This window comes from Amblyomma mixtum, chromosome 2 (genome assembly GCF_055824585.1).
Source record: "Amblyomma mixtum isolate Tamu chromosome 2, ASM5582458v1, whole genome shotgun sequence".
In the NCBI taxonomy this organism is placed as follows: Eukaryota; Metazoa; Arthropoda; class Arachnida; order Ixodida; family Ixodidae; genus Amblyomma; species Amblyomma mixtum.
In genome coordinates this window covers 237,177,264-237,321,442 of record NC_143013.1, presented here as the reverse complement: position 1 = coordinate 237,321,442, position 144,179 = coordinate 237,177,264, and the positions used below count along the sequence as shown (strand labels likewise).

Sequence of the window (144,179 nt, the reverse complement as noted above, 5' to 3'; positions counted from 1 at the left end):
TGGGTGCATTACAGGCTGGTTTTATATATACACTAGGGTATAACTCAGGAATGCCCTTAAAAGAGGACCTGCAGTTAATGGCATCGACCGGTTCTCATGACGTGCGAATAATCCCTTAGCGTGAAATCGCATTTTACTGGCGAGTACTTCGGTGAAATCCGATTATCCGCAATGTTACGATAATGAGTCGATGCTCTTGGCTTCAGGGCCTCCTCTCAGCGGCATTTCTCGCCACTTTCTTAGGTTTTATTACAGGATTATGATGATGATAAAGGGTAAATCAAGATTATGGTGATGTTTTAGCTGGAAGATAATCCTGGTGGTAGGATCTGTGTGTTACTGTCACGGGTGATGTGCATTCGCGATATACTGTGTCCGTAATTGTTTGTTCAAAGTGCGCCAAAATGGGGGCGTTCTAAGCATTCTGATCGTATCAGCGAGAAAGCCCTGGTGCACACGGGAACAGCATGCTGCGCATACTGCTGACGTCGCGGTCGCCTATCGCGCTGTGTTAACACCGAAGACTGGGTAAGGGTTTGGTTAAATAAGGGCTAACAGAACTAGTACGGATACGGCGCTGCCTGTACGCCTGTACGCTGGGCGAGAGCAGATTCATAGAAGGTCTGACATTGCGACATTAAAATCATTACAGAGCTGGTTCCCGTCCCGCCTTCATCAGCGAAGCGAGCGGGCTAGCCGAAAGCCGACTCTTGGGTGGCACCCTCGATTGTGATGTGTTGGCCGTTGGTAGAAGTGTCTGCGCATTAGCATTGCGCATTAATTCCCATTCCGTTGAGAATCCGCGGAAAGCTTCGTTGAAGCGGAACCGCTCTGCTAAGATTGTTAACTGCTGGAGGAAGTGATTACATTGCTACATATGGTTTGCTAGAGCAATCGCAAATACTTCACAGAGGCGAAAATTTGGTTGTAGAGCCGTCAGTTGTAGCGGGTTATGACGATATTACCCTTCGGCTCCTTATTTATCAAGATGCGCGTAACTGAGCGTAAGTAATCTGCATATCAGTTTTCAGTATTTTGGAAATGCCATTCTCGTCACCGCGGCGGTGCCGGGAATTGTCTTTCGCTTTCCCGGTCCTTTGATTCCCGCTAGCCGCAGCTTAGGTGTTTCAGGTTCCGATAGCAGATGCCAGCTGTTAGCAACATAGTTTCCTTCCATTTTTATTTTTATTAACAACAATAATAACAAATTGCCACGAACAACAACATCTACTCCTACGTGCGCGTGCCACATATCGGTGCCCTCTCCCGGTCGGGTTCTCCGAGTGTGAAGATAACAAATTTAAATCGGATATTTCCCACAATAGAGGGCTGGCTGTCCTTAGGGTAGACTATGGGTATTCTCTGTCACACCACTATATAAAAAGAACGTAAGCCTTCGTGCCGGTAGTTAGAAAGTCAATTTACACCACCTCTTTAAGCAGAAGTGCTCGTGCATCTATTTTAACTATTTTGCTGTTTTGCAAGGTAGGGTGTTATTGAAGCCCAGTGTGAAGAGTGTGCGTGAGTGGCAAGCACATCACTTGTCTTTTGCAGCTGGGATCAGAAGATGGAGTACTACAGCGGGTTATCCCTAAAGGAACTGCGGATATTTGTAAGACGTATGGCCAAGCTCACCTTAGAAAGGTGCCTGTCTAAAGCTGTCGGAAGCTTATGATGAGGCGGTGGATGCAGCCCCTTATGTGCTCCAGATGAAGAAGAAGAAGACGATGATTAGTGGGCCGGCTGTCTGACACCGGTCCGTAATTTTCGGCTTTATTTTCTCGCTTCAAAGGTTTTCCAGTTTTTTTGGAGTGTGTCCTCGACGTGCGACGACCTGGGGGTCCCTGGCCGCCGGCAAAAGCACGTCAAGCGACCTCCTCGGCGCTGTGCGCCGTATCAACGCCGACACGGAACATCACCACCAGCTGAACTCCATGCTGCACTGATGGCAGCAACGGCAGCGGCGGGTCCAGCGGCCCCTGTAGTTGCGGCTACAGACCAGGGCCCGGCAAACAAGAGACTGCGCGACGACCAAGCCAGCAACGAGCCTCTGACCGACCATCCAGAGGACATGGATCAAGCATCATTCACAGTTGTATCGTACAAGAAAAAGAGAGCTACCGGTGTTCCTGTAGTCTTCAGGCCCACCGAGGAAGGAGGAAGCCTATGGAAAGCCAACCCCAACATTGTGGCTTCGGCGGTTGTAGCATCGGCTCAAGAAAAAGTCCTCAGCCATCGCATTCACAAGGATGGGAGCCTGATGGTTACAGTATCGACGCTGCCCGCCGCCAACCGTCTGCTCACGGTAACTAAGCTGGCTGGAGTGGCTGTAGAGGCCCGAGTCCCATACTCTTACATGACAAGTTATGGCAAAATACAAGATGTACCTGTCACCTACACAGACGAAGACCTGCACGAATATCTACGCGACCAAGGTGTCCTGTCAGCAAGGAGGCTAACAGCCTACACTCCTGAGGATGGTGGAAAGATCAAAGGGGTACGCCGTCGCGCAGTTATATTGGAATTCGCAAAAGATGCGCCGCTACCAAAACGAGTAACGCTTGGGTTCTGTAGTTACCCTGTAACTGAATACGTCGGAGCAGCAACTCAATGCTATAAATGTCAGAGGCATGGCCACATATCAAGACACTGTAACGGCCCCGTGCGCTGCAAAGTCTGTGCTGGCCCCCACTCGCACAAAGAATGCACTTCGAGAGCGCAACCTAAATGCTCTAACTGCGGTGGCCCACACCCTGCTTCCTCGCACGGCAGAGCAAACACAAGGGAAACCCCCTAAGCGCCATGAACCACCACCTAACCCCGACGTGGTTTTCACGCCTACGGCAGCTCTTTCCGAGAAGCAGTCAACACAGCATGGCAGAGCAGCTGACAAGACCTACGCAGATGTGGTAAAAAAGAAGCGTGGGAAGTCTGTTGGTTCTTCTCCTTCATCAAAGCTGCTGCAACGCACTGCACAAGACTCGACAAACAGCGGCGCTCGCTCTGAGCCTAAGGCGCCACAACATGACAGGAAGATCAGCGACAGACAGCAAACCGGAAGCTCTGAACAAGATGTCACATGCCTACTGATTCCGATGCTGTTTGCAGCCATCAAAGCTCTTATCCGTGCAAACCCATCGTCAGGAGGACTCCCAGAAGTAGAAGCTGTCCTTGCAATGGAGCCGTTGGTGTCGGTCTCCTACGCTCCGCAGGGGCGTAATACCACACTTCAGTAATCATGGCTTCCACAGCGAGAACTTCACCGCAGGTGACAATCAACAACATCTTTCGTACATGCACCATTTTCCAGTGGAACGCTCGCGGGCTACGCTCTAAACTCTCAGATTTCCGACAGCTCGTGCGAGCGTACCGCTTCCCCTTCATAGTCATCTGTGAATCACGCGTCGAGGAAACTTTCCGACTCCAAGGATACTATTTCCATCATTCACAACGACCAGATAACGTCAGCAGATTGCTGATAGGCTTTCGCAAGGATATCCCGGCCTCGCCGGTTGATGTCCCGCCTCACAGCGACAATGAATACGTGTGCGCTGTCACAGTTATTGCCGGACAACAGTACACTCTGATTGGAGTATATCTTGAGCCAGGCACGCCATTTGATGTTTTGAGACTTGAAAATTTGATATCAAAGACGCCCTCTCCGCATATTATTTGCGGAGACTTCAATGCTCATAATGAAATTTGGGGCAGCTCACATACATGTGCCCGAGGTACCAAGCTTGCAAAACTTCTCTCCAAGCATTCAGTTCAGCCATTAAATGACGGCAGCATCACCTACCTCCGAGGCGCGACGACTACCAGCAGCATCGACGTGACATTTGTCACAAGTTCATTCGCCCGCAACTTTGGCTGGTGCACTGATTTGGAGACACGCGGAAGCGACCATTACCCAATCCTCATATCGGCTTTCCATGCGCTGAGGAACCCAAAGAAATTCCTTATAAAATCTACAGACTGGGACGCATACAAGGACGCTGTAAGCAAAGGAGTTACTGCGGCAACTCGAAATGAGGAATTAGCATCGACAATGGCGTATTGCCTGAGAGCGAGTACACAAAAACAGCTAAAAATGATAACCTACCTTCAAATGATGACACATTCCAAAGGCTTTGCGCTATACGCAGGCGAGCTGAAAGGAAAGCTCTGCGCACAAAAAGCCTCGATGACCTACGTGCATGCCGACGGGCACAACGTCACATTCGACGCTACATGGATAAACTGAGTCGGCAAAAGTGGCGTGACTTTTGTTCTACGCTGGATGTGCGCCAACCAGTAACCAACATTTGGCGGATAGTTAGAGGTATGCGCACGCCACTTCAACAACTCCACCCCTTCGCTGCACTCTCCCTTCACGAACAAAAATCTATAAAAGAAGTCTCAGAAGAATACTGCAGGCTACTGTCGACAGGGTCAGGGCATTCGACACTCTCCGCAGATGGTCAAACAGGCATCCCAAAGGCGGCAGTGCCAGCGTTAGACCTGCCTTTCACAATGGAAGAACTATCCACAGCTATCGCGGAGACAAACAGACACACGTCTCCGGGTCATGATGAGGTGACCTATGACGCCATTGCTAAGCTACCCCACACCTCCCGTCTTCGACTCCTGGAGTATTACAATTCTTCCTGGATGGCTGGTGAGGTCCCCACGGAATGGAAGCTGGCAAAAATTGTGCCCGTTTTGAAGCCCTGTAAGCAGCCAACAAGCTACGCATCATTCCGGCCCATTGCCCTACTGAGCTGCGTAGGTAAGCTCATGGAGCGCATGATCTCCAAGCGCATAATTTGGTTCCTAGAAAGCCGAAATGAGTTCCCCCAAGAAATGAACGGGTTCCGTCAAAACAGGTCGGCGACTGACAATATCATCGCCCTCGTCTCATCACTTGAGGAGTACCTTCATGCTGGGTACATCCCGACAGCCGTTTTCCTAGACATCAAGGCCGCCTTTGACTCTGTCTTTCACCATGCAATTCTCGCAGCCTTTGCCAGTCTTGGCCTTGGAGGAAGGCTATACAAGTGGATTGGGCATTATTTAAAAGAACGGCAAATTTTCATGACCACTCCAGACGGTCCAACTCGCTTTCACGCAGTGGAGAGGGGCGTACCACAGGGAGCGGTGCTCAGCCCTCTCTTGTTCAATATTGTCCTTATTCACATAACAAGAAACCTTCCGCGAGGGGTCCGCATAACAATTTATGCTGATGATATCTGCATCTGGACCGCATCACGTTCGCGCTATATTACCCAGCAACGTCTTCAGAGAGCACTATTGCACGTTTCGATGTACCTGGCTTCCAGAGGTCTTCGTCTATCGCCAGAAAAGAGTGTTGCAATGGCGTTTACAAGAAAAACGATGACCCGATATCCGCTGCTCCTAGGCGGACGATCGCTGCCATATGTACGATATCAGCGATTCCTGGGTGTTGTAATCGACTACTATCTGTCATGGTCACCTCAGATCAAAAAACTCCGCCAGAGGATTACTGCAGCATCGCAAGTGTTCAGGTTCATGGCGGGAACAAGGTGGGGTAGCAACTGCCGATCAATGCTTCTGCTTGAAAAAGCCTACGTTGAAGGAACCTTGCGCTACTGTCTACCAGTGCTTCAAAGATTATCTACATCAAGCAATAAGACTCTCAATGCCGCACGGAACAACTGCCTGCGAATATGTCTTGGCCTCCCAAAAGGTTCCTCTGCGTCAGGAACAGTAGCGGAGGCAGGATGTCTCCCACTAGAGGTGATTGCCGCCCAGGAAACTATGCGTACCCATCTCCGCCATGTCCTGCAAGGGAAGAAGCACTTCCTACACCGCGTCCATCTAACTCACAGCAACTCTAGCTTTGGCCAGGCAGTACAGCTCCTGCCCCTTCCTACTATTAATCAGCCACAGAAGCTACTACCTCTGGCCTTTCCTCCATGGACACTCTCTCCTCTAAAGGTGAAGAAGTCTGTTCCAGGTGTGAATGCAAAGAGCCGCATGCCACAGGCAGCGCTTCTGCAAACTACTCTCGCCTACTTATCGGAGGAATATATGCAGCACATCCATATCTTCACCGATGGTTCAACTACTAAAGAAACCTCTTCTTGTGGCCTTTATGTGCCCTCAACAGACCATGCCCTTTCTTACCGGCTGCAGCGGAGGACATCCTCTACGACAGCTGAGCTTCACGGCATTAAGGAAGCTGTTTCTTACATCCTGCGCCGAACCGCCGGCCGTTGGGTTATCTTCACCGATTCAAAAGCATCGCTGCAGATCCTGGCCAACCTGCTGAAGAAAACGAATCACCAGCCAGTTTCCCTCGACATCGGGTATATACATCATCTAGCTATTGCCGCAGGCCACTGCATAACATTTCAGTGGGTACCTGCTCACTGTGGCATTCTGGCTAATGAAAAAGCAGATGAAGCGGCTCGTAAGGGCCATCAACATCGGAGATACATTCGAACTTTTTTCACGAAATCGGATGCGTCCCAAATGGCTAAAAGTTTTGCTTACGAAGAAACGTATCGGCTTTGGAGTTTGCCGACACATCAGTACCAATTTCTTCACTCAATCGACCCACATCTTAGATCAAGACTCTCACCCAGAATTCCTCGACAACTGGAAAAACTTTATCACCGACTTCGTCTGAATTCTGCATATACAAACCGCTTGCGATACCGTTTTGGACAAACGAACAGTCCGCATTGTGACAATTGTGCCGCGATAGAAACTGTGGAACATATCCTACTTGTGTGCCCTGCGTATGCTAACGAGCGTGCGTACTATGAACATTGCATGCAGAAGCTCTGCCCAGTGCCCCTAACAATGGACAAAGTTTTAGGTCCCTTAGCCTGCTTCAGGCAACAGAGACTTGCAATGAACTTTCTTTTTTCATATTTACAAGACATTGGACTTCTAGATAAGCTCTAAATTCACTTGCACGTTACCTTCATGCATTCTTCACGCAGTGAACTTCGTCAGCCCATTTGTCGGACTATGCGCTCCATCATTCCATAGGTTATATCAAAACTCGCCATTGCATCCTTAGTACCCATTTCATGGCCGCATTTTATCTTCGTTTTTTTTTTCTTTCACCTCTTCCACGCTGCTCTCCTACTGTCTTTTTCTCCCCAAATTCCCCTTCCTACGCAGAGTAGCATGCCAGCGATTTTTAAACGCCGGCTAAATTCTCTGCATTTCGTTAAAGAGTCTCTCTCTCTCTCTCTCCAGTATTACGCCGTACCGTTGGGACGCAGTCTCCGGGAGCCGTGCTTCAGTCCCCAATAACACTGCTTGGTTCCCAGAGAGCCCCGCGTCCACCCATAACGTCAGATTTTTTATTCCGCCCCCCCCCCCCCCCCCCCTTCCCCCTGCATTGACGAATGAGCCGCATGGCCGACTTGTCTTGTTCCGTTGAGGCAATTCCTGTAGCCGTGCTGCGCATGTGATTATAGTCAGAGACTCCCGGAAGGCGATGGCTACCGCTGGAGTCACAGCAACCTCTTCAGGCCCGGTAGGTCTGAAGTCTCTGATGGCGACAGTGGCTGTTTCTCGGAACGCGAAGTCCACTATTGTAGCAAAAGCTGGTGACCTTCGAGCGTAGCAAGCAGCGTCCACGTAGACCACGTCTGCTCTGCCCGCCATTTGTTTCCCGAGACTCTTGGCTCTCGCTTTCCTCTTTCCTTAATGCACCTCGGGGTGCATGTGTGCGCCGTGGAATTTGGGGGAACGTGTAAGACGCCCTAATTTCGTTCGGGGCGCTTCCGATCTGTTTGTTGTTCTCGAGGCAATCTCGGTAACATATTCTCGTCAGTAGATATCTGCCGGTCGTCGTTATAGCACGAGCCGTTCTACTTGAGAGCTTAAAAGCAAAATTACACGCAGTAAAGTTCAAATTAGGAAATTTGAAGAAGGTCAGATGAAATGGTGTTTATTTACTCATGGGCTATAAGTGAAGAATATTAGTGCTGGGATGGCGACATTTGGTGTAGTCAACTTTTCCTGTTCAATTTCGGAAGCGAAATGGACAACCGTTGTCGTACTCGAAGCAAAGAGAAAGCCACAATTGACAACGCAGTGCTCAATAATTTATTTTTATTTTAGTTATTTGCAGCACACTGCGGATCCCAAAATCAGGGCAAGCAGGATGGGTAGAAATAAGTAAAACGAAGCAGGGCTAATTTTGTCGCATAAAACAAACTTGAGTGCAAGCAACAAGAAACAATAATTTAGCAAATGGGAATAAGTAGAACAGGCATTAATGTTGTTCAGTACCACAATCCAGAGTTCACTCCATTCAGTTCTTGTGTGCGGAAGAAATAAGTATGCAAAAAATTGATTATATCGCTGTAGAATGTTTGTGGTTGGACGTGATGGCAATTAGTCGCATTGTGAAAGGCTCAATGAATGGATGAGGGCTCATGGACAGGTAGATATTTGTTAATAAAAAAAGAAACTTGAATACTGTGTCTTTTTCTTTGCGTTTGCAGTGCCTGCATGTTGTATTGAGCGATACGTTTGGTTGGAGAATCGGTAGAACGATATATCGGTTGAGCAGTAACACACAGCAAATAGCAACTACAAAAAAGTCACGTACAGACACAGCAACCAAAAACCGACATTGTCATGAAAATTAAAAAAAAAGTCGCCATGGAATAGTAATCGGACAAAATGCGAAATAGCGCTTGTAACAAAATTTTTCACATTTATCGAAACATTTCCTGGTGCCGGGCTATCCGGTTGAAAGATTCCACTGATGGTATAAGAACTAAACTTCACGGCTGCAGCGCCGCTGCAGTGTACGACAATATTCGGAGAAATCTTGGTTGAGCACCGTGGAACTCCGGCGAATCCGAGGGTTATTTCGAGTCTGGAATGTCATTCAGTAAAAATAATTTTCGACTAAGCCAAAGTCGTAATACATCAAACAATTATCTCTTCATAATATACTAAGATATGCAGGGCACAGGGACGAAGAAGTTGTCATATCGCAGATCGACAGGGTCGTGCTCCACATGCTTCGGTGCCGGATGTGTTTTTATGCACTAAACCACGTCGAGGCTTCATTCAGTTGTTTAAGCAAACTTTGAAGCTTTAAACAATACCAGAAGGGATTATCTTAGTGCAGTTTCTACGCTGCTACATACGTATAAAAGTTTCCGAAAGGAATACACACGACTGAAAAGTGCGGAGGTTCTCACAGTACTCTCAGGTGTTTATTCAATTTTTTCAAGGGAGCGTTTTAAAAGGCCCCTCTGGTTACACTCGCTGCAGGGGCCCATTTGCTGCAGATGTCATATCCGAGGGTATACCGTCGAAAGCTGAGAGGAATAAGGATATGAAAGAAGCCGGCTAGCGAGGCAATAAGTTCACTTCTATAAAAAAGTCTCGGTATCCAAATCCCCCAGAGTGCCAGAAAAAGTTGGGCGAAGCGCTGCCATAAAGTGTATACGCCACTGGGGCTGCTCTCTTGCTAATAACAAATTGTGACCATGGCTGGGTTCCTTCAGGCATAAAAAGCTATAGCATTCGTGGTGATTTTTAAGGCGCTTGCTAAGCGGGCGACTCCTGAAATTGAAATGTGTCAGAGTGATGAGGAAAAAAAATAATAGAAAAAAGACTCCGTAGTTACGGGAATGCAAGGCAAAATTCACGGCCGGGTGGTGGAGAACTGCAGAGTATTGAGTTCGGCAGTCAGAAACGCGTCTTGCAACGGGTAGCGACCAAGTGATGGCAGTGCCGTGAGGTGTTTACGGAACCACAGACAGTCACGCACCGACCTACTTTAACCAAACGGGTGGTCCCAGAATTGCTTGTGAGAGGCCTTTGCGGCTCCTTCGGCTTTTGCTGAATCGCCTCCGAGGCCTCGTGGCTTGGGCTTGCTCGCCACACGGCGCTACATTGACAATAAGACACTTTGCCTGAACTTCGGCGGTAGGCTTCGCCGGGGATTCGCGCCGCATCGTCGTTGCTGCATTTCTACGGTAAGGGTATCTGACACGTCCGACACCTATTGGCCTCGAATACTGAGCTACACGAAGTGCGGGGTCTTGACAGGCTCGCAAACTTCTCTCCCGATCTAGAGCACACCGTAACGCTTGTTCACCACCAGGGATGCCTTCGTGGGCAGCGGAGAAGTTAGACAGAGAAAGTCGCGATCGCACACGCCGACCAAAGGCTAGCGCCAACTGCCGTCCGCTTCTTGCCAGTTGCTCCCTCTCGCCATGCACTCCTTTCCCGCGGTCTCATCTCCGCGGAGGCGTACGCTGACGACGATGAGAACACAATTTCTGGAGTTGGGGTGTTGTGCTGTCGACGTAAAACAAGCTCGGAAGTTTGCGAATAATCGCTTGCTCAGCAACTGCCGCTGACAGAACGTTGGCGGGAAGAGAGTGATGAACTTTATTGTGGCTACGACGGGACAAATATTCTGCACTGCCTCGGAAAGTGATGATCACACGCGCATAGGGTACTACGCGTTTTCAGAACTGAAAGGTTTATGCAGAGCTTTGTAGCGAAAAAATGTTTGGGATACAGTTACAGGCGAAGCAAACAACTTGAAAGCCTCATCCGGTTAAATATGAGCAAGCATTACCAACCGCCCTAACACCGGGTTGTGCCTCCCCCCGCCCATGTAACTCACCTTCGTGCGAAGTTATTAAGGTGAGGGCCGCGCCAGTAGTTAAGAAGTCGAATTGTGTAAGCAAATGCACAAAGAACTCTTATGTAGTGGCTGTTTACGATGCAGTGCAGGAGATTGTTGAAAGTCGCACTTTTCATCCCTACACTTGGAAGTTAGCGGCCATGGCTTACTTCAGAAATCATAAACAGCAGCTGCAAAGGCGAAAATGAACATTCACTTCAGCAGTATTGCTATCGCTGCGCGTGTCTGCGCACGACCTGGCTGAGCTAGATCGGACTTTTTACCGCTGCTCCCGTTATTCCATCTCCTATCAATAAACCCCAGGCTTACATAGCAGATGTTATATTTCCATAGCCAGGCAGGAATACAAGATTCTCGTTTGAGTAAAGAATACTTTTTCTATTCAGAGGAGCTTTAGATAGAATCCTGGTTCATTTAAAAATTCAGTTGAGAAATTTTCACAACGCGAAGCTGAGTTTTCTTGCGCAGATACGAACCAAGTACTAGTATCTTGTTTTTGCCTCGGCTGAGGGGGAAAGCAAAGGGCACTGTTAATGGTTGTGTTAGTTCGGGCCGTGGTAACCCCGCATGCGAGGAACCTCTCAACACAGTTGCTGGGTGGAGACTGGAAGTTTATTGCTTTAGAGGGAGAGAGAGAGAGGGCGAGTGTACACGAAAGCACTTTCGCTGCTGTGGAATGCAGACGGTCACGGTAAGAGAATGTGGAATGCGTCAGTCGACGGGGCTGTGGGGATCAGACGTCGTCGGGGAAGACGCCTGCTTGCTTTTGTGGGTGCTAGCTTTTGTGGGAGCGGCCGGCCCGCGCTTGTTTCTTGGAAGCGGCCGGCGAGTATGCGCGGAGGAGGCAAGGGCTGTTGGAGCGGCCTGGCGTCGCTTAGTGGACGAACACGACAGGCACAGTATTAGAAAACAGCATGCCTGCACTTTGCTTTTCTTATAATTTTGCAGCACACGGAAATGCCATGGCTAAACCTCGAATTACTTTTTGAGTGAAACAATACGCTTTGAAAAGAACTTATTAGCGTTTTGTTGACGCAGGTGTGCATCTTCTTTTCAATTTTGCGCAGAATACTTGTCCATAATTTTTTTAAACGGATGCTGCAACAATATTAAAAGTGGAAAATTTTCGAGAAATTGCTTAAGAAGCTGAAAGGGTTTTGAGTATTCGGGGTTATTCAAGAATTCGAATGTATGAAATTTCTAGGTAAAGCATGCAACGTGTTTTAGCCCTGGCATTTAAAACGGTGACGTAATCATCGATTAAAACCGCGACGATGTTCAGGCTTTTCTTCACTGCGTTGAAGAATGCGGGGAAACTCGTACTGACGTCATTGTCGCCGAAATTTCAATGCCCGCTGTCTTCGCCTGCATGCTGCTGTGCGTCGTCCGATGCCGCCAACCAAAGCTTCGGGAGATTAACGTCCAAGGGCGTTGGTTTTCTTTCATAAACAACTGTTTCTTCGCTAGAAACGTAGCGCCGTCGAGCTTTCGAGCTCTACTGCTTCGGGTAACGCCCATAGAAAAGGAGGAGGGAGGTACGCAAAGCTGGACCAGTGGTACACCCCATACCACATGAAAGCTCACCAAGGAGGATTATACTCTGCAGACTACAAACTGACATATTAGTGGCACCCAATTGTTTACAGCCCAGAACGTCCACACTTGGGGGGCATAGCCACATTATTTCATATTGTGTGGGTATGCCCCACCCTCGACACTTTTCCGAACTCTTGACCCACGCTATTCACTGCTATGTCTCATTCACAAAGTTATTTCAAACATAATGAGGTCGCCCCTGAGGTTGGCAAAGAAGCTCTCGTCCCCACCAGCGTAGTCTGAAATGTCACTGCTGTGTTCGACGCTTCTCTGACATCTGTCAATTCTCAAATGCGCAGTTACGTTTCAGAATGCCACTGGACGCATGAAATAAGTACACTTCTTCGAATGCCCATCTTTTATTAATTACAGAGCGCCACAAGGGTGAATTTTCCAGCAGTAGAGGTAACTGTCGGCGAAAGCCGAAGTCTCCGCATAGCAATGAAGCCTGGAACTGTTAGTACGTGTTAGGACGGAACTTCGTTTTCTTGACTTGCAGAAATATAGAATAACCATGCGTGATGATGCTTTATTACCTGCATGATGTTGTCAGCAGAAATCGTATCTGTATGTTACGCGTTATGGTGGCCTCTTTGGCGCTGAATGGCAACTCACGGTACATTAGTAGGACATGAACAATCGAAAGCTTTAATCAATGACTAAACACAGCTATTTCCCTCAATTTCTGCAAAAGAAGAGGAGGCTACAACTGGAAGGGAGCACTATAGGAAAACCGAAAAGAGATTGTTGTGTCGCGAATCAACTTGTGAGCTTTCAAACAAAGACCGTACAATTCCGGTGCACCGCACGCATGGGACCCTACGATGCCCGTCATTGCACGTCTCTTGAAACGCTTCACCAACAGCATAGGTCGGGAACACTTCTGCTGTAAAAAAATGGACCAATTTTTAGAGCGCTAACTATTAAGAGGAAGAAGGTACTCGGACTATGTTAGTAGTCGAGGCTGTCAACATCAAGCTTTCGGTGGACACCTCAACCACGCCCTGAGAGAGAGAAGGAGGGCGCGAAAGAAAAGTGAGAAAGAGGCGTCCTGCCGGAGGACCGCGTGAGTGAACAGCGTCTCTAGAATGCGCTACGCCGGTTACTGCGCATGCGTAGACCACGCAGCTCATCGTAGCGTCGGATTGAAAAGATAGGGGCGTCGGAGCAACCACGTAAGCCCAAGCGACTGCTACAGCAACACCGCGTCATTTGCCGTCGAGGATGTGGGTTTATTCTTCTTCTGTGAAAAGAACTCTCCAGCTTGGGGCTTGTTTCGTAATTTCTGTTGTTAACGAGGGCTGCTTTTCACAAAATGGTGGTTCCTTTTTTTGCACGCCAGGATTTGTTGGAAAGCCGGAGGGCACGTTAGACTAGTTGCGTGCTTTGAAGGCGAACGCTTTTTGTTTTTTTTTGCACTTTTTCATTCCTTTCTAATGACAAACCAACTCATCAGCATACAGTCGTAAGGCAACGCATACGCTATTCTCACCTTTATTCGCCAAGAAGCAGCACGCTTTTCTGGCTTTTGCGGTTTTGTGCGTGCTCGTCTTGCAAGCTGAAGGCTCTTGGTTCAATTCCCCGCACCTTAGGACGCACCTCATACGCACATTCAGAAGCATGTGATAGTCGGTGAATTTAAAGTGTGCAATTCGAAGAGATTTATATTGCCAGCTGTGTATCCCAAAGATATTTTAATGCAGGGTTGTCGAGGAGAAATTAAAGTTATTCAGCATCCATAGAATCTTACGTTCAGTGAAAAACTGGTCACTTTTGCTGAAAACGAAGCTTACATGAGGTGAGATAAAAGTGATGCTGCCTATTTTTGCAGCCAAACTTTGAGCTACATCGCCGTTCCCTGCCAAACAGTAATCAAATAGTACTTGCCGGTCTTGATCTCAAAAGTCTAAATCGATTGACAGGAAAAATTTAAATTTGAAGTCATATTTTCGTGCAGCATTAATGCGAGCTTTGATGCCTCACAAACAGCGACATAGCCGCAAGAAGCCGAGGGATAGATTTTTGCTGATAAAAAAATAGAAAAATGTTGTCCATGGTGTTCCTTTAAGCCAGCGAGCTAGACCATGCGACGAGGATTTGTCGCTTGTGCCTTACAAAGTTTGCATGGCAAAGCGTTCACAAAGCAATGTATGAAGCTCATCTCGTAGAAGAGCAAAGGAGCTGTATGCCGACCCCAGTGCATTGAATAAACGAACCATATTGGGGATGAAGGAACTGGACACGCTACAAGTTTCAATGCAAATATTCTATTAAAATATTCAGGATGCCCAAATGTGCCATTGACTCTATTTTAAACGCCAGTGCAGCCTCTAGTATGTCTGAAATTTGTCATGTCTCCAAACTTTAATTTCTACCGAAAAATGAATTGAGTTCGCGTGCTGCTGAAAAGTGCAAGCCAGAGAGCAAGCCAAATTATAACAGAAATTGTTTCAGGAGAATATACGTTTTACTGAGAAAAAGTTAATGCCAGAAGAGGTGAACAAAGTAAACAAAGATTGTGGATTCAATTAATGATAACTTCCTTTTTATGTATGACATTCCGGCTTTTTATTTTGTACACAGTTTTTCTGCGGCCTATAATATCCAAAAGTCAATTTTAACTGCTTTCGAATAATTAAAAAAAATTGCGCTTCTTTGCGCAAATTAGCTGTTCCCTTTCATACTGGAAGCACCTCTACACAGCGCACATTCTCCTTTTGTAATCAAAAAGGATTGTTTGCGAAGTAAAAAATTAGATTGTGGTATTAAGTTTCTTCTTAAGTACATAAGGCCCTGCTTCAAGCTTTCGTTTGCCCAGCAGTGGTTATCGCAAGGCATCATCGCGTCTTTTTGTACTGTTTACAGCCAACTCGTGGGCCATATTAGCATTGAGGCGCTCGGATAAGAGAATAAAAGACCTTCCGGCCCTCCCCGTTCTAACCAGTCGATGCCACCTACCCTGTAGTCATAGTGGCCGTTGAAGTTAAGGCCATTTAGGCGCTGTAACGGTTCTTGAACTACCAGCCACTTCGTCATTCGGCACCACACTAGTCTTGGATTCATCGTTGTCTTGGTCGGGGGCCCTAAACATCATGCCATCGGAGTCGCCTAATCCGTTCCAACGTGAAAAAGAATGGATAGATGCATAGACAAAGGGTTATGTTGAAAGCTGTTTTGTGTTAAATGTATACCCTGCCGAGAAGAATCATGAAGCTCATCTAATAGACGTCGCCTCACCAGTCTTTCTTGAAAACAAAAAAAATAACCTTATCACGTGGTGGCGACAGCAGTGCGGCTAGACGGGAGATCGTAAGCGGTGAGGGAACTTTTTTTGAAGACAATGTGTGTCCAAAAACAACCAACGGTGCGGGCGGCGTATCCACAAGACTGTTGTCGAGATGGTGGCCACGGCTCTCGGGTGCGGTCACTGAAACATTGCTATGAACGGGTATGAAAGAAAGCGCGGAGGAAAAAAGAAATGCCATAGAACTTTACAGATAAGAGGCGCACATCCTCTGTAGCAGTTCTGAGCAATGTATGATCGAACTTGCGTGGTGGCGGTAATTTACGAACAAGCTAGCGCCAGCGCAATAAAATGTCGCCAAGTCCCGGCTTAGCGCTTCCCTTGCTACTGCTAGAATGTAAGAGGATGGCAAAGCGTTGCTGGTCCGGGGCTTCCTTTCACTATCTTTTATATTTTTATGCGAAAGCATTATGTCGCCAAGTCCCGTTGCATAACTGTTGCATAACGATTATAACATCAATGTGTCAAAATATATTTGCCCGTCCCAGACTCGACCGACACGACACAAACATGCACTCACTCTAACTGATTATTCCTATCGCACAGATGCACTTAAACATTCATTTTTTCCTGTAGCCATCCGAGAATGGAACAAACTGGATGCCTCGATTACTCATGCGCCGACCTTAACAACGTTCGCTACAAGGCTCGAGGCCAGTATTGCCGCAGAGTAACGCTCTCAGTGATGCACATGGGCCTCTGGGTATTGATAATCCGTTTCACTTCCGTTCCTTTTTGTCGTCTTAATCAGTGCATCACCCCTTGCGTAGTCATAGTTTATCTTCCTGGGTTCGATTGTCCGCTATCATTCAGCATTATTATTGTTTCCATCATATACGTATCTTGTCTTGAGCGCCAAGGTTTTTTCTTTCATTTTTTGTTTTCGCTTCTACGTGCATGTTGTTCACTGTTAGCCGTGTTTTATCACTTCATATGGTAACCTTGTCTGGAGCTGATTGTACATAGTTTGTCCGCAGGTAGACAAATGAACCACTGTTCTACCAGATTTATTTTTGCATGTGTTCTTGCCGCATTTTGAAATTTCATTGTGTTGTGTGATGTAGTTCTTGCCTCAGTGTAATTGTTGTGTATGCCCACCTGCTAGGGCCCCGTAAAGGGGCCTGCAGCATTGAAAATAAATAAATAAAAAATAAAAATTATAGGCTATGCCAGCGGGGTCGTGCAGCCAGAACGTGTCCGCAAAACGTGTCCGCAGAAGTTGCGACATTCCCAGAAGAGGCAGTATCAAACGAATGGTCGTGACCGAGAGAGACCGGTGAGAGTATGATGCGCAAAAATTGTGACTGAGGTGATTAGGTAATTAATTACAGCCAGTAATTAGAGTCATAATGTCGAAATTGAATGTCGAAATTGAATGCCAAAATAGCGTGGACGGCAAGCAATAGAAGCGAATTGTACAAAATGAGTGAAAAAATAAAAGCGCGAAATGGATTGAAACGTGTTTTGGTGAAGGAAATTTAAAGTAATCGATTTGGAGTAATTAGTTCAGTAATTAGAAGCAAAAGCAATGGAGGGTTGAATGGTTTGGACGGGTATATTGTAAGTGGACGGAAAAGCATCGAATTTGAACAACGAAATGCGTAAACAATCATCCACCAATAAGGTAAAGAATCTATGATAATCAATTGATTGATAATTATTCAATGAACCGAATATTAATCAATTGACCAGTAATTAATCAATCAATAGAAAATAATAATTTCACCGTTAATTAATTAAAGGGAATGTGTCAATTTACCGGTAATTAACCAAATTACCTATTTAATAAATTGTTCTATAAATCATTACGTGACCGGTAATTCATCAATTAATGGATGATTAATAAATTCATCTATAATCAATCAATAAACAAAGGCTAAGTGAGGCGACGAGTGCCGAGGAGGCGTCAATGCTTTCGCATTCTTCCGATGCGGGTCACCGCAGTGATCACTAACTTTTAAAATAATTTTTCTTAGAGCTGAAATAAAAGGCGGATTTAAAGTACGAAAGGCACATGAGCTACGAGTGCCGCTGCAGTGAAGACCGCCGGATTAATCGCATACCAATAAGGGAGCAATTGCGCATTGAATTCCACCCAAGTGCTGCCATTACGGCTACATAGAAAAGCTGTACAGTTTTCCCAGAAACTTCGCAGTTAAAGAAAAATTCTTCCAGGTTTGGTGTTCAAACCCAGGACCGGAGCAGTCGCTCTACCAACTTAGCGAACCGGGACGGCAAGGTTATGGTAGGGCGAGAGCGAACTGTTAAATAACATAGTGGGAACAGTCTTGGCGAAATGTTTAGGGGAATACACCAAGGTGGAGTAGATTTGTAAGAAAAGAAGGGAGTAATTACTCATTGACGTCCACCCAAGCGCAGCCATACGGCTACAAAAGAAAGCTGTGAAGCTTTCTCAGAAACTTCGCAGTTAAAGAAAATTTCGTCCTGGTCCGGGGCTCGAACCCGAGACCATCGCGGTTTGGTAGATGTCAATAAGTAATTGCTCCCTTATTACAAATTTACTCCACCTTGGGGGATTCCCCTAAACATTTGACCTACACTGTTCCCACTTCGAGTTATTGATCCATTCGCTTTCACAATACCCTAAGCTTGCCGTGCCGACATTCGTCGGCACTGTCGTACGCCGCGGTGTGATGACAGCCTGTGCTTCGGCCACGCAACGGAGGAGTGCGCAGTGATATATGCCGATAAGCTGCGGCATCGCGTGCGTCCCCCTGAAGACCCTCTACAGGAGCACATCATGGACGGTACGGAAGTTCTTGACGCCAGTCGCCGCTGTGGCTGAGCTTTCGAGTGTCAGTGCGCCGGTTGTTCCCCGAAGTGCTGCCACGGAGTGTAAAGAACCGGTGGATGACCGTGCGGCCCCGCCTCGCTGTCAGGCTCCGAGTTCTGCTGCTGGTGGGGAACCAGTCGCCGTCCTTGAAGCTCCTACGGATACCCCGGCGGACACTTCGCCTCCTCCTGTCATTGCTGGCCAGCAGCTTCCGGATCAGGGCCTTCTTCCAGAGGATGATGAACCTGGTTCCGCAGACGAGCCACTTGAGAAGCGCTGTGCGTCCTGCGCTTCCGAAACGAGTGACGATGAGGACCCGGTGTGCGGCACGCGGAAGGGGCAGTGCCGAAGTTCGCGGTCCAGAAGTGATACGAATGATACGATGCAAAAAAGGTATTTCGATCTTTATAACTCATGGTTATTTATAACTCAGTTTATAACTCATGGTTATAACTCATGGCAAGTCATTTGAAATGTCCACGGAAAAACGAAAACCTGTATAAAAAGACGAACAAGCAGCCATTAATTATTCACTTACGGATGCGATATAAAACTTACATTAATATACTTGAAAGAGTCCTCAAAACCTCTAAAAAGGAATATTATGAATCTGAAATAATTCAAGCTAGTAGCGACTCTAAAAACAATGCAAAGTTATCAGTTCATTCCTAAATAGGACTGCTACTACAGCTTGAATAACGGAAATCCAGACAGTTATGCATATTTGTCATGACACTATCGACATTTCTAATGCTTTCATAGAATCATTTGTTATCGATCAGACTCTTGTTGCTTAAACAATTTATATGTACCCTCGCCTACCTAACAGTTTCCTTTTCCGGTTTCCCCGGATGAGGTGCGCACTGTCATTATGAATCTTAAGGATACACGCACTGGTCTTGGCAGCTTCTATTCTTTTCATATCAGGCTAATATCTTCTCTGATTTGCCATGTGCTCTCTCATCGTAAACCTAATCTCCAAGACAGGCATCTTTCCCAGCGCACTAAAAAAAGCTATACTAATCCCTGCCTTCCAAAAAGGCGACAAACGCCTAACAAGTAATTATCGGCCTATTGCTGTTCTTTACTTCTTTAGGAAAGCAATTGAAAAATTACTCGTCGTCCATCTGACAACTTTTCTTACAAATATTTTACATAATATATTCTAATCAGTTCGGCTTCTGGTCTGATTTTACAACTAAATTAGCGTTACTTTTACGAACAAATAAAATTAAGGAAGCGATTTATTGTGGTGATTTTAGTGGCGCATTATTCGTCTATTTCTCAAATGCGTTAGATTCACTTAATCACAACATACTTTTTGATGAATCAAGCGCCCTTGGAGTGCCTGGTCCTGCACTATCATTTATTCGCAGCTACTTACCTAACCGAATCCAAGCTGTTTGCATCTCTGGTACTTACTCTGCACCGAAGACTACTAACGTTGGCGCTCCTCAGGGTTCCATCCTTGGACCCCTTCTTTTTCTAATATACACTAATGATCTGCCATTTTGCCTTACCTCTTCTGAATGTTTATTACATAGCGATGATACCATACTAGTATCTGACAAGTCAACAGATTCTTTAACACATACACTGAATGCTGATGCTGCAAACTTAGCAACCTGGTGTCGAAACAACATGCTGACTATGCAACTAAATCTAGCTTTGCCATCTTTTCATCCCCGCATAAGACTGTTCATGAATCTTTACATATTTCCTTGCCTCTCACATACTCACTGCTGCAGATCATGCGATGTTTCTTGGAGTAGAACTTGACTGCCACTTAAAATTCTATAGGCACATAAGCCGCATAACAAATAAAACAGCATATGGCATAAGGGCACTCATAAAGATGCAAAATTACTTTAATTTAGAAACGCTCATTTCACGGTACTATGCGTTCATCCATAGGCGTATCAACTATTGTATTTATCCTTGGGGAAACATCTACAGAACTCACACATCATTGCTGCAACACATAGAGAATCAAGCGATACGCATTATTACCTTCAATAAATATTTATGCAGTACTAATGGCCTGATTCTGTATGTGCTGCAGCAGTGATATGTGAGCTCTGTAGTTTGCCAGACAGAATACAATAGATAATGCTATGGATGAAAGCATAGTGCTGTAAAATGAGCATTTCTAAATTAAAGCAACTTCCCACCTTTATGAGTACCCTTATCTGACAGGTACTCACTCAATGACGGTGCGCACCTCAATGACGGGGAAACCGGAAAAAGAAAGAAACTATTACGTAGGCGAGGGTACACATCAAGGGTATAAGGAACTAGAGGCTGATCGATAACAAATGATTGAATGAAAGCATTCGCAACGTCGAGAGTGTCATGACAAATATGCGTAACTGTCTGGATTTCCGATATTGCAGCCGTAGTAGCAGTCCAATTTAAGAATGAACTGATAATTTTCCACTGTTTTTTAAAGTCTTTAGCAGCTTGCATTATTTCAGGTTCATAATATTTCTTTTTAGCGGTTTTGAGGAGCCTTCCGAGTTTATTACTTTAAATTTTATATCGCGTCCGTAAGTGAATATTAAATGGCTGCTTCTTAGTCTTTTTATACAGGTTTTCCTTTTTCCTTAGACATTTCAAAAGACTTGAAGTTGACCATGGGTTATAAGGATTGGAATACCTTTTTTTGCAACGTATCACTGTGGTAGACGATGCACTTTGCGGGGGTCGTCGCGTTGCCAGTGTTTAACCTCTGGAACAACATGTGGTGAAGTCACGATGGAGTGACGCGTTGATGACCTGGTCGGTAGCTGCAATGTCCTCTTGCCCATGATGGACGTTAGAGCTTCCATGGACTGTGTATGCAGCTACGCTCGCCTATCCGATGAGCACGAACACCTGCGTTGAGTAGCGCGGTCGGCACAAACCAACAAATGCATGCACTGCTTACATCTGGAGCTGTAAAACCACACGTTTTGTATTGGAACCTACCGAAGTTCCAGGGAAGCAGCTAGAAAAGGTACTGCAATGCCAGCAACGTTTTTTTTTTCTGCTGCTCTAAGCTAACGACGCCCAGCTATGGGCCTTGTTTCACACGACGACCTGAAATATAGCGTTTTTCTAAGGGCGAGTTAGATCTCAACTTCTCAGTCCAATTCTTGCAGAGTATATGCCCTGCTCAAACTGAAAGCCTTAATCCTCGACAGAAGGCAACGACCACTTCGTTTTTCTTGACTAGGAGTGAGTGGAGACATAGGGTGAAAAATTTAACACGACTAGGTGCGCATGAAGACAACCGATGGCCAACTTCGGAGGCTGCATGACATTCAGCGTACCGCTTTCACAGGAGCAGTATTGTAACTGTTGAAAGATTCAAATGTTACTCTTGAAGACGATTGCTCCACTGCACACCCTATTGATCGTTTGATGTCTCCTCGGTAGCAGTGATAATTTGTGAGCACAGAGTATTTAAATATCCCCTTGAAACATCCACTCAAGGCTCAGGATAATCATTTTCTGTTTGCTCAGGGCTGACTGTGGTTCAACAAAAAACCACTGCGTAGATGACCTGGCTACTGAAAATCGTCGGACCACCCGTGTATGCTCAAACTGTGCGCCGTAGTATAGTGCTCTGGACATTTCATATCTCGTTACGTGTCCTCTGTTTTTAGGTCATAAAACACTGCTACTTAAGGTGTGTACTTGGGCCCATCAGTGCAGGTGCATTTTAATTGGGGAAAATAAAGTTATCAAAAGGCCCCATTCGGTGTGTAAAAGAAAGCGATAGAGAATAAGCATTTATTGTATAAAGGGAGACCGGAACGGATTACAGATGGCGGTGCATCACAGATTTCTTGTGTATTGCAATTGCTACTTTTTGTAGCTTTTATTTGTATTCTTTTATATTTCAATGTTTGCTCACTTATTGGTGATGTTTATTTTAATTTCACTGTTTTCGGCGACCTTATACCCAACTATTCTGGACAAAGGGATTTTTGAGTGGGCAACCTTTCATAAACGCATTTTTTTTTCATATAATGTAAGATTTCATTGCAGCAGTCACTATATTCGCAGACAACCCCCCGGCAGTCTTGATTTCTTTTTCTATTAATGGTTTCGCAATCGTCAAAACCTGTCTCAATTAGTTTTTTATGAGAGTCTTAACTGTTCGATGCAATCGATGGAAACAATTTAAAAGAAAGATTTTGCTACATGTCAGAAGAATGGAACATTGCCTTCACTACTTCTGTAAAAGTATCCTACAATTCTTTGATTTGTGCCCGAAATTGCTGGATGTGAATATTTCTCATGCCTTCTGGCCTCTATGTTCATTGTATCTCTTCCGAAAGAAGTTTCTCTCTCGCGCACCGTCCTCTTTCGACAATCTTGCCATTTTATTGCACTGCCTTTATATGAACCGATGACATGTGTTAGCAGTACTGAGCACAGAGAAAGCCTGGCCCTTGACGAAAGATGCCGCGCTTTTCATCCAAGAAGCACGGGTAACTGGGTATAAAAGTATATGCTACAATCGAAGTAGAAACTTCAACGAGACCGTAGCGTGGCACAGGGAAGCTTGGTAAAACTACTAAGTAAAAGCTCGTTAATTCGAACTTCACGGGACCAGGAAAAACGTTCGAATTATCCGATGTTCGAATTATCGAATGGTCGCAAAAAAACCGGCAAGAACCATTTGCATTACGGTATATGTAGGGTATTTACTCGCGTAACGAACCAACTCACATAATGAACCCACTCACCCCCGATTTTTGCCTAAGAATAAAAAAAAAGCGTCAGTCGTTAACGCTTCCCTCGCTTCCCTCCGTTTGGCACCGTCACGGCCCACAACGCATTTCTTGGCGGCGCGCCAAGATGCTGCACAGTGATAACATCACTTTTGACGTTGCTCCAGCAATGGTGAAGCGAACTTTGGCAGAGTGCCAGCGCTTGTTCGGTTGTGCAAGCCTCGTTTTCAGTACGTTCGCCTTATCTTCGCCTTATCGGGCCACGGGCGATTGGGGCGGACGCCGTCTAATGCCACTCAAAAGCCGGCGTCTTGTTCGCGGCTGAGCGCGCGTCTCCGTTGGCGACCGACCGGTGGGTGGAAGCACGGACGACACTCGCAAAGAAAAAAAAAGTTTTTCGCTCGTAATTTGTAGAGCCCGTCCGAAGTCATAGCCTTCATGGGCGTTGGCTGGGACCGCGCTGACAGTGCTTATCCGTATTTTCGAATTAACAGGGCTCGAATTAACGAGTATTTAGTTGCGAGTTCCGGAGGTTGCGCGGAAAAGAGGGTAGGCAGCCGCCAGCGCGGTCGCCAACCCCTACCCTCCGGTGCCGCCGGCCACCGCGCCGGTGATGGCGCCATTTAAGCTTTACTCACTCTTCCAAGGTTTTATCTAGTTCCATCTTCTGCCCCCGTTTAGGACGTACGCAGCCTCTAACTATGCGCAGGAGGTGCTTTTTTTTTTTGGCCACATGCTGTGTGCCAAGCCGCCCAGACGCGGTGGCGCGTAGTTCGAATTATCCGTAACGGCACCGACTCGCTTTCGAATTAACGGGCTTTTTTATACACAGATCTCTATGGAGCTTGGCCGGACCAAGTAGTGTAGTTCGAATTATCCGAAAATTCGAATTATCGAGTTTTGAATTAACGAGCTTTCACTACAACATTTATCTTCAATGAAGTTCACGCGCTGGAAGAAAAAAGTTGCCGACGATTACGTTAATTCCTAATGCGAAATTTGAGCACAGCTCATCAGCTGTTTCAGCTTTTCGATAGACTAAGGCAAAGAATTCGACCACGACATGTATGTACAATTACAGACCACTTCAAAGCGCGAAGAGTGCAGCGCGACCTGCACGGATGCAACGAGAACCACTACCTGCGCTTGCTTTCTCGGGAGCCGCCAGTCATTTCGGCAGCGCGGATCATGAATAATGACTTAATCACTGCTGTCGACGAAGACGTCATCGGGTTTGGTCCGCAAATAACCGGCTCATCGTGGGAACTGATTATGCAACTGTACATTAACTGAAATTAATTCATCATCATCAGCCTGAATGAATGAATGAATGAATGAATGAATGAATGAATGAATGAATGAAAAACTTTATTGTATAAGGGTTCTTTCTCGCAGCGTAGGTGGAGCCCTCAGTCCAGGGCCTCAGCGCCCTTTGCAGTCTTGCGAGCCCTGTCGATCAGCTTGAGCTGCTCTTGAGGCTTCGAGCTGGACAGCGCAGCCTCCCACTGCTCCGGTGTTGGTGTGTTGTTTATCGGCGCTGCCTGCATTTTCTGACAGGCCCATGTAACGTGGTAAAGCGTTGGGTGTTCACCGCATAGAGGGCATTTGTTGTCATATGTGGAAGGATAGATTTTGCTGAGTAAACTCAGATTGGGGTATGTATTAGTCTGCAGTTGTCTCCAGGCAACCGACTGCTCTCTACTAAGGTCTTTGTGGGGAGGAGGGTAGGTCCTCCGGAGGGCTCGTTGGTGTTCTAAGATGGCTCCATACCGTCTAGTGACTGCGTCCAGTTCCCCTTCGGTGCGCGCCTCCCGGTTGGCGTATGCTCGGGCATTGGCGTCCGCACATTGGTTCCCTTTGACAGCCTCATGGCCAGATGTCCACGTGATGAAGCATCTCGTAAAAGTGATTGTCCTCGCCTTGAGTATGTGAATGGCTGCAGTGGATATGCGTCCACTGCTGTATCTTCTGCACGCCTCTTGCGAGTCAGTAATGATGTGTGCATGGGGCTCGTCACTCTGCTGGGTGATGGCGAGTGCATTTGCTGCTTCCTCAGCCTCGAGGATGTTGTTGGTTTTTATCGAAGCGCAGTTGATTTTCCTGAGCTGGTGATCCACCACGCTGGCTACCGAGCCGTATCGGTGTCTGTATGTTGTTGCGTAAAAGTATAATACGTCTTTTGCCCCGGCGAAGCTTCTTTTGTGGAATTCAGATCTTGCCTTTCTTCTCGCCCTATGTATATCTGGATGCATGTTTTTTGGAATCGGACTGATCTCAATGATCCTCCTGATTTCATTTGGAACGCTCGCTGTGCTATTGATTTCTTTCAAAGCGTCCCCCATGCCCAGCAACCGCAGCGTGTTTCTGCCTGTTGCGGACAGCATCAGTCTTGTTTTCTGCGCGAGAAGGTGGCCTCGATATTTTCCTGTACTGTGTTGTTTATGCCCAGTTTAAGGAATTTCTCCGTCGAAGTGTTGACCGTCAGTCCGAGAGCGCATTTGTATGCTTTTCTAAGAATTGCCTCTAACTGCTCCTTTTATTGCTCGAGCGGTGTTTGGTAGGGGACGCCGTATAAGATCATACTAACCACGAGGGCCTGTACTAGCCTACATGTGTCTTCCTCCTTCATACCTCTTCTCCTGTTGGAGCCGCCGCGGTGGCTCAGTGGCTATGGTGCTCGGCTGCTGGCCCGAAAGACGTGGGTTCGATCCCGGCCGCGGCGGCTGAATTTCTTTGGAGGAGAAATTCGAGGCCCGTGTACTGTGCGATGTCAGTGCACGTTAAAGAACCCCAGGTGGTCGAAATTTCCGGAGCCCTCCACTACGGCGTCTCTCATAGCCTCAGTCGCTTTGGGACGTTAAACCCCATCAACCAACCAACCAATCTTCTCCTGTTGGAAATTCTTGCAATCATCCTGGTGATCTGTGCTGTGGTATTTGCTGGCTGTCTGATCGTGTGATCAATACGACGGTTGCTTTGGATCTACATGCCGAGGATCCTAACTTTCGATGCTTCCGGAACCTTCGTTTCCCTTATGTAGATATCTATGGAGTTTTGCAGGTCATAACCTTGTCTGTAGACTCTGAGCGCCTCGGATTTTTCAGGGGAGCATGCAAGTCCACAGTGCCGGGCGTATGCGTTGACCGTGTCTGCTGCTCGCTGAAGAAGCTCTTGTTTTTCTCCTAAGGATCACCTTGTCACCCAGATTGTGATATCATCTGCGTAGATGGCATGCCTGATTCCTTCAATTTCTTCGAGCGCTCTTGCTAAGCCAATCATTGCAATATTAAAAATCATAGGTGATAGCACAGAGCCTTGCGGTGTTCCTTTTTCGGGGTGTTGAAGGTGTCAGTCCTGATGCCTCCTATTCCAATGGTAGTGGTTCGGTTAGTCAGAAAGGCTTTCACATAGTTGAATATTCTCTGCCCACAACCCAGTTTGTTGAGCCCCTCCAGCACAGCCCTGTGACTGACGTTGTCGAAGGCCGCTTTAAGATCGAGAGCGAGCAAGATATTTTATTCATATTTTGGAACGGTAGTAAGCACCTCCTCCTTGATCTGCAGGAGAACGTCTTGTGTCGATAGGTATTTTCGAAATCCAAACGTAGTGTGCGGCATGAGTTCGTTGTCCTCAAAGTGGGTCTGCAACCTGTGATGCACAACTCTCTCGTACACTTTTCCCAAGCATGATGTTAAGGCTGACTATGGCCACTGCAGGGCAAAGGCCTCTCCCATCTCTCTCCAATTAACCCTGTCCTTTGAAAGTTGCGACCACCGTATCACCACAAACTTCTTAACCTCTCCTCCGTCCACCTAACTTTCTGCCGCGCCCTGCTACGTTTCTCTTCTCTTGCAATCTACTCCGTTACCCTTAAGGACCAGCCGTTATCTTGCCTTCAAAGTACAGGTGCGGCCACAATAATACGGAGCACAGGAACGGTCGCGGAGCAGCGGAAACGTGCTTGTGCGCGCTGCCTAGCAGCGGCGAGATGGACGCGGCGAGATGGCGCCGGTAGCACGGACCCACTGTTTCCGCAGGCCTATCAACATCACAGCATATAGCATGCAATCCCTTTCTCTATGATCGACTGATACTGTGCTGACAGCGTATGCGCTTCGTTTCCCCGTTTCTCGCATCGAGGAGCGGCGCGCGCTGTAAACGGGCGCAAGACGGCCGTTTTGGCATTACGTGTTATCTCGGCCATTCAGTGCGCGCGGCCACCGAGGTTGAAGTGAGAACGCCTGGATGAAGGCAGCACCTGGCGGTGTTGCCCGAACCAGCTCAGAATCTTTCGAACAGTGATAACGGCAGGGTTGCAGCAAAGAGGGGGGCTCGGCGGCAGGCACTCTCGCTGCGCGCGGATAGCCAGGGGTGTCTTTGTTGTGCTGATAGGTGGCGCTTAGATGCAGTTTCTGCCAGCTTGGCCACCTTCCGCGTGCTCCGTATTATTCTGGCCGCACCCGTACATGCCCTGCCCAAGCCCATTTCTTCCTCTTGATTTCAACTAGGATATTGTCACGTTGTAGTGACGGCAGTCCAGTGGTCAGGAAGACACCAGCCAGTCTTGGAAACGAAGCTCTTCATTTGGGCTGACTTGCGCCTACAAAATAACTGAATCACTCGGCGGCGGCGTAAGCAACAAACGTGCTCGTCGGTCGTCGAACTACGAATGCCCGCTGCTCGCGGCATCGTTCAATTTAAAGCCGGCAAGGAAACTTCGAGATAACAAGTCGAGATTATCTAGAGTAATCTGTGAACAGTCTAGTCAAGCTGTGAACAGTCTAGATTAGACCGGTCGCTTCTCGCGTCACGAACAAAAATGATAACACCCCTTTTCTGCGGCCTTGCGCGAACGAACGAACGCTACAATGATACGTGGCAATATCACTAACCCGTGTTTGTTCCCTCACTCACTCTGCCCGCTTCCGATCTCTTAACGCTACACCTATCATTTTTCTTTCCGTAGCTCGCTGCGTCGTCCTTATCTTAAGCTGAGGCCCCTTTGTTAGCCTCCACGTTTCTGCCCCATAGGTGAGTACAGCTAACATGCAGCTGTTGTAGACTTTTCTCTTGAGGGATATTGACAAACTGCCATTGATAATGTGAGAGAACCTGCCATATGCGCTCCACCCCATTCTTATCCTTCTAGTTTTTTCCCTCTCATGATCCGGATCAGCGGTCACTACCTGTTCTATAAGTAGACATATTCTCTTACTACTTCCAGCACATCGAAACGAATTGCGAACTGCTGTTCCCTTGCTAGGCTGTTCAACATTATTTTCTGCATGGTAATACCCCCCGTTCTCCTCTGCCTATCTCATTGATCACGCTTTGCAGTTCATTTCCTGAGTGACTTAACAACGCAATGTCATCAGCGAATCGCAAAATACTTAGGTATTCTCCATTAACTCTTATTCCCAACTGTTCCCATTTAAGGCCCCGGAATACCTCCTGTAAGCCGGCGGTGCATGCCATTGGCGAGATCATGTCTCCCTGCATATTGAATTTTATTGCTGACTTTATGGAGGACTATAGTAGCTTTGCAATCGTTATAAATATTTCAAATATTTTCACATAACACTCTTCCACACCTGATTCCGCAATACCTGCATGACAGCTGAGGTTTCCACTGGGTCAAATGCTTTCTCGTAATCAATGGAGGCTATATATAGAAATTTGCTATATTCTTCACATTTCTCTGTCACCTGATTAATAGCGTGAATATGATCTACTGTGGAGTAACCGTTAAGAAAGCCTGCTTGATGATTTGGTTGATTGAAGTCTAAGGTTGTCCTGACTCTATTAGCGATTACCTTAGTAAATACCTTGCAGGCCACGGACAGTAAGCTGATCGTATGTAATTCTTCAAGTGCTTGATGTCTGCTTTCTTATGAATTAAGATAATGTTAGCGTTCTTCCAAGCTTCTGGTACTCTCGAGGTCACAAGGCATTGCATATACAGGAAGGCTAGTTTTTCTACCACAATATCTCCTCCATCCTTCAACAAATCTGCTGTTACCTGATACTCACCAGTCGCTTTTCCCCTTTCCTTTGCTTCTCAGGCTTTCTATACATCCTCTCTCGTTACTGGCGGGATGTTCCATTGTTGTGCTCGGCTGCCTCTCTCAGTAAATTGATGATTAAATTCGGTACTGTATAGATTTGTGTAGAACTGTTCGCTACTTTAACTATAATATCTATGTTGGTAATGATATTGCCCTCTTTGTTTCCTAGCGCATACATCTGGTTTTGACCTGATTTTCTCTTCCCTGCTTGTAGGCTAGCTCCATTCTTTCGAGCATGCTCGATTTTCTCCTTGTTGAAATTCCCTAGGAGTGGCAGCGATGGCGTAGAGGTCGAGCATTCGCGTTCGTGCAACAGGACCGGGGTTCGCAACCCGGTGCCACGCAATTCTCCACCGGGTTAAAAAAAAAAACTCCACGTGTCGACGGAATTGCATAACCAGGCCTGGAGTGCGGTCAAACCTCGGTGACCAGAACCTACAACACACTTCCTCACCAGAACAGGATTCGGCCACCCTGGTGTAGTACTTGGCCACAACCTTCTATGAACACACCAATTAACCCTCGGCCCTCAGTCGCCAGCGGCTGCGGAGCAACTGACCAAGGCGGTGGTCAGACCTGTGACGCAGCGGCGGGTGCTAAAAATGTCTGGCTCCGCACAGGCCACCATTGGAAACTGAACCTGGCAACATTTAACGCAGGAGCCTTATCCAGTTCGGCTAGCTTTGCAGTGCTGTGTCAGGAATAAGCGGGTATTAAGTGGGATGTGATAGGGCTTAGTGAGCTTAGGAGGACACATGAGACGGATGCAGTAGTAAAGGGCGGGCACGTACTGTGTTATCGTGGATTAGCAGATAGACGAGATGATGATGAATAAAACTTTATTTGTAACAAGGGAGTTTTGGACACTTCGGTCCGTGGGCCCCCGCACGGCCCCACTGCACTCAAACGTTCATGTCCCGGAGGCTCATGACGCTGGCAGCCCGGCCGGTGGCGATGGCTTGCTTGGCCGGGTCCTCGGAGCGCAGTAGGGTCTCCCAAGCCTCCCAAGTGGTAAGGTGCTCCAGGCCCCGCGAGGGAGGATCCGCCGGGCAGAGGAAAAGAATATGGTCTAGAGTGGCTTTGGGGTGGTCGCAGAGGGTACAGGAAGGGTTCGTGTGGACTGGGTGATATCGCGAGCGTATATAAGGGGAGGGCAAAGTACGTGTTTGGAGCCGCCTCCAAAGTGTCTGATGGTAATTGTCGAGGGAAGGATGAGATGGGTGGTAGAGCCGACGCTCGGCTTTGCAGGCCTGCGTCATTTCACTGAATGAGTGCATGCGCTCCCGCGAGAACCCCAGGTCGGAGGCCGCCGGTGCCCGGTTGAGAGAAGCTCGGGCTAAAGCATTGGCAGCCTCGTTTCCGGGATTCCCGGCACCGCCATGTGGAGCTGATATGGATAGACGAGAATAAGGTGTGGGATTCCTCATAAATCAGGGTATAGCTGGCAACATCGAGGAGTTTAATAGTATTAACGAGAGGGTGGCAGCTATCGTAATTAGGCTTAATAAGAGGTACAGGCTGAAGGTGGTGCAGGCCTGCGCGCCTTCATCAAGGCACGATGACCAGATAGTTGAAAGCTTCAATGAAGATGTGGAATCGGCAATGACCAAAGTAAATCACAGTACACTGTACTGATGGGCGACTGTAATGCGAAGGTAGGTAAAAAACAGGCTGTGGCTTAGCTTGGTTAAGCCTGGTAATGGCGAAGCAATACGATAGGTTGCGCTATATTATTGGTTTCCCATGTACTGACACGGCTAATGACGCATAGACGTTGACCGTTTTCGTCGGGCAGCATATTGAGCACGCCGCTTGGAAAGTCGTTCTTCTCGTTCTTCTGCCGTCTCCGTAGCTCGCTGATGCTTCCTCTTTGCGTTCTGCCGAAGTGTCTTGCTTGCTTGAGGCGGCATCTGACAGGCTTGACGAGAGGAGCGAACCGGCGTTGGTGCCTACCAGCCTCGCGCTGCGACGGCGCGAGATGGGGCCCCGTTTTTACACAGATGGTATGACGTCACTCCGCGCGCGGCGCCCCTGGTGAGAGGTTAGGCCGTGCCTACCAGCCTCCGCTGCGACGGCGCGAGATGGGGCCCCGTTTTTACACAGATGGTATGACGTCATGCCAAAGGTCATGCCAAAGGTCAAGTGGTACCTACCACCGCCTTGCGCTGGAACGGCCGGAGGTGGTAGCTAAAGTAGTATTGCTTCGCAATAAAAACAGGCTGGAAACAAGGCGGTAGGCGACTATGGCGTAGGTTCTAGGAATACTAGGGGAGCGTTAGTTAGTAGAGTTCGCAGATAGAAATAATTTACGGATCATGAATACCTTCTCCCGCAAACGAGCAAACAGGAAGTGGACGTGGAAGAGCCCCAGTCGTGAGACTAAAAACGAAATAGACCACGCTGTGCGCTCATCCTTCCATTGTAGAGGATGTGGAGGTGCTCGGAAATGTCCGTTGTAGTGACCTCAGAATGGTAAGGTCTCGTATTAGCTTAGATTTGAAGAGGGAATGGAGGAAACTAGTGAAGCGGAAAGCTATTAATGAGCTTGCGTTAAGAGGGAAGGTAGAGGAATTCAGCATATCGCTGCAGAACACATTTTCCGCTTTAAGTGAAGAAGACGACCGTATTGTTGAAATAATGAACGATAGTCTCAAACCTATCGGTACGGAGTGTGCCGCAGAAGTAGGTGCTAAGATGGTTATACAGGATACCGGCAAGCTGTCACAGGAGACTAAATATCTGATCACGAAACGCCAAAGCATGAGGACGTCCAACTCCACAGACAGGATAGAACTAACAGAGCTATCGAAGTTAATAAATAAGAGCAAGGTAGCCGACATAAAAAAGTTTAACAGGGAGAAAATCGAGCATGCTCTAAAGAACGGAGGTAGCCTAAAAGCAGTGAAGAGAAAACTGCGCTGCGGTAAAAACCAGATGTATGTGCTAAGAGACTAAGAGGGTAATGTCATCAGCAGTATGGAGCAGAGCAATGGGACATCCCGCGAGTAACGAGGCAGGAAGTAAAGAAAGCCTTAGGAGCAGTACAAAGGGGGAAAGCGGCTGGTGAGGAACAGGTAAACGCAGATTTGGTGAAGGACGGAGGAGAGATTGTGCTAGAAAAACTAGCCACCCTTTATACGCAATGCCTTGTGACCTCGAGAACCCCGGAAGTTTGAAAGAACGCTAACATTATCTTAATTCATGAGAAAGGAGACATAGAGGACTTGTAGAGTTACAGCCCGAGCAGCTTACTGTCCGTTGCCAACAAGGTATTTACTAAGGTAATCGCTAATAGAGTAAGGACAACCTTAGACTTCAATCAAACAAACGATCTGGCAGGCTTTCGTAAAGAATAATCGACAGTAGACCATATTCACGCTATCAATCAGGTGATAGAGAAATGCGCAGAATATAACAAACCCCTATATATACCGTTCATTGATTACGAGAAAGCATTTGACTCCGTGGAAATCTCAGCGTTCATGCAGACATTGCGGAATCAGGGTGTGGAAGAATGTTATGTGAAAATATTGGAAGATAATTATAACGATTCCACGGCTACTATAGTCCTCCACAGAGTCAGAAACAAAATTCAATATGCAGGGATACACGATCTCGCCAATGGTATTTACCGCCGGCTTACAGGAGTTATTCCGGTGCCTGAAATGGGAAGAGTTAGAGATCAGACTTAATGGAGAATACATCAATAATTTGCGCTTCGCTGATGACATTGCCTTGATAAGCCACTCAGAACATGAACTGCTAAGCATGATCAATGAGTTAGAAGGTTGTCCACACACTAGCGTCGGTGACGGGAGCGGTCGCATACCGCGTCGGCTCCGTAACAGATCGCAATAAATTGCGATACACCAACATTTCCCCCTGCAAGCCTGGTATCATCGTCTCCAGGAAGCTCAGCGGCACCCGTCTACACCATGTTTGTTAAGGTGGGGCGAATTTTTGACCACTTTTCGGTCGTTTGAAGCTTTCGTTACGCCGCGGTGGTGCTAAGCCTAACGGCGCCGGGGGCTGCGATAGCCCCGGTCGGGGATCCCTCGGCTCTGGCGGCTCCAAATCAAGTCACCGGGCACGACCCGCAGATCTTGCAGATCGTAACAATGGATACCCATCAATCCGAGGATCGGACTCAAGGCGAGGATCCTCTACCAACCGAAACGATCACCTTCAAGATATGGTCCTCGTCTGGCGCGGAAAGAAGCACGCGGCGGCGGCATCGAGGGACGCTGGTGCTGGCGCCACCCAGCAAGAGGCGCCGGCTAGCTCTGCGCATACGCAGGGCGGGAGTGCGCTTAACGCAGCCTCGAAGGGCTCCGAGCAACTCCGGTGGCAGCCGCAGAACACGCCGCGCATTGAAAAAGACGACATCGTCGTGGTGCTGAAATCAAGAATCACGGTCGACCTCAAGGACACTTTTGGTCCTGGACAAGCCGGCGCGGCAGTCCGCAGCATCCTCGGGGACGACGCCAATGCGTGACTTGCGGTGTGGCCCGTTTGGGACCAAAACGTCCTTGTATGTGCACTGAAATCAGTCGACGCCGCGGGGAAGAGAGAGAGAGAGAAAACTTTATTTACAGAGGAATTCGGGGCACGCCCCAGGGTCCCCGCACGACCCCATTGCACTCAAGTGTTTATGTTCCGAAGGTCCATAACACTGGCAGCACGGCCGGTGGCGATGGTCTGCACGGCCGGGTCCTCCGAGCGCAGCAGGGTCTCCCAGTCCTCCCAGGTCTTGAGGTTCTCTAGGTCCCGTGGGGGAGGGTCCACCGGGCAGAGGGAAAGGATGTGGAGGGAAGAGGCGAAGGGTTCTGGGCGTAGAGTGCATGCCGGAGTGGAGAAGGAGGGATGATAGTGGGCTAGGTTAAGGAGTGAAGGGAGAGTGTGTGTCTGTAGTCTGCGCCAGAGTGTTGCGTGTTTGTTATCTAGGGAGAGGTGGGGCGGGGGGTAGAGCTGGCGTAAGGCTCTGTACGCCTGGGTCAGCTCACTGAATGAGTGCATGCGCTCCTTCGTGAATCCCCGATCAGAGGCCACCTGAGCCCGGTTTGAAGAACCTCGGCTAAAAGGTTGGCGGCCTCGTTTCCGGGATTCCAGGAGTGCGCGGGCACCCATATCAGCTCCACTTGGCGGGGCGGGGGTGCATCGGGCGAGTCCAGTATGCCAAAAGCAGGGACATGGACTCGACTTCGAGCAAAATTTATAATCGCAGTTTTAGAATCACTTAAAATGTACCGGGCTTCCGTGGGGGTGATAGCAAGTGCAATGGGGGCTTCCTCTGTAGCTTATGAGGAGGTGTCTGGAGGGAGAGGTAGTGTGAGGAGGGCGGAAAAAGAGGAGTCCACCACAGCTGCTGTCGCTTCATCACCCGTGCAGGCCACGTCCACCCATACGGCGTACGGCTAGGGGCTGTACGCTCGACGGAGTGCCTTCGCACGGGCTCTGCGGCGCTGCTCATGGAGGGACGGGTGCATATTCCTCGGGAGCGGCCTGATGAGGAGCTCTCGGTGAAGGGATCGTGGGATGGCGAGGAGGGTTGTGTCGTTGGCCGGTATTTTGATTCCGAGGTTGTCCAGGGTATACCGACCTGTGGAGGTTTGTGTGAGCCTGATGTATTGGGCCTGTCGGTGGGCCTCCACCAGTTCCCCGATCGTGTTGTGGAGGCCCAGGCCTAGTAATCTGTCTGTGGGTGTGTTGAGGGGAAGGTTGTGGGTTCCTACGTGGACACAGGCCACCACCCACCGCGGGTTCGAGCTTCGCGCGAGCCAAGGGCCCCGATGAGCCGTCACCACACACACACTGGGACACCGTTGCAGCGCACTCAACCTCCGCTGGGAGGAGAGCGATTCGCCGCAAAGAAATAGGCCTCCAAGTTCACAAAGGAGACGTTTATTCACGTCGTCCTTCAGCAGTACACACGCACTCAATCGTCACCCCGTCCCGGGGGCGCGCGAGGAGCAAGGCTCCGCTGCGCGCACGAAGCGACTCGAGCAATGTGCGCCGCTAGCACGCCGCTGCAGGAGAATGTCCCCGCGGCAGTGCTGTGATCTCTCTCTCGTGTCGACCGTTGGGCCGGTTGCGAGAGAGAGTGGGCAATCAACGCAAGGTACGCCTGTCAGAGGTCGCTGGACCCCGCTGGACAGGCTCGAGCCGCTGCAGGTCAGAGGACACGTGCGGGCGAGCTCGAGTAAGCACTGGTCCGAGCGGCAAAGCCGGCACGGACAAACCGTATAGCGTACGCACCTTACGCTGTCTCGGAGGGATCTCTCTCTCGGGCCCCGCTCGGACGGTCGCGCGGTGCGCGGCCGCCCAGAGAGGGTCCCGGATTCCCGCCAAAAGGCGCCAATGGCAAAGGCCCTTGGGGAGCCGGGGCGGAGCTGTGGCTAAATGACAGTGATTAGTCACCCAGCCGCCTCTCCACCGCCTGAGTAGGGAGCAAGGGAAAGAGGAGAAACAACGCGGGAGGCCGGCACAGTCGCGCAAAGGCGACGGCGGGAAGCCAGGATTCCCACATTGCCGTTCTTGCCATGTCTGTCAAGCGGTGAAGTCACGGGGCGGCAAGCCGCCTGGAAAGATGAAACCGATTGACAGTGTGCGTCCGTGGCAGATGGCCACCTGCGATTTGATGGGGCCTTTCCCCAGGAGCAAGCAGGGGTTCAAAGACCTGAAGGCCTACGTGTCACGGTCTGACGAGCTTGCGCCGGTACCCATTGGTATCAAAGGCAAGCGCAAAGGCACAACTGGTGCTGCGGAACGCAAGCGTACGGAGCACCGGTACAATCTGAGGCGACGGTCACCGGTGTGATTGATGCCGGACGGCGGACTTTTCCGCAACCGAAGGCACGCAGCCTCAGCTAGCTGGCGAGCTTTCTCGTCAGGCCCTACCCAGGCGAAGCACAGTGTGTTATTTTTTGCTGTTGTTTTTGCAGCATGCTCAGTTCCAGCCTTGTGTGTGTGTCAGTTTATTTATTTATTTGTTTGCTTGAGTCAGTTCCTAGCCACTTTCGTTTCCCGCTTGCTCGTCTGTTTTTGTTCTAACTTACCGAGACGTACATAGGCAACAAGCGTTCAGTTTTTTTTTTGTCCGACTTCTACATAGGCAAACTTCAGCCCGCTCGTGCTTGCTCTTATCTTCAAGAAGGAATAGATTGGATTAGGTGTCGTTTGTACAGCGCGCCTTTTCTCATTTCCGGCCCGACAGTGGGTGGTTGGCTCGTTAAGGAGCCGTGTGTCGCGGTGCGAGTTTTGTGCGGCCCTTATGGAGGGGAAGTTGGCGGGGCGTTTGGGGCGATGGGGGGCGGAAAGTGCACCCTTTGACCCTCGCCGCGGCGCCTCTGGACGCTTCTGATGGGGGGGGGGGGGGGGTCGTTGTCGCCGACCAGCGTCCGCGCACTTGCGGGTGTATGCGTGGTTGTGGCTGTGACTGTGTGCGCGCGTAACCATGAGCCAAGGCGACGCCTGTGAGTTGTGCCGTTGTGTCCTTCTGAGTGAGCGCGAGGATGAGAAGGACCCCTCGCTGTGGACAAGGTTACACATCTGGACGCCGCCGAACGTCCTCGCCCGTTTCAGCCGGCGTGAAAGGGGTGCACTAACTTTCTTGTGCCCGAACGTGATGTCGTGTCCAAGGGCGCGAGGTCAGTGCTCTGCCGCGGCCCCGTCGTCATCGACGCACCCTACATCAACGGAAAGAAGACCGCCATCAGTCGTCGGCCCTCCCAACCCGTTCAACTTGAAGTCGGCGAGCGGTGAGTCGCCGACCGGCCCATTGGGCCGCGCCATCGAACTTTGAGGCTGACATCCACCTGTCACATAGCTGTACAGTTTTATTCACATCTTCTTGTGTACCGTGTATATAATCTGCAAGCTGTTTTGATTTACTGAAGCGTATGCAAGTGTTGTTTGCCTTGTTTTTCCTTTGTTTTCTTACGTTGTTCTGGCTGGAACTGAAGTGTAGCTAGTTTTTTTTTGTGTATTCATTTCTTTATTTTGGAACTGAAGTGTAGCTTATTTTTTGGGGGTATTGATTTCCTTATTTTGGCCGCGTGCTTTGCCGATGGGTAGGAGGGCATTTAAGGAGAGGGGGATGTGGGAATCCTGGCTTCCCGCCGTCGCCTTTGCGCGACTTTGCCGGCCTCCCGCGTTGTTTCTCCTCTTTCCCTTGCTCCCGCCTCAGGCGGTGGAGAGGCGGCTGGGTGACTAATCACTGTCATTTAGCCACAGCTCCGCCGCGGCTCCCCAAGGGCCTTTGCCATTGGCGCCTTTTGGCGGGAATTTGGGACCCGCTTTGGGCGGCCGCGCGCCGCGCGACCGTCCGAGCGGGGCCCAGAGAGAGAGATCCCTCCGAGACAGCGTAAGGTGCGTACGTTACTGTTTTGTCCGTGCCGGCCGTTGCCGTTCGGACCAGTGCTTACTCGAGCTCGCCCGCACGTGTCCTCTGACCTGCAGCGGCTCGAGCCTGTCCAGCGGGGTCCAGCGACCTCTGACAGGCGTACCTTGCGTTGAATGCCCACTCTCTCTCGCAACCGGCCCAACGGTCGACACGAGAGAGAGATCACAGCACTGCCGCGGGGACATTCTCCTGCAGCGGCGTGCTAGCGGCGTGCATTACTCGAGTCGCTTCGTGCGCGCAGCGGAGCCTTGCTCCTCGCGCGCCCCCGGGACGGGGTGACTATTGAGTGCGTGTGTACCTGCGGAAGGACGACGTGAATAAACGTCTCCTTTGTGAACTTGGAGGCCTATTTCTTTGCGGCGAATCGCTCTCCTCCCAGCGGAGGTTGAGTGCGCTGCAACGGTGTCCCAGTGTGTGTGTGGTGACGGCTGATCGGGGCCCTTGGCTCGCGCGAAGCTCGAACCCGCGGTGGGTGGTGGCCTGTGTCCACTTAGAAACCCACAAGGTGGAGTGCTACCTTGAATGCCGTGCGAATCAAAGCATCCAATGCGTTTATGTCATGTTTAGATAGTTGTAAGTATGGGGTAGTGTACAGCACACGGCTGAGGACAAAGGCATGAATGAGGCGACATAGGTCGCGCTCCTTCATGCCTCTATGACGTCCCGAAACCTTGCGGATGAGGTGCGTTATCGCGCCTACAACCTGCTTGAGTTTCTTGAGGGTGGTGGTGTTTTTGCCATCGTTCTGGGTGTGCAGGCCCAATACATGGAGGGTGCCAACCTCAGGTACCGGGTCACCATTCAGTTCAATGGCAATGGGGGAGCGGCGGCAGCGGTGGTTCTTAGGCCGGATGAGGAAGAGTTCGGACTTCTCTAGGGAGCAAGACAGTCCGATGATCCGTGCGTAATTTTGGGTGAGGGTGGCTGCTTCCTGTAAAGTGTTCTCTATGTCTCCGTCACTGCCGTGGGTGGTCCACAGGGTGATATCGTCGTCATAAAGAGTGTGCTTCAGGTGGGGAATAGTGGCCAATTTTCGGGCGAGGGGGATGAGGGTAATGTTAAAGAGAAAGGGGGAAAGGACGGACCCGTGAGGGGTGCCGATACGCTGAAGAGTATAGGAGGGGGAAGACAGAGGGCCAAAGTGTATCTCAGCTGTACGGTCCGTGAGGAATGGTTGAATGTAGGCATACGTGCGCGCACCCACATTGAAGGGGGTAAGAGCAGTCATGATCGCCTGATGTTCAATGCGATTAAAAGCGTTGGAGAGATCCAAAGCTAAGACTGCCTTGGTGTGACCCGGAAGAAGCGGGTCGAAAATGTCGTGTGTCAGTGGCAGCATGGCGTCCTGTGCGGATAGATGCGGGCGAAATCCTACCATGATAGATTGTTGTCCGCCATGTGACATGTGAGTCTCGCTAACACAACATGCTCTCGGAGCTTCCCGAGGCATGAGGTTAACGAAATCGGGCGAAGGTTTTGAAGTGTAAGTGGTTTGTTGGGTTTAGGTATGAATATTACCTTCGCGTGGCGCCAGGACTGCGGGAGGTTACCCTCCCTCCAGCACTGGTTGAAGTATTTCGTAATGTGGGTGATCGATTGATCATCCAGATTACGGAGCATGGAGTTTGTGATTTGGTCTGCACCAGGTGCGGAGTTGGCGCGGAGAGTCAGGAGGGCCGCTCTGACTTCCGTCTCCGTGATGTCGGTGTCGAGTGTTGGATTTGCTTGTCCTGTGTAGTGCGGTAGAGGTATGGGGCCGCCTGGAGATGTGTACATGGTTTGAAGTACATGTGTCTAGAAGGGTGTCGGGATCGTCAATGTGTTCATGTGTGAGGCGTGTCACGTGGTGCTGTGTTGCTGATTTGGTGCGCGTGGGGTCAATGAGGTGTGGGAGGACTTGCCATACGCGTTTGCGGGGAAGCTACTCCGCGATATTGTGTTGCCAGTAGGGGAACGCGAGCTACCGTTCCGTGGACACCCTAAACTCCGGTGCGTTCTGTCGCGGCGTCGTGACTGTTTCGCCAGGCGAAACGTCTTAAAGCGTTAAAAGAAAACTCAGTGCGGAACCAAATGTGGTGTCTGTGCGCAAGCTAGGGGGAACCCCGGTTGCGGTGATCACCTTCGCGGGGACCAAGGTGCCACGGACGGTGTTGTACAGCTACGAACGGCTCCCTGTTCGCCTGAACAAGAAAACAGTGCCTGCATGCCACCGCTGTGGCACAGTGGGCCATCATACCGATGCGTGCCCGCGACCGCAGCCGGGGCGCTGCAAACGCTGCGGAGTCCAGGTTCCTGATTCCACTCCTGACGGCCCGGCGGAACATGACTGTGTTCCGAGCTGCCTCATATCTGCGGAGGCGGCCACCCTACCGGAGCTCCTGGCTGTGCCGGGCGGTTCCGGAAAGCCATCAAACCGAGCTCCCCATCCGGATCCAAGCCGAAGACAAAGATGGGGCCTAATCAGGCTCCTCCGCCCAAGGCCAAGAGAGCGCCAGCCGCTCAGGAAACCAAGGCCCAAACCGGGCCATCGAAACCTGTAAAGTCCGGGACCCAGGCGGTGCCCCCGGTCCTCAACGCCAGAGCTTCCCGCCCTTGGCACCCGTCCAACCACAGCTGAGCAGTTAGAGTGGGGCAGTCTCCGGGCCCTCTACCCGTGCCTCCCCTACCGAAACCGCCCTACAGCAGCAGGTAGAGGAACTCAGGCGCCAGAACGAAATTCTAGCGCGCAAAATTCAAGAATTAGAGGCCAAACAGGCCGGGTCATCCGAAACAATGCAAGAAGCTGAGCCAGATGACGAGGATGACGGATCATCCGTAACGTCTAGCCTCACTAGCGTCTCGCGGCAGAGCGGGGACACGTCAGTTGGATCAGTTTCCACTGCTGGTCGCGTCGCCGACCTAGAGGCACTGCAGCGCGAAACCGAGCACCTGGAGGAGCAAGTGGCGGCCCTCCCGAATCAAATCATGTCAGCAGTCCGCGAGTCCTTCCAGGACATGTTCAAGGCAGCTTTAACGCAAGCATTTCCCGACCTTATGGCCCAGGTGGCTGACTCCGTCCTTAAAGCCGTGCAGCCCTGGGTCAGCACCCAAAATTAGAAAGCCACTAGCTGCGAATCCCCTCACCTCAAACGTAAAACAGCCTCCCGCCAGGCAGCGGAGGAGCAGCGCCAGGCAGCTGCCGAGCCTGAACATGGTTCAGGCTCGGCAGCTGGTGGGTCGGTGCGGCCCCTCACTGGGGTTGCGCAGGCTCCCGGCCAGAGCTAGTCCGCTCGCCCGTAAATAAATACAAGATGGCTAGCAGATCTAATAGGAATGATAAAAACCTTGAAAAATTGCAGATCATCCAATGGAACTGCAAGGATTTGAGAGGTTGGAAAAAGCGGTCACACCTCCAGCTCTACCTGCAGTCCCTAGGTGACATGCCGGCGATAATTGCCCTGCAGGAGCCCGGCATAGACGCTAAATTATCAGGCTACAGCACCTTTCAGGGGGGCCCCTATATGTACGTGCATCCTGGTGAATAAGGCTTACACCGTGGTTCAGGTCGACTTAGACTTGAGTACCGAGGAAGAATATACAATAGTCCGGGTACTGACTCTCAGACGCCGCGACCCGTCAATACATATCCTCAACATATACTGCCCTCCGCATAAGCCGCACGTAACTTTGAATGAAATCTTCCTTCGCGCGATAAATATGGCAGCCAAAGTGCCTCTAGTGATCGTTGGAGATTTCAATGGTCCCAGCCATCATTGGGGCTACTATTTCGAACAGGCAAGAGGACGTAAGCTTGCGGAGCTCATCTCCACCCTCAGCCTTACGTTGCTCACGGATCCGGCGTATCCCACCCGAGTGGGGAATTCGGTAACCCGCGACACGAGTCCAGACCTTTCTCTCGTTAAAAATGCTAGAGCGGCTGCCTGGGAGAACTTGGGAGATTCTATAGGCAGCGATCACCTCCTTCTGCGGATTACACTCGTGGCAAAGGCAGCGCGCAAAAATGGGGTCAGGCCAAGCTGACCGATTGGCAGAAATTCCGAAATCACACTATCCCTCCCGTACTATTTTCCGGCGGCTACGCCGAGTGGGCTAACCACATATACAACATTCAGAAACAACACGTCACAACACTACAAACCACCGAAGAAATCCCCGCAGTGGACACCCACCTCCTGCATCTGTGGGAGGCGCGCCGGAGCTTAACTAAACGGTGGAAAAAGCAGAAAACTAATCGCAAATTACGCTACCGCATAGCCAAACTCACAGAGTAGGCTGCAGCGTATGCTGCCGAACTCTCAGAGTCAAATTGGATAGCACGCTGCGACGCCGCAGCTCATCAGATGAGCTCGAAGGGGACGTGGAGTCTCTTTCGCAGTCTAATCGACCCCTCCCAAACGAGAAGGGAGACGCAAAAGCAGCTCCGGCGGGCACTGCAAGGGTATCAAGGTACGATGGCGCAACTTGCGGACACTTTGTGTGACTGATATCTCTGTCGTACGGAGCACCCGCCCGCGCCTGAGTACATGTACTCTGGCAGGCCTAATGAAACACTTGATGCCCCTTTTGAGTTGCACGACCTTAAGGCGGCTCTAGCAAAAATTTGCCGGGGTACGGCTCCTGGACGGGATCACATAACAGGGAACCTGTTGGCGAACCTACCGGACTGAGCCTACCTCCATTTATTAGAATACATCAACCAGATCTGGGGCGGGCGTCCACTCTCTCCAGAGCGGAAAGCGTCACTTGTGACGTTTATCGCTAAATCAGGTAAGGCCGTGAATACGGACAACTTGAGGCCCATATCACTGACCTCATGTGCGGGCAAGCTTATGGAGACGATGGTACGGGATCGCCTCTCTCGATACCTGGAGAGTAAGGGCTTCTTTGCAGTAGCCATGTTCGGGTTTCGCCCCCACATGTCTGCACAGGATGTCCTTCTCCAGCTGCACATGGATGTAATAGGACCCACAACTATGCAACACAATGAAAAAGCCATCATCACCCTAGATCTGAAAGGGGCTTTCGACAATGTTAAACACGGAAGCATCCTGGCCAACTTCAGTTCGACCGATTGTGAGGCTAGGACCTACGCGTATATTAGAGATTTCTTTACTAATATCCAGGCCTTTCTGCGGATTGAGGGCGAGGAATACGGCCCTTACATGATGGGAACACGGGGTGCCCCTCAGGGAGCGGTGTTATCACCGCTCCTGTTCAACATAGCTATGATGCGCCGCCCAAGCCAACTGAATTCAACACGCGTTATATGCAGATGACATTACAATTTGGACCACTGAGGGTAGCCTTGGGGACATGGAGGACCGCCTTCAGCAGGCCGCTTCTATAGTCGATGCTTATGCTATTGACTGTGGGCTCCAATGTGCTCCAGCGAAATCAGAGCTTTTGCATGTCAGAGCGAACCCAAAGGATAGGACAGCAATTCACATCTCTCTGTCAGGAGGTCCTATAAGAGAGGTGAAGGAGCTCCGTATTCTGGGCCTTTTCGTTCACCACAGACTCAGACCGGACTCCACCATTGTGAAACTCAACAGAGTAGGCGAACAGGTAGGGCGCATGGTCCGCCGCGTTTCCAACAAGCGGGGCGGTCTGCGGGGCAGGGACGCGCTTCGGCTCGTCTATGCCTTCGTGGCCAGCCGGATCCTCTACGCCGTACCATATCTCTGCACTGCTAAGCAAGACGAGGCGCGAATAGACGCCATCATCCGCAAGGCAACTAAGCGAGCCCTGGGTCTACCGGTGGCTACCTCTAATGCCGAACTCAAGGCATTGGGGGTGCTAAACTCCTACCAGGAGCTGCGGGAGGCCCACCTCGTGAACCAATACACGCGGCTCATGCAGACTGCCTCTGGGCGCCGCCTGCTAAACCGCTTACACATCCAACACGACTGCACTCCAGAGGAGGCGGAGCGTATCCCAGTACTGTGGCGCCATATGCTCTGGGTCTCCCCGCTCCCCCGTAACATGGACACCGACATGCACGAAAACAGACGACAAGAGCGGGCTCGGGCCCTTGAGAGACAACGCGGCTCCCGACCCGGTGTACATTATGTAGACCTAGCAGGGCCATCGCCCACAGGATTTTACACGGCCGCTGTCGTTCACCAGGAAATGCACGTTGATGGACTCTCCTTTCGAGCCCCGAATTCAATGCGAGCCGAGAAAGTAGCGATAGCGCTTGCTGCCGCCCACGCCAATCCGAGAATCATCATCACAGACTCCCGAAAAGCATGTGATCATTACTAGGCAGGGGAGATCTCCCCCTTAGCTGCTTGCATTCTAAGACGGACTGCCACTGATCCAACACCGAAAAGAATCATTTGGGCTCCTGGCCACCAGGCCTTACGATGTAATGAGGTCGCTGACGCGGCTGCCCGAGCGCTTATTCACCGGGATCCTCATCTCAGCTCTTCTGGCTCGGAGACTAACCAGCCGATGTTCTGATTCAGGGAAATAATAACGCATTATAGCGACAACCACCGCCTTTTCCCGGCCCCTGAAAAGGGGCTGAGTAAGACGGAGGAGCGAACTTTAAGGCGCCTGCAGACAGGTACTCTACTCTGACCTGCAATAATAAAACATTACGATCCTAACACGGATGGGCGATGCCCGCACTGTGGGGAGACCTGTGATATCTTCCACATGGTGTGGGCATGTACTCAAAATCCCCACCTCCCCCCTTCCCCTACCCTATCCAGAGAGGCATGGGAGACTGCCCTCCTCAACTGCTCCTCGCTTGAGTCCCAATGGGCTCTGGTGAAACGGGTGAGAGACGGGGCCTCGACATGCGGTGTACCGGACTAGGGACGCCGACCATGTAGCAGGGCCACTCTGTGGCTCCCAAACTCTATTTCATCAATTAAAAGTTTTCACCACCAGCACCCAGACAGGTAGAGCAGAACGATGGGGCTAAAAATTAACATGCAAACACCGAAGTAATGTTCAACAGCCTGGCAGGGGAACAGCAGTTCGCAATTGGTAGCCAGGTGCTGGAAGTAGCAAGAGAATATGTCTACTTGAGGCAGGTAGGGACCGCTGATCCGGATCATGAGAGGGAAATAACGAGAGGAATAATAATAGGGTGGACCGCATATGGCAGGTTCTGTCAGATCATGAATGGCAGTTTACTAATATCCCTCAAGAGAAAAGTATACAACAGCTGTATCTTACCGGTACTCACATATGAAGCAGAAACGTGGAGACTAACAAAGAGGATTCAGCTTAAGTCAAGGACAACGCAGCGAGCTATGGAACGATAAATGATAGGTGAAACGTGAAGAGATCGGAAGCGGGCGAAGTGGGTGAGGGAAAAAACGAGGGTTAGTGATATCCTAGTCGAAATCAAGAGGAAGAAATGGGCTTGGGAAGGGGATGTACTGCGAAGGCAAGATAACGGCTGGCCCGTAAGGGTAACGGAGTGGATTGCAAGAGAAGGGAAACGTAGCAGGGGACGGCAGAATGTTAGGTGGGCGGAGGAGGTTAAGAAGTTTGCGGTGATACGGTGGCCGCAACATTCAAAGGGCATGGTTAACTGGAGAGACATGGGTGAGGCCTTTGCCCTGTAGTGGGCGTAGTCAGGCTGATGATGATGGTGAAAATTTCCTATGTCTTCTACCTTGTCTTTATTTATTAACTTCGACAGCTCTGCTAATTCTATTCTGACTGTGGAGTTAGACGACATCATGCTTTGGAGTTTCTTAATCAGAACTTTAGTCTCCTCAGATATCTTGCCGGTATCCTGTCGAGCCATCCTAACACCTACTTCTGCGGTACAGCCCTTAACGATAGCTCTGAGATTATTGTTCATTGTTTCGACATTACGATGGTCTTCTTCAGTTAAAGCGGAAAGTCTGTTCTGCAGCGAAATACTGAATTCCTCTATTTTCCCTCTTAACGCTAACTCGTTAAGCTAACTCGCTAACTCGCCTTTCGCTTCACTAGTTTCCCTCGTTCCCTTTTCAAATCTAAGGTAACACGAGACCTTACCATTCTGTGGTCGCTACAACGGACCTTTCCGAGGACCTCCACATCCTCTACGATGGCAGAGTAATCCTACAGTATGAAGTCTATTTCGTTTTTAGTCTCACCACTGGGGCTTTTCCACGTGCACTTCCTGTTTGCTCATTTGCGGAAGAATTTATTCATAATTCCTAAATTATTTCTATATGCGAACTCTGCTAAAAACTCTCCCCTGCTATTCCTAGAACCTATACCATTGTCGCCTACCGCCTGGTCTCCAGCCTGGTTCCTGCCTATCTTCGCATTAAAGTTGCCCATCAGTGCAGTGTACTGTGATTTTAATTTTTTCATTGTCGTGTCGTGTCCGGTCGCTGTGTTGAATGCAGCGAAAGACGCACACGGTACTTTTAGACTTCGTTTATTTAAAGCTGATGAGGGTGCGACCAGCGTCGACCGAGGCAGGAGCCGAACTGGCCGCCGGAAGAAAGGAGGGAGTGGAGGAGCGTCCACGGGAGGGAGTGGCTTCCCAGAACAGGAGGAGGGTGCGGGGGCGCACCGTGGGGGGGCCTCTGGCGACAGCGTGCGACGAAGGGCAAGCGGTCGTTAGGAGGGGATGCGAGTGGTCGTTAGGAGGAGGATTGAGTGGTCGTTAGGAGGAGGATGCGAACTGTCGTTAGGAGGGGAATGCGAGTGGTCGTTAGGAGGGGGCGCACACACACAAAAGCAATAAGTGGACACAACACTTCCTTCCCCCTTAGAAAGTTGCCTGGTATCGTGCAGGGGGTCGGCGCTCACGCGTGGAGGCGCGCTGGCTTTGTGCGCTCGGGGGAGAAACACTTGTAGGCTGGCTGTTGTTCGCTGTGTCTCCTGGGTCTGTCCTGGGCGAAGTCTCTTCTTCCGGGAAGAGGTGCCAGGCTATGTGGGAAAATGGTGCACGTGTTCTCTCCGCTGGCGGACAGCTCTCAGACGGCGTCGTAAATCTACGCAGCTGGATGAGATGTCGGCGTGCTACTGTGCCATGTATGTTGACGAGCCAAGAGCGCAGGCCTATGCGTCTGACAATTGTAGCTTCCTCCCAGCGTGGCTTTTTCAGAAACTGTCGGGCGAGGACGCGCTGCCCCTCATTAAACGTGCCGCAGCGCGGAATTGCTTTTTCTTCCCGGAACGTCTCTGCCTTTGGCTCGGGGAGGATGGCTGTGAGCTGGGTTCGCATTTCACGCTCGAACATCATTTTCGAGGGGGTCTCGCCTGTTGTGCTCTGAACCGTCGTGTGCTGCTTGAAGAGAAAGCGCGCAAGGCGGCGCTGCAGGGAGCCTGTCTGATCTCTTTCAAGGGCGTGTTTTAGCTCGGCTACGTAGCGCTCGGCTTGTCCGTTTGTCGCTGGGTGGTAGGGGGCCGATGTAACTGATGAGATCCCGTTGTCGCGATAAAACTTGAGGATCTCCGCAGACACAAACGGTGTTCCGTTGTCCGACACTACCTTGCGCGGCAGGCCGAACGTTGCAAATAGTGATCGGAGGTTGTCAATGACTGCTGCCGAAGTCGTCTGTCCCATTTGCCTTATCTCAAGCCACTTTGTGTAGGCATCTACGACCACAAGGAAAGTGCAGCCCTCAATTGGTCCTGCAAAATCAATGTGCAGTGTGTGCCATGGTGTGTCTGGCTTTTCCCATTCTGGGACAGGAGCTTTCGGCGGGGCGCTCCGGCTGCTCTGGCAAGGCTTGCATTCTCGCACCACTGTTTCGATGTCGTTGTCAATGCCAGGCCACCACATGTAGCTTCTGGCACACTTTTTCATTGCAACGATGCCCCGATGTCCGGCGTGGATGAGAGACATAGCTTGTGCGCGTAGTTCTCTCGGCATCACAACTCGGGACCCAAATATGATGCAGCCGCGATGGGTGCTCAACTCTGTAGCTCGCCTGCGGTAAGCGTCGAAGTTGTCCCCTTTGAGTTTATGCACGTTGCCTTGTTGAACAGCTGTGTAAACTAGCCGGAGAGCTGCGCACTTCTGCGTAGATGCTGCAACTGTGCCTGCTGTAAGCGGAGGTTCTGGCAGTGCTTCGAACATCAGAACGTCTCCTGGTGGAAATGGTTCGTCAACAGTTGCGTCTAGTGGCAGACGGCTTAGCGCATCGGCGTTTTGATGTTTACTCCCATTATGGTAGACCAGAGCGTAGTCGTACGCTGAGAGTTTGATGCAATGCTGCGTCGGCTCGATGACACCTTGCTGCTCCAGTTTGTCCAACTCTTTTTCAACTGAATCTCGGAGAGCAAACGGCACCGGCCTGGCCTTCAGAAATTTGGGTTGCGCGTTGTCCAACAACTCCAGTGTGACCGGGGGCCCTTCGTTTCCTGGAATCTCTTCCGAGAATACTCTTTCGTATTTCTCTTGCAGTTGCTCAACCATGTTCTGGCTCGGCGTCTGGTGTATGCCGCATATCATCACGCCTAGTGGAGGAAACCAGTTTCTCCCTAGAAGGCTTGATCCTGTGCCCTTCACAACAAGCAGAGGTAGCGTATGGGTCTGGCCGTTGTAGTTAACCTGCACGTTGGCAGAGCCCAATAGTGGCAGATTCTGTCCTGACCACGTTCGCAGGTGCGTGTCGTCTTGTTGCAGGGCTGGTGCGTCAGATGGCCATGAAGTTCGGAACGTGTCCTCACTGATCAGAGTACAGGCTGCGCCGGAGTCCACCTCGAACTTAATCAGCTGGTGATGTACGCTTACTTCTGTAAAAATCTTCGGTCGCGTGCCGAGATTCATGGTGTTCAGGTCGTACAACACAGATGGTGTTGCTGATGTTGTTCCATGGAGATCAGATAGCGGCGTATTCTCTGAGGCGTTGACGCTGTGATTAGGCTGGGAAGGTGACTTTATCTTGGCAAGTCTCCGTTTCGTAATGCATGCTCTTTCGATATGCCCTCGCTTGTGGCAAAAATTACACGTGGCTGACTGGAATCGACATCCCTGGGGGTTGTGTTGGTCGTCACACCGCCAGCAGCGTTGTGCCTTTTTGACCGATTTTACAACAACAGAAGGCTTGCGCACCTGGTTGCTTGTCTGGTGTACCGGCTCGGTGTTCCGGCGAATCCCTCTCTGCTGGTGACCGGCGCTCTCCGCTCGAACGGCGATGTCGTAAGCTTTGCTGAATGTGAGGTCCTTCTCAGCGAACAGGCGCTGCTGCAGTGACTCGTCACTCAGTCCGCACACAAATCTGTCGCGTAACATCACGTCCAAGGGAAGCATGGTGGTGTTAGCAGAAGAAGCTGCGTCTCCCTCCTGCCCGGTAGCTGTTGTCGACAGCGTTCCAAAATTGCAGTCGGCAGCGAGCTTCTTGAGCGCTGCTACGTAGGCGCTCACTGTTTCTCCTTCCAGTTGATCTCGTCGTTGGAAGCGAGCCCGGCTGTAGACCTCGGATGGCCTTGGGTCGTAGTGCTTTTGCAGCGCTTTTACGATGTCGTCGTAAGACACTGCCGCTGGTGTGCTTGGCTGAATAAGGGCGCAGACAGTATCGTAGGTCTGCTCCCCGCACAGCGTCAGCAGGTTGGCCCTCTTCAAGGCTGGGTCTGTGATGTTGTTAGCTTCAAAGTAGAACTGAAGGCGTCCAACCCACGATGACCACGATGAGCCGTTGAATTCCGGTATCTGATTGGGAAACCCTCGCGTAGCCATGGGTTGTCAATAGCGTTGCGTAGCGCGGGTCGAATCCACTTTCTCGTCGCCACTGTCGTGTCCGGTCGCTGTGTTGAATGCAGCGAAAGACGCACACGGTACTTTTAGACTTCGTTTATTTAAAGCTGATGAGGGTGCGACCAGCGTCGACCGAGGCAGGAGCCGAACTGGCCGCCCGAAGAAAGGAGGGAGTGGAGGAGCGTCCACGGGAGGGAGTGGCTTCCCAGAACAGGAGGAGGGTGCGGGGGCGCACCGTGGGGGGGCCTCTGGCGACAGCGTGCGACGAAGGGCAAGCGGTCGTTAGGAGGGGATGCGAGTGGTCGTTAGGAGGAGGATTGAGTGGTCGTTAGGAGGAGGATGCGAACTGTCGTTAGGAGGGGAATGCGAGTGGTCGTTAGGAGGGGGCGCACACACACAAAAGCAATAAGTGGACACAACATGTCGATTCCACATATTTATGGAAGCATTCAACAGCCTCGTCATGGCTTGATGTAGGCGCGTAGGCCTGCACCACCTTCAGCTTGTACCTCTTATTAAGCCTAATTATCACAGCTGCCACCCTCTCTTTAATACTATGAAACTTCTTATGTTGCTATCTATATGCTGACTGATCAGAAATCCCACACCTATTTCTTATCGGTCTGGTAACCCAAGATAACACAGTACGTGCCCGCCCTTTAGGACTGTATACACCTCACCTGCTCTCCTAACCTCACTAAGCCTATGACATCCTATTTAATACCCGATAATTCCTCCAATAGCATTACTAAGCTAGCCTCACTGAAGAAGGTTCTAGCGTTAAACGTTGCCAGGTTCAGTTTCCAATGGCGAGCTGTCCGGAGCCAGAGATTGCTAGCACCCTCCGCAGCGTCACAGGTCTGACCGCCGCCTTGGTCAGTAGCTCCGCAGCCGCTGGGGACTAAGGGCCGAGGGTTAATTGGTTTGTTCATTAGACGGTTGCGGCGAAGTGCTACTCCAGGGTGGCCAGATCCTGTTCCGGTGAGGAAGTGTGTTGTCGGTTTTCGTCACCGAGATCAGGCCGCACTCCAAGCCTGGTTATGCAATTCCATCGACACGCGGTTTTCTTTTTAAAACTCGGTAGAGATTTGCGTGGCACCGGGATTCGAACCCGATACGCTTGCACGTGAGGCGGATGCTCTACCTCTGGGCCATCGCTGCATTTCATTCCTGTCGCATATATCAGTCTGGAGAGTGAAGGCTATTGCAGAATGGTGGTTTTCTTTTTCGCGCATACAAAAATACCAAACAATTTTTTTGCAATTATCTACGATTGAAAGGTACATCGTGCATGCAAACTATGTGTACTGACTGTGCACAGACGGATCCTTCTGCACTGCATAAACGTTATACAGGAAAGATCGCACATGTATTGCGGGAATGATGCACCAAATGATGTTCTGAAAACGTCAGCTGTGCCATTGGTGATCAACTTAACACCTTTGGTGAGTCGGCACACATTACCTGTATTACGCAGAATGCCCTAACGTAGACATATAGCGAATTTCAAGAAATATCTCTGTTAAATTGAAAGTAACGGGAAGAACATATGTCAAGAAACTATGAAAAATATGTTTTCACTTCACCATAAACTGCCCAGCGCTGCGATTACTATTGCTGACCATTAGCGCAACGAATTTTAACATACAAGAGCAGCAAGGAAAAGGTGCACGAAAACCCAAGCAAAGATTGGCGCGGCCATGCGCAGCAAGCGGACAACGATGCATCTCCCCACCTCTCGTAGCGGGCCCTATTTTGGACCAGTCCACTCATCAAGCAGATGCCATGTGAACACCCACCGCGCTTGCATATTTCGGTCGTTCGTTGTCATGGAGATAACTCGTACCCCATTCGCTATGAACGTAGCTAGCCGTTTGTACTTCGCGGCCTCTGGGAGGTACACCTAGTTTCATCCCCTTGTCTCTGATCCAACTTCACGCGCAACACGCTTGTCCCACGAACACAACAGAGGGAAAAGACTGACGAGATGGCGCGGGTGTCCCTCCTGTGGGGCATCGGCTGCCGCTTGCACGGGGACAGATAAGGGGAATGTACTGTTGGTTGGCGAGCAGGAGTGAGTGCAAGAGGGAGTTCTCGAGCAGAAGGCGGATTTCGCCCCGAAAGCAAAAGGCTTAGTAAAAGACATGCTTATTCAAGAAAAAATGTTTTTTATTAAGCAAATGCTCATTGGAATAGCTTGAGCATAAATGAGACTCTAAATGAACATACTCCATAGAGTTGACACAGCTTTGTTTTAGTCGATGTTGTTTTAGTCAGATAAAAGATTGGCAACTGAACTTTCTCGGAGTTGTATGCGACCTACAGACACAGTCTTGAGCACAAGGAAGCGGAAGTAGGTACAAGTATAATTTCTTTTGGCCCCAGTCTGTCCCGGCACTAAAGTGTCTACAAAGTGATCTTTTGAAACTGAGATTTATGTGGTGATCGCGCCATTTAGTACCTGTTTCCTAAACATCCAAAAAGCTGCCACGGAATCTATTTCAGATATTACAGCAAACTGGCGCTTTGCGTTTCCGTTAGAGCCCACGGAAGCTTGCTGGTCGTATTAGCATTACGGCATTAGGATAAGAGTGTTCGAACCCCTTCCAACCACCCCGTCTGTTCCAATCGATGGCGCCAATGTTTGCGCGGTAGAATCCGTTGAGGTTCAAACCGTTGATATTGGCACTGTAACAGCTGTTGTGCCACCACCCGCTTTGGTATTTCACCGCACAGCTGCTGCCATTGCGTCTGTCATTGTCCCGGTCAAAGGTACTGAACATCATGCCATCGGACTGGCTTAAACTGTCCCAATCTGAAAGAGAATAGAAAGATGGTTTGAACAAAATTTTGTTGAAATCGGTTTTTTTTAATTTGAACACCATGACCAAAAAAGTTATTGGGGCTCATGAAAAGGATGCAGGCATTCTTTTCGGCAGAAACAATGAGCACTCTCAAGAACGGGTGACATTACCTGTTAACCAACTAGCTAACCAACAGAAACAGCCATGTCTGCTTTTAGAATTTCGGAAACGCCATTACCCTCGGTGCAGTGGCTCAACGAATTTTCGTTGTTGCTCAAGTAATTCAAAGATCGCGCGCTTGATTCACGCGCAGAGGGACGCACATCAGTGACCGTCACTCATCTGCCACGTGATCTCCTGTGCCCCGCCACGGCGTGCCCCGCCATAAGGGTAGGACAGAAAGAGTAGCGTAGAACATGCGGCACTGAGTGACGCTATTTAATGGAAGTCACTATGCACACGGCAGATACTTGACTTCCGAATTGCCCGAGAAATAATCATATTTATTTTATCTGCAGCGCCGAAAGTGATCGTGTTTTTAAAATTTCAAAAACACATGTGGCTATCACCAATAATCCGCTACAAAATTATTTAAATCAGGCATCAATTTGTTATAGTTAACGTGTTGACGGTTAGAATGGAGTTAAAAAGCTTAATATAGCCGAATTTCTTTTTTTTGCTCACGTCCGCCAAGACTGACATTTATATGCGACAAAAGCCATCTTTGTACCTGAAAAAAGCTATTTTTAAAAATTTGTGACAGGATATTTTAAAACACCTGATATACAGTCATACCTCGTTAATAAGACCCTCGTTGCTATGAACGACCCAAATTAGGGACGGTTTTTTTTTGGGACTAAACTTTGCCTGTGTTTTAGCGCCTCGATAATGTAGAAACTCGCTGTCCGAAAAAAGACCGGGTGAAAACGAATTGAGCCCTTCCGGAGCTTCACATTTCTATGGCGTCAATATGAACAGTGATGTCAACAAAGCCTCGCCAATCGCAACCGGACGTTTTTGTAGTGAGACAGGGGAATTACCAAAGAGATCCCCGAGATGGATCGGAGAAGTAAACTAATGAGACAATGACATTCTAAAAATGGTCTGTTAAGAAACGTCATGGGGAAACATAACAATGGAAGTGTAACCACAAAAAGCTGATGAATGAGTTGTTTGGTAGTTTCACAAAGATACAGAACGCTCCGATTTCGAAACAAAGAACACTATGGAATTAAACATAATTGAGGCACTACACAGAATCTGACTGAAACAAGGCTGAATAAGATTTCAAACAGTCCAGTGTTTCTAAGTTGCAATGCACGGCTATTCTGAAATCAACTGATAGTGTCGTTGAATTTGAACAGTTTTTATTCAGGAACAAAAAGCAACGGTGGCAATATCAGTAATTTTACGAGCACCTTCGCCAAGCTTTCACTTTTTCTATCTGTATCCCACAAAGTTCCATACAAGCATGGCTATCGTTGTGTATCCAAAATAAATAGTAGTGTAGTGCATGAGAATGGGCTCATAGAGTAAAAAAATATAGTAAATAATATCATTTTCGGTTCCTGCTCTTACAAACAGCGGTCAATCCATAGCTTGCAAGCTATACATCGAACAGCATATTCAGAATTTTTAGTAGCATATCAAACAGTTTCATGTAACCAACAATTAACAAATTTAGTCCAAATCTAGCCCACAGGGATGAAATTTGTTTAATCGCTGAAAATCTCCGTGACTGGGTTTATTAAACTCTATCGCCAGATGTAAACAGCTCCAATACCTATATTATAACGTTGTTACCTAATTCATTACTTTTCTGCAACCATTTAAAACCATGACCACACCATAAATTTCACAAATTACAACTCCCGGAAGTCTAAGGCCCTGCTCTAGCTCCAAGCACGAGCTATTCTACGAATTTCAGAATAAGCAAATGCGGGAACGCTTCTAAACGTCGTCCAAGCATATATATACAGGGCGCCCACGCTAACTTAAGCCAAGGGTTAAAAAATAAAATATTTGAGATAGGCCAGGGAAACCACTTACATACATCTACCAGCCGGCTTGCGCATCATAGGCAATTTTTGCTTTGCAATTAATTAATTAGCAATTAAGATAATTTTTCTGAACGCGTAAATATTGACTTTACGTAGCAAATGTGAACAGTAAAGTTGGAGAGCAGCTTCAGAAACCTCCATTCCATTGATTTGTGATAAAGAAAGCTTCACGTGTATCTTTTTCCGTGCTCCGAAGAAAGCCCTCTAAATACAAAAAAAAATCACGTGACTAGCGCATTCGCACGCCAGGATTGTGCTGCCCTCAACCGTGCCTTGAGTGAACGAAATCAGCTGCTGGCAAGGCGCGACGACCTCAATGCTCCGGCTGGCCCATATGTCAACGGTGGTTGCGGCGCCCGCGCGAGCCAGTCTGTAAGCGTGACGGTGCAAGTTGCAGCGAACTTGCTCATCTTCTTTTGCTTCTCAGTAGCGTATAAAACTCGTCGTATTTGTGTTTGTCACCTTTGGCCATTTCATCGCTCACAATGCCCGACGCGTTCGCTGCAACTTGCACCATCACGCTATCATATATATATATATATATATATATATATATATATATATATATATATATATATATATATATATATATATATATATATATATATATATATTTATATATATATATATATATTGCAGAGCGCAGAGCTCATACAATCAAGATCGATGCATTTACTTCCCATGAGATTGTGGCACCTGTTGTCACCTCGTTAGGGTTCAAAAATTATCATGTTCCCGAGATTACCCACTTCAGTGATTCAACGGGACCAATGCAGTCGATGCTTTATCCGCGCATAAGGCGCGGCATTCGCACATAAAGGCGCGGCATTCGAACAGAGGAACGTCAGGCTTTTACCTGTTGGTCCAAGGAAGCTTCCAATGTGCAACTTGAACTGCTCGTCTTCACTGTCAACTCGAATGCTGGAGTAGTCTATTGAGATGCTGTCCTCTGTCGAGTTGCTCAAGACCACGCGCAGCGTCATGGTCTCCTCACCCGAGGTGAGCGCGTGCAGGGCACGGTTCCCTGCGTATTAAATTCCTGTCAGTGCTAAACAATAAAGTTCCCACATAAGAGATCACTACAAGCTCCTGCTGGCTTTTATGTATAGTGTCTATGGATTGATGCCTGCCTTAAGCGCTGCACGCACCAAGGGCGAAGCGGTTATAAGAAGGCATTGCGTGAATCGCACTGCCAAGCGAGGTCATCAGCGAGGTCATCACTTCATCTGAAAAAGTACCATTTGCTGTTATGTTTTTCGATGACAGCACTTTTTAAATGTATTTTTTCAGCATTTGGTATATTTCTGGAATATCTAAACAGGTCAGTAGTCTTGTTAGGTTGGCTTCTTCAACCTTTATCAAGGCTTCGGCATTCGCCTTCCCCGAACGCACCTTGACCTGATAAAAGCTGTGAAGAGTAGCTTCTTTCGCCTTGTAGCTGCAGTCCTACGAACTCAAAAACCGCAAATCCACCTTCCTTATCAGACTGCAAAAGCTTTATGCCTGCAGCTTTCAGTGAAGCCACTGTCCCTGGAACGTCAATGCGTGATCTACACCTGGAACGGAAGGGCTGAGATTCACACCTTCCAGAATGCATCGGTCAGCTTCAAGCTCTGCCCTCGCCTTTGAGGCAGTACATCGCACCAGGGCAAGCATTTCTGTCTTATCGACCTTTGGTTGGGTGCAGAATTTCGGCCCCGCCCTAGTTTGTTCAGGACACCTGCTGGGAATGTGACACCACCTATCCGGTGAATCTCTTCATGGGCGGGCGGTGCTGCACGCTTTCTTGGTAGCGAAAGGGGCAACCTTTGTCAAGCAAACTCGGTGGTGCGGTCGGCGATTTGAAGTTCTTGGTGCAACCTACGCTGGTATCCTGCCGGCTGGCAAACTTGGTTGCAGGCGATGAACAGGCATTCTTGGAAAAGCCGCACCTGTCGCCAAGCCTCCGACCGGAGAATGCGCTTGTGTTGTGTTCCTAGCTCCGTCTTGTGTTAGCGCCGTTCCCAATATGATCGTAAACCAACAAGTCCAACTCTCCGCTCTCTTAGTTTGAGAAGATTTTCTTTCGCAAGCTGTGACGTTTTATAGAAAAAGGAGGAAAGTGGACCACTTAAACAACAAAAGTGAATCGCAGAAAGAGCTCCATTGTCTCTGAAGTTAACAGCGCTGAGCGTAGACCGAGGCAGAGGGTCAACGCGTAACAAGCGCAGGCTTTTCTTACATTTATTTGAAAGATGCAGATGTTTTGTGATGCCTTCGGCAGGAAGGCGTAACATGTGTCACAGACACCTCGTAGCAAAACGTGTGATGTGGTACAGGAAGTCGTATATATTCATGAAAGTCAAATACCGTTTACTGATCAAGTCCTTTTTTTTGCTAGCGATAGAGACGGTGTGCTAACATACTGGTCAAGCAGCCTAGGCGTTTCTGCTACCTCAATAATCTCACGAACGCATTACTCACTACGTTATCAAACACTCTGCGCGGTCAAAATTCTGACGCACAAGTTTAAGAGGGTCAATCTGTGCAGTGAATTCCGAAATTTCTGCAATCTTGAACAACGTCATTTTTGTGTTCTTTCACTCTTCATTGGCGACTCTTCCTGTCTGCCCTCGTGCTCTTTTTCCACGTGTCAGTTGTTTAGGATACACAAAAGCTCCCGCGTTTTCAGCGAAGTGTTTGGGGTGATTTATTGTGCACTTATATTTCTTATTCGACTTGTATGCATGAGTAAAAATGCCAACAGAGACATTTCAACCTGTCTGTAACAGTAAACGCAAAACTCAATTCTGCCTAGCGATGGATATTTTTCTCGCGATGAGGTACTTCGTGTACGTACGCACGCTAGTGCCACTGTTCCCTTTCTTATTTTCTTTGCCCACAATCGCTACCTTTCAACTGCTTGGCAACCGACACTGCCAAGTTCAAGGTGTACTCTTAACAAGTAAGGCGCTATTCATGATGACGAAAGCTAGCTTCCATTTTGTGGACGCCCGACATCGTAAGAACAATTGCTAAACAAAGGTTTGCAATGGCTTTTTGTGCCAGCTTAGAACTAGCCAATTGGAGTGGAAGTGGAGCTTTTTACCCTCGTGGTTCATACGCCTAGCAGGCCTGCCCTCTCTAGAACTTGAATTTCATATACAGGAATCTCAAAGACGCTAATGCAGGAACGAGGTGGGTGAAAGCAAGCGACGCCAAAACTACTTAACAAGAATTCTGGCCTTGGCAATCACAAAGTAGAAGATAGTCATCGATGTACTTTAACACTCTGGGCGCCCTTGTTCCAACGACGGTATTGCCACAAATCTTTGTAGTGTTTTTTTTGTTCGTTCTTCAAAGCTGCCGGCGTGCCGCTTTATCCCTTTGTGATGCAAGGCGCGACCACATTTCCTCGATTGATCGCATCCCGGCGCCGCCAATTAATACGTTGTTCCACAATGTTTTAGTAACTTGGAACGCGTTTTCTCGAAAGTTCGCTGTCACCTTTAAATTGTGCACGGCCGAGAGCGGCGGGCTTTCGGTTCGACAACCGCAGAGCACGCTTGTTGCTACGCTGCCGTCGAGTGAATCAGTCCATTGCGGGCGCAAGTCGGCCCAATAAAAAGTTTTGTTTAGAAGCTATTTTCGCTGTCTTCTTGTTCTTCGGACTGCAGTCACCAGTGCATGACAATATTGTAAAGGAGCTAGTCTTTTTGAGCTCGACATAAATCAGTAGGTGCCAGCTTTCCTCCCTGAGAGAATGGGTTGACCTGACATACACTCAAGGAAGTACAGAGAAGTCCACAGTATACACCTCTCATGCATTTTGAAACGCGATTGCACAGTGCGTGCTAACACATTTTTCGACGCTCACCATTATCTCATCTTTGGTAATCGACTAATACAAATCTCATAGTTCTACTGAGCAAGCCGCAAAGTCAGAGCTACGATTTTTACTTAAAAACCTTATTGGTCGTCAGAATATTTCACTGGGAAGGGTCGCCAATGTTTGACAGCTTTAGTTTTTCTTTTCAAGAACAAGGAAATCGTTTTCTGGCGAGTGCCACTTTGAGATATCATTATAAAATGTCAATGGATGCCATATTCTGAAGTGCTGGAACAAAACGGATACAGAGCACAAGACGAACATGGACGAGCGCTAGTCAGTGTCAGCCTTCTTCTGTTTTCGCGTTGCTCCTGCGCTTCAGAATGTGACCTGCACCAACTAGCTCTATCCGCCACGTTTCTCTCAAACGATGCTTTTTAGCTATTTTCAAAGCAACGCAAGATGCAATAAACAATAAGATCCTTACACAGGCTCTGAGCAGCTCTTTATTTTCTAGACAGATGACTTTTCAAGCCGATTAAAAATTTAACTAGTGGCGTGTAACACCTTAACTTGGCACACTTCTTTAGGGATAAGAGTGAAGACCTCTTCCTTGTCAGAAGTCAACAACGACCGAAAATATCCCTTTGAATGCTTTATCATTCGTCCTACTTACAGCCTTCTGTTCCGCAGTTGGCAGTGCGTGAACACATCTACACCGCTGGGAAACGTACCTGGCAGTCTAACTCATGGCCGACCCATGCAACTAATCGCAGCAAAGCGAGCGGGTTCGACGTTATATTTCTTAGGCTGGGCGGCGAACTTCAGCCCTTGGCCTAAAACGTTTTTTCATGTTACATCTTTTGTCCGCGTGTTCATCACAATGATCCTTTCCTCAACTAGCAGATCTAGCTAAACTCGAACGCTAGCCTCCTAGCCACTGAACTTCGCCTTGCCTAGCATCTATGCACGCATCAGAAAAGGAAGAACTATAAGGTTCTTGAGAAGAAACATGGCTCTTGTGAGCCGTGTTTCGCCGGTGCGCGGTTTCTGCCAACAAGTAAAGTTACCAGAGCTAGAGAAGCATTTTAAGCTTTTTTATCGAAAATAAAGGCAGCATGTGCGTCAGCGACGCACCCACAGCTTTGTAAAATGCCGAGAACAACTGTTTCACCTGTTCGCTATCAAATCAAACTTGAAACATGATTGTCTTCCTTGCAGGTACAACGGCTGCACCGTGTGTTCTACCTAAAACTTTCCACAATTTTTAAAAATAGGCTTTTTGATTTCGGAGATCGCTTTTTTTCGGCATAGTATTGTCAACTGTGTAATACGTCCTAATACAGCTAAGATGGGCTAACTAGCAGGATGGTTAGCTAGTACGGAATAGTTAGCTTTTTACCTGTTACTGTTAGACTTCTTAATTATTCAAATTCGTGTAGGCCGCCGAGAGTAATACCCCCATCAGTTTTTAGATTTCCAAAAAAAAAATACTGTTTCCCTCGGTGCTGTGCCCCAAAATATTTTGTCTATTTCAATGAGTTACGTGCACTGGAGAGCTTGCTTTTCCTGCAAGCTTCCCAAAAGCGCATGTATTTTGACGCAGAGTAGACAAAATGTGTTGGGCCACAGCGCCAAGGGTAAGCGCGTTTTTGAAATTCTAAAAACTGATATGGATATTATTTACGGTCGGCTGCACAACTCTCAATAATTAAGGAGCTTAACAGCAATAGTTAAAATCATAACTATTAAATAATAGCTAACCAGCGTGATAGAAAATCTGAGATGTAATCTGATGTGCTACACCACCAACAATGCTGTGCCGAAAAAGCGCTCTTCTAACTCAAAAAGCCTCTTTTCAAAAACTGTATAGTCTTTAGTGAAACACCTTGTATATTTGTGCGCTTTGCCCCTCAATAAAGCCGTTCTGAGGGACGCTCTGTCCAGTCTACGTTCTTTGTGTCTGTTTGCGCTTCGCGCCTGCAACCAAAGATGACCACCGTGGAATTACAGAGCGATGCTAGAAAGAAGAAGCATGTTTAGTAGCTTTTAAAATGTTCGAATCAAACAGCGAGGTGACACCTGGGCCACCTCAAGATTTCTCATCATAGTTCTCAGAGCTAAAGCACTTTGCACTTTGGAAATTTCTTAAAGGATTCCAAGTGGAACATGGGCAATCTTGTCTTCTCACTGCTTTTCAGCGTACCACTGTCTTACGTCTTTGAGTTTACAAAACTTTAAGTGCCCTCAGCACCATCACGAACGCCTGTGGAAGCTGAAACGGCCCCTCACACAAACTTCAGGACACATTCAGCTCATATGAGTGAATTTGGGGAACCCCTGTCATTCTCGGTGCTGGATAACTTCGACCGATCTCTTGCGATGGTCAGAAGACAGCCTGAGCGGCATGATCCTAACCATTGCCAAAACTTCAGCTGAAGACGGAGCAAGTTTTCTGCTCATATTGTTTAACCAAGTGTAAGCATGGACAACTAAGAAGAGAAGGCCTCAGAGACGCCATCTTACGGCATGCACCAGCCGAGCGGGCTTGCGTGGTTGCCGACTCGTCTCTTTTCGCACTTAACCTCTGCAAGAGATTAGGCTCCTCGATAACGGCTGTAACTATCAACGGTACTGAATAAATGCCAGGCCCTTTTTTAGCCCGTCGGGCCTACACGATAGCCTGTCTTTGCCATAATCTCTGCACTTTAGCGGTTGTTCTCTACTACCGCTCCATCTCTTTCTGCTAGTGCTGGGAATCGAACCAATACCTTTTCCTTCATACCTTCTCCTTTATACCAAACCTTCTCATTCTCTTTTAGAGAGGAGGACGAAATGTTCTCCTCTCCATTTCTCTCTCACCCTTAGTTCATGTCAGTTTCTGCCGCCATGCGCTAATGTCCATGCGCCAATAAGCATCATAAACTGTCATCATCTTAGTAGAATTCATATTCGCCATGGTCTTTGTTTTCCTCCGGAGCGCGACTGCAATTCAATCCTATGTACATGGCCGAATACAATAGACATGCCTCTTCAGTAATCCTAATGTTGCTAGCTTCCATGACAGCTTAGTTTCTGTAGCCAAGATTTGTTTAGTTACATGTTGCCAAGTAGTTTCCTTCGCTGGCCCTTCCACACAGACGTTCCCCGCTTTCGCCAGCCCGTTGGTACTCTGAATGTCGATTTGGATAGTTATTTTCACCGCCAATAGGTACCTGGGAGAAAACGCTCCTTATTTGAGACGGTAATACTCCAGCCAAGGATGTCAATTGGTCTCCCCTTCAGAGGTTGCTTTCTGATGTCCCTCATAGAGGCTTCTTTGTGGGGTTTCTGAGAGGTACATTACCATATTCAAATTCGTGCACCGCACTAAGGCTGCCCCTGAGGCCCTAGTGCGATCTGCTGAGATTTGTTTTGGTAGCTTCCTAAGCTATGGGTATATTTGGTAACGCCGAAATATGAACTTAGTACCTTCGCACTAGAGCTAAAGCGACGAAACAGCGGGTGAGTGCTCTACAATTAAGGCATCGCTGTTGTCCAGTAGTAACGAAACGTATGTACCTGTATTCCAAAAATATAGATGGAGGCTCTTTTTTCAGAAAGAACCATTTAAAAAAGTACAAATTGAGAGGACCAAGCTTAACAGACCCCCATGACACAATAAGAGCTGTAATACTAGTCAAAAACATGAGTAACTGGCGGCCCTGCAGTGTAGAAATTTTTAGACCCCTGAAGTAATTCTCCAAAATCGTTTATTAAGCCTCACGCTCGCATAGCTGTCGCCAGGAGCGTATTTGAAGGCTTTAGCAGAGCAGAAACTGCCAACTACAGTTTCCAAGAATACTGCTATAGACATCGGTGTTTTGGAACAAAAAAAAGATACTAGGCTAGCTGTGAACTCTTGAATTATGCTTTCGGGGCCCATTGCCCACATTGCATTAAAAGTTGGAATCTGCAACCAACTTGAAATGTCAGCGCATTTGTAAATCACCTTTTAAAGTACAAGTTAAGCTTACAGGCAGTGACTAATTAAAGCAATATGAGACTGCAAGAGGAACCTTTTGCACGAACAAATTCTGAAAGCAATATGAATGCGAGAGATTTATGAGATGCCTGTATCACGCTGCTAAATCCCAGGTCATTAACTCCTATATTGATTTCTGTTACTGCTAATGCAATATACGCCGCTGACAGTCATTTCTCTGCGTAGCTTACCAATCCAGTATTCTTTTTCCGGATCACCAAAGCCTCTTGCATACTCTGTCCAGTTTCGGTTGAAGTAGAACACGTTGTTCCCAAACTGGCCGCGTCGTACAATAACCTGTAAAGAAAGACGTAAACTCAACTGTAGTCGAACGCCTTTCAAGAAAAAATCGACTTTTCTCCGTCAAAGCTGTCCCTTCCATTCAGTATCTTCGGCCCCGTTTTATGAGCCTGCTAGCCTGACAATGCACGCAGGGTACTATCCCCGACAATTGAGGAAGGAACTATCCGCTTTCATCTGCCACTACCTGCATTTTCACATTAGCAGGCTCATTAGAGTCGGCTGACGCAATTGGCTGGAAGGGGGTTTTTTAATTAAAGCTGCGATTAGGGCGAGCTGGTAACGATTCATAGTGAAACGTCGTGGTAAGACGAAACCCCCGAACGAAAGACACGTACACACGATGTGGTGTATTTCTGAGTAGCTAGTAACGGTTTTGAAGCGAAAAGCTTCACTACCCGAACCACAGCCGCGCTTCGCGTGAGCCGTCGGAGCCAAGATTTGCCACAGCTGCGCATGCGCGAAAAAATTGTTTTTAAGGAAGGGAAACGGCGCCTGTCTCTCTCATATCTCGGTGGATACCCGAACCGCGCCGTAAGGGCCTTAAGGAAAATGAAATGAAATGAAAATTTGTTTTAAGGGAAGGAAATGCCTGTCTCTCATATCTTGGTGTACACCCGAGAGGAATGGACACCACAGTACATGTCTCTAAAGCAACCTTCTAAGGCAGCACCGTATTCACTACACGCGCGTCTCCTCCTCCGCCTCCGCACAGGCAGTGTGTGGACGGCCGAATGCCTCCACCGTTATTGTGGTGCTCCCAGTTCATTGTGCACCAACTGCAACAGCCATGACGTCAAACCAAGCACAACTGCAGCTTTTCGCTTCTATATCTAGGTTTAACCACAGCTAAGCCACTGCCTATATTTTTCTTGTTTTTTACGTTGGGTGTTTAATGTGTTTTCTCGGTTAGTAGCTGTTCGCGCAAAAATCCTGTTACAGGAATTGACCAAGGCAATGAGAGGGATGAATATCATTTTTTGTCAGCCTGTGGAGCCGGTGTGTGTGGTCTTGAGTCCGTGCTGGGTGTCAGCTACGCGGTAGAAGATTACATGAAGACCACAACATGTTTTGCGCTATTAAAAATTAACTGTCATTTAAAAACAACACCAGAATACAAGCCATAGTTTCCCATGATGTTTTCCAGCATAATCGGTTATTGGCTTCCTATGCATTCGTCTCGCATATCCTTAATTATTGGCGCATTTTATTCCCATTCAAGCGTAAAATTCCGTGATGAAAATGCTCACGCTGTAAAAAAAACAAAACAAAACGTTTCTCTGGGCTGTTGATAGTTTTATAGCAAACTAAATTGCAACCTTGTTATTCCTAAGTCCTGTTAGAAAATGCAAACCTGCTTAGTAAATAGTTAAAAAAAGAATGACGCTGGTCTTCGTCGAAATTACCTCAAGAACGGAATTATGTGATAACTTGAAACACATGACATTACAAGCATTGGACCAAGAAAACCATGACCCTGAGACATGCATGGGCGGAGCAAGATGCGACCCACAGATAAAGCAAAATGATGCGGTAAAAATGTTAACGAAGCCACGCCATGCGACCATGTAATTGGAGGTGATTACTTTCAAGAGCCGGATATATGTTTCGCCGGCACACGAGGGGTGACAATCGGCCGGCCTCCCTGGAAGGAAAACTTTTTTTGGGAAAAAGCATATGGCCCCAATTGCTCTCATTATTTTCGGCAAAAATTCTAACAGATTTACCGTGTATATAGGGTATCCCACCGCCGAACCGTTCCTCTAACAGTTGCCCACCAAAACCGGGGCTAATAATCGGAAAAAAACGTAAAAAGAAGCGTATTATTATCTTTTATTTTTAATCAGGTAGCATTAGAACCGCTCTGTCGGAAGAATACGTACATCCATCTGAAACGTCGGCTGGCGGGTAGAACATTTGGGGCAAGAAAATCCCCTTTTCCATTTACAGGGGAAACGAGGGATACGGAAACTAGGAGAGGAGGGACTAAAAAGGCGGAAGGCTCGGGTGGCGGATGGGTGAGCGGAGAAGAATACGGCGTGACACACGCTGACTGACAGACTGCATCACATCACCCGCTCGCACGGTCTGATCCCGGCAGCGGCTTCTCTTTCAGGGGGAACACTAACGCAAACACATACTCTTCCACATCAATCGCACTGAACGTCTGTAATTTTTATAAGCCGACACCATAATATGGCCCATCGGCAGCGAGCCCAATGTCCTGAAAAAAGTTGCGCTACAAAAATGTTTCACCAGCAAAGCAAAGTAAAATTTCTTCCAAAGGAGCAGGGAATTGAACCCACGGCTTTCAGAATGTGAGGAGAGCCCGCAATTCAGAGGCATCAAAACCACGTTGCTTCTCGGCGAATACAGCTGAATCTTGTGTATGCGTTGCCTGACGACTGTTTGCTGGTAGCAGATGTCATTGAAAGGCAGGAGAGAATTGAATATAAATTTTATATATAAAGGAATTAAAAATTAAAAAGCGATGCTTCGCCTTCAATGCACGTAAGTCGTTTTAAGTGGCTTACGTAATTTCTTTATTCATAATATTGCTGCTTGAAACATGCTCTTTTAAGTGAAGAATTATGTCTTGCATAATCGTAAGTTTATGTATTGTTGTTGTTTCATGAGTTACGCCTCCAATCATCATGTAGCTAGCCTCATGTTTACTTTCATGCTGCAAAAGTGCAGTCGGTAGCATTTTTCCAGGCCTCCAACAAGGTGTCGTGTAGAGCTAACTTTGCTTACTTTTATGTTGTGCCACAGAGGCACCCGTCCCTTACCTCCCTCAACCGTCGAAATTTTCTTCAAATACCACTGTTAACCAGATGTGGACTCAAAGCGTTATTTAGGGCTGTTTCGTTAAGTGCTCCAGGCTGAATGAGTAATTCAGCTCAATCCACTGAGACAGTGCAGTTGTAAACGTGAACACAAGCGCTTGTAAGTTTGCGTGAAGTAATAAACAGAGGTGAATGCCATAACAAGATCAAAGTCGCCCATTCTGTACAGTTACCCACGTCACAAGTACCACATGGGCTAACACGAGATTTAAGGCGGTAGAAACAGTACTTTTATCGAGTTGGAAGGCGTAATCGCTTGTATGCTGTTTCGCCCTTAGTCGACCTGTCTCTATGATGCACTCTTAGGCCGTGAGTGGCGACCTTCTTTATACTGTGCGTTGTGCACAAGGAAGAAGCCATTCCCCATGTTTGCTCGAGGCAACTTGCGCATCACCACGCGAAATAGAAAGTTACTAAGCCTAGTTTCTGTACTCACTAAGAAGAGAACTTCCACGGCAGCCTGCAGGCGCGGCTAAGACCTTTCAACGCACTCACCGTCCAGCCTCCCCCGTCGGTTTCCATGTCGCAGTACACTTTCTGACCGGCAGGGTTGGCTGCATTATGGTACACGTTGTAAACTCTGCTCGTAGTCTGGCCGGCTTTACGGAGATCGCCGCAGTGTCGAGGGATTATTAAATCTGAAAAAAGTCATACAACACCTTCATGGATTTTTCTATGAGCCACATCGGTATTCTACATAATGAAGTTAGTACCGAAACTTGTTTGACAAAGTCCCTCACGACAAAAAAAAAGAAATCACTATGTAACCCACCCTAAGAGCAATTCACGTCTTCGGGCCTTCACTTCTGTGCTGCCGGCTACTGCACAGCTCTCACAGTGTATGTTAGACGCCATTGGAAGCATACAGGGTATTTCACCTGAGACTTTGCACAATTTTTTGAAAGAGGCTTTTTGAATTTGAGGAATGTCTTTTCCGGCATAGCATTCTCAGCGCTGGGATTCATCAAAATAGAGCTAAAACGTGCTAACTAGCAGGCTGAAGAACTAATAACAGATAACTTTTTGGCTGTTACTAATTAGCTCCTTATTTATTAAGAGTTGTGTAACCCATCGTAATTAATATCATGACCCATATTTAGAATTTCGGCGCTGTGGTTCAACAAATTTTGATTAAAGCATGCTAAAATTTATGCGCTTTCGAGAAGCTTGGAGGCAAAGCCACCTCTCCAGTGGACGTAACTCGTCGAAATAGCCAAACTTTGTTGTGCCACAGCGCCGGGGGTAACAGCGCTTTCGAAATTCTAAAAAGTGATCTGGATAATAATTACACGGAGCTACACGCCTATCAATATTTGAGAAGCCTTGCAGTTATAGTTAAAAGTTAACTATTCAATACTGGTTAACCAGCCTGCCATTTAAAATGTGTTTGCTGTATTCTGATGCACTGCACAACTGAAGACGTCCAGCCGAAAGAAGCTCTTCTAACTCAAAAAGCCCACTATAAAAACTGCATAAAATGACTTAGGTAAAACACCCTTAATGACCAAACCTAGAAGTTTGCAAGAGAATAACAATGCGATAGCATTACATCTGTCGTCGCAACAAAACCCCGCCGATGTCCGAGGCTTTAGTTCTCTGATTTGTCAGGAGAGGTCACGTTACTTTGCGAAGCCATCCCAACCTAACAACCATGGCAGGTGGCAACCTTATCAAGGTAATAAAAGAGGAGAACTGCTATTGCACTGCGTTGTTGCTTGAGTGCGTTGAGTGGCGGCAAGTACGAAACGAGACGACGCCACGTCCACCCGTCTCGCCACTCAACACAGTCAAGCAACAAAGTTGGCAACCTAGCCGTCCAGTTGTGAGCAATAAGCTGACCTTTTCAGGTAGCAATTAAATTAATAATTCGTCGAGAGCTGAACGTGACATTCTGACGTCATAATGACCTTTGCATCTGATTGTGGGCGACATAATAGAGAAACCAAATCAAAAATAAAAAAGTGATACGTGCTAGTGCAGTAGTCCGCAAATGGTGGTTGATGGAAAGACAATTGCAAAAAAATATAACTCAAATAGAAGCTGACTGCGACAAAAGTGAAATGTAATGGTGTCGTATTCTATTCTTAATCTGACTTATGGTACCCCGTGGTTTTGTTGGTTTTTTGAACTTCGTACCACTTCACAAAACCACCTTCCCATCTCGGCCATGAGGCTGATACATGCTCGGCATTTTTTGTGTATGTGTGGGTAGAATACGCGGCTTCCCTCAGAGCGTGGGCACCACAGATGTGTCCCGTTCCTTGGAGCCGAGTCTACGCTCTAAAACAAGTATTCAATGAAGTTTTGGGCCATTTAAGCACTATCGCAGGCATTCATTCGTTACGAAGTGCCTCATTATTTGCGTGTGTCTTAAATCCAATATTCCTGATCCCTGAGTGGTACCATTCAATTACCCAGTACATAAGAAAAGACTAGCGTTAAGCGCTTGGTGAATCTGTGAAAAATATAATGCAAGCGTGATCTTAGCGATCATTAAAGCACCAAAATTTCAGATGGTAGTGTGGCGTAGAACTGTTGAACAGAAAATATTGAAGGAATGTAGAGTACTAATGGACGACGACAGCCAAACTAAACAGGAAAGGCACAGCACCACACATCGATCAACCGATTGAGAGCTGTCAGAGAATGGACAAGCTACAGAAGTACCATAAGCAAATGTATGCGTTTGAAACGGAGAGATGGGATTATTGATTTAGTATAGCAGTAATCTCTCAAATGCTTATGAAAGCAAGTGAATCTGTCAGTGTGCCAGACAAAACAGATAAGACAAAGAATCTTTCAATTCAATTCTTTATTTTTCCAGAACAAAAAAGTACAACGTGGAGAGGTTCACGGGCGAAAAGCTGTTAGCAACAACTTAACAGGGGCCCATCATCCTTCACTCCGATTTTCAGCATGAAAATAACATTCAGACACCATCATCGATCTGCTTGGCTATGTCCACTGTCGAGAAAATTATTCTCGCAATCATCTCCAACTGCAGCAGTTCTGCGCCAGCTGCGGCCGCTCTATGCCCACAAACTCACCAATCTTACTCGCTTACCACACTTTGCAGTCCCCTGTTACATTTTCATCCCTTGTAATCTTCTCTAATAGTACCTTAAGGAACCACTTGTTATCTTGTTAACATCCCTGCCTTTCCCTTTCTCTGTATCTATCTATCGTGTTATCTTGCCTTCGTATTACACCTCCTGTCCATGTCCATTTCCTTTCCTTGATTAAATTAATGTTACCATTTAATTGTGTTTGTTTCCTCACGTTCTCTGCTTTTTTATTGACTCCTGACGCAACGAGTATCTTTTTTATGCGAAGCATACTACTTTAACTACCACTTCAGCCCTTCACCGTGGTTATGCGCCTCCAAATCACGTGATACATGACGTCACACCACGTGACACGATGACGTAACGACAGTAGAGAAACGGGGGCCCACCTCGCGCTGTCGCTGTGGTTGTGCGCCTCCGAATCACGGGATACATGACGTCACACCACGTGACACGATGACGTCACAACAGTGGAGAAACGGGGGCCCACCTCGCGCCATCGCTGTGGTTGTGTGCCTCCAAATCACGTGATACATGACGTCACACCACGTGACACGATGACGTCACGACAGTGGAGAAACGGGGGCCACCTCGCGCCGTCGCTTTGGTTGTGCGCCTCCAAATTACGCGACACGATGATGCTTCGCATTCTCCAGGCTTAACGAAGTTAAGCCTCAGGCATTTTTTTTTTCGTAACTTCAAGCGCTCTTCAGAATGCAATCAGTAGCCTTTCCGTTAGTCTCAATGTTTTTCCACATAAGTAGGAACTGAAATAAAAAACTATCCCATGTTTTTTCTTTAGGTATATTGGTAAGGAGCTTTTAATGACATGAGTTTACATACAAAATGCGCTTATAGAATGCAGAATGATATGGAGTATACTTCATGTTATTCGGCGAGCTGTTTATCTTACTTGTTCTGGATATGTGCTCACTAGATCCTCTATATGTATATAATGCCCTAGTACTTCCATAGGCTAAGTGCTGAAGCAAAATGGGTTTAGTGCTCAAGCACTAATCCGATGGGTGCCAACCTCGAGCAAAATCCTCCGTTGAATGTTCCCTTGTCTGTTCAATGCCGGCCGCAGCGGCCGAATTTTCATGGAGGCGAAATTTTAGCGGTCCTTGTTCTGTGCGGCGTCAGTGCACATTAAAGAGCCCCAGGTGGTCGGGACACTGTCCGCTCATCCCCGTGTTCTACGCAGCGCTGCTTCGAATGTAGTAAACATCATTTAAGCGTTACTTTTTTCTTCTAATGTTTGAATATGCCATTCAAGCTTCACTACTTCGGTCCTGACTTACGCCCTGGTATTTCTTCTCAGAATTATATTATCAGACAAAGAGGTACTGACTAAGGCGCACAGGCCCAGTTTCTATCTCTCTGAATTCAGTGCGTCTGTCTTGTGCTTGTCTTTCTAGTATCTGGGCTGAAGAAAGCTGTTTATCATAAGAGAATACTTCAGGACTGGAAGAGGTTACTCACTCATGAGCTCAGCGAGCGTCTGCGTCGTCTCCAGAGCACTGGTAGTACCCTGCAGGAACGGTGGCCACGATCTGTGCCTCGCGAGAGCTGCGACGATGGCTGAGACGAATATGCACACGAAGGCGACGCGGGACATGATGACCACTAATGGTGACCTACGGTAAACAAGTGGATTACACGCCAGCCTCTACCTGGGGAAGCTGCTCAAAGTACATACTGTTTTCGAGAGCTGACCTGTTTACCTTGTTACGACCCAATTTAAAAAAAACAAACTCGTAGACCCGGCTATCAACCAATAAGATTCATTCATTCAGTCAGTCATTCTTGTCACGTTAGTTCTTGAATTGGCACCAATGGGGTTACAGGCTTTCAATGCCTGCGGCAAGTTGTGCTTACTGCGCAGGCGTCTGCGCCAACACACGGCACTTAAAGGTTCACTGAAGAGGAATCTGAACTCGTCTTTTTGCCTCGGGAACTCGATCTACACGTTCCGAGCATTCTTAGAAACTGCGATGTATTGCCCTGTCTGGCCGATTTTTCTACTTAAATCGAATTAACGTCCGGCTGCCGCCTTTGTTTTTTCGAATTCTCCCCGTACGGTGGGCGGAGTCGACCAACGCGTGGAGTGCCTTTCACCCAGTCCCTTGGCGGCTTGCCGCTCTGCCATTGGCGGAATAATACGTAGTAATGCGTAGAAGCAAATAGTCCAAGCGTATTTTTCTTTCTGCGGGATTATTTTGCGGCTATATTATCTGCGAATGAAACTATTTATTCACGGAAACCTAAAAAACAAAATAAAGCGAAAACACTGCCTTCACTGAGTGTGCTGAAAGGCACTCCACGCGTTGGTCGACTCCGCCCACCGTACGGGGAGAATTCAAAAAATAAAGGCGGGAGCCGGACGTTAATTCGATTTAATTAAAGAAATCGGGCACACAGGGCAATTAGTTGATGTTTCTAAGAATGCTCGAAACTTGTAGATCGAATTCCCGCGGCAAAAAGACGAGTTCAGATTCCTCTTCAGTGCACCTTTAAGAGTGATGATGGATGACAACCGGAGTATCGAGCCTGGAGGAACAAGAAAACTATATGGGAGAGGAGTCGCTACAAACCACCGTACGCGGAGGGTTAGTAAGGGACGATCGCATCTCGTAACTGTAATGATAGATGCCTTCCATTGGTCGGTGTACTCATTCATGTTCGCGCTCATTCCACATCACTCATACTAACGCTATGAATGTGCCTGCAATTCTAATAGTGAACAAGCCCCGTTTGGATGTGATTGAGGAAGTATGGAGCAAGGTTTTTGCTTTAGTTTGTGCGCACTCTTTTCAGCACTACGTTTATACAACGCCACGTTTCCAATAGACTAAACGCCCGGTAATGCGCACCACAAAGGTTCGCACAACAGGAGCTCCTCTATGCTGCGTGCTTTTCTTCTGTTGTCTCTCTGAATAATGTTGCATCCACGTGATTGTGAGTGGATGGCGACGTTAGTGTGACTAGGTATCGGTGCAGTACCCCTGCCAAGCATGGAAGTGCACTTTCGGGGAGCGTCACTCGTTGTAAGTGGGTTTTGCCGAAGTGAAACGCCGCAAGCAGAGTGTCACGGAGCGCAGCCTCACCAGCAGAGACTTCGAAGGACAGAATTTTGCGCATAAAGAAAGCGCTCCCATGTTTACATTACTTGTCGTAACACTGTCCTGAAAATTTATTTCTCTTAAGTCGCAGCTCATAGGCGCCCGTTCCTGCGTTCCGCGTCGTAGTAAGTGTCGGCGTGACAAGCCACTTGACAGGTGGCGTGTTACGGCGTGTGACAGGTTGCGTGGAGGCAGATAGTAGAACAGCAAAGCGCCACTTGCCATGGCAAGACTGGAGGAATGGATAACGTTAAGGAGGATGCCGCGGGAAGATCCCGGAGGGTGACGAGCAGCGTAACGCACCACCTGCCAGGTGGCGAGTGATGACCTCCGTTCAAATCTCGCATTACCGAATACCGTGGTCGCTAGAGGCGCTGCGTGGGTAGTATAAAACACCTGCTTTCGCAACCTACCAGGCGTTGCATCTCGACTTTTCACAAATCGTGCATACAAGGCATGTTTATGTTGAGCTCAAAGAGATTCAAACGATGGTGATTGATCTGCATGTTATATTGCATAACCTAATCAATTGGCGAAAAATTAATAATTCCAGATCATATCGAGCCTAGATTTTCATATTATAAAAACCCTAATGGGCGTGAAGGACTTCTCCACTTTTTTATCCTACATGACGTGGTACACAATTTATTGATTCCGTCCGTAGTTCTCCCCATGTCAGTACACGTAGACACTGATGGGCTGCAAAAACCTACGCTGTGCCTTGCAAAGCAGTGGTTGAAAGTTGTGCAACGCAGCACCAAGATCATTATGCGAGTACAAGCAAAGCATATATTGACTGTTATGGAAGCCCTCATGAACAAAATGTTGTCAATTCTTTCTGTGCGTTCCACATCTTTCATTTACCATATAATAAGCGCATTTCGTTGCACGTGGTGTTTTCGACCTCTCAGTTTCGGAGGAATAACACCAAGCCTGCTGATTGACAAGCTGGTACTGTCCAGTGCGATCATGAAGTTGGGCCATGCGGCGTTAAAAAGTTCATAAACTTTTTTCGCTACCATCCGACGCACGAAATACACTGCGTTGAAGATCACTCGAAACCATTACTTGGGGAGGAGAAAATAATTAATCAGAGGTCATGACGCCTACCGTTTCATCCGTGGTTGGAGGGATTGATTTTCTGAGCGGTAGTTTTTTAAAGCCGCCAGCTCTCCTGAACTCGAAATGACATAGGGGGCCTGTTTAAATAGATCGCGTTTAGTAACACGAACTGCGCGACCTGCATGGTACTGGAGTCTGCGTTACGGGCCCAAAGAGGAATTTCCACGAGCACTACTCGAGCTACAGCGCTTGCCCCTCTCTGCCTGATATGATAAGCAATGTCTGTCGTATCAAGAAACCAAACGCTGGCTGTGTATTTCATGCACACGATGTCTCTCGTCATTGCGCTTGCTTCAAACAGGAACTTTTTCAAGTTATATACTTGGAGCCAAAATATGGTATCTAATCTTACCGGCTTAGAGCAGCAGCCGAGATGTCTTGAGCGGCAGGACCGTTTAGTCTTTTCACAGGCCACTGCCCGGTTTGCAGCCTCGCAGGCCCTCTTCGTCGCCTATACTATCACCTGCATGCTCGGCCTTTTTTCGCTTGATATCTTCGGTTCGATCCTGATCCCGACGCAGTTCGTTGAATCCAAACCCCGCTTGCACGAAGGGGTCTAATCTAGTTCTCCGTGTCGCTTAATCGCAGGCTAAACCCTCCGTTATTTCTGAGGCAAGGAGGGGTGCATGACTGGCTTACTGTGTCCGTGGACACTTCAATCGCGCTTTGAGGCACTGGGCTGTGGCAACCACCTAAGCGACACACGTAACGCATTACACAGTTGCCGTTGTACCCCATAAATAGCTTCTACTAAATCGGCTGTGGAAAGCTATAACAGCTTTTGTTGTAAAACTTAAAAAAAAATTGATAGTCCCTGATAGCAGAATGCTTCGTGCACTTTTTCGCGCTTGTTTTTTAAACTCCGTTCGATCACGCTGCACTAACTTGCAACAACTTATGCATCATAAGAAGGAACATTGGAAAAGAATATTGGAAAGAATATATATACATAAAAGAAATATTTTTCATTTCTCTGACATAGGTTTCAATCGTAGAGCGTTAAGCCCTTCTGCACGAATGAAGTGGTCACACGTTTTAAGGCTCCTATCATACTTTCAGTGGATTTTCTCAGTCATTACGATAACACTGTTTAGTAATTTCCGATTAAATTTAGTTCTCAGAAGTAATGTTCTATGCTGAACACGAAAATTCCCTCAGTTAGACAAGAAATTCCCGACTTCAGGCCTTTTCGCATGCAGCAACTGGAAAACACTGGCAGTCGTGGGAAAAGTAAGTCAAATTAGATTCATAAAATTTAATGGACCTTAGTGCATATTGTCTTTTCGTCAAATTTTGTTCCTTAGGTTTTCTGAAGGACAGAAAACGTCCTGAATCGTACGTCATGGTTCACAGATTCATCACCTGCATCTTCATTGGGTTCTTGAAGCTAATGTTTCTTGAATTACACAGTATACTCTGACCAAATTGGGCTACAAAAGTGGGCAGAGCACGCAGATAGAGCTTCGAAATAATAAGGCAGTATTATGATCATATAACTTCCTGTGCATAACTTAATATGGCAGTGGGAAAAACTACCCAAGAACTTTTTCTATAACAATGACACGCATCAAAATCAAATCTGCAAACTGCCTATGTACGATAATATACGGCGGCCTGAATCAAAGAGTGAACTATTGTGCGTAATCTGAACGATTTATTGCTTCTTGCAAGACGCGCATTAACAGCAATTGTATAATAGGCCATTACAATATGCTGGTAACATGCTGCACGCCTTGCCGCGTCCGAGCAAATGCTGATTAGACCATCCGCCCTTCGAAATAATCAATCAAATGCGGGGCAAAATTGCTGTCCTCATTTGTGGCCTCAGCTGGGTGTTTTCCTGCCGATGTGATCTCAAGGGACCCAATTTCCTTTGCATTCATTTCATTCCGTGTGTTACATGCGTTTGTAACTTTGAGTTATTACATTAGGGTTCACATATCCCATATGTGTGACCTTCAAGTCTGGTATTTTGACGGGTGACAGAGGGCACTTGCTCGTGTTGTGTGTTGTCTGTTGTCGGTAGGTTCTTGGCAAGATGCAGAACGAACAACGCCCGGTGCTGACAAGCAAGCTGTTCCGAAGGACCGAGCGAAGCTGACCCAGCAACCTGGGCGACAAGGCGAAGGAGCAGTGATCCTCTCTTGTCGAGCGGGACCTGTTCACGGAAAGGAGCTTGGAGCTACCTGCGGCTGAGCACCGGAAGACAACTTGGAGGAGCTTGGCGTACGAGCGCTCCCCGCATCCGAGCCACGCGGAAGCAGCTCGTCCTGGTGGCGCATTGTCTGGCGGCGTTGGTGCTGTTGTGCTCGAACTCACATTCCACTGGCCTCTCTGGAAACCAGCGCCGTTCGCCCGCCGTCGCGCAATGCAAGCCAAGACTCTGATCGGGCACGTCGCGGCTTGCAGCATTAGTCGTCCTGGCTCGCCGGCGCAGACCCTTCTTCCTCCTCCTCGTCACTGCCGGCTCGCGACTCCTACGACGCTTCGCCGGCCGCCCTTTCCAGTCTTCAAACCTTCAACAGCTGAGACCTCTTTACCATTCATCTAATTTTAACGGTGGCCAGTGCCGTGACTTGATTGGAGGGTTTGAACGGCTGGCTGCCGCAATGGTCACCGAGAACTATAGAAACGGAGCCGCGCTGAGCCCGAGCAGCAGGCGGGCAGCAGGCGGGCAGCAGACGAACCATCACGCCGGAGCTACGTTTGTCAGGGGACGCCCTACTTCTTTGTGCTAGTCCGTTGTGCTCTCGGCCCTTGTACCTATCATGTAAAGCCTTTGTGCATATTGTACAGAAACATTCTTTGACTCATCGTCGCCTCGACCATTTCTTGGCTCAGCTCTGCGCAACAGAGGCAGCAGGCTGAGATGCTCCAGTCCAAATCGTGGTGACCAGGCTCAGAGGCCCAGTCACAACAGAACTTCTCACTGAACCTGGGGGTCACCAGTAATGGGCTCTGATCACACCATCGCTATGTTTATTGACATCGCTATGTTTATTCAGAGTTTTCGGAAGCAACCAATTTCAGAATCGAAGCGAAATATTCAAGTTAAAGTTTATTCGGCATTAGAATTACAAGTAAAATAAGTGTACGAAATTAGAGTTGCATGCGGTCCCAAGGTTAGGTAAACTGTCAGGGGGACCGCCAAACACAAACTTGCGAGATTTAAGCAAATACAAAGGCAGTGGTCGCTAATTTCTGTCATATGATTATACACCGGTCTCAATAATAACAATATCGTTAGTGAAGGAATATAAGATACCATACGTACAAAGCACGGCATAGAGCTTGAGTGCAGTATAACAATAGCAGAGAATAACAAAAATAACATCATGGTACTTAAACCTTGAATCGTGATTACCATGGCTGAATATGATTTCAATACTGTTAAAAAATGTAGCATTTGGGCAACGAATTAATTTCGAGTGGTAAGGAATTCCATTTCGGATACCGGTGAATACAGCGGAGAATTTTTCGTAATTAATCTGTACTATCGGGGAAAAAAGTGCTATACTCCAGGCGGCGGGAGCCGAAGCACCGGAAAACTGCATTGCAACGCCATCGACAGCCTGCATCTGGGATCGAGAAAGCCAAAGCTCGACCTTTATTATCAGCAGGCATGTTGCTTAGCTCGTTTCAATGTTTCGTGCTTTAGCTCGCCGAAATGCCGCAGTTTTCCGTTGCTCCGGCTCCCGCCGCATGGAGAATACCACTTTTGTCACCGATAGTACATTTGAAAGAACCACATTTATTCACACAGAAAAAGTAGTTTCATTAGTATTGTCAAAAAATGGCTAAGGCTTAGCTAAGGTTAAGCCTAGTCAGATGCGAAGCATATTGATGGCTAGGCTTGGTAATACATGGCTTTCCTTGGTTGACGTTCATCCCGCTCTTCATCGGTATCTGTGGCACGCTGAAGCTTTCGCTTCTCGTTCAAATCAGCCCTGCTTCTAGGCGGCATCCCAACACCTGGCCGCCTCGTAAGTGCCCGGAGAGCGAGGCAAGCTCAGCTTTATACCGCTGCTGTAGCGTCACGTGGTCAGCTGCAGCGCCTCTGATGTGGAGCCTCCACCGCCGCGGCCGACCGCGCGAGCCGGCAGCCCATCTCTCCTCTGCTGTGACGTCATGTTGTCACGTGGTGTCACGTGGTCACGCTAAAGGTCAATGGTAGCTCCACCGCCGCGCTCGACGGGCTGTAGTGTAGCTCTAGTAATATGCTTCGCATAAAAATGATGGTTGGGAACGAAAGATGGTTTTTGATCCCCACTTGGAACCCCGGACGGAACGGATGTGTGTCTCGCGCGCTCACTCAAGTAGTGCTAGCGCGCCTGATTCGCATATGATTAAATATGTAAATCAGCTGTCATTTATTTTTACACGTGGGGAAGGCTCGCGGACGCGCTATTCAAAGAAATTTGAAATTGTAGTAGCTTCTATTCCCTTCCTTGTGGTCGTGTTCCGGCATCTGCGCAAACCGACAGGTATGCAGCTCTTGTGTGTACACGCTACAGTGTAGGCTTTGGATATAGATGCTCGGCACACAGATGCGTTTAATTCCTTGCTTTCTTTGTGTTGTCGTGAGCTTGCGGCAAATATAAGCCAATTCAAGGCAATAAACTTACTCAGCGCATGCCTTGCGTCCATTTCTTGTTTCTTCTGAGTGTGACTGCTGTAGTACCGAGTACTCCCAACCAACTAGCCAGCGATAGCGTAATAAACGTACCATAGCCAGAAATAGTCAGAGAATCGATTTTAACCGATGAAAAATAATAGGACAAATCTGTCCTAAGTGACTCGTTAATGGTGAGCTCAAAGAGATGCAAAAGACAGTGACTGATCTGCATGTTATATAGCATAACCTAATCAGATTGGAAAAAAAATATTAATTTGAGATCGTATCAAGCCCACATTTCCACATTATGAAAAGCCTAATGGGCGTAGAGGACTTGTCAATTTTTTTATCCTACATGAAGGGGTACACAATTTATTGATTCCGCCCTGAGTTCTCCCCATGTCATGACACGTAGTCACTGAAGGGCTGCAAAAACCAACGCTGTGCCTTTCAAAACAGTGGTCGAAAGTTGTGCAACGCGGCACCAAGATCAGTATGCAAGTACAAGCAAAGCATATATTGACTGCTATGGAAGCCCTCATGAGCAAAACGTTGTCAATTCTTTCTGTGCGTTCAACATCATTGATTTACAATATAATAGGCGCATTTCATTACACGTTATGTTTTCCACCGCTCAGTTTCGAAGGAATGACACCAGGCCTGCTGATAGACAAGCCGGTACTGACACTGTGATCATGAAGTTGAGCCATGCGGCGTTAAAAAGCTGATAAACTCTTTTCGCTAGCATCGGACACATGAAATACACTACACTGACCATCACTAGTAACCATTGACTGATAAGGAGATAATAATGAATCAGAGGTCAAGACGCTTACCGTTTTATCCGTGGTTGAACTTTCGGAGCGGTACTTTTTCTACCGCCAGCTCTCCTGAACATGAACTGACACAGAGGGCCCGTTTAAATAGACCGCGTTTGGTAACACGAGCTGCGCGGCCGCCATGCTACTGGAGTCTGCGTTATGGCACCAAAGCGGAACTTCAACGAGCACAACTCGAGTTAGAGCGCTTGCCCCTCCCTGCCTGATATGATAGCAATGCCTGTCGTAGCAAGAAACCAAACGCCGGTTGTGTATTTCAAGCACACGATGCCTCTCGTCATTGCTCTTGCTTCAAACAGGAACTTTTTCCAGTTATACACTTGGAGCCAAAATATGATATCTAATCTTACCGGCTTAGAGCAGCAGCCGAGATGTCTGGAGCGGCAGGACCGCTTTGTCGTTTCACAGGCCGCTGCCCGGTTTGCAGCCACGCGGCCCGCTTCGCCGCCTATACTATCACCTGCATGCTCGACTTTCTCCCGCTCGATGTCATCGGTTCGATCCTGCCCCCGACGCAATTCGTGAAGTCCAGAGCCCGCTTGCACGAAGGGGTCTAATCTAGTTCTCCGTGTCGCTTAATCACAAGCTAAACTCTCCGTTAGTTCTGTGGCAATGAAGGGTGCATGACTGGTTCACTGTGACAGAGGACACATCAATCGCGGTTTGAGGCTCGTGACGGTGGTAACCACCTAAGCGTCACACGGAACGCATTACATGGTTGCCGTTGTACCCCATAAATAGCTTCTACTAAATCGGCTGTACAAAAAGCTTTTGTTGTAAAACTTCAAAAACAAAAAAATTGACACTCCCGTATAGCAGAATGCTTCGTGCACTCTTTCGCGCTTGTTTTTTAAAATCCGTTCCATCACGCAGCACTAACTTGCAACAACTTATGCATCATGAAAAGGAACATTGGAAAAGGATATCAAAACAGAATATGGATCATAAAGGAAATATTTTTCATTTCTCTGACATAGGTTTCAATCGTAGAGCGTTAAGCCCTTCTGCACGAATGAATTGGTCACACGTTTTAAGGCTACAATCATATTTTCAGTGGATTTTCTCAATCATTACGATAAGACTGTTTAGTAATTTCCGATTAAATTTAGTTCTCAGAAGTAATGTTCTATGCTGAACCGGAAAATTCCCTCAGTTAGACAAGAAATTCCCGACTTCAGGCCTTTTGCCGTGCAGCAACTGGAAAACTCTGGCAGTCTTGGAAAAAGTAAGTCAAATTTGATTCATAAAATTTATTGGACCTTAGTGCATATTGTTTTTTCGTAAAAGTTTATACCCAAGGTTTTCTGAAGGACAGAAAGTGTCCTGAATTGAACGTCATGGTTCACAGACTCATCACATGCATCTTCATTGGGTTTTTGAAAATGATGCTTCTTGAGTTACACAGTATACTCTGGCCAAATTTGTCGAAATAAGTGCGCAGAGCATTCGGGCAGAGCTTAGAAATAATAAGCCAGTATTTTGATCACAACTTCCTGTGCATGACTTAACGTGGCAGTGGGAAAAACTACCCAAGAACGTATTCTATAACAATCAGACGCCATAAAAAATCAAGTCTGCAAACTGTCTACGTACGGTAATATACATCGGCCTGAATCAAACAGTGAAGTAGTGTGCGTAATCTGAACGAATTACTGCTTCGTAGAAGACAAGTATTAACTGCAGTTGTATAATATTCCATTACAACCTGCGGGTAACATGCAGCGTCACGCCCTGCCGCGTCCGATTAAATGCTCATTATACCAGCTGGTGTATACGAGGTCACAGCCTCCCTTCAATGAAAGCGAAATGCAAATACACTAGTGTGCTGTGCAATATTATGAGATCTCTTCCCTCGCTGCATGGCACACTTGCACAAAATGAAAAGTATAATTTGCCTTTACTTAATATGTTATTCCCTCGCCGCCGTCTCAAGGAATGAATAAAGTAATGCGCAGGGCTATAAAAATAATGTCACGACAATGATTATATTAACTGCAGACAAAAAGCTGAGCGCCGTGTCATACACAACTAACTCATTATGGCTTTTCCGCATAATATAAAGATTACAATTATAACGCCACGAAAACCCTTAATCATAAGTGAAAAAGTGAAACATTGTCTGTTTTTACTGATTAAATGCGAACCACAGTACTTTAGCATTTGAAGCTACCCTAAATCGCTCTTTCAAATCTTTGTGCTGCACAAAAGCGCCTTCCGATTCCATAACCGGTTGACATCTGCAGCCAGCTCACTCCTAAATCATATGCACCGCCATCAGCCAGATTGCGTCCACCGAAGGTTTTAAAGTAATGTTAAACGTCCGGTGAACTGCCAGTAGTTTAGTTAAGCGATCGTCACTGCTGGGATGACAAAAAGATCACTGTGGTGCCGTCTATGCAAAGTAGTTGGGCTTGGCGGTTCGAAGGGATTTATTTTTTTTTGCGCCAAATGATTCCCTGGAAGACGCGTAAACCATGACGACATGTAACAAACTCTGATAAATTAAGTCTGCACTGCGCGCTCGACTGCAATTGTTCTAGTTAAGGAGAAACACCAAGTAGGAGCACCACTGGCCTATGCGGCTTAGCAAAGTAAAAGGCGAAAGAGCGATGCGCTGAAATAGGGAGAGGCCGAAAATGAGAGGCAACGAAGAAAAAGGCAAGTGGAGATAGCCGAGCGGTAAGAGGCAATGTATATTTATATATTTATTACCATACCCACAGCGCCATTGTCTGGCATTACAGTAGGGGGTTTGAAAAGAAAAAGTATACAAATGCCATCGTGTGCAGGTGGTTACAACAGATAACACTGATGTAGAAAGAACACAGAATTATTATACGTAACTGTCACAGCATGGAAGAAAATGAATCATTTGCTAATATGGACACTACTTCCTCGGGCAGTTTGCTTCATTTCAAAAATTGTTTTGCGGGAAAAAGAAAATTAAAAAAAGGTCAGTCCGGCATCTGTATTCTCTAAGTGGGTGATCAATCCGTAGACACATAATCACGGTTTACTATATATTTGCGTCTGCCTATTCCTGGTTTTGGAAGAAATATATTATGAAATAATTTTAAACGCAGAACTCTCGTACGTTTTTGAAGTGTGTCCCAACCCAAAGCTCTTTTAGCGCTCATTAAGCTAAAATATCGCCCATAGTTATTGAGAGCAAAATGAACGGCCAAATTCTGAACTCTTTTTAGCTTCTGAATGTCAAGCAATGATTTCGGGTCCGAGTCTGTGCAAGCATACTGAATTGTACATTTGTATTACAGAGCAGTTGTTTTGTCTTTAAAGGGAAAAGTTTTGCGTTGCGTCGCAAGAAGCCCGAAGCGCAGCAGGATTTGGCAGTAAGAAAATCCACGTGACGACGCCAAGACATTGCACTGGTAAAATATACACCAAGATATTTATTTCCAACGTTGAAAGCCGTCTACTATTATTAATGTTTTAAGTTAAATTGTGGAGAACCTTCCTTTTAGTGAAACACATATGTACAGATTTTTGTAAATTAACATGCATTCCCTATTTCTCACACCTCTGGGCTACTTTACACAAATCCGGTTGTAATGCATCGCAGTCACTTTAATCATTAATTAATTCAATCAATACAGAATCATCCGCAAAAATAGGTGTGCATGAAGAAATACCCGAAAAGATGTCAATCGCGTATATTATGAACAGTAAAGAACACAAGACGGATCCCTAAGGCACCCTTGATGTTATACCAACCTCATGCGACTGCTTACCGCAGACAACACATTGACGCCTAATGCTCAAATATTCCGTTATCCACCGAATAACGTCCTCATTTATGTTGTACCAGGATAATTGCTGTATTAATAAGGAATGTGACACAACGTCAAAAGCCTTCCCAAAATCTACAAATCTACAGCACACAGAATTTCCCTTATCCAATGCACTTGACAGGTCATGGACAAAGGCACCCGAGTAACCACTGCGAAAGCTATGCTGATGGTAATTTAATAATGAGTGTGTATACTAAAATGATCTATAATATTAGTAAAAAACATGTGTTCTAAAACTTTCCAAGTCACACTGGTCAAAGACTCTGGTCTATAATTTGAAGCAACATTCCCAGGTCCCCTTTTATGTATAGGTACAACATTTGCAAGCTTCCATTCTGCAGAAAATGAGACCCTTGTAATGACTTAGCGAAAAGAATTTGCAGCTACCTTGACAAAGAAAGAGCCCAAGAAGATATAGGACCATAGATAAACCATCCGGTTCGGTGGCATTGTTTTTTTTAAGCTTTCTAAGAGCGACACAATTCCTATCTGGTCAAATTGAACGTTCACCAAAGGCTCGGTACTGATAAAGACTGGACGAATATTGCCATCAATGAGTCGTGACTTCGAGTCACATTGAAACTGCGCTTGTTTTACATTCGTGAGTTTTCTCGCGGGGTGGACAAACACAGAAAAGTGGCGAAAACTTTGCCCGACCAGATGGGGGAAAATATAGATGAAGAGAATTTCAGAAAGACCAAAACGGTATTTCGAATAACTTTGAATTGATCAAAATTAACTAAACTAAGATGGATTTGTATTGTATTCAACTGCGCGTTTAAAATATATCCATGATTCGACTCAATAACGTTCAATGTTTTATACTTTCAACGAAACGTAAGTACAGAATAGACACGCATAGAATTCATGAATGAATCCTGGATGCGCGAGAACCCAGTTTAAAAATAAACTTCGCAAAATGAGCATTAGGTGCCTCCTTCACGACCTTTGCGTACATGTATAGCCTCTTCCTGCCCATCGACGAGCGCAACGAGCGGTTGTTGGGCGATATAGTGTAAGAGAAATTCGCTTTGCCTGTACGCAACACAAGACCTGCTTCTAACAGCAGTTTTCACCTTCCATTCTACAAGTATAGAAACACATACAGTGAGATATTAATTTAATTCATTGGGAAGGAGGTGTGAAATACATTTCGAAAAGAAATAACGCTTGCCAGAACTTTTAAGCGCACTGTGAACTTGCTTTTCTCGTACAGCCAAGTAGGATTTGAGTTCGCTATTTGACGTGGCTCTTAGCATTTGGATTGAATTTCCTGTGTGTGTTTTGCTAAAATGTTGGTTTGCAGTTTCAATATGCAGTTTCCATAATGCCTTTTTTGTATTCAATCGGACACCGGATACTTTGGCTGCCTCACTTCGTTGTTTGCATTTTGTCAAAATCTTAGTTTAAATATTTGTTATGGGGTTGTCCAAATCTCTGGTTCTGTATTGGACCGGAATGATAGCCATGTAGGCTATCGGCCTAAATATGTTGTACAAATTTCCTTGAAGAGCAAAAAAAAGCTTCCTTTGAATGACTGAAATACATGCACCACCCACGGCTCTGTAATTCGTACTTGGTGCGCAGGTCGATGCGAGGAAGTTCCGCACAAGTGAGTCGAGAAATGAGGGAAACGTTGCACTCGAAACCGCAAGCGCAGACATCACGTGATAGCGTGGTTGCCTTACTGGCCTTCGTTATCCCGGCGTAATTTAAGAGCAAGAAAAACTTCCTCCTTGTACAGAGTGCAACCACTGCAGGCATCAAGCATATCATATGCAGCGTCAGCGCTACTTTGGTCTGGCAGCAGGGCATTCTGGGAGACGTCGTACCGAAGCGGGCCAAGATATGATTCTAAGGCGAAGCGTGTTTGATTGCGCGTTAGTGTCGCAACGCATGCAGCCTTCAAGGTCTTGTCGCTGACATGGGGCGTGTTTCAAAGCGCGGGCTATTTAAACCGACCATCCTCGTCACATTCTGCTCAGAGAAGCTGGTGGTCTTGAATTTTGAAAAGACGGTCGCTGAAAAGCAGAACACAGACGACTGATTCATTTCTTTGTCAGCGAGAAACGGTGAGTGTCACTAGCTTTTGATTCATTCTTCTGTGCTTATCAGCTGCTAGCGACAATATGTGCTCTTTATAACGTAGGCGGTTCATAGTTAACGCAATTTGACCTCCTCTGTCTATATTCGAGCTGCATCAGACAAACGTTTCTAGGGAAAGACTACAATAATGATGAAAACATAGGTTGCGCAAAAAAGGCATTTTCAAATGAGGAGCAGACGAGACGAGCGCAAAATTACATCTAAAATTTATTCGCAGAATAAGCAAGTTTACATATTGTTGCCAGCGCACGCTCAGAAAGGCATTCAATCCAGATATGAGAAAAGGGGCGTTCACGACATTGTGCCTCAGATGAAACGCACTTCACTAGCATGAAGTCTGATCGGCGTGTCACTGATCCAGCCTATAGCTCTTTTCTTGATAAATTATGCTTCGAGAAGTTCTCGTGCTTTTCTCTTTGCACCCTGCAAAAATAAGTAAATAGCTTTAATACCAATAAGCATAATAGCACTGCAATACCGTGGGTTATGAACAGTACGCTGCTATCCGTGCTATTTTAGATTTTCCTTCTTTGGCCCTATTTTCTGCGCGGCCTCTCCCACACGGAATCGTACTTGAAACGTGGTAGTTAACTTCCGGCTGACAGAGCTGTGAAGACCCCACTGCGGATGCATGCTGAGGTACCCAGACCTCGAAGATGGTGTTGTATAAGAGCCTAAAGGGATATACGTCGTGCAACCCTTGTATATGAACGCCATATAAACGCCTAAGTGAAGCTTTCAACTTTCATGTAAGAAAGTAATAAGGAATGGCAGGTGAGGTCCACTATACACCTACAGACTGCGTCTAGAACCGGATCACAACGCATGCGACTCGAAGCAAGATCAAACGGAAATAGTTTTTGATGGCAGCTAGTAATCCGGTACTTCGTCATCAATGAAAACTCTCTTCTCTAGACGCTGGCCCGAAAAATGGAAAAAAAACCGAATTTATAGAAAGCTGACATTGTGAATTGAAAATTGCTAGTTTTATGTTCCGAAGCGAAGCAGGGGCTATAAGCGACAGTGAAGTGGAGAGCTACGGATTAATTTAGACCGTCTGGGATTTCTTCAGAATTCACTGACATCACACAGCACACACGCATTTTCGCATTTTGCTTCCCTCGAAATGAGGCCGATGGAGCCGTGATTCCTGTCCCGCGTCTTTGGGACCAATAGTCGAAAGCCAAAGCCACTGATCCGTAGCAGCGGGGCTTATAAAAATTGAGCTGTGAAAGGCTCAGTGAGACCATGGAAATGGGAAACAGTGTCCATTTGAAATCATACGAAGCCTGAAGAAACGGGTATAAATATAAGGTGGATTACTATTGCCCACCTGGCAGTCTTGAATTACCAAGGATTCATGTATCCAAGTTGTTTATTTACATAAACCTTCACCGCCATGTGTATAAGAGGGAGGATTGGTTACAAGCATAAAATGAAAAAGCAGCAAAAGATAAATAGGGCGATTGTTAGCAAAGTAGTTACAGATGTGTCAACTCATAAAATATTAGCTGAGGTTTTCTTGAAATGCTGATAACTTTTCATAGTTGCAGTACGCAGTAAGCGGAAAAAAGGCTAAAAAATGCGGGAAATAATTTAAAAATGGAGCACCGACTTAGTAGGTATGATTTATTCCCGATGAGAGGTTATGCGGGGGGAGGAATCTAGACACTACGCAAATGCGGATGGTGAAATATTTGATGGAACAGAAAGGTGCGAGATATCTTCCGACCTGAAGCTAGGGATTGCACGTTAGGCTTTATTTCATTAAAGCCATGCTAGCGGTCCTGTTATATTTAAAAAGGATAAAGCGGAGTGAATTATGTGGGACTATATGTGGTACACGAATCAGCTTCATGATGGGTGTCCGAGATAGATGCAGTGCATTCTAGCTTTGGACGTAGGCACATTTTGTACAGCAACAGCTTGAGGGAGGAAGACGCTTTAGCAAAGATAGGGTGGATTTATACCGTTAGCATTATATATATATATATATATATATATATATATATATATATATATATATATATATATATATATATATATATATATATATGACAGAAGCCAACAGCCACAGAAACCAAGAAGCACAGGGGATTTTTTTTTTTTTTAAGTTATTTATTTTGTGGTGTTGATCAATTTAGAATATTACTGAATATGTTATCGTTTAAAGATAACTGATTAGAAAAGCAGAAGAAAAAACAACCACCTGCCGCCGGTGGGATCCGAACCCACGACCTCCGAATTACGCGTCCGGTGCTCTACCTCTGAGCTACGGCGACGGCTGTCAATTCTTCTGCTTTCGGGGGTATTTATGTTTACAAGTAACCTAACCTTGAGAGTGTTCATCAGCGCCACCCACGTTCATAAGCGGCGGACGTAGAACGTCCTGAGTTACCGCAGGTGTGACGTAGAACGTCATCGAACGAAGAGGGTGGAAGCTGCGCGAGAACCCTCTTATGCTTCCTAAGGCGTCAAGGCTGCCAGAATCGAGGCCCTCGCTAAGCAATTAAGCAAACAAGGGAAGGGGATGAGGGGCTCGTTATAAATATGACAGAAGCCAACAGCCACAGAAACCAAGAAGCACAGGGGATTTTTTTTTTAAGTTATTTATTTTGTGGTGTTGATCAATTTAGAATATTACTGAATATGTTATCGTTTAAAGATAACTGATTAGAAAAGCAGAAGAAAAAACAACCACCTGCCGCCGGTGGGATCCGAACCCACGACCTCCGAATTACGCGTCCGGTGCTCTACCTCTGAGCTACGGCGACGGCTGTCAATTCTTCTGCTTTCGGGGGTATTTATGTTTACAAGTAACCTAACCTTGAGAGTGTTCATCAGCGCCACCCACGTTCATAAGCGGCGGACGTAGAACGTCCTGAGTTACCGCAGGTGTGACGTAGAACGTCATCGAACGAAGAGGGTGGAAGCTGCGCGAGAACCCTCTTATGCTTCCTAAGGCGTCAAGGCTGCCAGAATCGAGGCCCTCGCTAAGCAATTAAGCAAACAAGGGAAGGGGATGAGGGGCTCGTTATAAATATGACAGAAGCCAACAGCCACAGAAACCAAGAAGCACAGGGGATTTTTTTTTTAAGTTATTTATTTTGTGGTGTTGATCAATTTAGAATATTACTGAATATGTTATCGTTTAAAGATAACTGATTAGAAAAGCAGAAGAAAAAACAACCACCTGCCGCCGGTGGGATCCGAACCCACGACCTCCGAATTACGCGTCCGGTGCTCTACCTCTGAGCTACGGCGACGGCTGTCAATTCTTCTGCTTTCGGGGGTATTTATGTTTACAAGTAACCTAACCTTGAGAGTGTTCATCAGCGCCACCCACGGTTCATAAGAGGGTTCTCGCGCAGCTTCCACCCTCTTCGTTCGATGACGTTCTACGTCACACCTGCGGTAACTCAGGACGTTCTACGTCCGCCGCTTATGAACGTGGGTGGCGCTGATGAACACTCTCAAGGTTAGGTTACTTGTAAACATAAATACCCCCGAAAGCAGAAGAATTGACAGCCGTCGCCGTAGCTCAGAGGTAGAGCACCGGACGCGTAATTCGGAGGTCGTGGGTTCGGATCCCACCGGCGGCAGGTGGTTGTTTTTTCTTCTGCTTTTCTAATCAGTTATCTTTAAACGATAACATATTCAGTAATATTCTAAATTGATCAACACCACAAAATAAATAACTTAAAAAAAAATCCCCTGTGCTTCTTGGTTTCTGTGGCTGTTGGCTTCTGTCATATTTATAACGAGCCCCTCATCCCCTTCCCTTATATATATATATATATATATATATATATATACATACATATATATATATATATATATATATATATATATAGAGAGAGAGAGAGAGAGGGAGAGAGAGAGACCAAGCTAGAGTTGAAGCGACATGCTCACCAAGGTATTTGTACGAATGTACAAACTATCAACTCCAACAAAAAGTGATTTAAGTAATTAGCGGGGACACCGTGCACTGCAAGCTCTCGGTACGAGAAGAGATTGGCGTTTGTTGATATTGTCACAGAAGCAGGTAGGCAGGTTTATATTTGCCACAACGTCCAAGCGCCAGCGGAAACGGCCCGGCCGGCTGACCGTTGGTTGGTTGGTTGGCCTCGAGTAGAATGGCACATACCCACTACGGGGGAGTGGCCAAGACACAGGCGGTGAACTGTTGGAATGATTAGGAGCTTTAGAGGAAAAGGAGAATTAATAGGGTATAGGCTGACAGATTTGACGACGCAACGAAATGGGTCCTGTTAGCTGGGAGATCGAAGGACCCCGGCTGACCGACTAGCGAGCGAGCTCTCAAGCGAAGAAGTGCGCGCGCCAGCCTCCTGAGCGCGACTACTAGGCGGCGCCAGTAATGCGTTGCGGCATTGCCCCTCCCGGTGGAAAAAGCATCGTCCCGATGCTGCGTCGCGAGGTCAAACAGAAGCGTGGGCTTGACTTAGCGGGCGTGGAAGGGCTTCATCCAGGCAACGTGTACGACTTCCGACTGTGTTTGCCGTCGGGACGTACGAACAGTTCCTTGCGGAATCACTTCGTAGGTGACGTCGCTTAGTTTGCGCAGCACTTCGTACGGGCCGAAGTAGTGGCGCAGAAGCTTCTCGGAGCGACCCCGCTTGCGAACAGGAACCCACACCCAGACTTGATCGCCAGGGTTGTAAATGACCTCCCTGTGACGAAGGTTATAGCGTTGAGCGTCTTTAAGCTGCTGCGTCCGGAGTCTCATTCGAGCTAGCTGACGGGCGGCCTCAGCGTGCTGGACGAATTGGTTAGCGCCGGCAACTGATGCGAGGGCGACATCGGGCGGTAACATTGCATCCAGCATGGTAACGGCTTCGCGACCGTACACCAAACGAAACGGGGTGGAGCGGGTCGTTTCCTGGACTGCGGTATTATACGCAGATGCTGCATACGGTAGTACCTGGTCCCAGTTCTTATGGTCTTCGTCGACGTACATTGAAAGCATATCGGCGATGGTCTTATTGAGTTGCTCAGTAAGGCCATTCGTCTGAGGATGGTAAGCTGTTGTTCTGCGATGACAAGGGCCACTGAGCCGCATAACTTCCTGGGTTAGAGCTGAAGTAAATGCAGTGCCTCTGTCAGTTAAAACAACCGCAGGGGCACCATGACGAAGGACTAGGTTAAAGATGAAAAAGTTCGCAATATCAGTAGCAGTGCCGCTGGGAAGAGCTTTGGTTTCACAATAGCGGGTGGGGTAATCAGTGGCGACTATAATGTAGCGGTTGCCCAATGATGACGTAGGAAACGGCCCGAGCAAGTCCATACCGACTTGGTGAAAGGCTACTCGAGGAGGACCAATAGGCTGCAGCAGACCGGCCGGCTTGACAGGCGGCGTCTTCCGACGCTGGCAATCACGGCACGTCTTAACATAGCGCTGGACAATAGCAGCAAGTTTGGGGCAGTAGTACTTTTGTCGTACGCGAGCCAAGGTCTGTGAGAAACCGAGGTGGCCGGCAGAAAGCTCGTCGTGGCATGCCTGCAAAACGTCGGGACGGAGCGGCGTTGGGACCACCAGCAGGTACTGAATGCCTGTGGAAGCGTAGTTTTTCTTGTAAAGGACGCCGTCCCGCAAGCAGAACGACGACAGGCCACGCGTAAAAAGGCGAGGTGGCGATGAGGCGGTTCCCTCGAGGTAATCGATGAGGGTCCGCAGTTCGATGTCATCTCGCTGTTGTTGAGCGAGATCAGGCGTCGTGAGAGCGCCGAGAAAAACGGAGTCATCTGTTTCAAGTGAAGAACACGGGATAGGCGCTCGGGATAGACAGTCAGTGTCACTGTGTTTCTTGCCGGACTTGTACACAATAGTGACGTCGAACTCCTGCAAGCGGAGACTCCAGCGGGCTAAGCGGCCAGAAGGATCTTTAAGGTTTGCTAGCCAGCAGAGAGAGTGGTGATCACTGACCACTCTAAATGGCTGACCATACAAATACGGCCGAAATTTGGTCACCGCCCACACAATTGCAAGGCACTCCTTTTCGGTAGTAGAATAATTCGCTTCGGCACGAGAGAGGGTGCGACTGGCGTAAGCATTGACCCGCTCAGCACCATCTTGCCACTGCACGAGAACTGCTCCGAGGCCAACGTTACTGGCGTCGGTATGCAATGCTGTATCCGCCTCCTCGTCGAATTGGCCAAGTATGGGCGTTGTTTGAAGCTTGGTTTGAAGGCGTGTGCGAAGCTCCTCGAAAGCCCTTTGCTGCTCGTCGGCCCAGATGAAAGGTTGGTCGTCCTTTGTTAGACGAGTCAGTGGTTCGGCTATCTGGGAGAAGTCATGGACAAAGCGTCTGCAATATGCACAGAGGCCCAAAAACCGTCGAACAGAACTTTTATCAGTAGGAGTCGGGAAAGCAGCTACGGCAGCCGTCTTCTCTGGATCAGGGCTAATACCCTCAGCGCTGACGACATGGCCCAGAAACTTCAGCTGTTGGAATGCAAAGTGGCATTTTTCCGGTTTTAGTGAGAGGCCGGCCGCGCGGATGGCATTTAGGACGGCCGTCAAGCGCTTCAGATGCTCGTCGAAAGCCGCAGAGAAAATGACGACGTCGTCAAGGTAGACGAGGCACGTCTGCCATTTGAGGCCGGCTAGGACAGTGTCCATCATTCTTTGGAAGGTCGCGGGGGCGGAGCACAAACCAAAGGGAAGCACCTTAAATTCGTAGAGGCCGTCAGGAGTAATGAACGCCGTCTTTTCACGATCACGTTCATCGACTTCGATCTGCCAATAGCCACTGCGTAGATCGAGCGATGAAAAGTATCGGGCATGGCGGAGTCGGTCGAACGTGTCGTCGATTCGAGGCAGTGGGTAGACGTCTTTTTTTGTAATTTTGTTGAGCCTCCTGTAGTCGACGCAGAATCTGAGTGTTCCATCCTTTTTAGCGACCAGCACCACAGGCGAGGTCCATGGGCTTGTGGACGGTTGGATCACATCATCGCGAAGCATTTCATCATCTTGCGCCCGAATAGCCTCGCGTTCCTTAGTCGACACTCAGTAGGGGTGTTGGCAGATAGGGCGTTCGGTGGGGTCAACTATAATGCGATGCTTTGCTACTGACGTCTGTCCCACCTTGGACATGACGGCAAAGCAGTCATGGTAAGAGTCAAGAATTGCTTGAAGGCGGCGTTCCCGTTCAAAAGGCAAAGCAGGATTCACATCAGTTCGAACTGTATGGCCAGTGCTCTCGGGAGGGTTCTTGTTGAGCAACGATAGGGCGCAGTGGGCTGAGGGCTCGCCGACTTCATCAAAGTAGGCGATGGCTGCCCCTTGCGGTAAATGGCAGTATTCGGCGCTAAAGTTCGTTAAAAGCAGTTCAGTTCGCTTATGACTCAAGGAAATGACCCTACGAGCAACGCAGACTTGTAGGCTCAACAATAAATTCACATTCATTTCCGAGAGGCCTTGAAAGGCGGGAGGGTTGTCGCAGTGCACTGTAACAAACATGCTGGTGCGTGGAGGTAGTGTGACATGATCATCGCATACCCGGAAAACTGGCCTGTCTGTTGTGTAGTCGTCGGAAACTGTGCGCTGGGTCGAAAAAGTCACCATGAGGTCACGGAGGTCGATGATTGCGCCGTTTTCTCGAAGAAAATCAAGACCGAGGATCAGGTCCTTGGAGCACTCCGCCAGCACAGCAAAGCAACAGGAGAAAGTTACGTGGCGAATCTCTGCTCGGGCGGAGCACACTCCTAGCGGCGTCAGCACATGCCCTCCGGCTGTCCTTATCGGCGCGCCGTGCCAAGGGGTCAGGACTTTGCGTAGGATTGTAGCAAGGCCACGACTCATACGGAAAAATCGGCGCCGGTATCTACAAGGGCAGTCGTATGGTGGTTGTCAACGACGATCGGTATCTCAGCGGAAAGAAGCTCACCGTCGACGAAGTGCGCCGTATCACGGATCGTCGGACTGACGGGTCGTTCAGCGCGTTGAATTGCGGCGTCGAAGGTAAGCTTCTGTGATCGTCGGGAGGTCGTCGGACTCGTTGGTCGTTCGGTGCGTCGATTGGGGGCGTCGGAGGAAAACTGCGGCGATCGTCGGAAAGTGGTCGGACTGCTGGTCGGTGCGAGGGGTCGGAGGTCGGAATGTTTGATCGAATCGGCGAATGGAGGATGTTGGTCGTAGCGCTCATCGACGGCGGCTCTACCTCCGAGAGTCGCCGTCCTCAGTTTTCCCGGCGCGGACTTGGGGACTGCCTGAAAGAAGTACGCCGGTTGGGGGAAAACTGTCGCGGCGATGGCGACCTGGGCTGGCGTCGCGGTGGGGACGCAAGTGGTACGTTGGCGCTGAGGTACTGGTCGATGTCCCGAGGTCGTTCCCCATAACGCGGCCGAGGGGCATCCGGTGAGAATCCGCGCAAGCCCATCTGACGGTATGGACAGTGGCGCAGTACGTGTCCGGCTTCGCCGCAGTGGAAGCACAGAGGGAGATTGTTCGGCGTACGCCACACGTGTGCTTTGCGAACGGGCGGTCGAGTGTCGGGCGCATCAGCCGGAGCGGGATGTCGGGGTGCAGGACGGACGAGAGGAGCGGGCCTGTATGGTGCCGGCGGTGCTGGCGCAGGGGTACGCAACGCGTCGCTGTAGGACATGACTTGCGGCGCAGGCGGCGGCTGGGGGGATGGCATAGATGGCGCTGCTTGCCGGAGCTCTTCACGTATAACATCCGAGATGCCTCCAACACGCGGGTGTTGCTCGAGAAAGGGCAGCTTTTGCAGTTCTTCACGTACGATGCTTCGGACAAGCTCGCGAAGGGCGTCACTCTCGTTGCCGTTCATCGGTGAGCGGAAGTCCACAGCAGTGATGTTCGCAGAACGATCAAATTGTACGAATCGCTGTTGTAGGGCACGCTCCATACTTGTCGCCTCCTTCTTAAAATCAGCCACAGTACATGGAGGGTCACGTACAAGGCCGACGAAGATCTGTTAGTTCACGCCACGAATAAGATGGCGCACCTTCTTTGCCTCCGGCATGGACGGATCCGCGCGGTTGAAGAGCCGAGTCATTTCTTCTACGAACATGGCAATGCTCTCATTGGGCCGCTGCGCTCGGGACTGTAGAGCCAGTTCAGCCATCTCTTTTCTTGCGTCGTTGCCGAATGTGCTGAGCAGCTTTTGCCGGCAATCTTGCCAGGTGGTGATGGTAGTCTCGTGGTTTTTGAACCACATCTTGGCGGCGTCTTCAAGTGAAAAATAAATGTTCCGCAACTTTCGCTCCTCGTCCCACGCATTAAAAGCAGCAACCCGGTCGTAATTGGTCAACCAGTCCTCAATATCCTCAAATTTGTCGCCATGGAACAGCGTGGGCATACGCGGAGCATGGAAGAACAGCGGTTGGGAAATCACCGGGAGGTGAACGGGCTGGCTTGCCTCTGTAGTCGTCATGGTTCGCGGTAAGGAAAAAGGGGACCACACTCGGGAGCTAAGCCTCTCAAGCGGCGGCTGGCCTTGTGCACAGGTGTGTCCACGGTGTGTAGCGGGGCTTCGGAGGCACCCAAAAGCTCTTCGGACATGAGATGTACCCAGCACCTCCACCAAAATGTCACAGAAGCAGGTAGGCAGATTTATATTTGCCACAACGTCCAAGCGCCAGCGGAAACGGCCCGGCCGGCTGACCGACTAGCGAGGGAGCTCTCGGGCGAAGAAGTGCGCGCGCCAGCCTCCTGAGCGCGACTACTAGGCGGCGCCAGTAATGCGTTGCGGCAATATTTAGTTCCTCTAGTCATGCTTTACACTCGGAGGAAACAGCGTTCAGGTCTGGTTGAAGCTTGGCTACGAGGTCGCTGCTTATGATTTCCCGAAAGATCACTGAATCGTCAGCAGATCAATTGATGGGAGAGGAAACAGAAGAAATAATATAGTTAAAAGAAGAAAAAATAAACAAAGAATGGAGCCTTGGGGAAGGCCACAATAAACTGCGCTTGAATGAGAGTCTAAGTTATTAGCTGACGGTTGGAAGAAAATATTCAATCCAACCAAAACCTTTTCTGTCCATGTTCATCAGATGTCTGTACAGCAAAAGTTACGACACATTTTACCGATCGCTTTGAAATAATCCAGAAACAAGCATTAGAGGCTCACCGTACTCCTGTGGCCTATTACTGTTCTCTGGAGCGGTATTTTTTTCGTGTGTCCTTGCACAAAAATAGGAAATTTGTGAGTCCAGCTTGCATTAATCATTTTTCAAGAATTTTTTCAGCGCGATTCTCACTAAATTTTGAGTCAGTTCGCCTGCACTTCAGCGCTTTATCGCACTAATGAGAGGAAATGTAAACTACGAACCTATACGAAACTGCTCAAATCATAGATAACTTGCTGGGATAAGCACTCTACAATAGGTCATGTTTGCAACAACGAATAAAACATCCAACATCCGCGATTAGCGTACTCCTCTACTCTTCTATTCTTCTAAGCCCTAAATTTTTGTGTGATTGACCACCAGTCCAGAAAAAAAAAATTCGCTGTGGATTAGCTTGGTTAAGCCCGGTAATTGCGAAAGCAATATCCGTACCTACACCATGGTATAGCTGGTAGTGTAGCTGGTGGTCATGCTTGTGGTTAGACTTGTGGTGATGCATCGGTTATACAATCCAATCCTACCCAATCCAATCCATTCCAATCCAAAGCAATCCAATCCAATCCAATACGATCCAATTCAATCTACTCCAATCCAATGTAATGCTATCCAATGCAATCAAATCCGAACCAATGCAATCCAATGCAATCCACTGCAATCCAATCCACTCAAATCCTATGCAATCCAATCCAATTCAATCCAATCCACTCTAATCCAATCCAATCCAATGTAATATAATCCAAACTAATCCAATGCAATCCACTCCAATGCAATCCACTCCAATCCAATGCAATCCAATCCAATTCAATATAATCCAATGCAATCAAATCCAGTCCACTTCAGCCCAGTCCAATGTAATGTGATTTATTTATTTATTTATTCAAGTTACTCACAGGCTCCTTTACATTGGATCATTGTGTGAGTGGGGCAGTACATAGAAGTTAGAGAACAGCGCAAAAAAACACAAAAAAGAACAAAAAAAAACGACAGAAGAAAAACGTTATACAATAGTTAGCAGGAGGCACTCAGTAGAATACAAATAAAGTAATACAACACACAATAATTACAAGTTTCAAAATGTGGCAACATGGAAATGGAACACGATTTGACAGTGAGGCTAAAAAGTGCACAAGTTAGTTCACACTAAGCAGCAATAAAACATTTTTCGCAAGAATACAGAGAACTGAGACACTAGGCGAGGATTGCGGTTATTTTATCACGAAATGTAGCAGGATTTCTGGTATTAGTAGCATCGTCAGGAAGGCTGTTCCAATAGTTTATGGCACGTGGGAGAGCAGACATGTTGAATGCTTTTGTATGACCAAAAATACGCGTAAAGCTGCTATGATTATGGAGGCGATGAGATGTGCGACATGGCCGTGATAAAGGTAATGTGTGACTGTGAAGACTGAAAATCATTTTATGAAATAAGCAAAGAAGAGCTACGGTACGACGTGATTCTAAAGACTCAAGTGATAGCGATAATTTGATGTTAGTGACGCTGGAATGGCGGTTATAATCGCGAGCGATGAAGCGTGCAGCACGGTTCTGTATAGATTCGAGATTACGTGTTAGATACGCTTGGGGAGGTGACCAGATGGGTGATGCAAATTCTAGTTGTGGGCGGACAAACGTCTGGTAGGCTAGTTTTCGAGTGTCAGATGGTGCACCATGAAGATTACGCTTTAAGTATCCAAGGGTTCGTGAAGCCTTAGCTGTAATTTTATTAATGTGTGTCGACCAGGAAAGGTTTTGATTTAGGTGAATGCCGAGATATTTATATGAGGACGCTGTTGTCACATGATTACTGCTGAGCGAGTAGGTGAAAGAAGAGTTTGAAAGTTTACGGCTGAAAGTCATTAATTTACACTTATCAGTGTTGACCGGCATTAGCCACATGGAACACCAGTTGTTTATATGGTCTAGATCTTTCTGTAAAGCGATATGATCGGATGGATTAGAAATTCTGCGGTAAATAATACAGTAATAAAACCAATGCAATCCAATCCAATCCATTTAAATCAAATCCAATGCAATCTGATATAATCTAATCTAATGTAATCTAATCTAATCCAGTCCAGTCAAATCCAATGCAGTCTAATCTAATCCAATGTAATCCAATCTAATGCAGTCAAGGTCAAATGAAGGTCAATGGTGGTCACCGCCGCGGCACGATGGTGGTCACCGGCCGCGGCACGGCAAAGGCGTGAAAGTGCAAGTAGTATTGCTTTCGCAATAAAAGGGGGTTTGGTCGGCAAGCACAAGAACAACTGCCTTCATAATCAAGCCGGCTGTAAATGCTCAATTTCGGCATGTAAACCATGTTAATATCCCGTCTTACAATACTTGTGCTCATAATAACAATACATGCATGAAGCTTGGTTCTCCGCTAAAGGCTCCACCAGATACTGCATCGTGCGACTTTGGCAGAGAAGCAAAGACAAATAATGATAGTGTCGTTATGTCTCGCACAACGACGCCATCTCCGGTCTTTTGTATCCACTCCGGTGCCCATTTCTTTTCCTGCTATTACACGACCGCGAAGCACCATCGCAAAAGCCAGGCACAACAAATCACAGGCACTCTCCATAACTAGCGTCGGTACAAAAACAAGGAGCTAAATTCAGAACAAGCAAAACAATTTTGCGGTAAAAGCATCGGCATCAATCTTCGGCTGAAGTTTTATTTCATCTTATGATGGCGTGTTTTCAAAATATTTAACATATGTTTCTCGTCGAATATCAGACAGTTAACCAACCGAAGATAACGCGCAATGCGTTTTACATAGAGCTATCCCAGAAATGGCCACGTGTAGCCGCTGATGTGAGTTCCTGTTCATCGCAGATCGTCGCTAGTCATCGTCATGGCTGCAAACGTCGTCTTCGTGGGCATGTTGGCTACAGTCACCTTAGCCGCTGCTTCACCGCCCAGTTTATGGCCGAGAAGTCAACTGGGTCCCACCAACGCGCTGGCGACGGCACGGACACTTGCTGACCTCAAGAGTGAGTTATCTCCCTCGCACGCTGATTCTCCTACTCGGAGAGGAGCACGTGTATTCGGAGTGAATACTGGAACAAGCATGACCCAGCAATTGCTCTGCAACCTAATTGGCTGAAATTTCGGCTTGGCTTTTAATTGGTAGCTCAATACTGCTGTTAACGCTAGTTACTCACCGGCGTGTAAGCTATTGCTTTCTTAAAAACTCATACACTTGTCGGCTTTCTGGCCTACTTAAAATTTATCACCATGATCCGCTCAGTACGTCTGGTGCAAAATTATTCGCCTCACTTATTTCAGCGTTTATTCATTTTATTCATGTCTGTAAATTATTTATTTTTGTGCATTCTGTTTATGTTCATTTATACATTTCCTTCGTCCCTTCTTACTTATTCGCCTCTTGTCCCCGATCATTTAGCCTCGTGATGGCTTCCTTTTTTTTTGTATGGAAAACCTCGATTATTTCATAGCATTTTTGAGATCGCAGGAACTGTATATTTTAGACAATTTCCTGTTCTTATTCTTAAAAGTCTCTTATTAGGCACTGGGAAAGAAAGTGTAGTACACAAAAGTCGAAAAAGTACCACACGGTAAAGACAGAGCATCTGAGTACGGCATCGAACAATTTCCGGCGCAAAAAAATAACCTTTCGCAGCACGGAGTCTTTGATTGTGCACGCGCCTTTTCGTGATTTTTCATGAAGCGTCTAGGACTGTTGTTCCGATGAAGTCAGTAGTGCCCAATACATCTGATATTCCTGCTGGACAGAAGAGTAGAGCTATTTCCTATTTATAAAAAAAAAGGATTGCTTTACAAAAACAAGGGTCAAAGATGGACACCCCGAAATTTTATGGTGTGCCGCAGAAGTTCTCTCTGGTGTTGAAACTTTTTGTTCTCTCCCGCGCTGAACTATTTTATTAAAGGACACTCTAGGTGAGTTTTCGTTATAGCAACAGCTTCGGATGATAAAGAAAACAAAAACTTTGGCACGAATGCGATATTTAGAATAATAGGGTTGAATTGTGTGAGCGTACAAGGATGCTGTGTGAATTCGTGAAGTTTTTGAGCCATTGATGTTGTTTTTGTGGAGTAGATGGCTCCAAATATATGCGCACTAATTTTCAGATTTTTCTCAATGGCAGAACATAATGCGCGTTTGAAAGGCCAAAGAAAATTCACATTAAGGTTGCAAGTATGTAGGCGGGATGTTTAAGTGTTATCCGTGGTGGTACAGCAAGAAACGTTCATAATATTGTGGCCTAAACTACTTCTTGGAAAAAACAGCGCTAAACGAAGGACAACGAAAAAGAGTACAACAGGACCGGTACAACAGGACCGGTACAACAGGTCAGCGCCGGTCCTGTTGTACTCTTTTTCGTTGTCCTTGTTTTCGCAGTTTTTTCCAAGAAACATGTACCAACTAGCTCAACTCTCCGTTTTATTGAAGCCTAATCTACTAAGTTCCGCTTCTACGTCGGGTCCATGCATTGTAACACGCCTCGCCTTGTGCACCTTGCCGCCTCCGCACTGTCGCAGCGGTTTTTTTGTCATACAGTGCGGCAGCCGGCTGCTGCAGCATATTAGCCCACGCACTGCCAAGTTCACCGAGTGAGGTAGTGCGGCCGGCGTTCCGACAAAAACTATGAGGCCGCTTAGGTCACCGTCACTCATTCATTTCACATTTTCGCAGCTTCTGGTCCAACTTCTGTGCGTGTGTGCGACAGTTTTATGCGAAGCATATTACTAGAGGTACACTACAGCCCTTCGCCGTGGTTACGCGCCGTGCACACCACGTGGTACAGGGACGTCACACCACGTGAAATACCACGTGACACATGACGTCACTACAGAGGAAGACGGAGGTACACTACAGCCCTTCGCCGTGGTTATGCGCCGTGCACACCACGTGGTACAGTGACGTCACACCACGTGACATACCACGTGACACATGACGTCACGACAGAGGAAGACGGAGGTACACTACAGCCCTTCGCCGTGGTTATGCGCCGTGCACACCACGTGGTACAGTGACGCCACACCACGTGACATACCACGTGACACATGACGTCACGACAGCGGAAGACGCAGGTACACTACAGCCCTTCGCCGTGGTTATGCGCCGTGCACACCACGTGGTACAGTGACGCCACACCACGTGACATACCACGTGACACATGACGTCACGACAGAGGAAGACGGAGGTACACTACAGCCCTTCGCCGTGGTTACACGCCGTGCACACCACGTGGTACAGTGACGACACACCACGTGACACATGACGTCACGCGCTGGGAGAGGGAGAACGATGCCATCGCACAGACACCGGAATGTCCTCGAGCGGCATTCCCGCGCATTTCGAACGGGCGATGAAGAGCGGGATGAACGTCAACCAAGGAAAGCCATGTATTACCAGGCCTAGCCATCAATATGCTTCGCATCTGACTAGGCTTAACCTTAGCTAAGCCTCAGCCATTTTTTTTTAAATTTCTGGCCCATCAATCACCATATTCGGACAGCTAGGTTCAGTTGCAAATACCCGCTCTGCTCTGACGGTGCCGATGTTTGAATATGTCACAATTTGTACTGATTTTCGATTTCATTTCTCTGTCTTGGTTGCTACAACCAGGTAGGTAAGTTGTGATGATGTCACTAGGTCAGGTGACATCTCTCGACCAATCATCGTTCGATTTCCACCAGCCACGGTGGGCAGGTTGCTCACAGTGCGGTGGTAGCTTGCCATTTGCCATGGATGGCAGATTGTGCTGACGTCACTATGGGACTTGACCTCTTTCCACCAACAAGCTAATTTTGTCTTAGACATCGGCGGGGTTAAGGTGTGACGACAACTCTAATGCTGGCCCAATAAAGCATAAATTCTTCGCACAACATATTGCGCGATGACAAAGTCTGCGCTTCAAACGGCGTCGAGGCCGAGAGCCTTGGAACTAAGAAATGAGCAACGAAAAGCTAAGTCACCGCAAGTATTAATTTATATGAAGTGTCAATTAACTGTTAGTGAAGGCCGAGAAGTACACGGAGCTAAGGCGCACAGGGCAGGAACCATCAATGACTGCCAACCGCTCAAACAGGAGACAAGCGCGCAGGCAATCAGCGGTGACGAAGAAGCCTGCTGTGCGTTTTGCTTTCATCGTCTTCAATACAATATGCGCTCACGAACTATGAGCGAAGGCTCTAAAAGAGGCGAAATACGGCTATGTGCTGAGGGCAGATCTCTGCATTGTCTAAGAATATCATTGGCGAAACTCCCGTGCGCCTGCACAATTCTGATACTTCTTTGTTGATCCCGCTGACGAAAACTCTGAAACAACGTATTATATGAGCGCATTTTCTTCCCTCATACCGAGCGCTCAATGGAAGCTCAAGAACAGGAATATATTTGGGGCGCCCACGCCTTAAAGAAAGCCAGGATCTGCAAGAAAGCCGCGCAAGGCATTCATACGGACCGAGAACTGAAACTACAGTGAGGGTTTAAGCAAGATACGTGAACTTGATACAGCTTTTATTTTCCTCTTCTATAGTTCAGACTATATTTAAGGGTAACGGAGTGGAATTTAAGAAAAGGCAGGCGTAGCAGCTAGCGGCAGAAAGTTAGGTGAGCGGATGATATTAAGAAGTTTGCGGTGATACAGTGGCCGCAACTGGCAAAATGACAGGGTTTTTTGGAGAGATATGGGAGCGGCATTTGCTCTGCAGTGGGCGTAGTGAGGCTGATGATGGTGATGATGATATTTCACGCTTGCTCATATACTACTACCACTGTCACCTCACGTACTACATAGATGTGTGTTCTGCCACACTCTGTAGTGTAGTTATTTGGGAAGGAACGAAGGAAAGAGCTTGAAACTGGGAATTCTTATGTTATGTAGCGAGTAGATGCTTCGTGGTGTAGGATAATTAAGTGAACATGAAAAAACATGTCCCATCGGGATTATTATATGATCTCCTTACGTACGTCTCTTTTATTCAGATTTAATATCTCCCCGCCATTGCGGCGACCTCCTGCGGGCCGGCCAGAGCATTAGCGGAGTGTACAACGTGTTCCACAAGGCGGCTGGTCGTTCTGGCCAGAAAGTGTACTGCGACATGGACACCGACGGTGGAGGCTGGACGGTGAGTGCGTTAAACATCTCATTCGCGTCATACAGCCTCTCATACCAGTCCCCTTTCTCTAACAACAGACGCTCAGTGAGACGTTGAGCGCGTGAAAACAGGAATCAGCGTCTATGCTTTGTGTACAACGGCGATCGCCTACTCCTGCCGGGTGAATCGTAGATTGACGTCAATCGACGTACGTTTAAGGCGCAGCACTAAAGAGCCCCGTCCTGAGTCGAGCGCAGTGGCTCGGCCGCACCGTGTGAAAGAGGAGCAGAGCGGAGGATGCAAAAGAGCGAACGCGGAGCGCAGCGAAGGATAAATGACTGCGATAGTGAAGATAGCGCGAAGAGGAAGCACAGGAGGAGTGCTCGGTGTCAGCAGGTGGCAGTCTTAGAGGTGTTTGGAAAGTAACAACGATGCCAGGGCGTACTTTCGGGAATGAGGTTTTGTGCCTAACGGCAAAAGTTCAGTCTAGAGTAGAAATAAATCAGAGCGCTGCTCGAAGATTGCCTCTAAACGCCAACGGCAAAACCACAAACGAGGCAGTATATCGTTCGAAGCCCGGGAAGCTCAGAGCAAAATTTCCTCAGGCGTTTTTATGAAGAAATCAGGCGATACAAGGTGGGCAGCTAAGTATTTAAATAGTTATGCACGAAGAGCATTGACTCGCAAGGACGGAAAAGGAGTAGGAAACTAACCAGTAAGTATGCCGGACACAACGAAGGGGAAATATAGAGCTTTAAACGAGGGGAAAAAATGCGGAAGGTAAAAATTGGGTTAATTCAATACAAAAAAAGCAGAGTATAGAATTATATCGACACTGCAAATAGCAGATCAGGAAGGAATCGTTCTACGATAACTCAGAAGGCAGTGCCCTGCTCTTTGAAGCTAGGTCAGGGTGTCTTACAACAGGCCGCTACAAAGAGAATTGTAACCAAGAAGACGACACATGTGCAGTGTGTGGAAGAGCTGTAGAAACAATTGAACATCTTATGCTCGAATGTGGTGGTATCCATCCAGGTGTCCATAAAGGCACAGTCGCTCTCCTTGAGGCCCTAAGGTGTAGAGATAACAACTGTGATGTGAATGAATCTGAGGTGGAAGGCGGCCGAGACGAGGCTCAGCTGGATCGTATAGCCGTGTGCACTCACAAGCCGATACCAAGAACCGCCTGTGTTCGACGCTGCATATTCCGTACGTGGTCGCCTATGGTTTAAATAACGTTTAAAAAGTCGGAATTGCACTAACAGTAAGATATTGATGGTGATCGTTTATAGAACTCGAGTATGTCTGACCTCTGTAATAGTCATGCGAATTGTTATTGACCATGATTTTATCTAAAATCGGCTAAACTACGGGCTAACTTTCTATGTTCATCGTACTGTCAGACTGAACTTAAAAATTAATTCAGTATTGCGTTCATTGCTGTCTACAGCGCCATACGATTTCAGTCAAAGCAATGATACAGGTGTCTTAAGCAGCTCATTTTGCAGAATTTTAGTCGCATGGTTGCGGAAGCTACTGCAATTAAAGAAATTTGGAATAAGAATCACAAAATACGGCATACTCGTTAACCACAATACAGTATAAAGATTGTACAGTATTGTTTCTGCCACCGGCCGCATGTAGCGGCGGCTCAAGGAATATCATTCTATGCATAAGTCATCGTATACATATCAGAGCTGTTGGAGACGCTTGAGTGCGGGATTGCCGCGATTTTGTGCTCTTGCGGGATACAGTGATGGATCTCGACGGCATTTTCCTCATTGCTGGTGCGTCAACATTCCGGGTATCAATTTCCTCTTCGGGAAACTCGGCGGGGGACATTCGATTACCGGCCGCAGCAAGTGTCCCCGTCGTATATTCTGGGCGTTAGCAGCGAGTTTCACTTGCTTTCACGCTACGACAACCTGCACGATACGAATATCGCTCACCTGTGCTTTTGACCGACCCTCGGCAAGCAGAAGAACCACACATTTTCTCCCGTTCTCCAGCTTAGCTTAGCCAAGCTTAGCACGGAACGGCCGAATGTTAGGTGCCCATATGAGTTTAGAAAGCTTGGGCACATGACAGTATACTTTGAGAGATGCGGGAGAGATATTTGTCCTCCAGTACAGGTTAATAGGCTGATAGGTTGGCGTACCATATTTTCGTGGCACGATATGCGGCCCTTGTGAGGAGGTGGACGCGTTTTGGGGAAAACGGAGACAGCGCCTTAGTGTCGGCTTCTCCTGTGCAGGTAACGAGATTAAGAGCGTCGATAAACGGTCGGCTGCCCTGCGATGTGAAAAATGCAGGAGGATGTGCTAAAAGGAAAGAGAAAAGGTTGTGTGAGGTGCGCGCATGCCTAAGGGCATACGCGCTGCCAAAACCCACTCTTCCGCGCCGCACGAGAACTTCAGGAATCGAAACAATGCTTTCTATGCTTTCAGTTCTGCTGGTCGCTCTGGCTACAGCCAACGGATGTTGCACTCTGTCTGGGGGCGAGTATGAAGGCTATCTAGTGCAGAGCTCAGACTTTCTCCTTAGGCGCTGAGCATTCAGAGACGAGATATTCTGTTGTCTGTTCACAGCCACATGTGTCGTCGCAGCTGCAGGGCTGCCGGCCATGCTAATGCGGAAGCAATTGCAAACGCCACTTTTACAAAACATACTACTGTGAGCCAGTGTGTTCACAAAGGTATTTGCTCACCAAAACATTGTTTGGTCCGGGTTATATCTTCCTTTGCAGGCCATTGTAAAGCGCGGCCAGTTTGGCAACAACGTGTTCTACTTCAACCGAAGCTGGGAGGAGTATGCAAGTGGTTTTGGTGACCCGGCTAAAGAGTACTGGATTGGTAAGCTGCTCCTAACAAACGTTTTGGAAGTACAAAAGGAGTATAAAAGCAAAAATTCGATCTCCAAGTCACTACTTGGAAAGTACCACCAGCAGCTCACATTTAACATGAGTGCTTTCATGGCGCTCTCTTCCTGGTTATTTAACTGAAGCCCTCAAGGTACACAGTCTTGGCACGCAAGAAAGATCAAAATAAAAAGAAAGAACGTTATCTTCGGCTGGAACTTTCTCACACCTGCAGGGGATCACTGTGATCCCCCGCCCCCTTAGGTATTTAGCATATTTACTTATGTTTTATCATATGCAATATCGTTTACGTATGCAATATCTGTTGACTGCTAATGTTCGGAAAAAATAAAATGTTTTTATTTATAATTTATATCTATTCTGCCTCGGCTGTCCCCCATAACTTATGGGAAGGCTAAAAAATATGCCTCTGCCATGAAAGCGAGTGCATGTTAAGTGTGGCCCCTAAACGCTCGGTAGAGAAAACTCGTTTTAAAACGAGTGTCCTTTATTAAGCAGTTTTTTTTTCTGTATAAAACTCTCTTTCGCCTTTGTTAAATAATTCCCCGCGATGAAAGCGTACCATATCGTCAGGTTTTTCCAGTGGTCCTTTAATGTATCGCCACTTCATCCGCCACTTTATGGCAAAAAGAAGACACAAATATTTTATTTTTTTGCTGCTCCCGTACTCAGGTTCTATAACAGTGCCGCCGATAGCCCGCTTTATACGAACACTCTAGTGCGTGTCTTCCAGTGACATTAGCGCCGCTGGTCTTTGGCAGCTCGGTCTGAGACCATATTAGGGTGAAAGAAGGGCACCAACTGCCTGCAACGACCGCAAACACGCTGTATCGTGCACCATGGCCTCGAAACCAGCGCCCAGCTCTAAGCGTCTCCAATGTCAGTGCAGGACGCCTACTCGACCGTTCGTTTTAAGCGTGCTGCTGGCGGTACCTAAAGCAGCTGTCTCATTCCAGTGGCCCGTAGAAATAATAGCGGTTATCTACTCTCTTCGCTCTGCCTTGGTTGTGCGTTAACCTGAATCCTCTGGCATTGACCGGGATGGAACACGCAGGAAACCGTGCGTTGCACGCGCTGACTTCGAGCGGCGAGACCATGTCTCTCCGCGTGGTACTGATGAACACGACAGAAGACAGAGCTTCGGTCGCCTACGCAAGCGTGCGGGTTGACAGCGAGGCTGATCAGTTCAAGCTGCACACTGGCACGTTTCTTGAACCTACAGGTGAGGCATACTGCTATGGACACTTGGGTGTTTGTCACGTGCGTATCGTTCCGCCATGCTGCATGCTGCAGCTAACTTTATCCAAGATTTAATAACCTTTCAACCTCAACCATGTCAAACTACAAACATCTTGTGACCGTTATCGCTTCTAAGGGAGAGTATTTCTAAACTTTGTTCACGTGAATACTGAATAACGAGAAAATATTCTCTTCAGCACTTTCGTTGGTGCCGAATTTTCATGTGCTGAATTATAGAGCAACCCCCGAAAACAGCTGATTAGTTTTCAATTTCATATGTGCTAGAGAGAACGCATATATATTTTCTTCAGTCAAAGAAAATTTCGTGGGATCAGAAAAAAATCTTACAAGACCGCGCGCACTCGCGCCGCGACAGCAGCTCTCTCAAACATGGAATTTGTGAACGAAGCCGCGCTCGATGACGCCGCGAATGTGACAGAGCGAAAACAGTAATGTTTTATGGTGTATCATGATTAACGTCCCAAAGCGACTCCGACATTGAGGGACGCCGTAGGGAAGGGTTGCGAATAATTTCGATAACATGGGGTTCTTCAAAGTGCACTGACATAGCGGAGTATTTCTTCGAAATTGGACCGCCACGGACGCGATGAAACCCGCGCCTCCCGGATCACCAGCCGCGCTCCATAAAGCTACGGCGGCGGCTGAAAATGATGAAGTGAGCGCTGACGGCCAAAATGAAAGTCACAGCAGGGACTTGGCCCCATTGGGTGCAGAGATCAAAGGGGGAGTTGGTTCCCGGTTAGGATAGGTAGGCTGAAAAACTAAGCAGGTTTCCTAGTCACAGGACGATGTTTCACATCTGCCCTTCCATACCTGATGTTTTTGACCTTCGACTCACTCCTTGGCTTATTATGTTGATGATTTTATCTACGACCTGACTAAAAATGCTCCCGACCAAAGACTAGGATACTGTTTAGTGTTTCATGCTGCGTATGGCGACCGTCTTGCCGCCGGTATCCACTTATTCTTCCCCAGCCATCGCTTTCGCGGAGATTCTGAAATGGTACCGTATCATTCACCGAAAATTTCATGCGTCCGGCGAATGGAACAGCTCGGACACATGCACCAGCTTTACCAGTCGCAGTGTCAGTGAGCCCTTACTAGTAATGATGTCTCACTCTAACATTGTCATAGATTGCTTTATTATAGCACAGAAACCACTAACATAAGTTGATGCATAAACCGTTCAACTGTTCAAAAAAAGGAAAAAAAAGGTTTTCTTTTGCGAAAGTACTGCATTCTTATTTTTCGCTTGAACATTTCTGTACGAAGACACCTCGCGCTAGGTTTTGAAAGCTTCCATAAGACGATACCCATAACTCCATATACTTACATATATATTATATGGAGTCAGTATGGAGTGCATGAATTCGGCATGGACTTTATAGAAAGCACGTATGGAAGCATACGGACTCTATATGACGTCATCCCCATTGTATGCAAGCTGTATGGAAATCTACAGAAAGTTTATGGACTGTGTTCAAAAAACGTATTGATGTCATCATATTTTTTCGCATGATATGCATATTGCCGCAATTCATTACATGCGACTCGCATACAACATTTTAGTAGTTAATCCATTGTTTTCCTTGATTCTTGCAAGTGATTTTTTACGTAGCAATTCTAGGCGCGCCCTCACTTGCACCTTTCATACGTTAGCATTAGAGCACCCATTATCGCAATGAGTGTCCGGCGTTGGCGTGTGAAGCCTGTGATGGCAGAAGTGAAAGTGAAGAGATAGAAATCTTCGTTTCTATTTTAGTGGGATGGCAGGAAGGGAGAGGAGAAGTGGGAGAGAGAATAGGGTCAGAGTGGGGGGGGGGGGGGGGAGGTGGTCATCGTGTGGCGAGAGGAACACCGCGGTAGCCAGAATCGAGGGCTGGTTGAGGGTGATCACGTTGCATTACAGGGTGATTGCTGCATTGAATCTGGACAGTGGAGCAGAGCTATGGCGTGAGTGGGAAATGTACTCTATCACACCACCTGCTCTTACGGTATGATGCGGTCAACGGCAGCGGGCGCTCCTCCGGGAGGCACGCTAAAGCTAACGCATTGTGTGGAGCATGAATTGTACCTACCTATCTTCCTGAATGTTGTTAAGCCGCGTTTTATGGTTTAGTTAATCGCTTATGTGGGTTTAACTTCGCAAAGCTACTCGGGCTATGAGGGATGCCGCAGTGAAGGGCTCCGGAAATTTCGACCACCTGGGGTTTCGACCACTGACATCGCGCAGTACAGGGGTGTCTAGGATTTCGCCTGCATCAAAATTGTACCGCTGTGGTCGGGATCGAACCCGCGTCTTTCGTGTCAGCAGCCGAGCACCATAACCAGTCAGCCACCACACAGGTTGCATTTTACGGGAAGATTTTTCCAAGCTTTGTGCAAAGTCAACAGCCCAACTTCTTAGAAATGCCGCCTGAGTTTATTTCTTTTTATGCACATTCAACACCGTCGGCGACAGACTGTCAGAAAGCCACACTGAGCAAATCATGCTTCGTTTATCATGACGTAGCTCGCCAGTATTATTATGCGAAATAATAAGTAATTATATTTAAGCTGCGTTTACGCTATCTAACAAGAGTATAAGCAAGTAGTTATCATTTGCGCTCAATCGATAAAGTCTCGAAACAAGCAAAACACTGACAGACGATTACGATAGTCGGTAGTGCGAAATTTGAGCGCAACTCCTTAGGTACCCCCTGTCACTGGTGCCAGGAGGAGGAGGTAGAAGAGGAAAGGCATGGAGGTTACCCGGAATAATAATCGGTTTGCCTCCCTACACGAGGGTAAAGGGGGCGGGGGGGGGGGGAGGATAAAAAAAAAGAAAGAAAAAGGAGAGCAGCAGAAAACTGAAGTCACTCCAAAAAGTCAGTGTTCGGTGAAGTCACAGCCTATCATGCAGGCCAGAAGTCCGCAAGAAGCTTAGCAGTGCCTTGGAGGCCTATTACTCTGCTGGGCACCCTCCTGCTAGCATTCTACCTTCCGGTTGTGCATTCTTCCGCTGTCACCGTGATAGGTGGCGGTCCACTCTGATATTACCTATCAATACGCCACCGGTAACGTGACGTAACACGCCGCCTGTCAGGTGGCGTGTAACGTCGACGACGCCGATGACGACTATGTAGCGGACTGCAGGAACGGGCGCCTTAGAGCTGCGCTCGAAAAAAGGCCACGCGACAGTGGCGTCACTACGGGGGTGCGGTACGGTCCACACAGGGTGAAAATCTCTGTCGGTTAGAGTTTAGAACAAAGCTTAAGCGCAAAAAAAGCACGAAGGACCGTGCGCCAAGACACACTCACCACAGGCGCAAACATCCAACTGATTTATTCCGAAGACAATCATAGCCAACGCAACACGCAATGACTAGTGTGCGCTTGCGCCTGGGCGACCGAAAAATGAAAAATAAATGACCAAAGAACACTGGTAAAACTCGTACACCTTCAGGCATCACTGATAACTGTGCTTAAGTTTTCCTTGGCCAGGCAATACGGTTTTCTGACGCATTTTTCTTGAAAAACGTTGACCTGCACGGCTTCCATAATTTCGCGAGTTAGCTAATCTTTGCTTGTGGCCTTGATCAAGCAATCATCAAGGAACGGCACGCAAAGACCTTACAGTGCAAAGCAAAATTACATCCACTTCATAGTTTTGATGGTGTTTTTGCGTTGTCGAAACGTTCCATTTAGGCACCTCTCGGATTGAGATATTGCTTACCACAAGAAAGCGGGATGTTCTAAACCAATGCCCCGGTGCATTTCACGAACTTTGCACGTCCTCTTCGGACGTTAAACTTCATAGACCTAAACAAACCTCCTCCCTAACAGCTGCGGTGCTCAGTGGTTATGGCGCTTGGCTCCTGACCCGAAAGACGCGGGTTCGATTCCGGCCGCGGCGAGCGAATTTCGATGGAGGCGAATTTCCAGAGGCCCGTGTGTGCGGTGCCAGTGCACGTAAAGAATCCCAGGTGGTCAAAATTTCCGGAGCCCTTCACTACGGCGTCTATCATAGCCTGAGTCGTTTTAGGGCGTTAAACCAGCATAAACAATAAACCTGCTCCTGATATATCTTTCTTTTATCGCTGGCCTTTTCTGCTCGTCTATTTCTTTTTCGGCATCCCTGGTGCATGCGCCTGATATTCCTTACGCGTCGCTTTTTCCACGGTGTCTTAGAAATAAACCATTTGGATGTTAGTGCCTTCGGTGTTTTTATCAGTTCTTCATTCTTTGTTTGTTTCTCACTAGTTTTATGACATTGGGGTCGGCAGGCACGTCGCCGGCGACCAATGAGATGGGTTCCCCGAATGAAGAGCTAGATCTTCAAGGAACCGGTGTCCTTGCTTCCAAGCCTGCCCTACTGAAAAAAGCTGTATGATGCAATAACCTCAAACGCGCTTTGTCATACAAATGGCATACAATTCGATTGATATTGTATGACATTTGACATCTGCAAGATAATTGAGAAACATATGTAACAATCTTATTCCAGGTTATTGAATCGCACAGCTTTTTTCACTAAGCTGGCACCACTTCATTCTTTCTCCCCCGTGAAGGCGTCCTTCCGCTTGTTAAAGGCAAGAGCCAATTTCTTGCACGGCTCTCCAGAGCACCGCCGACCATGCTAAGCTTCGTTTAGATCCCTGCAAAGATCACAGCGGCGCACGCATGCGCGTAGTAGCTCGCACTTCAACGCTTCGAGATATAATTAGCGCATCTGCAGCGAGCGCACTGTTTATTCGCGAATGGCGCGTTTTCTCCATTCCGCTATCAAAAAACTTCTTTTCGAAGTTATTTTTGGTTCCTAAACCAGTGTACAGAAATGAAACTCGCTTAGTGTTCGGCGGTCCTCGGTCATTGGTGCCGTCATCATGATCATCAGCCTGGCTACGCCAACTGCAGGGCAACGACCTCTCTCATAATCTCTCCAACTAACCCTGTCCTGTGCCAGCTGCGACCATCGTATCCCGGCAAACTTCCTAATCGATATCAGGGAGCTGCGCTCGTCACTGTCGACTTCGGAGGTGAAAACAGTTCACATTTGACTTTAGACGCGGTGGTGAAGACTGACGGCGGCTGAACACGCAGCGTATTTTCATTTCTTTAGTCTGGTTTAAAGAGCCATTTCAAATTTTAGTCTTGTGTCAAGGTAACATTTAGAGTGAAGCATCCCGAGTACGCACGTGGATTGCTCGAGTTTATTCCGTCCCGTGTGGCTGTTTAACGTGCACCGGTGTCCTACCGCACACGGCCGTGTTTAGCGTTTATTCTCTATCCAAATGGGGCCACTGCGGCTGTGTTTACGTTCTATAACCTAGCATTCCGGAGCTTCTCACCAAAGCCACAAAGCCAAATTAGTCCAACAGGAGTGCTCGGTTCGATGAAAAGCAGACAATCCACCATATGCGAAAGAAACAACTGATTGTCGCACGCATTCTCTGACATTGGAGAGTACGATGCTTACGAGAGCTACTGTAATAAGAACACAGCCCTGCTCGCACGGCGATACACATTTTCAAGAGTGGTTCTTACCTATAACGAGTGTGGGTAGTGCTTACTTTGATGACGATGTTTTTAGAAGGATTTTTTTTAAACATGCAGCACCTGCAGACGAATGAAGACAGAGAATGGACACAGCAGAGCTAAACAATCAACTTTATTGTTCAGGGCAGCTGTGTCCATTCTCTGTCGTCCCTCGTCCGACAGAGATGCTTGTTTCAAAAATGTTCGCAAAGCAACTCGCCTAGCAACAAACTTCGCTTTTTCCGGGCCGTTGCAATACTTTTCGTTTTAAGGAAAGAGGGATTATCCGGTGTCTTTTAGACAGCCTCCATATTTTTTCGAGGCATGGCATCAAAATGCGAGAGGTGTTTCCGGCATTATATTTATTTCCCCTGCCATTTTTTCCAGGTTGGGACAGTTTCAGCCAGCATGATGGCAGGATGTTCACTACCTTCGACAGGGACAACGACGGAAATGAAGGCAACTGTGCGGTTGAGAATCGTGGCGGCTGGTGGTACACAAGTTGTTACACTTCCAATCTGAATGGTCTCAATCTCAACGGCCACTATGACTACAGGATCGGTGGCATCGACTGGGGACATCGCGGAAGCTCGCGCGGGTACTCACACTCTTATCCGAGTGCCCTAATGCTAATACGGCCGGTGGATTTATTCTGATTGTTGGAATTGAATTAACCGCATGCAGTCGTTAATGACAGCGATTGCTAGAGGCCAGCAAAAAGGTTGAAACCTATCCTTGTATCTCGAAGAAGCAGCAAAAATTATGTGAAAACGTCCACTCCTCTAGTGTTGCTGTTTCACGTGCTACATGCAGAATCGGGGCTCTCTGATCAGATCGAGGATTCAATAATTAATATTTACCTCCCTCTGAACTGAAAAAACTTCTATTAGACATGCCTAACCCTTCTTGGTGTTTTAGGAACCAGGGCAAACGGAGCTTTCGGAATGGTAAAAAAAACTAATTTTGGGAAAAGCATTAGAATAGTTCAGGTCTCTCTTGCCCCTGAATGGCACATCTTTTCGTTTTGCTCAGAAACACACAAGGTTGCACTTCCAATCAGAATGCACCACATTCGCCTAAGGACATTTTGTCATCCTGAATAGCTTTATTAAATTGGTTTCGAAATTACTCTTCTTGGCCCCCACCCTTTTCCCGTTACCTCCGCTTTATTCTGTTCAGTGAGTTTCACCCCCATCGGCCCTCGTCGCTAATAGATCCCATCACGAAGTTTATTGTTGTGGTAAAGGCTGCGTTAGGAAGAAATCATCCAGACGTATCCGTTATGAATTGCTGAAGGGCCTTCAAAACTTATGCAAAGTTCTATATTTTTCAGACAGTTAAAAGGTGGACTGTATTATTTGTTTGCAGCGTTTTGCGCTGCAGTCATCATGTTCTTCAATGGCGCCAAACATACACATTCCACCACAGAAAGCTCCTGTTTTGTCGTCCTCCACCCGAGTACTAAATGCTAATTTAGCAGACGGTGAGCTGCACGCCGAATGCGCATGTAGGAGTGGTTGTCTTGCACGATTATCCCAAGGGCAGCCTCATGGGTCGGCTGCCTAGACAAGGACGACTGAGATTTGAGAAATGCTTAAAATTCTTCGCAAAAACGCTATCCTATTCTGGCTTTTGTAAAAAAAATTGGAGGGGACACTGAAGCTCCACCTTGAGGGTATGACACGACAGCGTTCGTCGGCACATCGTACTCGGCAATCCCGATGCGACGAACGCCAGCATAGCTACCGCGCCGAACGAACGGGCAGCAAGCCGCAAGCTTCGTAGTGAACGCGCCATGGACGTGCGCTGCGTTGTTCGCCGCTCACCACGTGATTCCTGCGTCCCCGCACGGCCCCCCTCCGCCCTAACGAGGCGAGCGGAAGGCGCTGCCTTAGCGCGCTCTCTGTTCGGGCAGTGGCGTACATTGCGAAGAGGAGGGAGTGGTTTTAATGGGCGCCTCTTCTCTTGATACATGCAATCCTCTTGATACATGCAATGGTTTTCACCTGAGACTATTTATTTTCCTACCGCAAATTAAGTGCTCCAACCGGTAAAATACTTATTAGTGACCTCCCGCAATGCTGTAACTTTCAATGTGTGTGTGTGTGTGTGTGTGTGTGTGCGCGTGCGTGCGTGTGTGTGTGTGTGTCTGTGTGTGTGTGTGTGTGTGTGTGTGTGTGTGCGTGCGCGAGTGAGCGTATGGGTACCTGAAATAAAAACTTTGACACGTTGATCTTTCAACTGTGCAAGGATCCTAAAAGCGAGTGCGAGTGCTTTGCATGAGGTCATCTAAGTTGGAATTGATGGTAATTTCTTCTTTGCCACACTAATTGCAAATCAGCAAACTTTGTTTCGATTTAATGTTCTTTTCCATTCATTGTGCACACAGTATCTGTTCAGGTCAAACTTCACTGATATTTCGAACTACACGCGCACATTGCATCCTGAAGAAAAGCGAACCTAATTTTCATTCAAATGCTAACCAATAGCAGCTTTATTTTTATCTGCACGCCTTACTTTCACTAAGTAGAGCTTCTGTAAATAGTTATGTGAGTTGTTTCACTAATACTTCCAACTACATACGAACATTTGCATCTTCAAAAAAAAAAGACACCTAATTTTCCTTGGAATGCTAACCAATAGCAGGTTTATTTTATTCTGCAAGCCGTGCATGTGCTTTTGTAAATAGCTGTGTGAGTTGTTTCAACGTGTCGAAGGGAAATATCTGCTAGAGTTGCAGAGCATAAAACTTGCAGCAATTTTCTCCTTGCTTCCGAAACATTTTTTGGGACCTCAGGTTGTAGTCATTTTTTTATGGGTATCCTTATTTATGAATGTACCGCTCACAGTCATAAGCAACAGGCAGTTACTTTACTAATTTCACGCTCTTCGCACTACACTGTGTATATATGCCAATTTTGTTCAGCCCCAAACATCGTGCATATGGTGTTACGTTTTGTGGCACACTCTGTGGGATAAGATGCCGTCTCATGAACAACACTCATCCTGCACAAGTTCAAGAAAAACTATGGGGGAACTTGGGCAGCCTAAAGTGCGGAAGGCGAAAGCCTTTGACCTGGCACGGAATCGCTGCACCGCTTGGGAGCCATCCTCCTCCACTAGGTGCCGCACACCGACTGACGACGGAGCAGCGCTCGACGCCGCCGCGCCGACAGCTCCACCTGCCGACGAAGATGACGTCACCTTTTGGCAGCTGCGCTCTTCGATGAGTCACCCCAGGCGCTGGGTGTAGCGCCGGACGGACGGACGGGAGAATGAGCCATTAAAGGCTTTCGCCTTAAAGCCCGTCCTTTTTTTCCTCCGTTCCCTATTTGCCTGCATAAATTCTTTGCATACCTCGAACTATGTCCGCCTTGCACTCGGGGAATTTCATTTGACCGGCGCAACAGGGAATTTGTGCGCACCCGCACGCACGCAGCCGACACCTTCCTGCAGACAAGGTCTTATCATAAAGCATGGATTTTTTGTATCTTTATGCGTAAAGAAGTGGTGTCGTTAAACACAATTTCATCTCTAGGCTCCATTCCTCTTTGAAGTGGGTGGTTACGTTGGTAGCTGTCTAAACTACCATAAAATTCTAGTTCGTAGTGTACTGTAAATATCAAAAGTTTGTTATTCGAACATGTATACGTATTATTTGCGTCCAGGGACGTTCTTATACATCTCTGAAAATTTACAGAAATTAACTACATGTCGAAGGCAGTGGTCGCGTACATCGCGTTAGGCTCATTTGTTTATTTATTTGCCAATACTGTTGGCTTTGGGGCTGTTGCAGTGGTGGGGCGGGACATTTGAAGAGTAATATGTTTCTTTTGATTATACAAAAATTAAACTTCATATTCATCTATACAATTGTTGTGTCCCCTTATTGCTTTTGTGTGTGTGCGCCCCCGCATCCTCCTCCTAACGACCACTTGCCCCTCGTCGCACGCTGTCGCCAGATGCCCCCCCATGGTGCGCCCCCGCATCCTCCTCCTGTTTTGGGAAGCCACTCCCTCCCGTGGACGCTTCTCCGCTCCCTCCTTTCTTCGGGCGGCCAGTTCGGCTCCTGCCTCGGTCGACGCTGGTCGCACCCTCCTCAGCTTTAAATAAACAAAGTCTTAAAGTACCGTGTGCGTCTTTCGCTGCATTGAACACAGCGACCGGACACGACAGTGGCGACGAGAAAGTGGATTCGACCCGCGCTACGCAACGCTATTGACAAGCCATGGCTACGCGAGGGTTTCCCAATCAGATACCAGAATTCAACGGCTCATCGTGGTCATCGTGGGTTGGACGCCTTCAGTTCTACTTTGAAGCTAACAACATCACAGACCCAGCCTTGAAGAGGGCCAACCTGCTGACGCTGTGCGGGGAGCAGACCTACGATACTGTCTGCGCCCTTATTCAGCCAAGCACACCAGCGGCAGTGTCTTACGACGACATCGTAAAAGCGCTGCAAAAGCACTACGACCCAAGGCCATCCGAGGTCTACAGCCGGGCTCGCTTCCAACGACGAGATCAACTGGGAGGAAAAACTGTGAGCGCCTACGTAGCCGCGCTCAAGAAGCTCGCTGCCGACTGCAATTTTGGAACGCTGTCGACAACAGCTACCGGGCAGGAGGGAGACGCAGCTTCTGCTAACACCACCATGCTTCCCTTGGACGTGATGTTACGCGACAGATTTGTGTGCGGACTGAGTGACGAGTCACTGCAGCAGCGCCTGTTCGCTGAGAAGGACCTCACATTCAGCAAAGCTTACGACATCGCCGTTCGAGCGGAGAGCGCCGGTCACCAGCAGAGAGGGATTCGCCGGAACACCGAGCCGGTACACCAGACAAGCAACCAGGTGCGCAAGCCTTCTGTTGTTGTAAAATCGGTCAAAAAGGCACAACGCTGCTGGCGGTGTGACGACCAACACAACCCCCAGGGATGTCGATTCCAGTCAGCCACGTGTAATTTTTGCCACAAGCGAGGGCATATCGAAAGAGCATGCATTACGAAACGGAGACTTGCCAAGATAAAGTCACCTTCCCAGCCTAATCACAGCGTCAACGCCTCAGAGAATACGCCGCTATCTGATCTCCATGGAACAACATCAGCAACACCATCTGTGTTGTACGACCTGAACACCATGAATCTCGGCACGCGACCGAAGATTTTTACAGAAGTAAGCGTACATCACCAGCTGATTAAGTTCGAGGTGGACTCCGGCGCAGCCTGTACTCTGATCAGTGAGGACACGTTCCGAACTTCATGGCCATCTGACGCACCCGCCCTGCAACAAGACGACACGCACCTGCGAACGTGGTCAGGACAGAATCTGCCACTATTGGGCTCTGCCAACGTGCAGGTTAACTACAACGGCCAGACCCATACGCTACCTCTGCTTGTTGTGAAGGGCACAGGATCAAGCCTTCTAGGGAGAAACTGGTTTTCTCCACTAGGCGTGATGATATGCGGCATACACCAGACGCCGAGCCAGAACATGGTTGAGCAACTGCAAGAGAAATACGAAAGAGTATTCTCGGAAGAGATTCCAGGAAACGAAGGGCCCCCGGTCACACTGGAGTTGTTGGACAACGCGCAACCCAAATTTCTGAAGGCCAGGCCGGTGCCGTTTGCTCTCCGAGATTCAGTTGAAAAAGAGTTGGACAAACTGGAGCAGCAAGGTGTCATCGAGCCGACGCAGCATTCAGAATGGGCCACACCACTTGTCGTAGTTCGCAAGAAGAACGGAACCATACGCCTCTGCGGAGACTACCGGAGCACCGTCAATCTTGCGACTAAAGCGTCCTCTTACCCGCTACCGACACCTGAAGAAGTATTCAGTGTACTGCGTGGCGCAAGAGTCTTCAGCACATTGGACCTCACCCAGGCGTATCAGCAGCTGAAGGTGAGCGAGTCAACTGCTGAATTATTGGCAATTAACACACTGAAAGGCTTGTACAAAGTCAAGCGACTGCCTTTTGGCGTAGCTGCAGCCCCGGCCATAATTCAAAAATTCATGGAGACAGTGCTTCAGGGCATCCCAGGAGTTTGTGTCTACCTTGACGATGTCATCATCAGTGGCACTTCCACTGAAGAGCATGCAGTGCGCCTAGAGCTCGTTCTCGAAAGGCTAGCAAACGCTAATTTGTGCATAAGCAAATCGAAGTGCTGTTTTGCGGTGCCAGAGGTGCAATTTCTGGGACACCGAATTGATGCGGAAGGCATTCACCCTACCGAGGACAAAGTGCGAGCGATCACAGAAGCACGAGCTCCAACAAACAAGCAGGAGCTACAGGCTTTTCTCGGACTCTTGACGTTCTACGACCGGTTCTTGGAACAAAGAGCTACCGTGGCCAACGACTTATACCAACTCCTTCGGAAAGATGTGACATGGACATGGTCGCCACGCCATCAGCAGTCATTCGATGCCCTGAAAGACCTGATTCGAAGATGTACAGTCCTCCGCCACTACGACGAAAGGAAGCCTCTGCTTTTGGTTTGCGACGCATCACCGTACGGAGTCGGCGCGGTTCTATCGCAAACTGACGAGCAAGGAAGGGAAGCTCCCATCGCCTTCGCCTCACGTACGTTGTCGCAAGCAGAACGCAACTACGCGCAACTTGACAAAGAAGGGCTAGCCATCGTCTACGCGGCGACACATTTTCACCAGTACATTGCCGGCCGGAAGGTGACCTTTATAACCGATCACCGACCGCTATTGGGCATTCTGGGACCACAAAGGCCTATGCCACCAACTTTGTCTCCGCGAATGACACGTTGGTGCATCAAACTCTCAGCGTACGACTACGCTCTGGTCTACCGCAATGGGAGTAAACATCAAAACGCCGATGCGCTAAGCCTTCTGCCACTAGACGCAACTGTTGACGAACCATTTCCACCAGGAGACGTTCTGATGTTCGAAGCACTGCCAGAACCTCCGCTTACAGCAGGCACAGTTGCAGCATCTACGCAGAAGTGCGCAGCTCTCCGGCTAGTTTACACAGCTGTTCAACAAGGCAACGTGCATAAACTCAAAGGGGACAACTTCGACGCTTACCGCAGGCGAGCTACAGAGTTGAGCACCCATCGCGGCTGCATCATATTTGGGTCCCGAGTTGTGATGCCGAGAGAACTACGCGCACAAGCTATGTCTCTCATCCACGCCGGACATCGGGGCATCGTTGCAATGAAAAAGTGTGCCAGAAGCTACATGTGGTGGCCTGGCATTGACAACGACATCGAAACAGTGGTGCGAGAATGCAAGCCTTGCCAGAGCAGCCGGAGCGCCCCGCCGAAAGCTCCTGTCCCAGAATGGGAAAAGCCAGACACACCATGGCACACATTGCACATTGATTTTGCAGGACCAATTGAGGGCTGCACTTTCCTTGTGGTCGTAGACGCCTACACAAAGTGGCTTGAGATAAGGCAAATGGGACAGGCGACTTCAGCAGCAGTCATTGACAACCTCCGATCACTATTTGCAACGTTCGGCCTGCCACGCAAGGTAGTATCTGACAACGGAACACCGTTTGTGTCTGCGGAGATTCTCAAGTTTTATCGCGACAACGGGATCTCCTCAGTTACATCGGCCCCCTACCACCCAGCGACAAACGGACAAGCCGAGCGCTACGTAGCCGAGCTAAAACGCGCCCTTGAAAGAGATCAGACAGGCTCGCTGCAGCGCCGCCTTGCGCGCTTTCTCTTCAAGCAGCACACGACGGTTCAGAGCACAACAGGCGAGACCCCCTCGAAAATGATGTTCGAGCGTGAAATGCGAACCCAGCTCACAGCCATCCTCCCCGAGCCAAAGGCAGAGACGTTCCGGGAAGAAAAAGCAATTCCGCGCTGCGGCACGCTTAATGAGGGGCAGCGCGTCCTCGCCCGACAGTTTCTGAAAAAGCCACGCTGGGAGGAAGCTACAATTGTCAGACGCATAGGCCTGCGCTCTTGGCTCGTCAACATACATGGCACAGTAGCACGCCGACATCTCAACCAGCTGCGTAGATTTACGACGCCGTCTGAGAGCTGTCCGCCAGCGGAGAGAACACGTGCACCATCTTCCCACATAGCCTGGCACCTCTTCCCGGAAGAAGAGACTTCGCCCAGGACAGACCTAGGAGACACAGCGAACAACAGCCAGCCTACAAGTGTTTCTCCCCCGAGCGCACAAAGCCAGCGCGCCTCCACGCGTGAGCGCCGACCCCCTGCACGATACCAGGCAACTTTCTAAGGGGGAAGGAAGTGTTGTGTCCCCTTATTGCTTTTGTGTGTGTGCGCCCCCGCATCCTCCTCCTAACGACCACTTGCCCCTCGTCGCACGCTGTCGCCAGATGCCCCCCCATGGTGCGCCCCCGCATCCTCCTCCTGTTTTGGGAAGCCACTCCCTCCCGTGGACGCTTCTCCGCTCCCTCCTTTCTTCGGGCGGCCAGTTCGGCTCCTGCCTCGGTCGACGCTGGTCGCACCCTCATCAGCTTTAAATAAACAAAGTCTTAAAGTACCGTGTGCGTCTTTCGCTGCATTGAACACAGCGACCGGACACGACAACAATGATATTTCTTGCAGCATAATATTTCTCTTTTTCTACAGAAGCAGTGGTAATGGATATTCACTTGAAAAACTGTTATTTCACGAAGAAAAGAAAAAAAAAACAGAAACAGAACAAAAACATTTCTACATTCCCGGCCTTCACCTTAAGCGAGTTGTAATCGCCAAGTGATTAGGCGTATGATACTGGAAAAAAAACTTTTTAGCGCGAAATGGAGATAGCTTTTTCGAAAGTTGCTAATGTACTGTACTGTCAGAGAGCTGCTGGTAATTCATTCCATTCTGATATCGTCCTCGGAAAGTAAGAATTAGCATACACATTAATACGTGTGTTCGGGGTTTGGTAACAGTATTCATTGCTTGCTCTCGGATGTGTAAGTTCTTTTCGGACTAAGTAATGGGAACTAATAACATTGAAGGAATTTCTTGAGAGCTGAAATAAAAATTTTATTCTGGTCATTCGGCGACGTTCGGCTAGAGGTGGCAGATTGAGAAGACCCAGCATCTCTGTTACAGAATCAGTGCACGCATATCTGGACATTATAAATCGAGCTGCTCTTCTTTGCACAATTTCAAGTTTTTTTATTAAGCCACTTTCTGCAGGATCTCATATAATGCAGGCGTATTCTAATGTTGGTCGTACATAAGTTAAATAGGCAGCTAATTTGGAAGACTGTGAGGCCAGTTTCAATCTTCATCGCATAGAACCAGAGTTTCTTTTCACCGGCTGAACAGATTTTTAGTACATGATTTTTAGTACAGGTGATGCTGGTCAGAAAGCGAGAATCTTTTCTCGCCGCAGGGGTGACGTGATCGCCGTAGCAACAACTATAAAATTGAGACATTGGGGTGCAATACAAGGGCACACAGTCGTTTCCCGTGTACAAAAAGATCTAGCCTCACGCGTTCTGCGTCGGTGTTTAGTGACAGCGCAATCAATAGGTGTTCCGGTTCTGATATATTTAAAAATTGAAAAGTCGCTACGTCGAAAAAGGGTTTGCAGTTTACAATGAATATTTGTTTCCCTTTACTAATATAGGTAGTCCAATAAGTGCATATATCATGTGAACTTTGCACACAGCAGAAATGAATCCAGTTTTGTAAGCAGCTGGGCTCTTGCGACCTTCCCTGTGGCTGTCTTGGGAACTTCATTGACGAAGAAAATCCCGCCGCTGAGTTGCGCTGAAGGCTTCACTCGTTCTGCGAAACAAAGCATTATAAAATGAACCGATGAATATAAGTAAAAACTTCCAAAAAACATGTTTACTTCGGCACGAGGTGCCAACCATAAGGAATACGATTCTAATTTAGTAAAGAAACAGTTTTATCTGTGTATTGCTCAATGCGCGCACATATTTTTCCCTCCTGAGAGGGGGAGTACGCGCTCTAAAATTCTAATTACAGGCTGTAGCCTATTAGCTGCTCGCACTTGTATACTTTCCGGAAAGCAAAATTACTGGGAAAGAGGCGCTTGTATGCAACAAATAAATCGTTTCGCGCTGGTTAGTGAGCAGTGTTCCTGAAATCGTCTTTTTACCGCCGGAACACTTTTTTTTTGAACTCGTCTCCGAAAATAGGAGTCACCCAACCGGCGAAAGATAAGTTCCTGTGTACACCCACTGGTGATACTTGGCATCAGACCCTGTAACCTAGTCAAATCCTTGCTAGGGGCGCCAGCCATTCAAACACTACCGTTTGGTGATAGCTATGACTGACGACATCATTGTGAGGTAATTACAAAGAAGCTCAGACTCGTTTCTAGCGCCAAATCATATACAGCCTACATTTGCAGCTGCATTTGTGATTTAGTTGTACCTGAATTAACAAGTTTCTGTGTCAGGGAAACTAACTAGCTTATATATGTCAATGCCTCCTGTATTACGAATGCCTGCCCGCTCATCTGCTTTCCAACGCCAGCCCTGCGTGGTCATCGCGTTATGCTGGCCACACGGAATGTGACGCTCTGGCATTCAGGCAGCGGAGCTGCGCTGCCTTTCCTATTGTCCCCCATGAGGCTGAGCTGTCCAGCGAGCGTTTGTCGCATGATCTATTTAACAGCGGAAACAGATCGGGCACCTCGTTCACGATATGCAGCGCTCTAGCTAAAGCTCCTCACTGCATTTCCGGGGTGCAGAGGCACGAGCGCTTACTAAAGTCTATCACGGCCCCCTTCGCGACCCTGCATGACCAGCCTCAGCTGGGTAGATAGGCACACTTGGGAACAGGGAAGATCCAGAGATAGAGGTACTAGAGGTCTTGATTCGCCATTTTTAGCTATGGCAAGCAAAGAAAATTAGCCATATTATCACTAGAGAGCGATCAGCTTAGTGTGTATTCGTTGCAAGGTACTTCTAAAGCTGATCAGTAACAGAATTTCACCAACCGCGCACTTAAGTCCCCTGAAAGACTTGCAAATACACCATGTTAACACGACCAATCAGGTGCTAGAAAAATAGGTAGAAAATAATGAAATTCTATACACAAAGTGACAGTGCACCACGCATTTCCGGAGGGCAGCTATCTCCGGCGGCATCTTCCCTTTGTGGGACCCCGGAGGCGTTTGAGCAAGAGACTATGTGACACCAGCTATCTTCAGGTGTCGGGGGCCAAGGCTCATTAGGGGTCCCAAGGCCGACAGCCTGGCCCTCAGCGTTATTATTCGCACGCCGACAAGCACTGAGCTTGTCAAGCACACCCTGAAAGAGTGACAGGGGCGCCGGCCGGAGGAGAAAAGACCCAAGCTGGTGGGGGGTCCAGCGGAAGACGGTAAATGCGGCAGGCGCAGGCGCTCAGTGGAGAGCGAGGGAAACGCTCCTGCCTGGAAAGAAGGGTCGCCCGAACGGAGAGCGAAAAAAAACCACGAAAGCTTGTCAGTAAGGGGACGAATAAGGCCCGAGACGACACCGCTGGCAGTCAATCCTCTGGCGCCCGAAGCGCTCAGGTCATCGGGGAGAAGCTGAGCCTCAGTGAATGAACAAGGTCCACTCCGCGGTCGCTCCGTTCCTTCTAACGAAGACTCCAGAGCCAACGCAGAGGCATGCAAGCTTGGGCAAGCGAGCCTCTGCATCATGTACTCGATATTATGTAATTATAAAATATGTCTGTTTTGTTGCAACTGAGTCTAGCGGTGCCTCGCCGTCCTGTGTGGACCCGCGCAGTATGTCAGGTCGTCACAACAGTCTTTACTAATTACGAGAAAGCAGCTGACTCATTTGGGGACCCTCAATAGCCATGCAGGCATTGCACAACTATGATTTAGAAGGACCATATGGAAGAACATTGAAATATTTATATAGGATCGGCACAGTCACCATTTTTTTAATACGAATTAGGAAGGCCGTTATTAAGGGAGACATGGTCGCTCTAGTCAGCACCTCGAAGCACAGCAGGTATTGAGAGAACTAGATTGTAAGGGTGGGGTATAAAAGCTAATATAAAAATACATCAGTAATCTTCGCTTTCTTCTTGACTCGCCTCGCTGAGTAACTCAGGAAACGAACTGTTTATCATTATCGAGTACCTATACGACAAAGCAAAACGGGGGGCCTGAAAATTAATATGAAGACATTTTGAGCGGCGTACAGCGTTCACGAAGCACTGAAAATGGCTAGTACATATACTTAGGGAAGATACTAACCGCTGAATAATAATGAACAGATGAAAACTTTAATGGAGTGGAGTGCATGGCAGCGACTCTCAAGTTATTAATAGAAGCTTACCACTGTCCCTGATGAATAAAGGACAAAGTATCTTGCCAGTATTCACCTATTGGTCAGAACCGAGGAGGCTAACAAAAAGGCTTTAAGTTAAGTTGACAATAGCGAGGAAAACTGCGGAAAAGAAAATGAGCGTAACGTAAAGAGACCGGAAGAGAACAGAATAGGTATAGCTACAACGCGACCTACTGATATCGTAGTTGAAAGTAGGACAAAGAAATGGGCTGGGCTCGGCATTTAATGTGCGAAGAGAAGGTGATTGCTGGTCCGTTAGGGTAACGGAACTGGATTCCGAGACGATGCATGCATAGCAGGGGATGGCAGAAATTCAGCTGGACAGATGAGATTACGAAGTTTTCACGAATAATGTGGCCTCCATAGATCGGCAAACGCACTCATTTCAGAGTTTCCTCCCTCGCCATTGGCCCTCCCTCATCCTCATTCTGTAAAATTCCCTGGCCTTCCCACATACTCAACTTGGTGACCCTTCCTCAAACATCACTCTTCACATTCGAGGTAATCTAACACGATAGCGTTAAAGGCCCCGTTGCCCAAAAATCCGGCCTCGGCATTGTCGGCGTTGTGAGTGAAAAGTCATGAGCATGACTCTGGTAGGTGGTCCCCAGACAACAACCTAGGACGCAGCGGGGCCAGCTAAGTCGCGCGACCATGCGGCGCCCTCACAACCTGCCCAACGTGGCGGGTGGCAGTTAAATTAATGATTGGTCGCTCGGGAAGAGCAACCTCGGCCGCACAAGGCCCCCCGCTGGGAGTACCTGCCATGGCAGGGCAGTGGCGCATTGCTTAGCCGCTTGATCACCTCGCCTGGAGGGGTATGAGGACTTCCAGTGAAATGTGAATGTAAAGTAGCGAATGACCATCTGCGTATATTGCAAATAAAGCATTGCGTTATGGCGTCATATACTTAATCCCTAGCTTGGGTGCCTCCTCCAGCTTTTTTGTTTCTTGCAGATATGTGCCGATGTTACCAAGTTGCACAAGACACAAGTTATCTTTCACTGATTCCGCTTTCCTGTGTCTAACAGCATGCATCTTGCTTAGGACTTCGAAGTTCTCAGAAGCCGAGAATGGTCCAAGAAATAGGAGGACTATGATCACGTTGTTGGCGATCACTGCTACGAGCCGGGACAGTGTGGTACTTCTTGCAGGGCCTCAGATGACCTGTGCCGGTATAATTGGGCGCGTGAAGAGCGCAGAAAAATCTCGCAACACCCTAAGTAGCAAGTCAGAGAGGTGCGTCGGGAGGATTTAGCTCACGAAATCCTCCCAGCGGTAGTAGAATAGACACTTCCATAATTAATAGGGCCAATCTGCTTTCCACTGCACACCTCGTAAGTTTGAGGGAAAGTTAGCGAATTAAAGCCCCTTAAAGGGATACTGAGGCGGTTTTCGAATCAGCAAATTTTTTAGGGTTTTGAAGTAGTGTCATTGGTGGTCACATCTGTGAAATTATTTTTTCGATTTTGGCTAAAACAGTGGCGCAATCACCAATTAAAAACGCGATGTTTAAATCTCCCGCGCCCCGCTCGAGAGCAGGAGAGGAGAACAGCGGAGAGGGAAACCTTGTCCATGTCGGCCAACGTGACGTCACGTTGAGGAGCCGAGGATACTTCGGCGCACCCGAGAGAGCTTTCAGCGCGCGTTGTTCCTCGTACTGCGTGCGTTGTGGCGTACAAAGCGTGTCAGCCGACCTTGAGAATCAGATTCAACACGAGGTACTACTCTGCGTTCGTGTCCACGAACAACTACGCCCGCGACTGTGTTGCCTTCCACTGTTTTTCATAAGATCATACGCTCGCAGCGCAAGCGCTCGCTGCTGTGACGAAGAATTCAAGCCGACCAAAGCAAGCCTACTCTGCTCGAAGCACTTTCGTAAGAGCGGCTACATGCAGAGCTTGTTCCTAATGTGATCTCTGGAGATTTCTGTCGCGGCTAAACCATGACGCAGTTCCTTTGATTTCCTCGCGCATGAGAGGCGTGTCACCATACCGAAGAAGCGCCTCTTCTAAAAGTAGAAGCAAGCTTACTTAGCCCCTGCAGAAACCTAATAGAGGCTCAAGCATGTGTTGCTCTCCTCAGCTTAGGTGCGGACAGACCATTTGAGGCGTGTTCAGCAAGGCTCGGTTAGTGATTTTATACTCCGTTCGACGTGTCCAAGCAAGCAAGCAAGCAAGCAAGCAAGCAAGCAAGCAAGCAAGCAAGCAAGCAAGCAAGCACATCAAAACACAATAAAGCAAAGCAAGCAAGCATCGAAGCTCTCCATATGCGGCATCTCGTTTAATCGTAGCAAAGCGATTAAAATGAAAGCGTTCGATGTTCTGATTTCGGATGCAAATTTAACAGAGAAATGAATGCCAACCAAGTTTTTGCAAAAAAAACACGATGTCTCGCAACCTTACTCGGTTTCTTCAAGTTGTGGCAGCCGGCGAGTTTCAGATACGGTAGGGGAGCTTATCGAGGCCCACCGACAGGCACAATATATACGTCACGCGAAAACCACCACCGGCAGACACATCCTAAACACCCTCGGTATCCACCTACCAGCCACGGATTCCACACAGCTCCAGGTCCCCCGCCACATTCAACGCGAATTATTTATTAAACCTCTCCCCAAAAACATGCATCCCACCTACCACGAACCCCTCCGCAGAGCTCGCGCACGGACACTCCACAAACACTATGGCACGGAACCGTATGCCGTTTGGGTGGATGCCGCATGCACGGGCGAGGACGCGGTTGTAGCCATCACGAACCGCTCCCTCCAACCGATTGCCACCCTTCACATAACCCCTACTGCCACTTCGGAGGAGGCCGAAAGGGCCGCCATTGCCCTGGCCATCACACGCATGGAGGCCCGATATATTCTATCAGACTCTAAAACTGCCATACTAAATTTTGCTCGCGGGAGAGTTCACGTCCGTGCATTTCGCGTACTGAACTCCCTCGCCGCACACCCACCCCGCCACATATAGTTGATATGTGTGCCTGCCCACTCCGGGAATCCCGGAAACGAGGCCGCCAACGCTTTAGTCCGAGATTCTCTCAACCGGGCACCGGCGGCCTCCGACCTGGGGTTCTCGCGGGAGCGCATGCACTCATTCAGTGAAATGACGCAGGCCTACAAAACCGACCGTCGCCTCTGTACCCTCCACCCCATCCCTCCCTTGACCATTATCATCAGACACTTTGGAGGCGGCTTCAAACACGCACCTTACCCTCCCCTTATATACGCTCGCGCTATCAATAAGTACACACAAACCCCTCCTGTACCCTCTGCCACCACCCGAAAGCCACCCTAGACCATATTCTTTTCCTCTGCTCGGCGGATCCTTCCCCGCGGGGACTGGAGCACCTTACTACTTGGGAGGCTTGGGAGACCCTACTGAGTTCTGAGGACCCGGCCAAGCAAGCCATCGCCACCGGCCAGGCTGCCAGCGTCATGAGCCTCCGGTACATGAACGTTTGAGTGCAGTGGGGCCTTGCGGGGGCCCACGGAACTGTGTGTCTCAAACTCCCCAGTTGTAAATGAAGTTTTCACCACCACCACCATTAGCCACGAACTTGCGATTTCACTGTGGCGGTGCTCCAAAGAGGCACAGAGACCGACATTGAGCCGTTGCCTGGCAACCGCCGCAGCTGGCCGACGCCGCGCGCTCGCCGCGCCATCTGGCATGACGTCACACCGCGCGCCTCGCCGAGGAGCCGCCGCCGCCGTTTGGTATGATGTCACACCGTTTGCCTCGTCGTTGCGCTCGCTTTCGCTACGTTTAGCCTGACATAGCCGAGCTAAGCCACTGCCAGATTATTCTTTCCGTGTCATCACTGCACACAATGGCTTCTCTCACTGCCAAAATGTAGCACTGGTGTTGCTCCCAGAAGCGCCAGTGGATGTCGTCATGATGCTGGGAGCAAAAGAAATGGTTCTTATAGGCGTAGAGAGCTACACGAAATTTCATCACGACCTCATATCATTGGGATACGCACCGAAGTGATAGGTTTCAGCTTGAACACTGCTTATCGCTGATCTTGATCAAGGAGATGTATGTGCTCGTCTCGTTCTCTTTCTTATGCTCTCGTACTTGCGCCGCCATTCTCTACCATCCTGCTGCAACTCGCTCTACAATCTGTTAGTCTGTGCTACAGAAATTTTATTCCCTACAGCGACCGTCAACCTATACTAAATCTCCATGCAGCCTTACGCATAGAAAATATAGCACGAAATGGTTTGTAAGCGCGCACCGCGAACTAAGAAGTAAGTAAGAAGTAAGAGCTCATCATGATCATGGCACAATTCGAATCCCCTGAATGCATTGAAATGATGACGCAAAGGACGAGCGCAGTTCGATGTCGCGCATTAGAATTTTAAAGCGTTCGAATGGGAGAGTTGTGCTTTGGTGAGGAAAGAGTTCAAATGTGAGAGTTGTACTTTGGTGAGGGAGGGCTTCTTAACGCATACTGAAGGCGTTCTTTTAGTCACTGACACTGATAGGATTCTTCATATGTCAACAATGACTTATGAAGTCTACCACAGTTTGATGCACACAGTGATCACACCACTACAATGTCGCGTAGTCTAGGAAAGAATGGTACCGAATCTGATCAGGAGGACCAAGTGTGAGCAGCGGACCTCCATCTTCGAGGCACCGATAGCGTCGCAGTAATTTGTATAGCCTTAACATAGAATCGTTAATGAAATTCGTTTTCACCGCCGCGTTCGTCATCGAGAGATAGATCAACTGTGAGGTCCAGAAAAGGCTATCACTTTTTAACGCTATAGCATTAAAGGCCTCGTTCCAAGAAAATTCGCCGTCGGCGCTGTCACTGTCGGGCTTCCGAGCAAAAAATCTCTAGCATGACTATGGCAGGTGATGCCGATAGAGCAATTTAGGAGGCAGGTGCGCCGCCTAGGTCACATCAACTTGCTGCGTCGTCACAGCCTGCCCATCGGATAGTGATAAAACTGCCGACAATGGTAGGTGGCTGTAAAATTAATGATTTATCGCTCGGGAAGATCAACATGGGTCGCACAGGGCCCACCGCAGGGAGCACCTGCCATCACAGAGCAGTGGCGCATCGCTTGACAGCTACACCACTGCGCCAGGAGGGATATAAGGACTCCCAGGGATCTATGAATGTAGACAATGACATATTTGGGTATTAACCCACTACTCTATTGCGTCATACCCTTAAGGCGGAGCTTAAGTGCCCCCTCCAATTTTTTTTTTATATTTGACTTAAGAAGTGGCAGGGGCGCAAAAGACCGCCCAAGCTCTTTGAAGCATTTTTAAATTTTAAAAACTGAACTGCTTCCTACATCACGACACATGTTGACCTCGAGGTAACGCACGCAGACCTCCAGTATTTATCACCGACGCATGATTAGTTCTCGTCCATCATTTTTACCCACTCCACGTGGGTGTTCGCATCACATTTTGCACCAACACACGTGAAAGTGGACTATGGAGGTTAATGGTTATGGCACTATGTTCCACACCCTCTGGTGCACAGCTGGTGACTGACTATACGTGGGGTGCAACAGTTAAGCCAGCAAGAACGAAGTGCCCTTTTGAAGGTGTGAAACGAGTGACATAACTCAATGGCCATTAACTATTCTACAGGTCATGAGACGACGTGAGAGGATCATACTGATATCGCACGAAAGGGTGCACCGAAGAAGAAGCAGACATGCACGTCAGTTCACAAATTAAACTGTGACAGTTTGTTGAGCGCCTGTTGTGACCTTCGGGGCACATTTGGCAATCAAACGCTTCCTATTGTAAGGGAAAAGCGACCTCGCCATTCGCTAGTAATCTCAAATCAGCAAGCCAGGCACAGAAGCTCCATATAGCTCTAGGAAAGTGCTCAGGCAAACTGCAGAGTTTAGGGCGTCTTTTCAGAAGCTTTGCCCAATTGTAACAAGGGCGCTGCAGGCCGTACCTTCTGCTTCTCAATGCAGTCAGTCATGGCGGGGACGTCGGGAAAGTGGTTGTCAATGACGTCCGTGGCTCCGCAGTGTATCGTCAGGAAGCATTTTGTGAACCCGAAGAAATGGCACATCGGGGCGCACGCATAAACAATGTCATCGGATTTCACGAAGTTCACCAACCTGCACAGAACGCTTCACTATAGCACCCCGCCAAATCACGCGTTCAAAGTGCATTACAAATCCGATGCATCAGAGTGGTGGAATGGCATATTGAAGTTTGGTGGATAAGGGTTAGTCGCCAAGTACCAACACCCGGCGTCCCGAGGTCTACATTCCTGATTTTGCAGTTCCGAGCAAAGAGCTAAGGGGGGAGGTAAGCACGAGAAAGGTTGGTCGGCATTGCGAGCAAAGCGATCAGTTGATTGATCGTACTAACGATTTCAAAAATTGCGGAGAAATTAGTGTCGAAACAAGCAGATGCGCAGGAAAAAGGAACTCTACAGCATGACAAAAAAAATAGGCATAAAAGGGAGGCCTCCTTCAAGAACCTCCGAGCTGCTATGCGGAGATGGTGGTAACTGAGGACGAAAACGGTGGTGGCATAGAGGGGAATGTGTACAAATTAGAGCTTAAAACATATAACACCACCTGACTGCAGAGCCTGATAACTGCTCTGTGTTGAGACCTGGGGTATCAGGATGGATGGGTACAGCGCAGTAGTCACTTAGGGGCCAGCACCTCACGCAAGCCTCGCACGCATTTCACCTTACGAGGACAAAGCTGCATCTCATGCAGGCGCCAATGTGAGAGGCAAAGGCCGTGGCACTGTGCGCATCTGACGAACGTGTTTAGCACGGTTTAAATGTAAAACTACTGGTCAAACGCTATTCGACGTGAAGTGATCAGCTTATGTATGTCAGCGTCATGGGTTGCCTCCTTATATAATATTTTTCGTCGCTGTCATTTGCGCAAGCTCAACAAACAGAGAAAGGTTGGTTACAGAAATCGGCTTATAGTTCAGGAGCAGCCCGTTTTCGCGTAAACATTTAGCTTCATTCAAAAACGTAGAGCCCAAGGGCTTGCTTTTCGGGCATGTTGCGTGGCTCGGTAAGCATCGTCAACGTTCAAAATCTCTTGAAGATGGCAAGCTCTGTCGTCTTCACTCATCCGAAATTTGAAACAACATTCTGTGGATGCACAACAAAGCATAAAATATTGTTTAGAATGAGATCTATATGGCTCTTCAATTTTCATAAATCTGTACATCTTTGCTATTAACGATTCCCATCATGTGCAAAAAAACGCCAGTTGCAGGAACCTCCAAGTTGCAGTAGCAGCTGTCGTAACACGGTGGTTTGAAAAACTCAGGCTTCAAACGGGGATGACCAAGGCGCGAGCACTTCAGCATATGTTTCTGTGCAATGTTTCAAAAAACTCGTAGGCCTGCCGGCCTTCTGCGTGGCTAAGTTGTAATCGCGATGTCTTCACAGCGTCCTCCATAGTCAGCCTCATGGCAGTTCCTATTCGCACTGCCCGTTTCCACTCCATAACGACCCAATGTGGGCTATGCGCGCCTGAATTGGATGACCAGCCCACTCTGATAGAATTTCTTGAACGCGTGTTTCTTTGGTCATAATACACTAAAGCGATGAGGATGACGCGGCAGGAATGCGAACAGAAGGGTATTCATTCAGAAATTTCGCGCACAGAAAAATTGTTTGCCGTCTCTTTTTTTCCGTCGCTGGAGATGAAAGTAAAACGCTTCAGCGCTTGCTTGTGTAAGAATCTCTTAGGGATAAAATGTGACAGCCCGTTCACAGAATTTTTGTCCCCGAACAGAAACCTACCGCGCCCTTCTTCGGTCCAATGACATCAAGCTCGATTGGGGAGTTTGCGGGGTCTAAAATGTGGGGCATAATTTTAGGGTGTCTCATGAGGTGGCGGTGAGATGATGCGGCTAACGTTTATGCTTGTTTACCACAAACGAGAGGTGAACGTGTTGGATGTGTCATATGTTTAAAAGTATCGGTATAACGAAACGAAAGGTAATGGCGCTCATTCTATATCAGAGAGAATAGTTACTTAGGCACGTCGAAGCTTCCTAAACAAATGTAGCTTCCGCCTAAAGGTTGTCGTAGAGTACAAGAATACAGGTTCTCTTTTTTACTCCTACCCTTTCGCATGGCATGCCATGAACGCCTACATGCGTAGCGACCGCTTCCGGCCTAGTTTCCCGACGCTGCATGTCTGTCAGTAGAGATGACTGTTCCAGAATAAGACCCACTTACGCGCAAGCTACAGAAGCGGGTACGGGTGTTTGAAAGTGTAGTCTTCGGCCCGCATTCTAATCGCATCAACGAAAACTGTGTTAACAAACTTTAGCTACCAGAAGAGCTAACACCTAAGATTAGCCTGCAAAGTGGATTTTCTACTCGAAGGAGAAACAGCTTTGAACGGCTCACATGATTTGATTGTTTAAGTGCATCAAACGCATATTGCTGTTACTTTTTAACTTGCCCCTGCCAGGCCTCCCGTGTGCTCTCATTTTTGTCCTGTCTACTGTGGTGCTAGGCTGGGCACCTGTGTAAAGGTGTGTGTACCTTAGGAACATACACTTTAGTACTGTGCGGTGGTGCAGGGACCATGGGGCGTGCCCCGAATTGCTCTTATAAGAAAGTTCTCTCTATCTGTCTATCTATCTATCTCTCGGCAAAGGTCTGTCTAACATTACTCCGCAACTGTAATTATTGTGGCCGCCACAGCTAGTACGCGGACGCTGCATGTCTTGAAGGGGGCCTATATTCTCCTCATGCAGCTAACGTTGTAATACAACTGCGCTGCCTTCAGCGGTAGCCCGCCTTACAAACGCATTACTAAACTCGTCTAGGCGACAGGTGAGCAGCTTTTTATTTACAAGCATTGATTATGGCTTCCCAAGGATACAGAAGCCTCAATGGAAGAGCACCGCAAAAAGAACGTACGAACGGCGTGAACGGATACCGTATTGCATTTAATAGAATTCAATAATGAAAGTCCAGCATAGATTACCCTAAAGGTTTTTATTGAGATTAGCAGTTCTATAATTTATTCTGAATGATAAGCATTAGAATTATAGCATTCTCAAAATGAGAGGTGCGTCAGCAGACTGCATCCATTGTTGATGATGAGGAACCTGAAAATTCTCAAGACAACACTTAAACGAAAAGCCTACCTTGCGGCAACACTGGAAGCCATAGCAAACACGTTTGCGCAGCACTTACTTCTGAGCTGCAGCCTGCATTAGGACAGACCGAGTGGATAGTTCGACAGTCTTGGGAGTGCCCGTGGCTACCCTGCTGCGACTGACAAGCATGACATCGTCGTTGCAGGCATCGGCAGGGGAAACGAACTCTAGCTCAGACATTGACTGAAAGCGTTGGATATCCGTACATCCTGAAACATCTCCCAGAGAGAGCCAGCCCTGGAAGTAAAGTAAGAAGATTTAAAAAGAAGTGACTTTTCTCTGGAGGGCGTACTATGTGTTTTAATTATGCGGTATTCGCGCCGTATTGCCAAAGCTTGCACAGGCACAATAATGCGTAAGGCATTGAGACTGAAGGAAAAATATCGCGAGAAATATAGGCGCGAAATACAGAATTCTTGTCGCGGCATGTACCGGAAAATATGCACGATAGCTTTGCATGTATTTATTTTTTAAACATACAAAGCTCTTAGAGAAAGAAGTTTTACCTTGTCGACTCATTTCTGTTTTTCTTCATTCTTTGCAATCACTTGTGAGGACGTCTTTTGGGCTGGGAATGCCAGTACTCACACTTGAAAGCATACCTTGTGTAAACATTTGTTCTTACAAGCTGTGCCGGTAACGTTGTCAACAGTCTTTCGACTTTTTACTATTGACCTTGTCTTCTTCCTCACCAGTATATTGTACGCAGAAGCTTAATCGGCAGAATAGTTTCCTTTGTCACTTATAACCTGAATTTCTGCTCAGCACGTTGTGCTGCTGCCACACTCGAGGAAAGCACAGAGAATAAAGCCTGTAGCTTGGAGTTTTAATACCAGCTGTATAGTTTTTTTTCGCTCGCCCCTTCATTGGTAGCCGGTTCCCCTTCTCTCTTTTCTCTCCGCTGCATGTCTTCTCTCACGGCTCAGGTGAAGAGTAAGGAATGCCGGTTGGCACGCTTGCAGGGCCATAGCTTCGCAGCAACGTCTTCTGAGTTCATCACAACACCCTGGATATATGCAAAGCGCCGTTTTTGTTACTGCGTGAAGTGACCCTTTGTCAGGCGAAAATGGCGACCTGGGAGAGTTCGTACCAGCTCAACATAAAAGGAAACAAACGTGCGCATATGAAACATCAGCAAAAATAGACCTGGTTCAGCACAGTATTTGTCTCTATTTTTTTCCTGTCCCGTTTGTGCGCGCTTTACTTCCATCTGTGATGAGCCCTGTGTCACAGATATTTCTTTCGATGACCTCGCTCTTTGCTGAAGTTACAAACACGACCACCACCTTGATGTGGAAACTCTGGTCATTTCTAGGAAGCGTAGAGACGCTCGCTGGATCCGTGAGAATATGTGACTCCTGCGTTTCGCATATATTCAGCTGCGAAGAAAACAGAAAATGATCAGGAGCAAGGTAGGATGCTCCAGCTATTTGAGAATGCCAGATAATCATTATGTGTTCGTATAAAATGAAAGCGAAGCTTGGCTTACGCCAAGTACCGTGGCCGCAAAAGGGGATCAGGAAACGGGTTTATCCATGGTCGAACAAAGAAGCGAGTCGGCATGTCGTGCTCGTGATTCGAATACGTCACGGACGTCTGCGGCAGTTCTGCGCATGGCGCTGCAGGGCTCCGGTGAGGGGCTATAAGCATCGTGGCTCTACTTCAAAACGACTGGCACTGCTGCGTAAGGAGTTCACACTCGTGAAATTGCTTAGCTCTAGCGAGACCAGTAGTGCCGGCACTTTCACAATGTGCCCACATGCTTCCATATATCGCCTGGCAGGCCATGCAGTTCCAACGTTGCAGCATATTAACTCACAAATGTATGAAAAGCAGTTAGAGCTGCGCAAGCTGCAGGTTCGAAATCGGGGTAAGTGCGAAAAATTCAACACACAAATTCCCTGAAATATAATAACGCACACATGAGACCTGCAATGATTAGACACGAACTCAGAATATCTGTCACAAGCAGTGGTGGAAACGTAATCAAAACACAACAAGGCTCCCACACCTAATTTCTCGGGGCAAACGTGCATGTGTGAACACTTCCTAAATGCACGGAAGTGTGGCGTAGAATGCACAAAACACCAGAAGTTCGCGGGAAAGTATTTTCACTGCATTCATGCCGAACTCACTCTTTGGATATATTAGTGCTGCTATAGATGCCGCTTAAAGAGAGTCTTTCCCATCTGAACCTCAGCCGCTGCGGTCCTAAATTGGCTGAAGTCCCTTATGAGTATGACTGTCCCGTGTGTGGTCCCGTGTGTTGTCACAAGACTCTTTGTTCCTAGCAGTGGATGCAGTTTTACTTCTATACGTCGCTAAACTTTTTACTACTATACATGCTGTTCAGACAACGCTGCCTAAAGGATACTTTGACGCTGGGCACATAAGGACTAGAAGGTGCAATGCCCATCCAGACTGTTTCATTTTTGGTCACGTGTCCCTACGGCTCGTGGCAATGGGCGCACTCTTACTGAACTACGTAGGTTAGCTTTCTGCGACTGCAGATGCCGCTGAAAGGGACAATGCTGCATAGCTGATACTAACCAGTGGGAACATGAGGACGGGAAATTCTATGCGGCTCAAAAGCCCTCTGCCCTAAGTCGCTGCGCTTATAGTGCTCTACGTCAGTTATCGTTGTGCGATTATATGTGCGGCTCAACGACAATGCTTTCCAGGTGAACTTCCCTCACTGAAGACATAAAGAATGGGAATTTCCCTACTATTCTTTTCTTGTTCGGTCATAGTCCCCGAAGCCCAGGAATGAATGCGCCTATATTTCTCAACGTTGGATGACTTGGTGCGACTACAAATGCCACTCAGTGATAATGCTCGCCACGTGAACCTCAGTCACTGAAGACATGAGGACACTGAACTGTCCTGCGCCTCCAGGCTGTTCTATATGTGGTCGTATGACTGCCGTCTGTCTGAGAGGGGATGCACATGTAGCTCAATTTAGTGCGACTGCAGATGCCGCTCAAAGACAATGCAGCATAGGGGATACCAGCCTATGGGAACGTAGGGATTGTGGATACAATCTCACTAAGCGCAGCTATAACAGCAGCCTTGTTCGCATCCCGCGATTTGATTTGACCCGAAATGACAAGGAATTAAATAGAGAGACAAGGCAGGGTGAGAACACATGTTGGCAATATAGCACACAGCGACTACAACAGGCTATGAGACTTGGATCTTTGGGCAGCGTAAACATGTTAAGAGTAGATGAACAGAGCATACAAATTACGAGCAGAAAGGGTGTTTAAGCTCATTTCATGGTTAGCAGCAGCTTGATATAGGTTCAAGGCTTGCCTAGTGGGTCTACGCATTGAATAGATAGGATTTCATGAGATCATGATGTGTTGAATGGAAGCTAAGTATTTTTGGAAAGAAGAGTTAAAAGTCTCAGACCAAAATAGAACCTACAATTTCCATATTGCAGTGATGGTCTACAGTTCCACGGCGAGCACTCGGCTTGCTGACATACACAGTGGTGATTAGCTTGAGTACAGTTCCTCTAAACTGACAGGAGAAGTACAACATTATCAGTGCCGGTTAGTTTTTCCCTCTTTTTTTCGCCAGATAACAACCTGTTAGACAGCGATCTTTCCTCAACAGTGTGAGAAGTTGTCGCCATAGATTTGGCAGTAATAACTGCAGTCCGAGGAAATCTGACGAGGAGTTTCAGAGAATCAGTCAGCATATCAAGCATTGAAGCAGGTTTCTTGCCACACGCTGCGAGCATTCACATATTTCTGCGCTCAGGGGATTCTAATAATGCCACCGTGAGAATACAGGAGGCATATGAGAAAGCAACCAGCGCAAGGTACCCAACCTCTTCTGAGAAAACCTATCATGACGCACTTTTCATAACTATAAAGGGGAGGGGGGGGGGAACCGCCCGTACTCGACCAAAGAAATCACTACAACAAAATTCGCCTTGCTACATACGGGAACTATGCACAGTTAGCCAAGAAGAAATTTCACGTTTCGGAATAAGCCACGACTGCCCCCGTCACATGATTCGTATCTTTGAAAAAATAAAGCCGCATACCGTGGTCGACCTGTTCAAACATGACATGCGGCATTATTGCTTCAAAGGACTGTAATTTTTGGTTCGGGGTCTCTTTTGTAGGCTTAGGTGTGTGTCGGGACCACAGATTACTGCTTATAGAGTGTCCTGGCTAGAACACTGTACGTTCATAAGGATCGTGTCTCAGGTTCACTTGTGCGTCCGTGATGCAGACAACTCAACGAGGGATGGCGTTCATATTTACTTAACGACTCCTATTGTAGTTTACGTTTGGAGTGGTGAACGCACATGGACCGCATGAATCGCATGCTCTTAGCTGTGTTCCCTCCCTCTCATCTTGCAACCGTGTCGAGACGTCTGATTCATTTGGCTTCTCAGAGTAATGCTACAATTTTAATGCAACCTGCACTTTCAGTCTTTTAGTCTCTTCAGGTGGTCTTCCAAATAGAAACAGATGGCGCTGTGGTGGAGAGATTCTCCGGTTCTTTTGAGAAGCTAAGCCTGCCTGTTTGCAAACAACCTGCACTTCCTTATCCACCTCAAAGGTATCGTATAGGATGTGCAGAAGTCAAATTTTCTGCTAGAATGCAACTGCCACAGCAGTTTTGGTTTCTATATCTGAGACAATAGTAGAGCTGTGAATCTAATGGAGTTACCAGTGAAAGATGACCTCTCTAAAACCCCCCTCAAGTTGTACAAATATGCTTCCAAGTTGGCACGAACAAATGAAGGCTTGAGACGCGTTGTATAGAGCAATTGATCCCGCCACAATAAGCCCTTAGGGCATTAACTTAGGAACGCCAATTAAAGTATGGGTTTCATTGGTATTTATAAGATGAGCTCGCCTCTAGAAGCAATCAGTACTTCACGTGTAGCAGCCATGACATGAATATTTAACGGCATAGCGTTAAGGCTCATAGGACAGCCAAGCTAGGTGGGCCACCTAAGTCACGTGATATGGCGTCATCACAACCTGCCCACCGGATTGTGCGCAAGCTGACCACCATGGCAGGTGGTAGTTAAAGTAATGATTTGTAATCAGAGCCATTTGGGTTGCACAAGCCCAACCGGTGGCAGCAGCGTCCATCGCAGGGCAGTGGCACATCGTTTAACCGTTGCACCACTTCGCCAGGGGCAGTCTGAGGACCCCCAGCAATCCCTGAATGCAAAGTAGAAAACGACGAATTCCGCAAATACGTCCATTAATCCATTAACGCCATCGCCCCATACACTCGAGGAGTAGGTTAAGTGTGTCCTCCAATTTTTCTCAGCCTCGGCGCACAAAGATGTATATAGGCCACCAATCATTATCTTAGCGCACACGCAGTAAAGTTCAGGTTCTTCTTCTTCCTTGCACCAGAGGTGCCCCGCCAGAGACGGTTTGTAGTCTAGGAGACTGAATCGTTATCTTCGCACCAGGGGTGCCCCGTCAGAGACGGTCTTAAAATGAGTTGGGACGCAGAGATAAAAAAAAAGGGAATACTTGAAGATTTATATACAGATATTTACATCACATAGAAATTTAGGCACTGGAGACAAATTCAGCGGCAAAAAGAGAAATTAAGCAACAAAGATACAAAACAGCCAAAAAATGGATCTGGCTAGCACTAGGGGAGGCCCCTACTGGGCATAGCCGAAGATACGTAGGATCTGACCTTAGCGCGGAACCCTTATTGGTTCATCGAGACCATGGCCAGCCCTCCAGCTTCCGTAGGGTAAATCACCTTCTCCACCACAAAATACAAGTAAAAACAACACACAAACACTGACGTGCCAGCACGTGCGAGGTAAAACATTCTCTTCCTCGCAAAAAAAAAGAATGAAAGAAAAGCAAGTACAAACACCCAGTCGTGCCCGCACGTGCGAGGTAAAACATCTTTCCTTCGCACAAAAATACACGTGGGGCGAGGGACACCCGTACTTCCCGGCGCATTCGCGAGCGGCCGCGTTCCGAGAAAGGAGAGGCTTCGCTTTGAGCGCCCCCAGCCGCCCCCTTCACGCCGGTGGCGCCCATTGAAGACGGCAACTGGCGGGGTTGTGAGGGAGAATTACCGGTCCCGATGACCCCGCGTACACTACCGATCCCTTACACTCGCACTTACCGTCAAATTCGGGACCGCTCGCAGTGACAATGGCGGCGCCGCTGCATGCAACGGCGCACATGGCTATGAAGCCGTCGATGCTGTTTCGGACGCTGATGTAGACCCGGTCTCCGCGGCTGAGGCCCAATCGCTGAATGCCCGCCGCGCAGCGCCTAAGGTTCTCCATGAAGTCGGCGTATGAAACCTGCCTCTCATCCTCGATCTGCACTGATGTGGAGGTTTTGGTGTGGAGGCGTTCTTAAAGGTAAGAAAGGGGAATGCTCGCCAAGCGAAGGCCTGTTTGCTAAAGTATTTGAGCTGAGTCCATATACCGCACTCATTGTAGGTGAACAGCGCCACAAATGCGGAACAAAGACCAAGCAAGCGCTGTCTTGTCCTTGTCCCTTCTTTGTTGCGCTGTTCACTCGCCAAGAATGCTTACCAACTCGCCCAAATCTCAGCGTTACTGTTCATATTGCCACGTATCATTTTAGTGTCCGTTCGTTCGCGCTAAAGGCCGCAGGAAAGAGGTGTTATCATTTTTGTGTGTGACGCGAGAAGCGACCGGACTAATCTCGATTGAATTACATCTGGTGGAGGTTGTCTTCGTCGGAAACGTGCGGGAGAATTGCGTCCAGTGTTGTCGTGGGCTTCCTGCCGTATACCAGCTGGAATGGTGTAAACCTGGCTGTCTCCTGGACGGCAGAATTATAGGCGAAGATCACGTAGGGCAGAATGGAGTCCCACGTCTTGTGTTCGGCGTCGATGTACATGGGGAGCATGTCTGCGGTGGTCTTGTTCAGACGCTTTGTGAGTCCGTTGGTTTGCGGATGATAGGCAGTTGTACTCCGATGGCTTGTCTGAGTGTAGTGTAAGATGGCTTGTGTCAGCTCCGCTGTGAACGCCGTTCCTCTGTCCGTGATGAGCACTTCGGGGGCGCCGTGTCGCAGGAAAACTCGTTCGACGAAAAATTTTGTGACTTCTGTTGCGGTACCATTAGGCAATGCTTTTGCTTCGCCGTAGCGGGTCATGTAGTCGGTGGCCACGATGATCCACTTGTTACCTGATGATGAAGTCGGAAAAGGGCCGAGGAGGTCCAACCCTATTTGCTGGAAGGGCTTAGTTGGAGGTGGTATGGGGTTCAGGAGTCCGGCTGGTCTAATTGGAGGCGTTTTGCGTCGCTGACAATCACGGCACGTTTTCACGTAATGGGAACCGTCGGCAGCTAGCCGCGGCCAATAGTACTTCTCCTGGATGCAGTACAACGTGCGAGCAATGCCGAGATGCCCTGCAGTCGGCTCATCATGACATGCCTGCATTATTTCTTGCCTGAGATTTTGGGGCACGACAAGAACATGCCACGTATCACTTTAGGGTCCGTTCGTTCGCGCTCAAAGCCGCAGGAGAGGGGTGTTATCATTTTTGTTTGTGACGCAAGAAGCAACCGGACTAATCTCGATTGATCACAGCCATGAAGAGCTGCATCTACGTTTTTCTAGATTACTGCAGATGATCTTGACCTGTTATCTCGAAGTTTCCTTGGTCGCTTTAAATTGAGCGATGCCGCCAGCGGTGGGCATTCGTAGTTCGACGACCGACGAGCACGGTTGTTGCTTACGCTGCCGCCGAGTGATTCAGTTCTTTTGCGGGCGCAAGTCAGCCCAAATAAAGAGCTTCGTTTCTAAGACTGGTTGGTGTCTTCCTGACCAATGTACTGCCGTCACTACAACGTGACATCTGGTGGAGGTGCTGGGTAGCCTTCCATGTACTGGACACCCCCTGCAAGTCGTGACGCCAGCCCTCTGAGTCATCCACCGCAGGACCTCACTCCAGTCCACCGCGCAAGCCGACGTCTGCTAGGGGACGCACCTGAGTTCGGGACTCTGCCGGACCCTACTCGGAAGCGAAATCCAGTAGCAACGTCCACCATGAGCTTGCCCCAGACGACGACTCCAGTCATTCTTCAGCAGCCCCGGGTGCCATAAACCTTCGACGCTTCGCCTAGCGCCGACCCCGAAGAATGGCTAGAACAGTTCAACCGTGTAGCTATTTTTAACCGATAGGACGATGCCATGAAATTACGGTACGTCTTCTTTGCCTTGGGCGGACCAGCAAGAATCTGGTTTGAAAATGAGGAAGCTAGTCTCACGAACTGCGCAACCTTCAAGGAGCAGCTTCTGAAGACCTTCACAAACGTCGTGCGAAAGGAGAGAGCCCAGCAGCTGCTACAGTCTCGCATATAACACCCTTTCCTGCGGCCTTGAGCGCGAACGAACGGACACTAAAATGATACGTGGCAATATACTGTCGCACCTCCTTCGTCAATGTGGCAACATAAGAAGAGATGAGGATGGTGAAAGATTGTAATGAGTTCCTCGTATCGCCAGTCGTTCATCGCACAGTTGGATAACGAGGGCCTCGGTTCTCACAGTATCGACACCAGAGGTAGCATACAAGAGTTCTCACACGGCTGCCGTCCTCCCATTTCGATAGCGTCGTTCTTTGCACTCCCAGTTTTAATGCCAAATTTCAATTAGCCACGTACCAAATAATAACTGGAGATTTCTCGCAGACTATCAATAAAAGTGAAATTTGTTTTTAAAATTTTGAAAACACGATTACGCCCGGTAATGTGCTGCAAAAATTCTGGCCATACGTGCGCTATTCGACAACCTCGCGGATGTATGACACGCCTAGGAGCACCCAGGAGCACACTTAATTCGGAGGTTCACCTCTCACGCGAACTTCTTAGCCCTCTTTCAGCCCCTGCTGGCTATTCCAGCCGGGACATATAAGGTAACGTGACGAGTATACTACCGAGCGGCCTTTGTTGGTTTTGTGTGCCTATATAAGCTTCAAATACGCGCAATTTTCGAATTCCCCGCCGTATGGCCAGTATTTGTTGCGTCAAAACGCCTAGAGTAGTCGTATTAAGCAAATTATAAAACATTATATTGCTATAACCAGCGGCAGGCTACAATTTTTACTTACAGTTGAGCGCTTAACTTCGACACTTAGAAAGTTCACTGCAAAAATTTTGTTGGCTACTTTAGTAGTTAACATGACTATATACAAATCTATCAGTAGGCAATGTAACCAGGACACAGATGAGAGAGGCAGTAAAGCACCGCAATGGGACATCTCGTGACTAACGAAAGAGGAAGTAAAGAAAGCTTTAGGAGCAATGCACAGGGATAAAGCAGATGCTGAGGATCAGGTAAGAGCATATCTGTTGAAGGACGGAGGGGAATTGTACAACAAAAACTAGCCTCCCTGTATACGCAATTACTTACGACCTCGAGCGTACCAGAAGCCTGGAAAAACACTAAATATTAATCTCTGTAAGATAAGGCACCTATGCTTCATTGTTTCGTGATCCTAGAAGTAAATTGAACTAAGCCCAAGGAAAAGGTTCATCGCAGGCGCATCAGAGGGCGCGGCATTGTGTATTCGAATTCAGATTCACAGTTATTAAAGACGTCTTACAAATTTCTTCGAGTAGCTTGGGACACCTATAATGTTTGTGTTGTTGAAGGCTCGTCGAATGATATATGAATATTGCCATCCCATACGTTCTGCAAGGTCTACCCCTCGACAACGGACCCTCCAATTTTCCTCTACTTACCCTTTGCTTGTGTCATCTGCAGCCGTCTTAACCCCGCAAGCGTCCTAATCACATTCGCTCCCTCTAGCCTTCTCTTGGAACCCGCACCGCTCCCATTCAAAACACGAGGAGAGCTCTCTCCTAGATCCCTTCTCTCTTCACGATACATCGAGGGAAATAGTTTTGGTACCGTATGTCATTTACTTCCATAGCCGGAGCATATATGAGACAGGAAATTGCACGTACGAGGTTTACTGTTGTCAGCGCCGAAACAAAGCATCACTGCCCAACTTTAGTGAATTATACTTAATTCGTTGGAGTGAATTTTCTGAGGACACGCGGGGGTCTCGACAATGTCTGAACTCCCGCTAAAAGCACGCAAGCTTACCAATGCAGTCTTGTTCTCGTGCGTCTCGATGCTTTCTCGAATGAAGTCAAACACCGTCCCCGACCGGAAGAGCGGTGCGGAGAACGGGGAGTGTATGATGCCGTCTTCCACTCTGGCTTTCATCTGACAGCCCATGCATAAAACGAAACAGATATATAACAGGGCGGCAATTTATCGCACAGAAATCAAATCCGCACGATGAACGCTTCTAGCCGCAGTTATCGACATTAATGTTTTATGTTTTATGGAGATTTAACGTCCCAAAGTGACTCAGGCTATGCGGGACGCCGCAGTGAAGGGCTCCGGAAATTTCGAACACCTGGGGTTCATTAACGTGCACTGACAACGCCCAGTACATGAGCCTCTGTAATTTTGCCTCCATCGAAATTCGACCGCCGCGGCCGGAACCGAACCCGCGTCTTTCGGGTCAGCAGCCGAGCGCCATAACCTCTGAGCCCCCGCGGCGGCTCGTTATTCATATTAAGGAACTGCACGGTGCGTCCACCTACACCGACACCAATCAACAGCGCCAGAATACCTGTGTATGAGTCTTTTCGTCCAAGCCTTTCTTGCACTTTTTTTTCGGTATTTGCACCTAACTAGATTAAAGCCCAACACGCGGTGCCTTTAAAGATCTATTGTAGAAGCGACTAAGATGCAACCAAGAAATAAGGAGCACGAAAATGGCTGTCCGCCAAACAGGCGTAAAGGTATATTTATACCGTACGAGCGGGCTTGCCATGCGGTATCAAGTTAACGGAAGGCAAATTTTGTTCTGCTTCCTCCGTGAATCTACTTATCTTCTTGCTTGTACTCTTAGATATGCTGAATTAGTCACTGGTAGTGATTCGAAAATACCTTCTAAAATTGATTTGGCACTTTGTAATCATGGTAGTGTCTCCGTATATGGAGAGAGGTAACATCGTTAGATTTTTTCCCTGAATAGAGATTGCCCTCAGAGGCTTTTCCCAAACATTTCAACCCAGAATGGCAGAGAAGCATTCCGGACGAAACAAAACCGGTGGGTACTCCGCGTCACTGGCGAACAAACCCAGTACCTCCCGAATGCGAGGCGGATGTTCTGGCCACAAGACTACCACTTCAGCACTCCTATGACACAGATGTCCATCAAGTTCTTCAAATGAATACAAGCCATGGCCCAGCCTGCGCGACTATCGTGGGTGCACGCGTTAAAAATGCAGCCGGTGCCTTCCGATTCCGCCACTGTGAGTTTACCTTCGTGCGAACCTCGTCCAACATGGATGTTTCAGTGATTGGCTCAATGTCTGCTTCTCAAAATATCCTATTAAGCCGCCAGTTATGCGCGACAGTCAGAAGAAACTCGTGAAAAAAAAAAAACCTTCGTGCTACTGTGCAGGCGTTCGGTTTGCATAGCGACTCAGCAGCCAAAATTCTAGTTCCACGTGCATATGAATACTGTATCTGTGACAACCGGGAGCATGTTGGTCGCAGCCCACAGCTCTAGAAATGTGGAGCACGAAAGCTAGTCAGTAACGTTACAAAGAAGGCACGAGGCGACACCCCTGGCAGTCGATCCTCCGGCGCCCGAAGCGCTCAGGCCATCGGGGAGAAGCTTACACTCATCGAAAGGAACAAGGTCAACTCCTCAGTCTGTCCGTTCCTTCTGACGAAGACTCTAGAGCCAACGCAGCGGCATGCAAGCTTGGGCACGCCACCCTCTGCATAATGTACTCAATAATATGTAATTCTTGAATATATCTGTTTTGTTGCAATTGAGTCTAGCGGTGTCTCTTTGCCTCGCGGTCCCGTGTGGACCCGCGCAGTATGTGAGGTCGTCACAACAATATTCACTAATTACGAGAATGCTGTTGACTCATTTTGAGCCTCAACAGCCATGCAGGCATTGCGGAATTATGATTTTGAAGAAATATACGAAAAACATTGAGAGAAATCTATAGGAGCTGCACAGTCACCATTTCTTTTTAACATCAAAAAGGAAGGCCGTTACGCAGGGAGACATGGTCGCTCTAGTGAGCACTTCCAGGCACAGCAGGTATTCGGAGAAGTCGATTGTA

General features: G+C 48.0%; 3 protein-coding genes across 4 annotated transcripts in view; 2 read left to right on the top strand and 1 right to left on the bottom strand.

The window, feature by feature from the left end:
- The window catches only part of LOC149363045 (G2/mitotic-specific cyclin-B2-like), a 12,778-nt gene extending 11,103 nt beyond the window's left edge, over positions 1 to 1,675 (top strand). The window contains exon 6 of the mRNA XM_089568427.1: positions 1,555 to 1,675. Within this exon, the coding sequence (XP_089424553.1) occupies positions 1,555 to 1,675 (121 nt within the window). The remainder of the gene's footprint in view (positions 1 to 1,554) is intronic.
- A 49,793-nt stretch (positions 1,676 to 51,468) lies between these two features.
- LOC149363044 (techylectin-5A-like) lies at positions 51,469 to 78,086 on the bottom strand. Of its 2 annotated transcripts, XM_089569868.1 has the most exons (6): positions 77,818 to 78,086; positions 69,605 to 69,759; positions 65,553 to 65,695; positions 62,103 to 62,208; positions 54,936 to 55,103; positions 51,469 to 52,030 (listed from the first exon to the last, which is right to left on the bottom strand). In XM_089569868.1, the coding sequence occupies exons 1-6, from the start codon at positions 77,877 to 77,879 to the stop codon at positions 51,753 to 51,755; spliced, it is 912 nt and encodes a 303-aa protein (XP_089425994.1). In that variant the 5' UTR covers positions 77,880 to 78,086; the 3' UTR covers positions 51,469 to 51,752. The 2 variants fall into 2 exon arrangements, with proteins under 2 accessions (XP_089425994.1, XP_089425995.1); XM_089569869.1 differs by lacking the exon at positions 54,936 to 55,103.
- A 5,501-nt stretch (positions 78,087 to 83,587) lies between these two features.
- On the top strand, positions 83,588 to 111,251 carry LOC149363043 (techylectin-5A-like). The gene is made up of 6 exons (XM_089568426.1): positions 83,588 to 83,701; positions 96,687 to 96,844; positions 100,828 to 100,970; positions 103,687 to 103,792; positions 104,873 to 105,040; positions 110,983 to 111,251. Exons 2-6 carry the CDS (start codon positions 96,706 to 96,708, stop codon positions 111,249 to 111,251), a joined length of 825 nt encoding a protein of 274 aa, XP_089424552.1. The 5' UTR covers positions 83,588 to 83,701; positions 96,687 to 96,705.
- Positions 111,252 to 144,179: the final 32,928 nt, after the last annotated feature.

Excerpts from the sequence above, each read along its gene's own strand:
- LOC149363044 (XM_089569868.1), bottom strand. The coding sequence starts at position 77,879 with ATGTTCAGGAGAGCTGGCGGTAGAAAAAGTACCGCTCCGAAAGTTCAA. Across the intron at positions 55,104-62,102 it reads GGAAAAAGAATACTGGATTG|GGAACCGTGCCCTGCACGCG; the intron begins GTAAGCTACGCA and ends TTTAATACGCAG. Across the intron at positions 52,031-54,935 it reads AAGCTTCCTTGGACCAACAG|ATTGGGACAGTTTAAGCCAG; the intron begins GTAAAAGCCTGA and ends ATTCTCTTTCAG.
- LOC149363043 (XM_089568426.1), top strand. The coding sequence starts at position 96,706 with ATGGCTGCAAACGTCGTCTTCGTGGGCATGTTGGCTACAGTCACCTTA. Across the intron at positions 103,793-104,872 it reads GGCTAAAGAGTACTGGATTG|GAAACCGTGCGTTGCACGCG; the intron begins GTAAGCTGCTCC and ends TGGAACACGCAG. Across the intron at positions 105,041-110,982 it reads CACGTTTCTTGAACCTACAG|GTTGGGACAGTTTCAGCCAG; the intron begins GTGAGGCATACT and ends CATTTTTTCCAG.